Raw genomic sequence first — 144,179 nt, 5'->3', positions numbered from 1 at the left:
GTCTTCAGTACTAATTTTAGGAAACAACAGTTCTCAATATCTAAGTGCATTTTTTAAGGATAAATATTAGTCCAGACCCATTATTTTGATATTCCACCAGATATCATTTTGGAGAAAATAATGGACATTAACACTACAGAATAAATTAGATGAAAATAGAGCATTATTTTGAGTTCCTTTCTAACAAATTGGTCTCCTTTGAAGTACCAGGCCTGATTATGATAGGAGAAAAAACCAAGAGATTAGACCATTGGAAATCTGTATATCATAGAATTCAAGGCATAAGCATATCTTGTTGGACAAGATTTTTCATTTTACAAACAGACCCTGAAATAAGGGAGGCACGATATGGCTCAGTGGTTAAAAGCAATTGTTCTTCTAGAGGATCCAGGTTCCATTCTTTTCTCCCATATGTCACTTACAATAATCTGTAACTATAGTTTCATGGAATTCTATGATCTATTCTGGCTTCTATAGACACAAAGTATGTATGAGGTACACAATCATTTATGCAAATATTCACACACATGAAAGTAAAGTAAATTTAAAGTGCATTATTTCTTTTAAGGAATGCAATTTAAAATTTGCATCTGTAGATTTCCTTTGATAATTTACTCATTTTCATAATACTGACTCAGCCAATCTGTGAGTGGTATGTGCAGGTGCCTTCCCATTTTTAATTTTTTATTAGATATTTTCTTTTTTTCAATACAAGTGTTTTCCCTTTCCAGATTTCCCCTTTGGAACCCCCTATTCAATTCCTCATCCCCTTGTCTCCTTGAGGGTGTTCCCTTACCCACATACTCACGACTTCCAGCCATGGCATTCACCTACACTGGGGCATCAAACAGCCTCAGGTCCAAGGGCATTTCCTCCCACTGATGACAGCAAGACCTTCATGTATCACATATGTGGGAAGAGCCATGCATGTGTACACTTTGGTTTGTAGTCCAGTCACTGGGAGCGCCAGGATCTGGCCAGTTGCAGTTCTCTCTATGAGTCTGCAAACCCAATCAGATGTTTCTGTCCCTTCTCCAGCTCCACCACTGTGGACCCAATGCTCAGTCCAGTGGTTGGCTGCAAGCATTTGCCTCTGTATTTACCAGAGGCAGAACCTCTCAGGAGACAACCATATCAAGCTTCTGTCAGCAAGCACTTCACAGCATTCACAGTATTGTAGTGTATGGTGAATGTATATGGGATGGTTACTATCCACTTACCAGTAAGTATATATGGTGTGTGTTTTCTGAGACTCAGTTACCTCACTCAGGATGGTATTTTCAAGTTCCATCTATTTGCCTGTGAATTTCATGAAGTCACTGTTTTTAATGGCTGGTTAGGATTCCATTATGTAAATGTTCCCCATTTTCTGTATCCATTCTTCTGTTGAGGGACATCTGGTTGTTTCCAGGTTCTGACTATTATATATATGGCTGCTATGAACATAGTGGAACATGTGTCCTTATTACATATTGGAGCATCTTCTGGGCATACATTCAGGAGTGGTATAGTTGGGTTCTGAAGGAGTAGTATGCCTAATTTTCTGAGTAAAACCACCAGACTGATTTCCAGAGTGGTTGTACCAGCTGGCAATTCCTCTAGCAATGGAGGAATGTTCCACTTTCTCCACATCCTAGCCAACATCTGCTACCTCCAGAGTTTTTGACCTTAGGCATTTTGATGTGCGGTAGAATCTCAGGGTTGTTTTGAATTGCATTTCCCTGATGACAATGGATGTTGAACATTTCTTTAGGAGCTTCTCAGCCATTTGTGTTTCCACAGGGGAGAATTCTCTGTTTAGCTCAGTTCCCCCTTTTAAAATAAGGGTTATTTGGTTCACTGGAGCCTAACTTATTGAGTTCTTTATATATATATATTAGTCCTCTAATGGATGTAGGGTTGGTAAAGATCTTTCAACAATCTGTTGGTTGGGGTTTTGTCCTATTGACAGTGTCCTTTACTGTCTGAATCTTTGCAATTTTATGAGGTCCCCTTTGTCTATTATTGATCTTAGAGCACTAGGCATTGGTGTCATGCTCAGGAAATTTTCTCCTGTACCCAGATATTTGATATTTTCACCCAGTTTCTTTTTTGTCCGATTCAGTTTATCTGGTTTTATATGGAGGTCCTTGATCCACTTGGAATTGAGCTTTGTACATGGAGATAAAAATGAATAAATTTTCATTCTTCTACTTGTTGATTGCTAGTTGAACTAGCAGCATTTGTTGAAAAAGCTTTTTACCTCCACTAGTATGTTTTAGTTCCTTTGTCAAAGATCAAGTGACCACAAGAGAGTGGGTTCATTTCTGGGTCTTCTATTCTAGTCCATTGATCTAAGTGCCTGTCAGCAATGGTGCCAAAACCATTCAGTTTTTTATCACTATTGCTTTGCAGTACAGGTTAATGTCAGGGATGGTGATTTCCCAGAAGTCATTTTATTGTTGAGAATAGTTTTAAGTATTCTGCAATTTTGTTATTCCAAATCAATTTGAGAATTGGTCTTTCTAAGTCTGTGAAGAATTGAGTTGGAATTTTGATGTGGATTGCATTGATTGTGCATATTGCTTTCAGAAAGATGGCCATTTTTCTATATTAATACTGACAATACACTAGCATGGGAGATCCTTCAATTTTCTGAGGTCTTCTTCAGTTTCTTTCTTCAAAGACTTGAAATACTTGTCCTACAGATCTTTCACTTGTTTGGTTAGACTCATACTAAGATATTTTATATTGTTTCTAAAGAGAGTAATTTCCTTAATTTCTTTCTCAGCCCTTTATCCTTTGAGTATCGGAAGGCTACTAATTTGCTTGAGTTAAATTTATATATGGCCACTTTGCTGAAGTTGTTTATAAGCTGTAGTATTTCTCTGGTCGAATTTTTGTGGTCACTTAAATATATTATCATCTGCAAATAGTGACTTCTTCCTTTCCAATTTCATATCCTATTGACCCCCATTTGTTATCTAATACACTTGATAGAAGTTCAAATACTATATTTAATAGCTATTGAGAGTGTGGACAGCCTTGAGTAATCCCTCATTTTAGTTGGACTGCTTCAAGTTGCTCTCCATATAGTTTGGTGTTCGCTACTGGTTTACAGTATATTCCCTTTATTACATTTAGATATGGGCCATGAACTCCTCATTTTTCCAAGTCTTTTAACATGGTGGGATGCTGAATATTTTCAAATGTCTTACAGTACCTAACGAAATTATCATGTGGATTTTTCCTTCAGTTTGTTTATGTAGTGTTTTATATTGGTGGATTTCTGTATGATGAACCATCCCTCAATTCTTGAGATGAAGCCTACTTGATCATGGTGAATTATCATGATCGTTTTGATGTGTTCTTGGATTCAGTTTTCGACAAATTTGTTGAGTATTTTTGCATCGATATTCCTAAGGGAAATTGGTATAAAGTTCTCTTTCTTTGTTGGTGTTTGTGTGATTTTGGTATCAGTGTAACTCTGCCTTCAAAGAGCAAATTGGGTAGTTTTTCTTCTTTTTCTATTTTGTGGAATAGTTTGAAGAGTAATGGTCTTAGGTCTTCTTTGAAGGTGTGATTCATTTTTGCATTATTCCCATCTGCTCCTGGGCTTTCTTTGGTTGGGAGACTTTTAATGACAGCTCCTTTTACTTTAGGGGTTATGGGACTGTTTAGATGGTTTATCTGATCCTGATTTAACTTTGGCATTTGGTATCTATCAGAAACTTGTCCTTTTCATCCAGATTTTCCAGTTATTTGGAATATAGGCCTTTGTAGTAGAATCTGATAATTTTTTGAATTTCCTCAGTTTCTGTTTGTACTGGCTAGTTTTGTGTCAACTTGACACAGCTGGAGTTATCACAGAGAAAGGAGCTTCAGTTGAGGAAATGCCTCCATGAGATCCAACTGTAAGGCATTTTCTTAATTAGTGATCAAGGGGGAAATGCTCTTTGTGGGTGGTGCCATCTCTGGGCTGAGAGTATTGGGTTCTATAAGAGAGCAGGCTGAGCAAGCCAGAGGAGGCAAGCCAGTAAAGAATATCCCTCCATGGCTTCTGCATCAGCTCCTGCTTTCTGACCTGTTTGAGTTTCAGTCCTGACTTCCTTTGGTGATGAACAGCAGCATGGAAGTGTAAGCCGAGTAAACCCTTTCCTCCCCAACTTGCTTCTTGATCATGATGTTTTTGCAGGAATAGAAACCCTGACTAAGACACTGTTGTCATATCTCCTTTTTCATTTCTGATTTTGTTCATTTGGATTGTTTTTCTGTGTTCTCTAGTGAGTCTGGCCAATGGATTATCTATCTTGCTGACATTCTCAAAAAACCAGATCTTGGTGTTGTTGATTCTTCATATTTTCTTTTGTTTCTATTTCGTTGATTTTAACCCTGAGGATAATTATTTCCTGTTGTCTACTCCTCTTGGGTGTATTTGTTTCTTTTTGTTCTAGAGGTTTCAGGTGTGCTGTTAAGCTCCTAGTATAATCTCTCTGAAGTGACATTTGGAGTCACTCAGAGTTATGTCTTTTCCTCTTAGCACTGTTTTCTTTTTTTTCAAAAGTTTGGGTATGCTGTGTCTTTATTTTCATAAAATTCTAAAAAATATTTAATTTCTTTCTTTATTTTTCCTTGTCCAATTATTGATGAGCAGGGTATTGTTCAGCATCCATGTGTATGTGGGCTTTCTGTTGTCTTTGTTTGTATTGAAGACCAGCCTTAGTTCATGGTGATTTATTAGGGTACATAGGATTGTTTTATTCTTCTTATATCTGATGAGGCCTGTTTTGTGACTAGTTCTATGGTTAATTTTTTAGAAGGTACCATAGGGTGCCAAGAAGAAGGCACGTCAATTTGTTTTAGAATGAAATGTTCTATAGATTTGGATATGTCAAATCCATTTTGTCCATTACTTCTGTTAGTTTCAATGTGTCTCTGTTTAGTATCCATTTCCATGATCTGTCCTTTGATGATGGTTCGGGATTGAAGTCTCTGACTATTGTTTTGTGATGTGCAATATGTGCTTTGAGCTTTAATATATTTTTAAAAATTAATGTGGATACCCTTGTATTTGGAGCATAGATTTTCAGAATTGAGAGTTCATCTTGGTAGATTTTTCCTTTAACCAGTATGAAGTGTCCTTTCTTATCGTTTTTGGTAACTTTTGATTGAAATTTGATTTTCTTCAATATTAGAATAGAATAGAATATTAGAGTGGCTGCTTCAATTTGTTTCTTTGGACAATTTGCGTCGAAATTGATTTTCCAGCCTTTTCTCTGAGGTAGTGTCTGTCTTTGATACTAAGGTACATTTCTTGTATGCAGTAAAGTGCTGGGTCTTGTCTTTTGTAGGCCTGTTTTGTGGAAAGATATTGTGTAAATTTGGATTCATCATGGGATATCTTAGTTTCTCCATTTATTGTAATTGGGAATTTTACTGGGCATAGTAGCTGTGCTGGCATTTGTGTTCTCTTAGGGTCACTATGACATGTGTCCTGGATATTCTAGCTTTTATAGTCTCTGTTGAGATGTCTGTTTCAATTCTGATAGGTCTGCCTGTATATGTTACTTTACCTTTTCCTCTTATGGCATTTAATATTGTTTGTTTGCTTTCTGCATTTGGTGTTTTGACTGTCATATGTCAGGAGGAATTTATTTTCTGGTCCAATCCCTTTGGGGTTTTGTAGGTCTCCTGTATGTTCTTGGGCATCTATTTCTTTAGGTTAGGGAAGTTTTGTTCTATAATCTTGTTGAAGATATTTACTGGCCCTTTAAGTTGGGAATCATTGCTCACTTCTATACCTATTACCCTTAGGTTTGTTCTTTTCAATGTGTTCGGGATTTCCTGAATGTTTGGGTTTAAGAGCATTTTGCATTCCCTATTTTCTTTGACTGTAGAGTCAATGTTTTCTATGACATTTTCTGCCCTTGGGATTCTCTCTTTTATCTATATTCTATTGGTGATGCTTGCATCTATCACTCCTGATCTCTTGCCAAGTTTTTCTTTCTCCAGAGATGTCTCCCTTTGTGATTTCTGTATTGTTTCTCTTTCCTCTTTTAGATAATGGATGGTTTTTGCAAGTTACTTCACCTGTTTGATTGTGTTTTCCTATGATTCTTTAAGGAGTTTTTGTGTTTCCTATTTAAGTGCTTCTACCTATTTACCTGTGTCCTCCTGTATTTCTTTAGGGGAGTTATTTATGTCCTTCTTAAATTCCTCTATCATCATCATGAGATGTTATTTTTCAATCAGGGTCTTGCATTTCCAGTATGTTGGGATACCCATGGCTTGCCGTGGTGGGAGTACTGGGTTCTGATGATGCCAAATAGCCTTGTTTTCTGTTGCTTATGTTCTTTCTTTTGCTCTCACTATATGGTTATCTCTGTTGCCAGCTGGTATTACTGTCTCTGACTTTGGCTTTTCCCTTCTGCATGCCTGTGTGTCAGTATTCCTGGAAGACCAGTTTTCTCTGGGAAGAATTAGTTTTTGGAGTGCTGTGGTACAGGGTCAGCTCTGGGTGCAGACAGTACCTGGATGGATACTGTACCTGGCTGTTACTTGGTTTCTGTGACCTGATGACTCTGGGTGGGTCCCTGTTGGGCCATGAATTTGAGCAGAAAGGGTGATCTTACGAATGTTCACAGGTATTTTGTCACTCCTGGGCATTCAGCCCTCTCCCAGACATATTTGGGTATGGAGTGATGTTGCATAGGATCAACTTCATGGGCTGTGACACAGGAGGAGTTTTTGGCACGGATGGAATCCAGCAGGAATCAGTCCATGTTTTCCCATTTCGTATTGACTTTTAGGTTATTTTTTTTTTAAATTGTGTCTTCTAAAGTAGAGAAACAAGGAGGAAGGCCACGTGAGGATATTTGAATCTCACTTAGATGGGGGAAGAAAATATTCATGGAGGCAGATGGAGTGAAGGAACTTTGTAACTTTGTAGAGAGTGGATTGGGGGGGGATTTCAGGATCAGGTGTGAGAAGGGACATGAGAGATGTTCAGTTACATGCAGGATAGGGTGTAGTCTCCAGAATAGCTCAGAGGCCTCTCAGGAGGTAGCAGTTTCTTGAAGAAGAACGGCAGCAGTGCTTGAACAATAGTGTGATGTAGGGAGGAAGGCTGCACCCTAGGTAATCTCCTTAGTGGCAGCAAGGTCTGGATCATCCTGCTTCAGGCTGGGGTGGGGGTTTACAATTTGCCACCTGTTATTAATATTTGAAAAAAGCTGGACTGAGGCATAAAATTTATTTATGCTCTATAGTCCTGCCTGGGAGTTATGGTCGCTCTCAGGCGCACCTATCTTAGGAAATCTTTGATCTTCCCGAACCATCCAAATTTCGTCTTGGAGGCTAAGTGCAGTGTGCTTGTGTTTATTTCACACAAAACATGGCTAGCATGTGTACCTGTTGTTTCGGTGCCCAATACGATCCTTTTCTTTTTCTTCCCGTGGAGCTCCATACCAAGCAGCGTTCCTCCAGCGTTTTTCTGTCATTCCTCAGGTCCCTGTTCAGACATCAGACTGTTGGAAGTTGACCCGCCGCTCACATGGAACTGGTTTCACCTGGTTGGCAAGCCAGGGCTGAAAAGAGAGGTGAACTAGGAGGTCAAGAGAAAAATGTAGCTAAGTCAATGTTCCTAATCACAGCTCAAATGTTTAATAGCATATGTGCCTATAAATGGGGGCGAGGGGGTGAAGTGGGTGGGTGGGGGGACGCCCATTCTGCCAATCCATTCTTCCAGCCTGGAACCAGCTTCAGGTGAAGATGTGAAGGATAGGGTGTAGTCTCTGGAATAGCTCAGCAGCCTCTCAGCAGGTAGTAGTGTCTTGATGGAGAACAGAGGCAGTGGCTGAACAATAGAGTGATCTAGGGAAGAAGACTCCATCCTAGGTAATCTCCTTAGGTGCAGCAAGACAAGGTCTGGTTCGGCCTGCTTCAGGCTTGGAGCGCAGAGGTGGGGTGTGGGGGTACAAAATAATATTGGGAGATTGTGCCGCCCCTTTCTCACTAATGTATAGGTCATTGAAACAGAAACTAAATAGAGACACAGTGAAACTAAGAGAGGTTATGAAACAAATGGATTGAATAGATATGTTCAGATTATTTCACCCTAAATCAAAAGAATATATCTTCTTCTCAGGACCTCATTGTGCCTTCTCCAAAATGACCATATAATCTGTAACAGAACAACCCTCAAACAATACAAGATTGAAATAATCCCATGTATTTTATCAGATCACCTTGGACTAAGACTAGACTTCCATAGCAACCAAAAAACAGAAAACTTATATGCTCATGGAAATGTAACAACTCTCTACCTAGTGAGAAATTGGTCATGGAAGAAATAAAGAAAGTAATAGGTGCCTAGTCCTTTCTTCTGGGGCAGATTCTTGGCTGGTCTACTCCAGTGAAGACACCATTTTCTGATCCATCCTAGACAACCTGATGCACACAGAGCAGTTGAGGATCTACTGCACTCAGAGTAGTTGAGAATTGGCTACACTCAGAGAAGTTGTACAACATCTTGAAAGCTCCATTGAAGACCCAAGTGTCTTAAGGCCTCCCAGGAGTTCTACTGAATCCAGTGCAACAGATCAGCAGCTTCTCTACCCCTGTGAAGAGCTCCCAAGTTGGAGGCCAACACAAGGTGGTCTGCTATAGCCAAGAGTGCAGGAGACCTGAAGTATCCCAGGGACAAAAGAGGCAGACTCCAGACAGTCACCAAACCAACAAACACCAGGGATATCCAGTTGGCAAAAGGCAAATGCAAGACAATCAACAACAGAAGCCTGTATGTGGGCATCATCAGAACACAGTTCCCTCACAATAGCAAGCCCTGAAAAAACAGACCTGAAAAATCAGAAAGGTGACACAAAATCATGTCTCATGAAGATAATAGAGTCTTTAAGAAGGATACAATAACTCACTGAAAGAAACGCACACACACAAAAACTCACAGATAAACAGGAGTAGAAATTGAATAAAGTCATCCAGGACCTAAAAGTGGAAGTAGAAATAATAAAGAAAACACAAATGGAGGCAAACCTGGTAATGGAAAACCTAAGAAAGAGTTCAGGAGCTACAGATGTAAGTATCACCAAAAGGATACAAGAGATAGATGAGAGAATCTCTAGCTGACAGGACCCTGATATAGCTATCTCTTGAGAGGCTATGCCAGTGCCTGGCAAATACAGAAAGGGATGCTCACATTCATCTATTATATGGAACTCAGGGCCCCCAAGAAGGAGCTAGAGAAAGTAACCAAGTAACTAAAGGGGTCTGAAACCATATAGGAGGATCAACAATATAAACTAACCAATATCCATCAGAACTGTGTTTCTAGTTGCATAAGTATCAGAGGAAGGCCTAGTCAGCCTTCAATAGGAGGAGAGGTCCTTGGTCTTATGAAGATCATATACCCCAGTACAGGGGAATGAAAGGGCCAGGAAGCAGTAGTGTGTGTGTTGGGGAGCAGGATGGGGGGGGGTTAAAGGGGGCTTTTGTGATAGCATTTGAAATGTAAATGAAGAAAATATCTAATAAAAATGAATTAAAAAAATAAAAAAGAATAAGAGAGAATCTCAGGTGTAGAAGATACCATAGAAGAGATTGACGTCACAGTCAAAGAAAATTCTAAGCATAAAAATCTCCTAACCCAAAGCATTCAGGACACAATGAAAAACAAACAAACAAATCCAGGAATAATCAGAATAGAAGAGAATCGAAGATTCCCAGCTTATTGGAGCTGAAAACATTTTCAACAAAATCATAGAAGAAAACTTCCCAAACCTAAAGAAAGAGTTGGCCATAAAGGTACAGGAACCCTATAGGACACCAAATAATGGGACCGGAAAAGAAAATCCTCCTTTAACATAATAATCACAACACAAAAAGCACAGAAAAAAACCAATATTAAAAGATTAAAGGGAAAAGGGCCAAGGAAAATTCAAAGGTAGACCTATCAGAATTGCACAAGACTTCTCAGTAGAGACTATGAAAGCCAGAAGAGCCTTGTCAGAGGTCATGCAGAATCTAAGAGAACACAAATGACAGGTCAGTCTATTAAAGGAGAAAAAACACTCAATCAAGATATATGAAGAAATCAAAATATTCTAGGACAAAATCATAGTATATACCAGCCCAGCCCCACAGAGGATCCTAGAAGGAAAACGTCAACACAAGGAAGGCACCTGCACCAAAGAAAGGAGAAGATATTAGCATCTGACAACCATGCCAAAAGGAGAGAACCACAAGCACAGAAAGCCATCCATAAAAACAAACATATCAGGAACCAACAATCATCTCTCTTTAATATCTCTGAATATTAATGGACTCAACTAACCTATAAAGATACATAAGCTAACAGATTGGATATGCAAACAAGAGCCAGTATTTTGTTGCATAGAAGAAACACATCTCAATAACAGAGACAGACACTATCTCAAAGTAAAAGGATGAAAAAAGCTTTCCCAAGAAATGGTCTCAGGAAACAAGCAGGAGTTGCCATCCTATCATCCAATAAAATAGAATTTCAACCAAAATATATCAAGTGTGAAGATCGACACTTCAAATACATCAAGTGGAAAATCCACTAAGAAAAAGTGTCAATTCTGAACATGTTTGCTCCAAATGCAAGAGTAACAATATTCATAAAAGAAACTTCACTAAAGCTCAAAACCTACATTGAACACCAGAGAATAATAGTGGGAGAGTTCAATACACCACTCTTGACAATTGACAGGTCATTGTAACAGAAACTAAAGAGAGACACGGTGAAACAAAGAGAGGTTATGAACCAAATGAATTGAACAGATAGCTACAGAACATTTTACCCTAAAACAAAAGAATACACCTTCTTCTCAGCACCTCATAGTTCCTTCTCCAAAATCGACCATATCTTTGGTCAGAAAACAACCCTCAACAGATAAAACAAGATTGAAATAATACCATGCATCCTATCAGATCACCCTGGCCTAGGGCTGGTCTTCAAAAACAGCAAAAAATATAGAAAGCTCACATAAACATGGAAATTGAACAACTGTACTCAATGATAACTTAGGGAAAAATAAAGGAAGAAATTAAAGACTTTCTATAATTTCATGAAAATGTTGACACATCATACCCAAACTTATGGGACACAATGAAAACAGTGATAAGTGGAAAGTTCATTGTACTATTTGCCCTGCTACTGAAATTTGAGAGATCTTAAGCTAACAATTTAAGAGAATACCTGAGAGCTCTAGAACCAAAAGAAGCATACTCACTTGAGTGGAGTAGAAGGCAGAAAACAATCAAAATCAGGGACAAAATCAAGAAACACAAACAAAGAAAAAGATACAAAGAATCAACAAAACCAGAAGCTGGTACTTTGATAGAATCTGTAAGATAGATTAAACCCCTAGCCAGACTAATTAAAGGAGCAAGAGTCAGTGTCCAAATTAACAAAATCAGTAATGAAATGGAGGCATAACAACAGAAACAAAGCAATTGCAAAAAAAAAAAAAAATCATCAGATCCTACTCTAAAAGCCTATACTCAACACACCTGAAAAATATAAAAGAAATGGAAGTTTTTATAGACAGATACCACATACCAAAGTTAAATCAAAAGTAGGTAAACTATCTAAACTGGCCCATATCACACAAGGATATAGAAGAAGTCATTAAATTTCTCCCAACCAAAGAAGCCCAGGGTCTGATTGATTTAGTGCAGAATTCTACCAGACCTTCAAATAAGACCTCATACCAAATTTCCTCAAACTATTCTGTAAAATAGAAAGAGAACGAACACTACCTAACTTTTTCTATGAAGCCATAATTACTCTGACACCTAAACCACACAAGGACCCAACCAAAAAATAAAACCTCAGACCAATCTCGCTTATGAATATCTATGCAAAAATACTCAGTAAGATTCTTGCAAACTGATTGCAAGAACACATCAAAACCATCATTCACCATGAGTGAATTTACCATTCATTGAAGGGTATTGAGGGGTGACAGGAAAAAGCCCTTAAGAACAATGAAGAAATGGAAATATGCAATTATGGGTGTAGGATGTGGGAGGACCCTCTAGAATGTACCTACAACCTGGGAGGTGAGAGATTCTCAGGACTCAAAGGGAGGGACCTTAGATAAAATACACAACACTGGGGAGAGGGAGCTTGTACAGTCCACCTCCAGATGAAAGACAGGACATCTATTTGAGAGATGGGTTTGCCATCCCACAGTCAATAACTCTGACCCAGAATTATTCCTTTCTAAAAGAACTTCAGGCAAAAATATGAAAAAAAAAAAAACCCAAACTGAAGGAAGTGACTAGTCAAATTTGGGATCCATCTCAAGGGGAGGCTCCAAGGCCTGTTACTATTATTTATGCTATGGTGTCCTTACAGACAGGAGCCTAGCATGGCTGCCCTCTGAGAGGCCCAACAAGTAGCTGACTGAGATAGATGTAGATACTTACACTCAACCAATGGACTGAAGTTGGAGACTCCTGTTTCCCTAGAATTACGCAAACACTGGAAGAAGATGAGAAGGAGGGCAAATCCACAGTAAGACCAGTAGTCTCAACTATCCCAGATCCCTGAGATGTCTCAGATACTAAGCCATCAATCTAGGCAGCATACACTAACTTGCATGTGACAGCAACACACACACACAGACACACACATATGTATATATATATATATGTGTATATATATATATATATATATATATATATATATATATATATATATATACACAACAAAGGACTACCTGGTCTGGCTTCATTGAGAGAAGATGAATGTAAATCTCGAGCAACTTGAGGCCCCAGGGATTAGGGATGTCAGAGGGCTGGTGCAGTTGGGGGTTGGAAGTTGGAGGATTTAAAGAATGGAAGAAGAATGGTTTGAGGAATTGTGGGAGGGAGGACTGGGAGGAGGGCAATGACTGGACTGTTAAAAAAATGAAGTTAATAATTAAAAATAAAAAAGTAAAAATTTTAAAATAAAATAAAATAAAATAAAATGCCCTGCAGCCAGATCTTATAGAGGCATTTTCTGAATTGAGGTTCCCTCCTTTAAGAAAAGTTGTGTCAAGTTGATTAAAAACTATTATGTTATATAATATTATATAGTACAATTAAATTATGGGTATGGGTCATCACTTGTGTATGGAGGACAAAAAGAACTCTGTGGGGAGTTATTACTCCTTTCTGCTTTATGGATGATATGCAAAGAACTCATTACATCCCACTTGCAAAGCAGGTGCCTGTATTTGCTGTGCCAGCTATTGATTTTAACATTTTTTCCAACTTGAAGAAGGGCACTTTCAAAGTCATGTTAGGAGGCTACTCTGGTGGTCTCTATACTGTACTGGCTAGCCAATGGTAATAAGAAATGACCCTCTGCTGTTACACAATTATAGCTGAGGAGAAATAAAAGTATTTTTCTCAGTGTGAGGGTTTGGGCAACGTATTTATGTGTGATTGCCAGGGAAAAACACACAGAAAATAAAAGGATAGCCAATCTTATTCCTCCCTGGCATAATCAATAAGTTTGGCCTAGGGTAGGATTATCAATGAGGGCTGATTCCATCCACACTCTGAGAGGGTGTCAGAGGTTTTGAATTTTCTAAATTCCACTGGTTTATGGTCTGAATTCCTTCATTGGATTAATGTGAGAAGAGGAATACACCATCAGAGATGCTATTGGCACCTGCAGAAAGTTTCATTTGTTTCCCTCACAATTTATTTTTTTATTCATATTACATCCCAATTGCAGCCCCTCCCTTCTTTCCTCCTATCCTAGTCTTCCCTGAAAATGTGGACCTTACAGCTACTATCCATTTGTTGTGGATTGCCCTGTTGCTGTTTGTATTTTGGTGCTAAATCTGCTTACCCAACAGGAGGCTGCCTGGAACAAAGGAGTGAAATACTCAGGTGAGTTAAGGTGAAACTTCCTCTAATGAACAAAGATTTCAAGGAATTAATCACTGGGTGAATAGGCAGAACTTCCTGGTTGGAGAAAGGAAGAGGAGAAGCAGGAGAGAGGTCTTTTGAACGGGAGAGTGGATGGAGGAAATATGTAGGTACCATATGTTCCATATGTTCCATGTTTTCTTCTTCCACGAGAAGTATCAGAGGATCTTATCCAGCACAGTGAGCAACAGGTATTTATGTTAACACTGGCTTCAAACTTCACTTTTTAAAGGTGTTGCTGGAGGTGTGATAGGATATAGGTTAACCGGTGCTGGGTGCACTTAGGTTTGACAGCGAAATATGTAGGGCACTAGAAACTTTGAATAAGGCAGTTGTCCACAGTTTTCAAAAGCTCCTTCAGGCAAGAGGGATAGGGTTTAAAATAATAGAACAGGAGGCTTCCACAGTCGAGAACTGCATCAGGCTAGAGGAATAGGGTTTAAAATAATAAAATAAAAATAAAAATAAAATAAAATAAAATAAAATAAAATAAAATAAAATAAAATAAAATAAAATAAAATAAAGGAAAATGGATTTTGAAACTCTCCCAGAGACAGAAAGAAAATTGGGGGACGCCCTGCACTATACTCTCTGGCCCCTACAGGAGACACTCTTAGATTTGGTTACATCAAGTTCTCTACATTCTCTGTGTTGTTTGTGTTTGGTGCACCAATATTTGTTCATGTGTCAATTCATGTCTCTCTTAGTTTCGTTGTATGGATGACTGTTTTTTTGTGTTATCTGTTGGAAAATAAAAATGGCTAAGACTTTATCTTCTGGTTCAGCAGAGCCTGAGAGTGGCTCACACTTTAGCCAAGAATCAAACACAGCAGGAGAGCCACTGCTGAAAAAAATGCTTTTAAAGAAAAGGGGTCTGTAGCTTCTTATTTTTAAGGCAAAAAAGCTGATAGTTGTTTTTTTCCTAGAAAATCTCTGGAATCATGTTTATTGTGTTTAGCAAAAGACAAAGTGCTCTTTTGTCTTATAATTATAGCTTTAGAAACTAAAATTCTTTGATTGGTCTAAATTTATAAGACTCTTGTGGCCTCTGCATTTGTTTTTTTACTGGTCTTAAATGTGTAACATTAGTAACAAGGCAGCTTTAAACTGGTAACTCAAGTTTGGAGTCTTTCAAACAGGTTGCATAAAGTAGGCAAAAATGTTCCATTGAATGACACTTGCAGTTTGATCGCAAATTTAAGATTTTCTACTCACCCATATATTGGTAATTGAGATTATTACAAGAGTAATCATCTTATGAGAGCACTAACACAGCTCTCTGTGGCCATAAAGTCATACAAAGCTCAGAGCAGCCTCAGAGAGGATTGTGTGACTTTCTTTTATTTTGCAAATGGGATGCCTAATGAAGTTCTAGAAACTTGCCTCTCCCTGCCCCAGGGAAATTTCTCTTTAGCTAAAAGATCACTGTTGCAGATCTATCCAGATGTTGTTCTAATAAAGTTCAAATTCAAAGTTAATAAAAGGTCAACCATACAGTAGGACTTATAAAGGCAATACAATCTCACTTGCCTACTTCATGTAAATTTATTATAGGTTTAAAGGTTTGCTTTTTCCTTTGCATCTTGATAATTGTAAAGGGTTTGCTTCTAGTGAACTGGTAATCACTGGAAAATTTTGCCTCTAGGTATGGCTAATATACATATATACATAATAATATACATATTTACATTATGTAAGAAAACTTTTTATTGTCTCTTCTTCAATACAAGAAGCTAGGAGATTGAATCTTTCACTGTATATTGTTTCCTAAGTGGAAAGCTTTTCATTAGCTAATGCCTCTCAGGGGAAGTTTACTTCAAATATTTGCTCTCACAAAATGAGCTTTACAGTTCTGGGGAGTAGCTGTTGCTCCAGAAATGATTCAGCGGCAATATCTTTTTAATATTTACTGTTTTAGTTGTACTAGAAAATTGTGGTACAGAAAATCTAGAACATGCTTCAAAATTTTATTTTCAAAAGCTTCCAGAAGATGGTAATTGACTAAGGCCTCACCTTAAGTTCTTAATGTGCCTTAAACTTTTGTCAGATGTTATCTTGAGAGACACAAATTAACTGGTAAAGAACAAAAGGTTTTGCAGACGATAAAGGAAGCTTTTATAATTATCAATTATAGTCAATGGTAATTAAATATTAGCTGCTTATTTTAGTTATGGTTATTAAATGTGCCCACAGCAATTCTTTGGCAAGAGAAAACATTAATGTTAAATCATCTTTCTTTGCCTCAAAGTAAAATTTTAACATCTGATTAAGGCTGCTGTGGTGCTAATAAAGAATTGTAAGATAAATTCATATATTTAAAAAACCTAAAACGAAAAATTGTGTCTTAAAAAAGTGACAAAGTATGTGTTCCTTGTTCCAAACAGCAATTAATTTGGTTATTGCAGAATATTGATATTTGGCCTATTACATACCATCATTTTAAATAAAATTGATAATCATCATCCTAAAGATAAGTTAAAGATTGTTTTTATGCATGCTTTTTTACTGTCTATAAATTCATGCATGCATACCAATTACTGTGTTTAAAAACAGCCCTTCTATGGGAGAAAAGTATATGTGAATTGGATCACATGCTTATTCATTTGAGTTTCCTCCTGCTTCAGCACGTTTAATTAAATGTGTGCTGTAGATGGTGTTTTAAAATATTGAATAACCAAGCTTTAATTTGTATATTAATAGTCAACATTATATTTCAGAGCTTACAATTGATTAAAATTGTTCATCCCTCAGATACTATAAATTCTCAAATTTGCAATGGTTTGTGCATATATAACTCATAAGAAAAATGCTGCTCTTTTAAGAAGACTTTTTTTTGGACATTTAAGAATTTGGCCTGGATTGCCTGGACATGACCCCTTAAGGCAATGCCATGCTGGATTTATATCTCAGGCAGATTACAGGCCTTACATAAGAATAATCTCGTTCTTTACATAATCAAAACAGTTTGACTTAAGATAATATTTATGAAGCTTTAGAGAATGTGCATATCAAATTTTAAAGAAAAGAATTTGTTCTTTATGTCCTCAGATTCTACCTGTTTCCACATAATGGTATTAATTCTTGAGGACTTATACTTAATCAATTGATGCAAATGAATGTTCTTATTTCTAATTAATAAATAACTAAATTATGCACATGTGACTATTAATAACTTTTCATGCTTTTTAGTTACAACCTCTCTTCAAGGGAAACAACTGAAAGTGTCGTCACTGCCCATGTTATATTAAAACTAACTATAACAGTCAAGTATTTGAGATGTTTCGTCAACAATTTAATAATTCTCAAAGACAAGGTATTAAACTATAGCTTCTTAAAAAACAAAGAAGAGGAGGAATTATATCCCTGTGTACATTATTTAAATGATATTTTTATTTAAGAATTTTGAAATTTGGATGTCAAAGAACTCAATAAATGCCTTATAGTATCTTAAAACTAGACATAATCATGTCTAGGTGAGATGAAAACGATCTACTTATTGGCATATGGATTGATCCTGAACAGCTACCCTACTGTGGAAAGGGGAAAGCTTAGACTCTCTCCACAGAATGCTGAAGAAGCATGACAACTGTCAGAATGATTTGTGTGACAAACTGACCTGTAAGTTCTCTTAGTGCCCTAACTGTGGTGACAAGAAAGCTGAATTGGGTATATGTTTTTGACCCACCTTTGCTTGCTTTTGTCCCAGATTGGACAAGCTAAGATGCCTTGCTTCAAGCTTTTTAACCTTATGGAACATAGTACTTTAGAGACCATGGAATCTGACTTAGAAAGATTAGTCATAAGAAAGAGTTATAATGATTCTTCTCTTTCCTTCAATGTGACTGGTTATTGTAACTCAATCTTAGACTGGTCTAGTAATAATTCCAATGTAACAGATTCCTATTGAAGACAGCTAAAAATCTTAAATAACTAGCAAAGTTAATTTGGAGCATAGCCTCCACTTTCAGAGAATCTCTGGCATTTCTGCTAATTCTCAAAGCCAGCTCCCCCACCAGGAGGTCAGGGTCTGAGCTTGATCATTGCTAATTTGCAACTGAATAAAGTACCTAGGCTTCCACAAAGAAACTTTTATCCTGTTGCTTCCCAACTATCAAAACTTTGTTTTTCAAGCAAGTCTGTCTCTCCTTATAGCCTGATTTCAGCAAGTGTGCAGCCTTGCCTCCAGCAAGCACAGGTGGCAGAAAATAATCAATATGAAGAAGCATATTCAGTATATATTTGTGGCTTTGGTCTGATTTGAGAATAAGGTGTGCTATGAGGCTTGGACAGTCAATGACAGGCAACCAGTTTTCGGTGCAAGATCCATCTAAGACAGAGGTATATGGCAAGAGGCTGTGGTTTGTTAATAATATACCACAGAGCCATGTTTGTGCAAAATAAATACAAACAAGCTGCATATATTCTCTTTGATGGATAAGAATGGCTTGGAAAATCTTAGATCCTAAAACGGATGCAACCACCAGCCATCAAAACTCCCAGGCAGGACTAGGGAGCATAAATAAATCTTATGTCTTGGTCCAGATATTTTTATTATACATTTAGGGAGGTAGGGAGGAATTTAGGGAGGTTGGTAGTCTAGGTAGCCTCCTTCAGCCTGAAGTGGGGTGTTACAAACCTTGTCCCCATTGAGGTGGTGCCACCTGCGGTACAGCTTTCCGACTTGGCTGGCTCCATTTTGAAGTGACAACTGCCCTGAGATTCTGCTACCTGCTGAGCGGCTGAACCTGTCTTCCTGAGACATTCGTGAATAAGCAACCAGCCTAGTGACCAACTGCTGACAAAATGGCTCCAGGCACCAAGAGTGGAATGGGGGGGGGGAATGGGCCTTCCCCCTTATAAGCACGGTCTCTTAGTATATTTGCAGGCCTTGAATAGACACGTGTCATGGTCTCCATTAATTTCTCTCTCAGTCTAAGTCTCTTTCAGCTCCAGCCTGACTCCCAGGTATACGTAGTTCATGTAGGCCATGGGCTGGCATACAAAACAAATTGATAAAAATCAGAGATGACTGTTGCGTCCAACTCGACCAGCAAGAAAAACGCAACCACAGGTTCTTCTTAAAGCAGTTTACTCAGGCAGCTTCTCTCTTCAAATCCCCCATGCTTCGGGGTACAAGCACTTTTATCCACTCAAGCCACAACCATGCTTCAACCAATCACCACAGGTCACATCACCTCACCAGGCAGGCTTGCTCAGCCAATCAGGGATTAAAGGTGAGCCATCCACCAAATATGGGCTTGTTTACTGCCTGGCATAGATTTCTGTCTGGCTGGCCAGGGAGTCCGGAATGGCTTCCCACAATTCCCCCTATTATATTCTTTTGAAGCAAGCTATGTGGGTGATGATAGAAGTCTGATCCCCAGTGTGAAGAAATAGGGGCCATGTACAGGATTGACTCTTAGGCTCACAGGTTTTTACTCAGAGCAACCCTGACCTGCTCCCGTGCCATTTTACCTGGGGGAAGGACACTAGGACACTCAACCCTCATACAATCAGACATATCGCCCAGAGATTGTCAAACAGCTTCCAGACTAACCTCTGTGCAGTGCTTAGCCTTACAACCAGCAATGGTTTCATTGTTCATTCTTCCTGGCAGCAAGCCAAATCTGAGATGACTGCCCTGCTTCCACTGTGGCAAAAGCTTGCACCACCATGGGGGCAGTGCGGACCTGGGCATTCCGCAAACGACACATACACCATACACACAACATGCATGCCAAAACAAGGGCCACAGTAAGGGCACCTATCACAGCCCATTCTTTCTCGATGCCAAGCCAGGTTCCATTCAGGTAGAATTTACAGTGACAATCGCCGAGCGATGCTCATTCATCTTGCCATCAAAATTTGCAGTCAAATTTAAACACAGACAATATCCCCCATCTGGGTTCCACACCCATCAGGGGCAGACACATGCTCATCACCAGCAAGATCAGCTTCTTCATTTTGACAGCATCACACTAGCTGCTCCGGAACCCACACTGGCTCTGCACGATTCTGTGGAAACCCACAAACAGACCCTCTCGCCCAGGCCTACATTGGAACTGGACCATTCCATGATCCTGTAAGCACATCCTTCCATTTAGCATACCCCAGTTTACTGGGGCTGGTATTATCAAATTGCAAAAAAATTTAAGGTAAAAAGAGCTAAGGAGAGTCTTATCTTTGGGGTATGGTGATAGCCTATTCCCCCTTTTTGTTTTATTAATAATTCTTTTAAGGTTCTATGTGCTCGTTCAATGATTTCTAGGCCTTGAGGATTATATGGCAGGCTGTGTTTAACTTGTAATGGTTGGCGTCTTTCCCACAGCAACTTCTGTAATTGTAAGACCAAGGCTTGGATGGTACTATGAGCTTTTATTTGGCCAGCCACTTCTAGGGATAAAACTAAATTAACTACATATTGTGAATCTGAAATTTGATCAAAAGGAAAATCACAATCATTAATGACCTCAATAACTATTTGTAATTCCACCATCTGTGTAGTACAGGGATAATACTGTCTGACCACAGGATCTTTCCCCTCTACATACGGTTTTTGATCCATCAGGAAACATGTTAACTACATCCTTAATGGGTGTTTTCCTCACCACTTGAGGAAAAAATAACTCGATGTTCCTTTAAAAAGGTCATTAAAGAATGTTTGTGATAATGATTATCAAATCGGCCCTCATTAATATAGGCTAAAATAGCCCACTCATCAATATTTGCTGTTAGGACCTTTTGCTGATACCCATCATAAGGGATTACAATAGAGCTGGGTTTTATACCAAAAAATTGTAAACAATACTGAATTCCCAACAAGGCTAAAGAAGCCACTGTTGTAGGGTAATGATCTAATTTCCTCTCAGCGCATATTTTGGAATGGATCCATAACAATGAGCCTTCTTGCCACAATAATCCTGTGGGTTGTATTTCAGTAGGCAATATTATCAAAATGATGGGTAACCCTTCTCTACAATGCTGAAGCTGGGCTTTAATCAATTCTTCTTCCACTAGGGTAAGGGCTTTACTAGCCTCAGGTGTTTATTCCCTTTTGGAACTTAACTCTGAGTCTCCGTCTAAAATTTGAAACAGAGGTTTTAATTTAACATTTGGGATCTTCAAATAGGGCCGAATCCAATTGATATCACCTAACAATTTCTGAAAATCATTTAAAGTATGCAAGGAATCAACCCTCAACTGTATCTTTTGAGGCCAAATGGCCGTAGGGGCGATCTTTGCTCTTAAACAGGACACTATTTTTAACAAATCCCTACCCCATAAGGTAATGGGCAGCTCAAGCACTATGGTTGAAACATCCCATCATGCCCTTCCTTATCTTTCCAAGGGAGCATCCTGGCACTTATGTCTGGGCTCTTTGCATAGCCCAGGCCTGGTAATATTTGTTCTGACTCCTGAATCGGCCATCCTTTTGGACAGTCCTTAAACGAAAAAGGCAGTAAGGAAAATTACCCAAATGGCTAGAAAAAGAAAGTAATCCATAGACTGTCCCCAGTACCCTCTTACTTTCACTACTCTGTTACTTTCACCTTCTTGTCTCCAGAGCTGGAGAGCCCTATTGTCTCTTACCCAGAGCCTTATTGTCTCTTTACTGAGCGTCTAATTGTCTCTTTACCGAGAGCATTATTGTTTCTTACTGAGAGCCTTATTGTCTCTTTACCAAGAGCCTAATCTCAATCCCAGGATGGTGAGTTACTTAACCATACTCATCCTGTTGACAGAACCTGACTGCAGATAGTTCTGAACCTCTTCGGTGGGGGAGTCGGTTCCCTGGTTTCGGCACCATTTGTTGCGTCCAACTCGACCAGCAAGGAAAACACAACCACATGTTCTTCTTAAAGCAGTTTACTCAGGCAGCTTCTCTCTTCAAATACCCCGTGCTTTGGGGTACAAGCGTTTTTATCCACTCAAGCAACAACCATGCCTCAACCAATCACCACAGGTCACATCACCTCACCAGGCAGGCTTGCTCAGCCAATCAGGGATGAAGGGTGAGCCATCCACCAAATATGGGCTTGTTTACTGCCTGGCATAGATTTCTGTCTGGCTGGCCAGGGAGTCCGGAATGGCTTCCCACAGATGACAAAGGAAGAACCCCTAAAGACCTTGGCTACAGACAAGAAGAAAGAGACAAAGTAGTATGAAAAGTTAGGTGATGTATATATCTGTGTACACGAAGACAGCTCTAGAACAAGCTGACATTTAAATGTCTATATGTAGCCAATAACACCTATTGGGTATAAAATTCTCATGACTTGTTGTTACATACAATCCTTTATGATGGCATGAATAGAAATTTATATATCTTTTTGGTTATATGATCAAAGTAACCACTAAAGAAATACAATTGTCTGTCTTTATTGATCTTCATTAATTAATTTTTGCACCTTACACCTTTCATAAGAAGGTCTTTACAGAAGTATGTATAGGTTGTAAGGTTTATACATTGCAGAATGAAAGAGGAGGAAAACAGGCCTGACAACATTATGGGACCTTCCATTTCATCTCCTTTATTGATTTTATCTCAACTACATTGACGCTGTTTCCTGTAAAGACTTGCTTCCAGGACATTTGCATAACACCTAGCTTGTCCATCTAGCCATTCAGAATGTTATAATCAGGATGTCAGCTAAGCTGTGAACTTTCTCAACACATAGAGACTGGAAGGCAAATGATGCCAATTAGCCCTCCTTGGACAAAACTAATTTTCCCATTTCCTTTTGGGCCCACATAAGGGAATTCTTTTCCCTAATTCAGCTAAAAGCTAGCAAAAGAATTTTGTTGTTCCAGGCACTTAGTTTGGGATAGATGGTTCTTACTATTTTATAAATTATAGATATATTTCAATTTTAAGGGAAAATTCACAAAACTGGCTTGGGTCTGAGAGGAAATTGAGGAGCATAGAATAACGGATTTTTACCTTTCCTTTCTTCTTCTCTATCCTTCCTTCTTAGGTAAAGGAAGGGGAAATGGGAGTGGAAAAGAAGAGATATAGTAATATATGAATTAGAGGAATAGAAAAATAGGAATAGGTTATCAATTTTACTCTTAAACAAAACATTGTATAGCCATATCTTACACTGAATAAAACTTTATGATTAGTGCAAATTATTTATAACTCTACATTGGTACAGAATTTAAAGATTATTTAGACCTGTGCCCCATTTTTTAAATGGGGTTATTTGATTTTCTGGAGTCCAGCTTCTTGAGTTCTTTGCATATATTGTATATAGTCCCTTATCACATTTAGGACAGGTAAAAATCCTTTCCAAACCTGTTAGTGGCCTTTTTGTCTTATTTACTGTGTCTTTTACCTTTGCAATTTTATTGTCCCATTTGTCGATTCTTGATCTTACAGGACAAGCCATTGGTGTTCTGGTTAGGAATTTTTCCCCTGTGCCCATATCTTTGAGGCTTTCCATCACTTTCTCCTCTATAAGTTTTAGTGTATGTTGTTTTATGTGTAGTTTCTGTAAGCTTGTGCAACCAGTCTGGCAGTTCCTCAGAAAAGTGAACATAGTACCACTGGAAGATCATCAATACCTCTCCTGGGCATATATCCAGAAGATGTTCCAACTGGTAAAAATAACACAAGCTCCACTATGTTCACAGTAGCCTTATTTACGATAGCAAGAAGCTGGAAAGAACCTCAACAGAGGAATGCATTCAGAAATTGTGGTATATTTCCACAATGGAATACTATTCAGCTATTAAAAAATATGAATTCATGAAATTCTTAGGCAAATGGATGGATCTGGAAGATATCATCCTGAGTTAGGTAATCCAATCACAAAAGAACTTACATGATATGCACTCACTTATAAGTGGATATTAGCCCAGAAACTTAGAATACCCAAGATAAAACTTGAAAAACACATGAAAATTAAGAAGATGGAAGACCAAATTGTGGATAATTGTCTCTCCTTACAATGGGGAAAAATACCCATGGAAGGAGTTATAGAGACAAAATTTGGAGCTGAGATGGAAGGAAGGACTCTGCAGAGACTGTCCCATCTAGGAATCCATCCCTTAATTAACCACCAAACGAAGACACGATTACAGATCCCAACAAGATTTTGATGATGTGACTCTGATATAGCTGTCTTTTTTTAGGCTATGCCAGTGCATGGCAAATACAGATGTGGAAGCTCAGAGACATCTATTTAATTGAACATAGGGTCCCCAATGGGGGAGCTAGAGAAAGTACCTAAGGAGCTGAAGGGGTCTATAACCCTATAGGAGAAATAGCAATATGAACTAACCATTACCCCCTGAGCTCCTGTCTCTAGCTGCATATGTAGAAGATGATGGCCTAATCGGACATCATTAGGAGGAGAGGCCTTTGGCCTTGCATAGGTTATATGCACCAATACAGGGGAATTCCAAGGCCAGGAAGTGGGAGTGAGTGGGTTGGGGAGCAGGGCACAGGGGTAGGGGATATAAGGGACTTTCAGGATAGCATTTGAATTGTAAAGAAAGAAAATACCTAATAAAACTATTGTTTGAATGAATAAAAAAGAATGTCAAGATTGATGCATATTAAAGTTTTCATTGTTGTGAATTTCTTATATTGATACAAAATTTGAAATTAATATTGTTACACTTTGATAGGCAATGAGTCTATGCAACTTGTCTGAGAACACAAGGCTTAGACCAAGTTCTTCTAATAACCCCCATTACAAACTTTTAGCATAATTAAGTAACACAAGTTAAAGACCAGATAGTAAACTCACGACTACATTATATTCTGAGTTAATTATTATAAAGTGTTTTCAATTTACTCAAATAGGCATGACTAAGAATAGTTAGGTTTCACAGTTCAGATATATTTTACATAATCTTCAAAAGTGTCAGAAACCCACAGGATATGACATTTAAGGCCATTTCCTTATTTAAGATCATTTGACTAGTGCTATCTGTGCTCCTGGCAACACCCCCTTTTTGGTTCAAAGAAAAAACTGAGCAACAATGGAGTTTCTCCAGTTGTGGCAAGATACCTACTGGGCAAGAATTGCCCTAATTCATCTATTGACAAAAATACTGTGTGGGAAAGTGACACAATATGTGAAACAATCAACTGATAGCTCTGACAAGAGAGGGAAACAAGTCCTTCATAATTCTGCTTTACATAGGTCTGTCAGATGATCCTGGGTCAGCACACCAAAGACTGATATTCCAACATTTTGAGGAATAATCTGTCCCTACACATTAGTAATTGCAGGTAATGTTTAAGTTGTTCTCATATTCTGACAAGGTTGTAGACTAGTTATTGTGCCATATTCAACTCAAATTGTTTAACATTGAGAGAGATGATATAGATTTGAGAGGATAGTTTTCACATGGTAATCCAAGCTAAATCCACGACATAATTCAGGTATAATATTGTAAACTCTTTAAGTTTACATAGATGGTAGAGTGCTTCATCTAAATTCACAAATATGATGGTCTGAGTTTATCTTATACTTTATAATTCACATAATTGTAATGGTTGGGGTCAATTTATATCTTAGAGAAAAGAGGCTATTTTTGGAAAAATTCGGGGAAATGTTGTGGATGGCTGTCGGGCTGTGGGTGTGTTCGAGAGAGTAGTAGGAGAGTTCCCGAGTCCCACCAGAGATCTGGTGGTCTGGGTTTGTGGACACGGGAGGACTGCCGGATGCTTTTCACGGGGACCTGGATGGGTATCTGGCTGTGTTAAGTCACTGACCCCACATTGCAGATGGTGGACAAGAGGCAGTCTCAGATACCAGGTTCTCAGCCTCCAGCATTGCATGTGGATATGGCAGAGGAGCTAAGAACAGAATAGGGGCCCCGGGGTGGCACTTGGCCCCAGAGATAAGGGAAGAGGGGAGAGGGAGAGGCAGGTGCTGGATGATTCCCACACAGGCGAGAGTCCTTAATCCGGTCCTTGGCTGCTTCATAGGAAGGTCTTCTGTCAGGAGTTTAGACATGGCTTGTTAAGAGAAAGCCTATCCCATTGTTCAAGCATGCTGGGCCTTGATAGTCAGAGACAGTCTATGATTTTAGAGCTTTATTGGAGAAATGCAGGGGGAAAGAGAAAAGGTAGAAAGAGAGAGAGACTGGTCATTGCTATAGGCAAGAAGGGGTCAATCAGCCCGTCTTATAGTAGGCTAGCTATCTTGCTGTTGCTAGATTAGTTTGAGGAGGAGTCTAGCCAGCATGCCAAAAGCTTGGGACATTGTCTACATGACTGCTAGCCACACGCTTGTGAAGGCTGTGGGTTTTGAAACTTTGTCAGGAGCCAGGGCTCCAGGAGACATGATCGAACTCCTTCGGACCCATGTAGGTGGAAATTACCACCCATCGGGTCACGCTGGGTTTCAAGCCCTCAGCTTGACTGGAGATCAGGCTGTCTGTGCATAGCTCATTGCCTTACAGGTGGCCCTGGTGCTGTTTGTAGTGTGATGTTAATTCTGCATCCCCAAGAGGGGCTACCTCAATTAATAGTAGATCACATGTGAACCTTCTCCTCATTCTAACTGGTTAAATAAATGGTGGAGCCTGTGATTGGGCAGTAGAAGGGATAGTTGGGGATGAAAGTTTTAGAGAGTGGAAGAAGTTTAGGGCATGATCGAGAAGAAGGACAGAGAAAGAAGAGGTAGAAGGAACATGGAACAGAACCACATGGCTTGGAGAAGCTGCAAGTAGCAAGGGATCTATCTCATACCTAGGGAATAGATTGGTATAGTGGTCGATCTCCCCAATCTAAGCATACAGAATATAAACATAACACCTGAGTAGTGTGTTATCTACATGGGCTTATTGGGGTTGAAAATTTACTGCAATATGAATTGACAGTCATTGGTAATTAATATCTCTCAACATCAATGTACTCAACTCCCCAATACAAAGTCACAGGCTAACAGAATGTGTGTGTAAACAGGATCCATCTTTCTGCTACACACAAGAAATACACTTCAGCAACAAAGATAGACATTACCTCAGAGTAAAAGGCTGGGACAAGAGTTTTCAAGTGAATGTACCCAAGAACCAAGCTGGAGCAGCCATTCTAATATCTAATAAAACAGACTTCCAACAAAAATGAATCCAGAGATTGGGAAGGACTTTTCATACTCATCCAAGAATAAAATACTTCAAGATGATATCTCAATACTGAAATCCATTCCCTAAATGCAAGCGCTCCACATTTATAAAAGAATCATTACTAGCATTTAAATCACACATCAAACTCCACATATTAATAGTGCAAGACTATCACCTCACTCCTACTACTGGGTATGCTATCTAGACAGAAACTCAACAGAGAAATAATGAAACAAACAGATGTTATAATGACCCGTCCAGCAGGTCCAGTTATTCGAGGGTTTCGAGGAGACCTTCTTCTAAGAACCAAATGGGGCGAGAGAGAGACAAGAACCTTGTGCAATGAACGACACACAGAAGCAGTCTGAGTAGCATCACGGTCTCACTGTATTTAGCAAGGCTCAAGGCTTAAATGCACAAGCAAAAGGGGAAGTACTTCTCAGCAGGAGGAATGAGGCAGCTGAAATGCACAAGCAAAGGGGGAAGTATTCTCAGCAGGAGGGATGGGTTAGTGGAAATTATTCTTTTGGCAACTACATGGGGAAGCAGGAACTTGGTGGTATCAGGGTACATCTTGTGGTCAAGACATCCAGTGCTGACTTAGGGCTGGAAAAATCTGTGGTTGTTCTCAGAGCAGTGTGTCGTTGGACCTCTTTTGACCCCCTTTTCTTCTTGGGGAGAGAGGCCCAATTCAAAGATCAGGACAATAGTGTTGTCTTAATAGCTCCCAACATTAGAACTCAAAAGAACCTAACAGATACGTACAGAATATTTTACACAAACATTAAAGAATATATTGTCTTCTCATCTTATAACAGAACTTTCTTTTTTTTTAATTTATTTTTTTATTAGGTATTTTCCTCTTTTACATTTTCAATGCTATCCCAAACGTCCCCCATACCCACCCCACTAATTCCCTACCCACCCACTCACCCTTTTTGGCGCTGGCGTTCGCCTGTACTGGGGCATATAAAGTTTGCAAGTCCAATGGGCCTCTCTTTGCAGTGATGGCCGACTAGGCCATCTTTTGATACATATGCAGATAGAGACAAGAGCTCCAGGGTACTGGTTAGTTCATATTGTTGTTCCACCTATAGGGTTGCAGTTCCCTTTAGTTACTTGGGTAATTTCTCTAGCTCCTCCATTGGGAGCCGTGTGATCCATCCAATAGCTGACTGTGATCATCCACTTCTGTGTTTGCTAGGCCCCGGCATAACAGAACTTTCTTAAAAATTGACCATGTAATCAGTTCCAAAGCAAATTTCAACAGATACAAACAGAACTTTCTTAAAAATTGACCATGTAATCAGTTCCAAAGCAAATTTCAACAGATACAAACAGAACTTTCAGAAAAATAGACCATGTAATCAGTTCCAAAGCAAATTTCAACAGATACAAAAAAAATCAAAATAACCTCCTATGTCTTATCAGATCCCCATGGATTAAGTCTGGGCTTCAACAAGAACAAGAGAAATATCAGAAAGTCTACAAACTGAAGGAGACTGACAACTCTGCTGAATGACTTCTGGGTCATGGATGAAATAAAGAAGAAATTAAAAAACCTTATAGAATTCAATGACAATGAAAACATAACATAACAAACTTATGATACACAAAGAAAGCAGATAGATAAGGGTATCCTCTCTCACCATATTTATTAAATGTAGTACTTGAAGTTCTAGATAGAGCAATAAGACGAAAAAAGAAGATCAAGGAGATACAAATTGGAAAGGAAGAAGTCAAAATATCACTATGTGTAGATAATGTGATAGTATACATAAGTGACCACTAAAATTCTATCAAAGAACACTTACAGCTGATAAACATCTTCAGCCAAGTAGCTGTATACAAAAATTAACTAAAAAAATATTCACCTTCCTTTACACAAAAGATGAATGGGCTAAAGGGCAGACATGGTGGCACACAACTAAATCCTAACACTTGGGAGACAGAGGCAGGAAGATTTCTGAGTTCCAGGCCAGCCTGATCTACAAAGTGAGTTCCAGGACAGCCAGACATATACAGAGAAAACCCTGTCACAAAAAACAAAAAACCAAAAAAAAAAAAAAAAAAAAAGACAAAGAGAGAAAGAAAGAAAAATTAGGAAACAAACCCTTCAGAATACCCACATATAATATAAAATACATTGGTGTGACTCTAAACAAGAAAGTGAAAGATTTGTATAACAAGAATTTCAAGTGTCTGAAAAGAAATCGAAGAAGAAATCAGAAGATGGCATCATATTCCATGCTCATGTACAACTAGGATTAACATACTTAAAATGGCCATTTTACCAAAAGCAATCTATAGATTCAGTGAGACTTCTATAAAAATTCCTACAGACTTCTTTACCCACCTTGGAAGAATAACTCTTCGTTTTATGTGGTTAAAAACAAAACAAAACAAAACAAAACAAAACAAAACAAAACATAACAAAACAAAACAAAACAAAACAAAAAACAAGAAAGCTTAAACTCCTGTACAAGAACTTCTGGGATGTATGACCATCTGTGTTCTCAACCTCTACTACAGAGCCCAGGGAGTCTTATGAAAGAATTGTGGGTAAGATTCAAGGAGCTGGAAGTGTCAAGATCATCAGAAGAAAACCTGCAGAGCCAATTAACCTGGGTCTATGGGGGCTCCCAGAGACTGAACCACCAACAAACGAGTATGCACTGGTTGGATCTAGGCTGCCTGTACATATGTAACAAGTATGCATCTTAGTCTTCATGTGTGTCTCATGAAGACTAATTGAATCTCTGACTATGACTCTGTTGCCTCCTTTTGTATCCCTTTCCCACAGTTGGACTGCCCTGTCTGGCCTCAGTGGGAGAGGATGTACTTAGTTCTATGTGATTTGATGCACCAGGGTGGGTTTGTCCCTGAGTGGGTGAATGCCAGGGAACCCCCTTCCTTGAGGAGAGGGGACAGAATGAGGAAGTTGTAAGTGTGCAGCTGGGAGGAGAGTAGGGAGGTGGCTGCAAACAGGATGTAAATAGAATAAATAAACAAATGAAAACATTAAGAATATATATATATATATTTCCTTGCAAATAATGAAGCTGGTATTCATGTAAAGTATGATAAATGCACAAATACTGAGTAATTCTTGTGCAATTTCCATAGTGTCACTCTTAGAAAATTTTTCATGTCCAATCTCATTCAATAAAACTACAAATAAATGACCTATTTAAATGAAAATAAAATGTTTTAAAGCTTGAATTCTATAGTGAATTGGAATTTGCTGATAATACACAAGACAATAATAATAGTAGCAAATATATGATGACTCAAGATTCCATGGTTCTAGGCTGAAGAGATGACTCTCAAAGATGGAGAGATATTAGTAGTACTGTATGGCTTAGGTAGAGGACCTGAGATGAGTTCCTAGGACCCAAAGAAAGAAGTTTACAGCTACATTCAACTGCAGGTCCCTCGGAACCAAGGCACTCTTCTGGCCTCTGTAGGTACTACAAACAGAAAGGTATACACACCAGCACTACCACCACTACTGTTGCTACTACTAGTATTAGTAACACAAGGTTTTAAAAATTCACTCTCACAATTCCACAACAGGATTTATTCTATGACCACATCCAGGCATTCAAGATATAGAACAACCAGAACATAAACATCAGTGTTCATATATTATTTAAACTTTTGAAAACTTATTCCCATGGGAACATCCCTGGGGGGAATCCAGCCATTTTCTCCTGGAAAACTTTATCAAAGGCTTCAGCTTGGGCTACTATGAAGTGATTCTTCCAGTCCCCAGTTGTGCCGGTAAAATGTGAATAAGATATACAGGTGGATTAATAATTGTTGTAACACTTAACTAGCTCTTCCCATTATATGCTTTTACCTTCTGTTTGATAATGATCACACAGTTAATATGCTACAACCACTCCAGTAGTGAGTCATATTACAGGTTTAGAAATCTGGAAGCATACCTGAGGCACAGTTTCAAGGAAAGAGCCTCCTGGAACCTTGGCATTCCCATAGCTAGAATGCCCCAGATTTCTCTCTGCAATGTTGTGGAGGGTCTTGCATGTTTTCTTACGGTGTTTTACTGGATAAGATTTAGAAGTCTCAGGGTAAGCTTAGCAAAGTATATTTAGAATCTTCATTACAGCCAGGTATATCAGACTGAAAGACTCTAAGACTCCCAAAGGGAGACACTCACTCAAGCCTCGGGGCAGCCGCGCACCCAAGAAGACACTGAGACCGAACTTAAGATGTATAGAGAGTAAGATTTAATACAGCAATGACAAGAAAGCACATATAAAGCACATATACCAGATATCTGGGGTCGAAACTCATGCAGCCAGCAAGGTGCAGAGGAGAATCGACAATTGGCCCAGACTTGTCACAGGCTTTTATAGGAGAAGGGTAAGGGGAAAAGTACAAGTTTTACGTCACCAAGGGGTCGTGTCCTATATTTTGGCAATGTACTCGATCTATTGGAACATTCTGGGGTAGTACCAGGAGGCCCCTATCTCAAAAATGTTCTTGGCATAGTCTTTAGTTGGGAGGGGTTGGACTGAGTTCGCTCCAGGAGACCCTTATCTCAGAAATGCTCCTGGAACCGTTCTCATTTGGGAGGGGGTCGGACTCTGGGGTGAAGAGTTCAAGAATGTACTCTGAGGTAAAAAGTTCAGGTGTGTTCCGGGAACAATCTCTAGATGGGAGGGGTAAGAGAACTCTGAGTTGGAGAGTTCAGTAATTTTCCTCTTTCATTCCCCCCTTCTTCTAGTAAATAATTCTAATCTTAGAATTTCAGAAGTCTATATTTTTATGCGGAGAATACTGCATTTACCCTATTTTAACATGGGAACAAAAACAGAACAAGAAGCATTAGTAAACAGAACTAGGCAGGGGCCCTTTTAGCGAGGCTTGAGGGTCTGGGCATGATGCAGGTGCACGTAGATCAGATCTCTGGCTGGAACTGGTGAGATGTCCTTGGGGTACTCAGCTCACTCACTGTCTCGGCTGTTGGGATCCCTGGCGCGATGTCGTCCGCGTACTCAGTCCAATCCTTTTCAGTTGTGACCAGACCACCTACAAGCCTTTTAACTTAACATACAGATCATTATTATAACAACATAAGTTTAAACACATCATTTGAGACTATGATGGGCATAGGAGTTTCATAAAGGATTTTAAACAGAGTAAAACTGAATCAAGAAATAGGGCATAGGGAAGGAACACCAAGTCTGTGCCAGTCTCCACGATTAATTTTGTCAAGGTCTGTCTTAGAGTTTTAAACTAATTTTTATCTATCCTGAGCTCTGAGGTCTATACACACAATGTAATTTTTATTTGACCTCTAAATGCTTGGCCACACCCTGACTTGCCTGGGCAACAAAGCAGGGCCATTATCTGACACTATTGCTTTTGGCACTCTGAACCTTGGAAAAAAATTTTCTTTAATTCTTCTTGATGACTATGTGAGCAGTCTCATTTATCCATATTGAGAACGTCTTTTTCTGCAGATGTCAACAGCTTTCTTTGTTTGTATTGTTCCATACAGTGGCAAAAGCATACCTGCTGTCAGTGTCATTTATAAAGCTTGTATCAAAACCACAAGTTCAGCTTTCTGGGCTGAAGTCTCTTTAGGGAGGCTGCTGGCCTAGATCACCTGCTTTTTGTCCACTGCTGCACTGCTGTCCCCGCCTTCCGCTTACCTTTAACCATGAGGCTACTGCCATCCGTGTACCAGTTTAAACTTTCAGGCCAAGGCTGATTTGATCTTTACCTGCCGAGGTAAGTAGCCCCCTCTGTTGGTAGATGGTCCCATGGATATGAGCTGCTTTCCATCTACTACTGCTGCTCCTGTGACAAAGCTGCTGCCATCTGTGTACCAGGCAGGCACACCTGGCCAAGGCTGATCAGTCAGATCTCTCCTTGTTCCAGTTTTTTCAGCCAGGACATCAGCACATTGATGTACAGGAGTGGAGTCGTCCGCCAAGGGGAGGTGGCAGGATTGAGGATGGCAGGTGGAGCAAAAGTCACTCAATCATTCAGCAACAAATTCTGGTAGTGGGTATAGTCACATGCTGACCCAGAGTAAGCTTGTCAGGGCCCCAGAGTCTGAGTCAAAACCCCGCGGGCTATTCCAGCCCGTTCATCAATATATAGGGTGAAAGGCTTAGTCAGATCTGGCAAAGCCAGAGCGGGGGCTGCAAGCAGGGCTGCCTTTATGTTGTCAAAGGCTTTTTGGTGTTTCTCAGTCCAAGTGAATGGGACTTTTTCTTTAGTAAGTGGATATAGAGGGGCTGCCAGTGTTGCGAACCCTGGTATCCAGAGTCTGCAGAAGCCCGCTGTCCCCAGAAACTCACGTACTTGGCGCGGGGTGGTAGGGGTTGGGATCAGCATCACAGTTTGTTTTCTGGCCTCGGTGAGCCACCGCTTTCCTTCCCGGAGGGTGTACCCTAGGTAGGTCACCTCAGTGCGACATAGCTGGGCTTTCTTAGCCGATACCCGGTACCCCAACTCACCCAGTTCATTCAGGAGCTTCTAGGAGGGCCAGAATTTTTTCTTTGTCCCTGATGTCTCTGCCTTCAGCCAACAGCAGGGCTTGGGTTAGTGCCAGGAGTTCAGCTCTTGAGCCGAAGTTCCTTCTGCCAGAATGTCAGAGCAGTGATGAGTAGGTGAAGACTCAGCAGGTTAGCAGGGGAAGCGAAGGTCACTTGTTCTGTCAACAAAAAGCTCTAATAATGTGTCCATCAGTCAGGGAAACAATTGGATCATGTGTCCTTGACCAAAAGCCATTATGTGCAGACAAGCAGGCCATCCCTCAGTCACCAGGTCTAATTTTTCAAGTGCCACTGGTCTTTTAGGGTCCCAATTTCTGAGTAAGAACCTCTTTGGCAATACCTTTGTTCTCAGTCACATTTAGGAGTCCCAAAGTTGGGGACAACATTAGGGCAGTCTCAATAGCATCTAAGGCCTTCCAAGGTTGTTCTTTATTTCTTATACGAAGGGCTGTTTATCTTTTTAATTCAGCAAAACCTGGAATCCACAGTTTGCAAAGACCTGTAGTGTCCAGGGACCTTTTAAACTTGCTTTGCATTGGTCAGTGGAGGAATATGAAAACACAGTCTCTTTTTAGCTGCTTCAACAGGTAGACCACCGGTCTCTTTTAAGGACTCAGCTTCTGTGTTAGCACCCCTTCTGCTATTTCCTTACTTTTAGCCACGAGCAGGTGAAGGGTTTGGTCATGAGGGGGGCTCTTCTTCTTTTTGTTAGGACAGTCTCTCACCCAGTGCTCTTCTTCTTTTTAACAATAAACACTTTGATCTTTAGCCAAAAGCTTGCTTTTGTTGCCAGGTACTAAGTTTTCTAGTCTCCCTGACTTTTGTGACCAGCATTTCATTTCTCTTATCTTTTTTAGAAAATTTTCTGGCTCCTTATTTCTTACAGATCATCTCTAAGTGCTAGTATTATTAGCAAGTGTCACTTTGCTAGGTTCTAGTCTTTGTCAGTTATCTCTCTTTACTCCTGTTTTTTAACTACAATGGAGATCTCATATAATGTCTCTCTTTCTATCTATCTATATATCTCTTTTTACTGTTAACCTATCTCTTCTGAGTCTGCTGAAGCTTTGCTCTTAGCTCTTTTTTTTTTTTTCAGACCTCTATCCTTTTCTTAACTTCTATAACTTTTTATTACCTATTACCTAGGTCAGATTGTTGGGGCACTTTTTAGTCCCACAGAGAGGAGACCTTTATCAGAGCCTGGCAGTTAGACTCGCAGGTGTTCCTTACCTTGGATATCTCCCTCACAGACTCACTGTCAGCAGCTCAGGGCAGTGCCTGAGAAGAGAAAACACATGGGGCAGAGAAGGGAGTGCAGCTCTATTTGGCTGCACCAGACCACTGATATTTCAAAATGAACACAATTTTTTCTGTTAACAGTTAGCAAGAGACAGGATACAGGGGACAGGAGAATGAGCCTTTCTCCCACCCAGGAGGCAGGCAAAGGCTGAAAACAGATCCTTTGATGTGAAGAGCCCAGCGCTGAGTCTCCACCGCGCCGCGGCGCGGGAAATGTGACCCAAACTTCTGGGAGTGGCAAACAAACACTGGCAGGGAGGGGGGATTCAACCACTTGTTAGACATCGGTACTCTTTGCACTGTCCTCCCGCATGGCCTGGAGGCGGCGGCGGGCCTGGCGGAGCGCAGACAGCAGCCTCCTCCTGCGAAACGGCCCCGCCGCCGGTCGGGCGGCGGCGACTGCGGTGGGGGCAGCAGCGGAGGCGGCGCGGGTGGTGGACACAAGGGAGGGAGTGTGGGCGGGCACCTGTGCGCAGACTCTGGGAGGAGCCAAATGAGGGGCAATTTAACCACTTGTTTTCCGGCATGGCTTGAGCCCTTGGAGGCGGCGGCGACAGGGGCCCGCCACCCCGCACACAGGCATCCACGGAGCTCTTTTGGCCGGAGGCAACGGCGGCCTCCCGAGCTTTGGAAACGCAAGGCGCCTGCGCGGCAGGGTGGGGGACAACGACTACACTTCTCTGTGTGCCCCGCGGGCAGGCGCGCAGACACAAGGGACTGCAGGCAGACTCCAGAGGGGAAGCCAAAGGAGGGACAGCGGCCGCAGTCGGCCCCTCCCCAGCTGTGGCAGGCTTCATGGCTACTCCAGGGCGCCAAACGGAACCGGCAGGCCGCCGCACTTGCCACCAGCATAACTGCGCCGCCAAAGCCGGCTCTGCATCTAGGTTCTCTTTTGAACAGCCTGGGGCTCCCCAGCCGAGTGCGGACCGTGCGCTGCCTTTGTCGGCCGGTGGCAGCCGGTCCCGCCCGGCCGGCTGCCCGCCCGCTGCGAGCCGCCGGCACTGCCTCGCCGAGAGCGCGGTGGGCAGAACCGGCCTGATGGTTCTTTTTTTTTTTCTAAAACCTGACAAATTCTGTCCTGACGTCAGTCCAAGTCTACAGTCGGCAAAGGGTTAACACACACAGTCTGTCACGTGACAAAAACTACAAACAAGCACACCCGTCCACATCTGGACTTATACAACCAGCCAAACACTATTTTCTGACGGGGTCGGATTCCACATTGACTCCTTTTCCTGATAGGGGTGGGATTCCACATCCACTCCCGCTCTGGCAGAGAGAACACTCTCTCTCTCTCCTTCACTCTGCCAGGCAACAGCCTGGTCTTTTTGACTGTTCTGTACCCTGGGCACTTCTTCCAGGGTCTCCCTTGGAACATCATTTTGGGGTGCAGACTGTGAGGCCATAGACAGTCGTCCTCTCACAGCCACTAGGGTCCTTACGGTCCACAGTGGCAGCTGCCAGAATAAACCCACAATCTCAGAATACACAAATGCAGCAGTTCCACACCTACACACCCAGCAGATTGTCCCATTTCTAGAATAATAGCAAACACAACAAGAGCAGACACAAGACTTGAGACAAAAAGAAAAAAACCAAAGCACGAGGTGGGACTCGAACCCACGATCTCGCAACCCGAGGCACGAGGTGGGACTCGAACCCACGATCTCGCAACCTGAAGCACGAGGTGGGACTCGAACCCACGATCTCGCACAGATTGAGACCCACCCGGTCTCCAGAGGGGTCCACTAAGCGTCCTTAGTCCTCCCCTTGTCCTCCTGGGACGTCTCCCAGGGCGCACAGACGGTGGACACCTGGACACGTCTGTCCTTGTCCACACCCTACGCTCCTACCCGGAGCGCGGTCTCACTGTGCACATTGCACACTGAGCGTCTGCAAAACCGAAACTGCGATCGCACCACATACAGAATAGCCTACCTGGCCTCTCAGAAACTAACAGAACACAGACACCAGACCAAAGCAGAACAGTAAATCTTACTTCTGAGTGGGTCCAGGACTTCTGGGTGGTCGCGCTGATTCCCGGCCAACGCACCAAAATGAAAGACTCTAAGACTCCCAAAGGGAGACACTCACTCAAGCCTCGGGGCAGCCGCGCACCCAAGAAGACACTGAGACCGAACTTAAGATGTATAGAGAGTAAGATTTAATACAGCAATGACAAGAAAGCACATAAAAAGCACATATACCAGATATCTGGGGTCGAAACTCATGCAGCCAGCAAGGTGCAGAGGAGAATCGACAATTGGCCCAGACTTGTCACAGGCTTTTATAGGAGAAGGGTAAGGGGAAAAGTACAAGTTTTACGTCACCAAGGGGTCGTGTCCTATATTTTGGCAATGTACTCGATCTATTGGAACATTCTGGGGTAGTACCAGGAGGCCCCTATCTCAAAAATGTTCTTGGCATAGTCTTTAGTTGGGAGGGGTTGGACTGAGTTCGCTCCAGGAGACCCTTATCTCAGAAATGCTCCTGGAACCATTCTCATTTGGGAGGGGGTCGGACTCTGGGGTGAAGAGTTCAAGAATGTACTCTGAGGTAAAAAGTTCAGGTGTGTTCCGGGAACAATCTCTAGATGGGAGGGGTAAGAGAACTCTGAGTTGGAGAGTTCAGTAATTTTCCTCTTTCAAGACTACATTGCATATTAGAAGCATGTTGGTGAATTCTTCTGACAAATGGAGATTCCCTACAGATACTTAACAGCCAAGTTACACTCATATGCAAGAATTTACCAAGGCCTAGGAAATAGGAGGGTTGTGGTATTGCATTATTCATGAGAAGGTCTGCTAGAGCAGAACGCCCTGGTGGTAGTTTTCACAAGGCTCAAAGGAGAAGGACAAATTGTGACTATGTTGTGAAATCCTTACCTATCATTAGCTGATTCTAGACAGGGCTGTTTTATCTTTATTCTAAATATTACCTGGTTCCTGTAAGTCTTTGAAGTCATTTCTCTGCTTTGTGCCATGTACTTCAACGTACTTTGCCTGCTGTGACACCCTACTCCTTTCTTTTCTGTATTATATAAGACTGGTGTTCGATTTGTGACAATACATTCAGATTAAGCACACTCTCTCCTCTCTGTGTCTGTCAGTGAATTCTCCCAGACTCCATGCTCACCTGTTGGAACCTTGATTCCCATGGATTGAGGGGGGCCGATTGAGCCCTCTCCTTGGCATTAATAAATCAATCTATCATTTCCTGTAGTAAATCTCTCTCTCTCTCTCTCTCTCTCTCTCTCTCTCTCTCTCTCTCTCTCTCTCTCTCTCTCTCTCTCTGTCTCTCTCTCTCTCTGAAACAGGGTTTCTCTGGCTGTCATGTAGCTCACTTTGTAGAACAGGCTTGCCTGGAGCTCAGAAATCTGCCTGCCTCTGCCTCCCCAGGGCTGGGATTAAAGACGTGTGCCACCATGCCCTACCGAAAATTTCTTAAGTCCTGAAATCATATATGCAAACTTCACCCTCTGTCTAAATTATGTCCTACCTTTTCCTCTCCCAACCTATATGCTAGACAATCTAACAGCAGCAACACTGGCTTGATCTTTTTATATATACACAGATTATTCCTGCTTCCCATCAAACCTGTTCCTATCATGCTCTCCAACTCAGCAGGATTTATCATCTCAATGATTCAAACAGACTTCAAGTGTTCTGTCTACATCTTAGTATTTACTTATAGAAGTAAATAATTTTAAAGCAACTTTTAACTAATATCTTAAAGTAGTTTCTACTTATGTGTGTGTGTGGTCACAAGAGTGCTGCAGATACACATAGTTATAAGCAGCATTTCAGGTGCCTTGATTTTCTCACCATTTACAGTGAACCCAGTCCCTCCCAGCTGAGGGCATTGAAGGACTCTGTTTCACTCATCCATGGTGTTTGGTGATACATGAAAATCTGTATAATTTCAGCCCCTGTCCTATGTAGCACTGTGTCTTATGAACATATATTGTTTTTCACGACTCCATTCCAGAATGTCTTTTGTTTGAACCTTAGAGATCAATCAACTGCTAACGCTGTGTTGTATCTTCCTTCACTTTACAAGGCTAATATTTTTCATATAATTACATCTTGTTCTTTGTCTCTTTATTAATGATATTGTAACCTTCTCTTCCCATCTTTCCTCCATTTACAGTCTAGCAAGCCCCATCATTGCTTTATTTCCTAGCTGTGACACTGTTATATGTACCATGCATTTATGCTTTTAATATACACACAGAATATGCTTCTAATATATTTGAAAAGAATGTCTTTCTGAAATTACTAAATGGTTCATTTTACAAAGAGTGCCAAATATATAGGACATACTCAGTGTGGGATTTTCAAATAAATTCATGAATACCTGAGAAAGGTATAGGCAGTGTTCCTATTTTGCTGATGAGGAAAAATTAGTCTTTGAGATGTTATCAGTATGACAGTGATGGGTGTGTATTTGAATCTAAAAAGAATGACAATAGAAGTCATTCTTTCCTTTATCATATTACTTTCTTTCTGTATCATCACATAAGATAATTTTAATTCCCCAGAGGTCTATATTAAAGAAAATATAAAGAATTCATAAAAATGTAAATTCTTGATACAGCATATTAAAATAATATACTATAATTGATATGAATGTAAAATGTCATCTAATGAGATGGTACCTATTAATATCCATTGTGCTCTCAGTTTCTTTCTTTTCTTTCTTAGAATACGTTTTCTTGTTTTTGACAGAATGCCTGGATCCTGATAAGCCAAACCCGATAGATACTAGACTACAAGCATCTCAACAAATTCAATATGGATTCCCAATGGAATAAATCAGTCCATCTGAGAAACCACATCTTTGGAGGTACACACATGGAGTTGTAAGTTCACCTATGTGCAAATTCTGTGCACCTTATTGTAATTTTATTTTCTTTTCTTATTTCTAAAAATCTCCGCAAACTTTTATGTGTCAGATGGCAGGATAACCCTAACATGTGGTGGCTTAAATCTCACTGGAAAAGAACTTCCTTATAGTTCTGGAGGCTGCTGATCTCACATCAGAGTATTTTCCAAACCTTTATAGGGTTTTCTTTTTGGCCTGAAGATGGCAGGCTTCTTCCTCTGTCCTTGGGTCATCTTCCCTTTTTGACTCTGATTAATCTCTTCTGAAGATACCAGTGAAAATGATCAATGGCCCAACTACTGTGTCCATTAAACATATATTCTGTAGCAATGGGTACAGGGAATTTTGAGTGTTGCCAGAATATGTATCCTATACATATCTTTATTGTGGCATTGTATTTACAAAGTCTTGTCAACCAAACAGTGGATGATTATCTCTCTAGTATGCACTTCCTGCAGAGCCTAAATATTGAATTATAATGACTACAATTGCACGTGGAAAATCATTGCTTGGAGATTAAAACCAGATGCATCTCAACAACTTGAATGATTGAGTCTCTGGGATAAAGCTTACAAAGTAGCTCTGCAGAGGCAATAAAAGATAATATCTTGTGTCTTGAGATAAGAATAGCTAAAGGATATGGGAAAATAGGTCTAGTGAATTCCTCCTGGTTCAGGTAAGTCTAACACTTAATACAGCTTTTTAATGCTTTATGATTTAGGGAATTACGTTATCTAATCGTAAATAATGGAATGTGTTTTAGCATTAACTTTGATTTGCTCATAGTTTGATTATTCAAAACTGGCACCAATGTGATAGAGGAATTGAGAAGACAAATATTATCCTTATATACATTTTACTTTTAAAGATATTTCCAGACATATCCATTTCATCATTCTCTATAATGAATTAGTGAAGCAAATGGGTAATGTATTTGTTGTCCCCCATCATTGACCTGGTTTCCAGAATTACCTGGCTTAAAGATTATAGGTGTCACACTAGTATAAGAAAAAATAATCCCCCAAAATAAAAGCTGTCTTCAAATGCAAAAAAAATCATATGCTACATATACTCACTTGGATAATTAAATTTCAAAAGATTAATGAAGTCTTATCAAGTATTTTTGCAGAACTATATTATAATTAGTGTATGTATGTATGTATGTATGTATGTATGTATGTATGTATGTGTTCCTGTTATCATCTGTGCTGCATGACAAATAGTATTTCTATTCAGAAGAGATTAAATCCAAGTGTGGTCTCATCCTAAAAGAATCTTCCTGGAAAAGCAGAAACAACAGTTATCTTCATGGAATTTTGTCTTAAAATCCATTCCATCTGTTCTGATTTGTCTCTGCTAAAGCTTTTACTTGTCAGTTTCCTTATCCCTTTGCTGTTGACAGAGCTACTTCATTCCTTTAGGTATGTAATAACAGACTTTTATTTTCTTACAATGTTTTAACGCTGCCAAATTCTCATTCATTATAGGAAATCAAGAAACAGACTACTTTGCTTTGGTGAGACATTCATTTCTAGTACAGAGATATATGTCTCCACAGAGTCTGGAGTGCAGGAGTCTGAGGGAAGCTGGCAAGAACACTTTATTCTTTCATATGCCTTGTTCTTTAGTGTATAGATTTCCATTTTCTTTTAGTGAGTGGTGACATATCTTTATGTTTAAATCTCAGTCAAAATTTCCTATTATTTGGATAGTATGAGTACTGGATTAAATACAATCTGGCAACTACTTAGACTTCATTTTTTTTCTACAAAAACTCTTGATATCCCTATATTGTTAGTTTCCAAATCTCACACTCCAAAGCAGTCGATGGAAGGTAAAGGCTGAAACATTTTAAGTATGGATAAAGAAAATTAAACTCATAAATTTTACTTCATTCATTTATATCCATGTTTTTATTTAGTGTTAAATATCTAATGACTGACACCTTCTTTCTTTTACTCTAAGTTCCATCTCACCTATCATTATCTAATTATGTCTGGGTGAGGCACAAGGTCTGATTCATTCTGGCAAAGTCACTCCAGAACTGTACAGCTATGAAGCCACACACACAAACAATCTGCTCCCAGCATAGAAAGGAGTTGGCACATAAATAAAGAGGATTGAAATTCCCCTTCCAGGAGAGATTATTCCAAAGAAGAGAAGGGTCATGAACCTAAAGTAATCTAAATAGGTTGGCAAATAACATCAGAATTTAACACTAGAAAAAAATTTTATAACTATTGGACTTGGCTTCCACTGGACAGCAATCTTGACCTGGTCAACATCTTTTCCAATTGTTAATGTAATTTTTGTTATCTCATGGTTATCATCTTAGATATATCTTTGGTCTAATGCATTACACTTTTTTATTTTATATTTTAGAGATGAGGAATATGATACAGGGAACTTTACAAAATGCCTCTTAGAACATTGACTACTTTCCCATTTCTTTCATTGAAGTTATTGGACATGACCATCTCCAATCCCAAGTTCATTACCCAGAATAAATCAGCTTTGCAGAGTATTTGAAGCCCATATCTTCTCCATAAAATCATTCCCTGTAGTGTCTGTGAGAAGCTATCAGTGATGAGCAGTGACTTTCAGTACATTCCCAACAACTACTTAGAGCTTTATTGCCACAACAAGCCCTTCACATGTTCTGACATATTCTGAAGCTAGATGATCTCTTTACCTTTTCTCATGAGCTTCAAGCCATTAGTAATCTGATCTTCCTTAATGAGACTAAAATTGGACATGTTGTTTTCTTTCATGGCTTGGAAAGAGCTGTACTTGAGGATGAGATCCAGCTCATCTGACCCTAATTTTTTTCCTAGAAAGTCACAGATCTTCTTTATGGTTCCCTTTGTATACTAAAAGAAGAACAAACTGAAATGAGGGCAATAAACAGAGAGCACTAAGAGAAAAGATTTAAAAATGGGATCTGTGGATGGAGATAATCAAAGTGTTGTGAAAGGGCATCATCAAATGAGAGAGCACGATAAGGAATTAGGCAATAAAAGAAATGGAACAAAGGGAGGAAGGAATCACACTCAACATTTATATATTGAGTGTGCTTGCAATGTGGCTCATCTATGGTGTCTAAAAGACAGAGGCTGGGGATTCTTTTTAGGGAGAAGAAAATGTAAGAGAGAGATTCTCATAGAACCAAGGTTAAATTTAAACTTGCTTTTTAGAGGATCATGACCTTGAATTTCAGACCTTCCTTGGTCCATCTCCATAGTGCTAAGGTCAAAGGTGTGTGCTGATACACCCACTCAGTATACTGAGTTTTTTTTTTTTCTTAATACAGGGCCTCACTATGGAGTTTTTTCTTGTGTGTTGGAAGTTGCTCTGGAGATTAGTATATGTCAAGCTCACACAGATCAGAAATCCATCTATCTGGCTTTTTCCTTCCAAGTTCTGGAACTGAAAGTATGTACAACCATAACTATCCTGCCCTGGGACATTTAAAGAAACTTATAGAAATGCTGCTAGACAATGATCAAGGCAAATGAAGTCATGTGCACAAAATCCTCAGCAGATATTAATGTTAGAGCTGATAATACTGTTTGATTAGGCTAACTGAGAACAATCCAGATTTTATGACAGTTTCATAGAAATGTCTCAATATTTATTACTTGAGGGTACTTCTGAGAGATTTTGTTTTTAGTAAGCATCTCAGGTTGGGGCTCATGTCGTTATCACATTCCCAATTTTTCTGTCTCAGATCTCTAACTGTTGCAATGATGTCAGTGTACTATCACAATTAATTTAATCTTCTGATATAATCATTACAAGGTAAAATCTTAGAACACCAAAAATTGTGCTTTCAATCCTAGCCCTCCCCCTGGGGACATGAGGTTTTATTGATTTAAAACTTTTTTTTTTTTACATATTTATCAGAGTTCTGCTTAATATTTCATACAAATGTAAACAATCATGATAATAATTGAAAAGAATGTGTTAATGGTCAGATAGAAGACTTATTGGAATGTGCAGTAGTGTGTAGCAGACAACTAAGTAGTGATCCTTTCTTTGGGAAACTGAATTTAATGATGATTAAGTAAAAGATTCTATGTATGGAAAAAAGAGTGTAATGAAACTTTTTAAATTTTTTAAGTTTATTTATTTTGTACACTCTATATTTTATTCCCCTATATCCTGATCCACCCTATGACTGTTCCACATTGCATACCTCCTCCCCACCACGGTATCTCTATGGGGGTGTCCTCCCCAACCCAGCTGACGTCTAATCTTCCTGTGTCCTTCTGTCTCCCAAGGGTTAGGTGCATCATTTTTGAATGAACACTGACCCAGAAATTCTCTATTGTATATGTGTTGAGGGCCTCATAACAGCTGGTGTATGCTGTCTTTTTGGGGGTCCACTGTTTGAAAGATCTCAGGGGTCCAGATTAATCGAGACTCTTTGTCCTCCTAAAGGATCACCCTTCTCCTTTCAACGTACTCTAATTAAAAAACAAGTGTCAGCTGCTTCTGTCCATTGGGTGGGTGCAAACATTTACCTCTGATTCTTTCATCTGCTTACTGGGTTTTCCAGAGGGCATTCATTATAGGTCCCTTTTTGTAAGCTATCCATAGATTCAGAAATAGTGTCAGACCTTATGACCTCCCCTTGAACTGGACCCCATTTTGGGTCTTTTGCTGGACCTTCTTTTCCTCATGTTCCTCTCCATTTCCAACCAACCCTGTCATTCTTTTAGACAGGAACAATTATGGGTTAAACTTATGACTGTGGGATGGGCTCACTCTCCTTCAATTGATGCCCTGTCTTCCTGCAGGAGATTGAGGTAGGGTCTATAACATCCTGCTCCCTAATGCATGGAAATTCATCTAAGTTCTCTCCCTTTGAGTCCTGAGAGTCTTTAACTTCCCAGGTCTCTGGTGCATTCTGGAGGGTCCCCCCAACCTCCTAATTTCAGAGGATGCCTGATTCCATTCGTTCTGCTGGCCATCAGAGTTTCAGTCCTTTTCCTTCACCCAATACTGTATCAGGTTCACCTCTCCGTCCCAGTTCCCCCATACACTTTCCCTCCCAGGTTCCTCCCTTCTGCTTCCTCAGAGATAAACACTCTGAGGTCAAATTTAATTTTGAATAATTGCATCTTTCAGTTTTTGTCTGGTTGCACTTTTTCTTTTTATTAATAAATATTTTTCTCCATCCCTAGAGGGGAGCAGGTAGGTTGAGAGCAGATCTTTTGCTTTCTAGATCCCATGCCCAATTTTCATCTTATTTATTGTAGTTGTTGTTATAATTGGTTCTTGTACTTAACTGAGTGATAATGGTAAGCTCACCTTTTTCATGTCTTCATAGTATAGTACCAAGAAGTTTTCCCATTCTCTCATGGACAGCCAGCCACGGACATGCTCAAACCATGATCCATATATGACTGTGTGCAGGGAGAAGTGGAGTGTCAGTTACAAAGCACTAACACAGGGTATGCGTGACTTTCTTCATTTTCTGAAAGCAGCAGCAGAAAGCTTCACTAAGAAAAATCTAACTAGTCTGTATTTATAGCATTAAACATGATTTTTGAGGTTAACACAGATATAGAGAACTGATAAAATCAAGTTCAGTATCAAACTCATTACCACACAGCTTTACCATTGATGCCAAGAGGAGATATTATACTGCCAAGGTGCAAGGACAGAGGTGTGTGCTGGGGGAAATGTATCACACCAATACAGAAATTTAGAGGTGATTTCTGTAAGTTCCTGCCTCCTGGTGAGGTGTATGAAGACAACACAACAATTTGATAACAGAGATGGGAGAACAGTATTTTATATGGTGTTGGAAAGAAAGATTCCCATCAGTACAGCAACCTACTGGCAGAAATCTAATAGATGTATAAATCAAAGCTATATGACATAATTAATAATCATCTCAAGAAATTTAGTTAAGGGGATCAGGCACGTTTGAGTGTGTGTGTGTGTGTGTGTGTGTGTGTGTGTGTGTGTGTTTGTGTAAGAGATAGAGAGAGAGAGGGAGAGAGAGGCGGGGAGAGACAGAGACAGAGACAGACAGAGACAGAGAGAGAGAGAGAGAGAGAGAGAGAGAGAGAGAGAGAGAGAGAGAGAATGTTTGTGAGGTTTTAGAGTATATAAGAGACCTATATAAGGCACTGCCAAGTGGGGAAGACAAGAGGCAGGGATTTCAACAGAATCTCTCAACGCAGCATAACTGTGTCTACAATTCCCTTTGGGAGTATATAGGGGTATCCTTTCCATTTCTCAATTTTCAATTTTTAGTCCCTGATTTTTCACATAGTGCTCTTTTCCTGAGTTGAACTCACATGCTGCAATATAGATGTGCAAGGTCAGAGGTGTCCAGTAGTGCAATAATGACACAATTGTTATGGGGTTACTTAAATGATGTCTGATTGGATTTGAGGCTTGACCCTTGAGATGGAACTCATGCCTGGTACTATAATCCTGGTCATGAACCCATGGTTGATGATGTCATAGTTCCAAATGAGCGTTCCTACTGTCAATTTACTAAATGGTCATATTGTCAAACTACAGTGTAAATATTTCTATTTATACCCATGGATTTGTGCTGTTCTATATCTTTGTTAGAGATTAATTTGGAACTATCTCTGGTTAATGTAGAGACTCAGAAGTGATCAAAATGTGCAGCATAATTGTGAGTGTTCAGTCATTGATATATCATTCCTTACCCAAGGCTCAGGAAATACCATGGAACAGGAAGTAGAAAGTAAAAGCTAGAGAATGTGGTGGAATGCTTTGAAATTTTCCTATGTAAATATAGTCCTTTGAACATAAATTAGCTGTTATGCAAATGTGCTCATATCACCAATGGTTGCCTAAAGAAAAACTGCATAACATAAAGCTGGTTATTATTCCAGGATGCATGGGAGAGGGTGTCCTGAATCTGTACTCCTCACTGAGGATTTATTTGCAGTTGATGACTGCTAGATGAGAAAGACTTCCACACCCTTTTCATATAGGACCACTGTTATGGTTCTAGTGCCCACATGGACAGCCCCACATCCATGCACATATGAACATCACAAATTAGCATTAGTGGGTTGTATTGTTTTGAAAATAATTAAGTTCCACTATGGACATATTATGCGATGTATAGTGTGTTGGAATACATACTGGCAAATCTGGCAGAATATGATATAACATATTTATTTTTTATCTTTTGAAGAATAGAAATTTTATGTAAAAAATCACAAAAAAATTTGAAAACTAAATCAAGCACAAACAAAGGACATAGGAAAATCTAATGCCTGTCTAAATAAAATTCTAAAAGCAGATAATTCAGGATGAAGAAGCCAATATATGATGCCAATTTACTTTACTTTTGAAGGACACCAGTTCCAATATCTAAGACATACTTATTCCAAGGATGAGTTTTTAAATCTTCTTCAGAAACCACCTCATGATGAATTTTCATCATAGTTTAGTTCATCTCTCATTCACTATCTGAAAAGTGTATCTATGTAGTAAACAGCGGTTAAGTCACAGACCCACAGCTCCTATTGGTGCAGACAATATGAGACTTTGGAGTGGTGAGCAGTAAATTTGGATTCTATATTAAACCTTTTGCTCCAATGTTTAGGTATCATATTGGATGTGGATGTGACATATTATAGAGGCAGAGGTGGTGGATGACTTTCCTAAAACAGTGTTTTCTGAACACTTCATGGCAGTTGGACACATGTACTCAGCAGTTGTGACAGTATGTGCAAGAGCTGTGTAAGCTCAAGACAGACTGAGTTCCTGCATGGACCAAGAGGTTGGTCATGATGTGCCAACTATGAGGAACCAGTAGTGATTGATGGCTTCCTGAAGAGAGTCAGTTTATTTCTGAGTGTTTATCCAACTACAGTGAATATTCATACACCCAAAAATGTATAGGCAGAATTAATTGCAATGGATGGTTTTAAAAAGCAATAGGACTGGAGAGATGGCTCAGGATTTTAGAACACTTGCTGCTCCCACAGAAGATGTTGGTTCAGTTCCTAGTACCAACATGGTAACTCACTATCTTCTGTAACTTCAGTTCTAGAAGATAATTTATGCTTCTGGCCATCGTGGGTAATGCTCTGATTATGGTTCACATACATACATGCAGATAAAAGACACCTAGACATAAAATAAAACTAAATCTTAAAAAGATAATATACAAAGTTGAATGCTTATAGAATTAGAACAGTATAAGGGAGGAATTAGGAAAGGGAATGAATGGGATAAAAATACAATTTATTGGATTATCAAAGAGTTAAAAAATATATTTAAAAACTTTTATACAAAGATCACAGAGATACTGAGTTAACTCAAAGAACATTAGTCTTGTAGCCCTTGAGAAGGAAGATCAATGAAAAGAAAACCTCATTTTTCAACTGTATACACGGAGATTCAGAGAAAATAGTAAGCCCTAGAATGTTGAAGTTAAAGAAATCATTTATAAAGATTTATTTTATTTTTTATTTATGTATACGCCTATGTTATGTTTGTGAGATTGCATGTATGTATGTTTTTATTTGCAAAAGAGAGAAGAGGATGTCAGTTACTCTGAATCTGGAGTTATAGAAAATCATCACCTACTCAGGGTGTGAGTGTGGGGAACCCGACTCTACTCCTCTAAAAAAGCAGCAAGTGCTATAAATCACTGAGCCTTCTGTCCAGCTCTTAATGGTATCATTTTTAAAAGAAAGATATGAGCAACTTTACTGAACAGAAAAGTAGAAATTAGCAAAAATTCAAAATTGTAAATGAAATGAATAGATTTTTAAAAGAGAATGAAGCAATTGTTTTATAGCTCAATGTATAAAAGTGTTTATCATATAAGCCTTATGATCACTTCTCATTTTCTGTAACCTGAATAAATCAGAAGGAAATAATTGACTCCACAAAGTTGCCCACATATCATCACTGATGTTCTGTGACATGTGTGTATCCACAGAGACACTATGCACACATACAACCCAGATAATAATAAAGAAAATACCATTAAAGGAAAAAAGAAATAGGAAACTGGACAAAATCTATAAATACCCCAGAAGACAGTCCTAATGAGGAATCATGTAGATATAATTGGCATGTGTGTATGTATGTAAACATTGTCTTGATTATTAATTGATGATATAGAAGGATAATGTATATTGTGAGCAGCATCATTCCTTACTTAGTGGGATCCTGAGAAGTATAGATGGAGGAAAATCCAAATGAAGGCCAAAAGACCATGGCCTATATATTTATTCTCTTCTTGTTCATGACTGTGTAAACAAAGAAAGTACATTGAAATCACTGAGAGATCTGTTAAGCCATATATAAAGGAGGGCATCTCAGAAAAAGAGAGGATAGGTGTCTGCCTGGCCCGGGAGGACTTTGCCTGAGCATAAGTGGGAGATATCTTGGCTCCAGGACTCGCTAAAATTAGTCTGCACAGGTGAGACTGTGGACTACAGAAGCTAACAGGCAGGACCCACAGAGCTTCTGAGGCAGCCCCCTTTTCAGGCTCCAGACATCCGGGCACCTTCCCTGCCAGAGGATAGGTGTCCGCCCTGCCAGGGAGGGCTTTGCAGGAGCACCTGGGGGAGCCATCTTGGTTCCTGGATCCCTCTGAGACTAGTCTGTGCAGTTGAGAGTGTGGACTACAGAAGCTAACAGCTTCTGAGACAGGCCGAAGCAACACAGCTTCTGGGACAGGTCCTGTTTTGGGCCTTCATCTTTGGCCAGGAGGGAGGTCCGAACACCAGATATCTGTGCACCTTCCTGTTCGGAGCTATTAAGGCAATGCTATTGTCCTGATCTCTGAATTGGGCCTCTCACCCTGAGAAGAAAAGAGGGTCAAAAGCGGGCCCCCAGATGCACTGCTCTGAGAACAACCACAGATCATTCCAGCCCTAAGTCAGCCCCGGATGTCCTGACCTCAAGATTTACCCTGATACTGCCAAGTTCCTGCTTCCCTGTGTAGTCGCCAAAAGAAAAATTTCTGCTGCCCCATCCCTCCTGGTGATAAGTACTTCCTCTTTTTCTGCTGCCCCATCCCTTATGCTAAGGTGCATTTCCTCTGCCCCATTCCTCCTGCTGAAAGGCACTTCCCCTTTTGCTTGTGTATTTAAACCTTGGACTGACTAATACATTGGGGCTTTGATGCATTCCAGAACGTTTCCGTGTCGTTATTCACACAAGGCCTTCATCCCTCACTACCCCCCATTTGGTTCTTAGGAGGAGGTCCCCTCGAGACCCTCGAATAACTGGACCTGTTGGACGGGTCACCTTCCCTGTAAGAGGAGAGCTTGCCTGCAGAGAGTGCTGTGACCATTGAAACTCAGATGAGAGCTAGTCTCCCATGTCTGCTGATAGAGGCTAAAAATCATGAGGGGAACAATCTCTAACCTGAGACAACTATAACAACTAACTCCAGAGATTACCAGATGGCGAAAGGTAAACGTAAGAATCTTACTAACAGAAACCAAGATCACTCACCATCATTAGAACCCAGCACTCCCACCTTGCCCAGTCCAGAGCACCCCAACACATCTGAAAAGCTAGACCCAGATTTAAAAACAAATCTTATAAAATTTTTAAGCATTTTAAGTTTATTATAAAAAAACTTCAAACAGAGAAATGGATACAGAAAACGTGGAACATTTACAGAATGGAGTGCTATGCAGCTATTAAAGCAATGAGTTTATGAAGTTCTTAGATAAATGGATTGATCTGGAGGTTGTCATACCAAGTGAGGTAACCCAATCACAAAAGATCACACATGATATGCACTCACTGATAAGTGGATAATACCCATAAGTTTAGAATCCTTCTTAGAAGGGGAACAACATAACCATGGAAGGAGTTATAGAGGCAAAGTTCAGAGCAGAGCCTGAAGGAACTACAATCTAGAGACTGCCTCACTTGCAGATCCATCCCATGAACAACCATCAAACCCAGACAATGTGGTAGATGCCAAAAAGAGCTTGCTGTCAGGAGCCTGATAGAGCTGTCTCCTGAGGGGCTTTTCTAGTTCCTGGCAAATACAGAAGTGGATGCTCACAATCATCCATTGGATGGAGCAGAATGTCCCTAATGAAGGAACTAGAGAAAGTACCCAGGGAGCTTAAGGGGTTTGAAGCCCCATAAGTGGATCATCAATATGAACTAACCAGTACCCCAAGAGCTCCTTGGAACTAAACCCCCAATCAAAGAAAACACATGGTAGGCCTCAGGAACAGTGGGAGCCATCTTGGTTCTGCACAGGTGAGAGTGTGCACACAGAAGCAGACAGCTTCTGGGTCAGGTGTGAGCCACAGAGCTTCTGAGGCAGCGCCCTTTTTGGGCTCCAGACATCCGACCACCTGCCTGGCCAGAGAACAGGTGTCCACCCGGCCCGGAAGGTTTTTGCCTCAGGAACGGCAGGAGCCATCTTGGTTCCGGGACTCCGCCGAAAAGGAGTCTGCACAGGTGAGAGTGTGCACACTGAAGTAGATAGCTTCTGGGTCAGGTGTGAGCCACAGAGCTTCTGAGGCAGCGCCCTTTTTGGGCTCCTGACATCCGACCATCTTCTGCTCCACTGCAGCACTGGGGTTCCTGGCCCGGGGTGTCTCTGGACACCCACAAGGACCCACACAGGATCCTCCACGGGATCCTAAGACCTCTGGTGAGTGGAACACAGTGTCTGCTCCAATCCAATTGCGCAGAACCTGAGACTGCATTAACTAGGGAGGCATATAACCCGGCCTGATTAGGGGCACAAGTTACCTGGGTTCCTTGTGTGCTGAGTTTCTGGACACCCTCAAGTTCCTCACAGGACCCTCCATGGGATCTTAAGACCTCTGGTGAGTGGAACACAACTTCTGCCAGGAAGCAGGTTCGAACACCAGATATCTGGGCACCTTCCCTGCAAGAGGAGAGCTTGCCTGCAGAGAGTACTCTGACCACTGAAACTAAGGATAGAGCTAATTGCCCAGCTCTGCTGATAGAGGCTAACATAATGACCTGAGGAACAAGCTCTAACCAGAGACAACTATAACAACTAGCTCCAAAGAATTACAGATGGCGAATGGCAAAGGTAAGAATCCTACTAACAGAAATCAAGAACACTCACCATCATCAGAACCCAGCACTCCCATCCCATCTAGTCCTGGGCACCCCAACACAACCGAAAATCTAGACCCGGATTTAAAAGCATATCTCATGGTAGAGGACATCAAGAAGGACTTTAATAACTCACTTAAAGAAATACAGTAGAACACTGCTAAAGAGTTACAAGTCCTTAAAGAAAAACAGGAAAACACAACCGAACAGGTGATGAAAATGAACAAAACCATACTAGACCTAAAAAGGGAAGTAGACACAATAAGGAAAACCCAAAATGAGGCAACGCTGTAGATAGAAACCCTAGGAAAGAAATCTGGAACCATAGATACGAGCATCAGCAACAGAATACAAGAGATGGAAAAGAGAATTTCAGGTGCAGAAGATTCCATAGAGAACATCTGCACAACAATCAAAGAAAATACAAAACGCAAAAGCATCCTAACTCAAAACATCCAGGAAATACAGGACACAATGAGAAGACCAAACCTACGGATAATAGGAGTTGATGAGAATGAAGATTTGCAACTTAAAGGGCCAGCGAATATCTTAAACAAAATTATAGAAGAAAACTTCCCAAACCTAAAGAAAGAGATGCCCATGAACATACAAGAAGGCTACAGAACTCCAAATAGACGGGACAAGAAAAGAAATTCCTTCTGACACATAATAATCAAAACAACAAATGCACTAAATAAAGATAGAATATTAAAAGCAGTAAGGGAGTGTGGCCTCCCTTCCCCCAGCCTGGAACTTGCTTGCTCAAGGGTGGAGCTACCAGCTCATTCGTCCCGCCACGCCTACTATTGGAACCTGCCTTTGCCGCCTGGAGGCACACAGGTGTTCGTCCTGCTACTGGACCCTGAGTTACTTGGCAGGATATTGGGTTCCCTCCCCCTTCCTTTATAACTGAGTGTCTGAAAATAGTAAAATTGAGCCTTGATCAGAACGTTGTTGTCTTGGCTCCATTGTTTCTTCTGCCCCGTCTAGATTCCTCTCTTTTCAGTTCGAATTGCCATTCTCAGTTGAACCATTCGTGTTGTGGACTGCGGGCAGGCCGCAACAAGGGAGAAAGGTCAAGTAACATATAAAGGCAGGCCTTTAAGAAAGCTAAAAACTCCTGTACAAGAACTTCTGGGATGTATGACCATCTGTGTTCTCAACCTCTACTACAGAGCTCAGGGAGTCTTATGAAAGAATTGTGGGTAAGATTGAAGGAGCTGGAAGTGTCAAGATCATCAGAAGAAAACCTGCAGAGCCAATTAACCTGGGTCTATGGGGGCTCCCAGAGACTGAACCACCAACAAAAGAGTATGCACTGATTGGATCTAGGCTGCCTGTACATATGTAACAAGTAATCATCTTAGTCTTCATATGTGTCTCATGTAGACTAATTGAACCAGGGGTTGTCTCTGACTATGACTCTGTTGCCTCCTTTTGTATCCCTTTCCCACAGTTGGGCTGCCCTGTCTGGCCTCAGTGGGAGAGGTTGTACTTAGTTCTATGCGATTTGATGCACCAGGTGGGTTTGTCCCTGAGTGGGTGAATGCCAGGGAACCCCCTTCCTTGAGGAGAGGGGACAGAATGAGGAAGTTGTAAGTGTGCAGCTGGGAGGAGAATAGCGAGGTGGCTGCAAGCAGGATGTAAATAGAATAAAACAAATGAAAACATTAAGAATATATATATTTCCTTGCAAATAATGAAGCTGGTATTCATGTAAAGTATGATAAATGCACAAATACTGAGTAATTCTTGTGCAATTTCCATAGTGTCACACTTAGAAAATTTTTCATGTCCAATCTCATTCAATAAAACTACAAATAAATGACCTATTTAAATGAAAATAAAATGTTTTAAAGCTGGAATTCTATAAAGTGAATTGGAATTTGCTGATAATACACAAGATAATAATAATAGTAGCAAATATATGATGACTCAAGATTCCATGGTTCTAGGCTGAAGAGATGACTCTCAAAGATGGAGATATATTAGTAGTACTGTATGGCTTAGGTAGAGGACCTGAGAAGAGTTCCTAGGACCCAAAGAAGGAAGTTTACAGCTACATGCAAATGCAGGTCCCTTGGAACCAAGGCACTCTTCTGGCCTCTGAAGGTACTACAAACAGAAAGGTATACACATCACCACCACTACCACTACTGTTGCTACTACTAGTATTAGTAAGACAAGCTTTTAAAAAATCGCCCTCACAATTCCACAACAGGATTTATTCTATGATCATATCCAGGTATTCAAGATATAAACCAACAGGAACATAAACATCAGTGTTCATATAATATTCAAAAGTTTTGAAAACTTATTCCCATGGGAACATCCCTGGGGGGAATCCGGCCATTTTCTCCTGGTAAACTTTATCGAAGGCTTCAGCTTGGGCTACTGTGAAGTGATTCTTCCAGTCCCCAGTTGTGCCTGTAAAATGTGAAGGAGACACATAGGTGGAATAATAATGGTTGTAACACTGCACTAGCTCTTCCCATCATATGCGTTTACCTTCTGTTTGATAATGATCACCCAGTTACTATGCTACATCCACTCCAGTAGTGACTCACATTACAGGTTTAGAAATCTGTAAACAATCCTGAGGCACAGTTTCAATGAAAGAGCCTCCTGGAACCTTGGCATTCCCATAACTAGAATGCCCCAGATTTGTTTCTGCAATATTGTGGAGGGTCTTGCATGTTTTCTTATGGTATTTTACTGGAAAAGATTTAGAAGTTTCAGGGCTAGCTTAGCAAAGTATACTTAGAATCTTCATTACAGCCAGGTATAGCAGGTTACACTGCATATTAGAAGCAAGTTGATGAATCCCCTACAGATACTTAAAAGACCATCCAAGTTACACTCATATGCAAGCATTTACCAAGGTCTAGGAAATAGGAGGGTTGTGATATTGCATTTTTCATGAGAAGGTTTGCTAGAGCAGAACCCCCTGGTGATAGCTTTCACAAGGCTCACTGGAGTAGCACAAATTGTGACTAGGGTATGAAATCCTTACCTGTCATTAGCTGACTCTAGGCAGGGCTGTTTTATCTTTACTGTAAATATTACCTGGTTCCTGTAAGTCTTTTGAAGTCATTTCTCTGTTTTGTGTCAGATACTTCAATGTACTTTGCCTGCTGTGACACCCTACTCCTTTGTTTTCTGTATTATATAAGACTGGTGTTCCATTAGTGACAATACATTCAGATTCAGCACACTCTTTTCTGTCTGTGTCTGTCTGTAAATTCTCTTAGACTCCATGCCCACCTGCTGAAACCTTCATTCCCATGGATTGAGCGAGGCTGACTGAGCATGGTCCCTGGCATTAATAAATAAAACTACCATTTTCTCTAGAAAATGTCTTCGGTCCTGAAATCATATATACAAACTTCTAACTCTGTCTAAATTATGTCCTACATTTCCTCTCCCAACCTATATGCTAGACAATCTAACAGCAGCAACACTGGGTTGATCATTGTATATGTACACAGATTATTCCTGCTTCCCAACAAACCTGTTTCTATCATGCTATCCTACTCAGAAGTGTTTATCATCTCAATGATTCAATCAGACTTCAACCGTTCTGTCTACATCTTAGTATTTACTTATAGAAGTAAATAATTTTAAAGCAACTTTTAACCAATATCTTAAAGTAGTTTCTACTTGTGTGTGTGTGGGTTTACGAATGCTGCAGATACACACAGTTATGAGCAGCCTTTCAGCTGTCTTGATTTTCTCACCAGATACAATAGACACAGACCCTCCCAGCTGAGGGCATTGCAGGACTTTGTTTCACTCATCCATGGTGTTTGGTGATGCATGAAGATCTGTATAATTTCAGCTCCTGCTCTGTGTAGCACTGTTTTCTCACCATATAATGTTTTTCACCACTCCATTCCAGAATGTCTTTAGTTTGAGTTTTAGAGATTAATCAACCGCTCATGCTGTGTTGTATCTTCCTTCACCCTAGAAGGCTGTATTTCATATATTTACATCTTGCTCTTTGTCTCCTTATTAATGACACTGTAACCTTCTCTTCCCATCTTTCCTCCATTTACAACACAGCAGGCTCCATCCTTGCTCTATTTTCTAGCTGTGACACTGTAATGTGTACTATGCATTTATGCTTTGAATATACACACAGAACATGTATCTAATATATTTGAATAGAAAATGTTTCTGAAATTACTAAATGGTTCATTTTAAAAAGAGTGCCAGACATATTGGACATACTCAGTGTGGGATTTTTAAATAAATTCGTGAATACCTGAGAATGGTATAGGCAGTGCTCCTATTTTGCTGATGAGGAAAATTTAGTCTTTGAGATATTACCAGTATGACAGTGATAGATGTGTATTTGAATCCAAAAACAATGACAATAGAAGCCATTCTCTTCTTTATCACATTACTTTCTTTCTGTATCATCACATAAGTTAATTTTAATTCCCCAGAGAGCTATATTAAAGAAAATATAAAGAATTCATAAAAATGTAAATCCCTGATACAGCATATTAAAATAACATACTATAATTTATATGAATATAAAAGTGTCATCTAATGAGATGGGTAGCTATTAATATTCATTGTGCTCTCAGGTTCTTTCTTTTCTTTATTCGAACATGTTTTCTTATGGTTGTTGACAGCATGCCTGAATCCTGATAAGCCAAACCAGATGTTGCTAGACTACAAGCATCTCAACAAATTCAATATGGATTCCCAATGGAATAAATCAGTCCATCTGAGAAACCACATCTTTGGAGGAACACACATGGAGTTGTAAGTTCACCTATGTGCAAATTCTTTGCACCTTATTGATGCACTTTTATTTTCATTCCTTGTTTCTAAAAATCTCTCCAATCTTTTGTAAGTCAGATGGTAGGATAACCCTAGCATGTGGTGTCTTAACTCTTTTTTTTTTAACTTTGGAAATTTTGTATTTATCATTTTTAATTTTATTGCTTGAAAATTCCATACACGTGTATAATTGATTTAATCAAATCCACCCCCCCACTCTCTCCCCGCCAGTTACTTTTATTTTCCCCACATCACTTTCCCCTATTTCCTGTATTCTTTTAAAAGCCACCAAGGGTTTGCTTGACGCTGATAGTATGCACATAGTTCCGTTGCGTTCACTGGAGCATGAGCAACTTATTAGGGATCACATCCCTGAAGCAAACTGATGTCTGCCCCACTTCCAGGACATCAGTGTCCAATAGCTTTTCAGATAGGGGTGGGACTTCAGAAGGCCCATACCTATCCGAGTTGGGTGTTTAGTTGGCTTATTCATGTCTTGCATCTATAGTTCATGGCTACAGCACCCTTGTCGAGTCTGATAAACATCATTTTGCTCGAGTGCTCCCTGATTTCTATCTATCTTCCCACTCTTGAGATGATTCTTGTTCCTTGAAGAGATTGAGAGTGACATGGATGAGCCCTGTAAGATAGAAAGCTCTTGGTATCTTTCAATATCATAAAAGTGAATTTCAAATGCATTTGGCACGTTGGGAGGGAAATCAGTATAATAGACTATGTTGCTCATGTTATAGTTGTGAATTGTTTGATTTTCCTTTAAAAAATATTTTATGTAGCCCCATGGTGATGCAGAGTTTAACTTCAATTAAAGTGAACTATTTTTATTTTTTAATTTATTTTTAATTAGATATTTCCTTCATTTACAGTTCCAGTGCTATCCCAAAAGTCCCCCATATCCTCCCACCCCACTCCACTACCCACCCAAATTCTTGGCCCTGGCATTTCCCTATACTGAGGCATATAAAGCATGCAAGATAAATGGGCCTCTCTTTCCAATGATGGCTGACTAAACCATCTTCTGATACATACGCAGCTAGAGCCACGATCTCTGGGGGGTACTGATTAGTTTATATTTTTGTTCTGCCTATAGGGTTGCAGATCCTTTAAGCTCCTTGGGTAATTTCTCTAGCTCCTCCATTGGGGGACCTGTGATCCATCCAATAGCTAACTGTGAGTATCCACTTCTGTGTTTGCTAGGCCCCATCATAATTTCACAAGAGACAGCTATATCAGGGTCCTTTCAGCAAAATCTTGCTAGGGTATTCAATGGTGTCAGCGTTTGGAGGCTGATTATGGGATGGATACCTGGGTATGGCAGTCTCTAGATGGTCCATCCTTTTGCTTCAGCTCAAAACTTTGTCTCTGTAACTCCTTCAATGGGTGTTTTGTTCCCAATTGTAAGAAGGGGCACAGTATCCACACTTTGGTCTTCGTTCTTCAGTTTCATGAGGTTGGAAATTATATATTGTATCTTGGGTATTCTAAATTTCTGGGCTAATATCCACTTATCAGTGAGTATATATCATGTGAGTTCTTTTGTGATTGGGTTACCTCACTCAGGATGATGCCCTCCAGGTCCATCCATTTGCCTAGGAAATTCATAAATTCATTCTTTTTAATAGCTGAGGAGTACTCCATTGTGTAAATGTACCACATTTTCTGTATCCATTCCTCTGTTGAGGGGCATCTGGGTCCTTTCCAACTTCTGGCTATTATAAATAAGGCTGCTATAAACAGTGGAGCATGTGTCCTTCTTACCGGTTGGAACATCTTCTGGATATATGCCCAGGAGAGGTATTGCTGGATCCTCCGATAGTACTATGTCCATATTTCTGAGGAACCACAAGACTGATTTCCAGAGTGGTTGTACAACCTTGCAATCCCACCAACAATGGGGGAGTGTTCTTCTTTCTCCACATCCTCTCCAGAATCTGCTGTCACCTGAATTTTTAATCTTAGCCATTTTGACTGGTGTGAGGTGGAATCTCAGGGTTGTTTTGATTTGAATTTCCATGATAATTAAGGATACTGAACATTTTTTCAGGTGATTCTCAGCCATTCGGTATTCCCTAGGTGAGAATTCTTTTTTAGCACTGCACCCCATTTAATGGGGTTATTTGATTGTCTGGAGTCCACCTTCTTGAGTTCTTTATATATATGGGATTTTATATATATATATATATATATATATATATATATATATATATATATATGTAAAAATCCTTTCCCAATCTGTTGGTGACCTTTTTGTATTATTGAGAGTGTCTTTTGCCTTTCAGAAGCCTTGCAAATTTATGAGGTCCCATTTGTCGATTCTCAATCTTAAAGCACAAGCCATTGCTATTCTATTCAGGAATTTTTCCCCTATGCCCATATCTTCGACGCTTTTCCCCACTTCCTCCTCTATAAGTTTCAGTGTCTCTGGTTTTATGTGGAGTTCCTTGATCCACTTAGATTTGACCTTAGTACAAGAAGATAGGAATGGATCAATTCACATTCTTCTACGTGATAACCACCAGTTGTACCAGCACCATTTGTTGAAAATGCTTTCTTTTTTCCACTGGATGGTTCTAGCTCCCTTGTCAACGATCAAGTGACCATAGGAGTGTGGGTTCATATATGGGTCTTCAATTCTGTTCCATTGATCTACTTGTCTGTCATTATACCAGTACCATGCAGTTTTTATCACAATTGCTCTGTAGTACAGCTTTAGGTCAGGCATGGTAATTCCAACAGAGGTTCTTTTATCCTAGAGAAGAGCTTTTGCTATCCTAGGTTTTTTGTTTTTCTAGATGAATTTTCACTTTGCCCTTTCTAATTCGTTGAAGAATTGAGTTGGAAGTTTGATGGGGATGGCATTGGATCTGTAGATTGCTTTTGGCAAGATAGCTATTTTTACTATATTGATCCTGCCAGTTCATGAGCATGGGAGATTTTTCCATCTTCTGAGATCTTCTTTAATTTCTTTCTTCAGAGACTTGAAATTCTTATCATAGAGATCTTTCACTTCCTTAGTTAGAGTCACGCAAGGTATTTTACAATATTTGTGACTATTGAGAATGGTGTTGTTTCCCTAATTAATTTCTCAGTCTTTTTATCCTTTGTGTAGAGAAAGACCATTGAATTGTTTGAGTCAATTTTATATCCAGCTACATCCCAGAAGCTGTTTATCAGATTTAGTAGTTATCTGGTGGAATTTTTAGGGTCAGTTATATATACTATCATATCATCTGCAAAAAGTGATATTTTGACTTCTTCCTTTCCAATTTATATTCCCTTGATCTCCTTTTATTGTCAAATTGCTGTGGCTAGGACTTCAAGTACAATGCTTTTGTTGGTTGGGAGATTATAAATAACTGCTTCTATTTCATTAGGTGATATAGGACTGTTTTGACTGAACCTGATTTAACTTTGGTACCTGGTATCTGTCTAGAAATTTGCCCATCTCATCCAGGTTCTCAAGTTTTCTTGATTATAGCCTTTTGTAGAAGGATCTGCTGATGTTCTGGATTTCTTCAGGATATGTTGTTTTGTCTCTCTTTTCATATCTGATTTTCTTAATGAGGATGCTGTCCCTGTGCCCTCTAGTGAGTCTGGCTAAGGGTTTATCTATCTTGTTGATTTTCTCAAAGAAATATCTCCTTGTTTGGTTGATTGTTTGAATAGTTCTTCTTGTTTCCACTTGGTTGATTTTCCCCCTGAGTTTGATTATTTCCTGCTGTCTATTCCTCTTGGGTGAATTTGCTTCCTTTTGTTCTAGAGCTTTTAGGTGTGTTGTCAAGCTGCTACCGTGTGCTCTCTCTAGTTTCTTTTTGGAGGCACTCAGTGCTATGAATTTTCCTCTTAGAAATGCTTTCATTGTGTCCCATAAGTTTGGGTGTGTTGTGGCTTTATTTTCCTTAAACTCTAAAAAGTCTTTAATTTCTTTCTTTGTTCCTTCCTTGACCAAGGTATCATTGAGAAGGGTGTTGTTCAGTTTCCACGTGAATGTTGGCTTTTTATTATTTATATTGTTATTGAAGATCAGCCTTCGTCCATGGTGATCTGATAGGATGCATGGGACAATTTCAATATTTTTGTATCTGTTGAGGCCTGTTTTGTGACCAATAATATGGTCAATTTTGGAGAAGGTACCATGAGGTGCTGAGAAGTTTTAGTTTTAGGATAAAATATTCTGTAGATTTCTGTTAGATCCATTTGTTTCATAACTTCTGTTACTTTCACTGTGTCCCTGTTTAGTTTCTGTTTCCATGATCTGTCCATTGTTGAAAGTGGTGTGTTGAAGTATCCCTCTATTATTGTTGAGGTGCAATGTGTGCTTTGAGTTTTATTAACGTTTCTTTAATGAATGTGGCTGCCTTTTCATTTGGAGTACAGATATTCAGAATTGAGAGATCCTCTTGGAGGATTTTACCTTTGATGAGAATGAAGTGTCCCTCTTTGTCTTTTTGGATAAATTTGGGTTGGAAGTTTGCGAGATAAGGAAGGAACTAAGTCAAAAGTCTCTGTTCAAGGTTCAATTTTTACTATTTTGGCACTCAGTTATAAAGGAAGGGGGAGGGTCCCAATTTCCGCCAAATAATCTTGGGGTCTAGTAGCAGGGTGATCACGTGATGGCTTCGGAATGGCAAAGCAGCAGGTTCCAGCCGTGAACATGGCAAAATGATTGAGCAGGAAGCTCCATCCAGGTGTAAACAGTAGAACCATTAAGGCTGGGGGAGGGGAGGCTACAGAAGTTGATCTTATTCAATATTAGAATGGCTACTCCAGCTTCTTTCTTTGGACCATTTGCTTGCAAAATTGTTTTCCAGCCTTTCATTCTGATGTAGTGTCTGTCTTTTTCCCTGAAATGGGTTTCCTGTAAGCAGCAAAATATTGGGTCCTCTTTGTGTACCTAGTTTGTTAGTCTATGTCTTTTTATTGGGGAATTGAGTCCAATGCTATTAAGAGATATTAGGGAAAAGTAATTGTTGCTTCCTATAATTTTTGTTGTTAGAGATGGCATTCTGCTCTTGTAGCTGTCTTCTTTTAGGTTTGTTGAAGGATTACTTTCTTGCTTTTTCTAGGGCGTGGTTTCTGTCCTGGTATTGTTTTTTTTTTTTTTTTTTTTCTGTTATTATCCTTTGAAGAGATGGATTTGTGGAAAGATAATATGTGAATTTGGTTTTGTCTTGGAATACTTTGGTTTTTCATCTATGGTAATTGAAAGTTTGGATGGGTACAGTATCCTGGGGTGGCATTTGTGTTCTCTTAGTGTCTGTATAACATCTGTCCAGGATCTTCTGGCTTTCATAATCTCTGGTGAAAAGTCTGGTGTATTTCTGATAGGCCTGCCTTTATGTGTTACTTGACCCCTTTCCCTTAGTGCTTTTAATATTCTATATTTATTTAGTGCATTTGCTGTTCTGATTATTATGTGTCGGGAGGAATTTCTTTTCTGGTCCAGTCTATTTGGAGTTTTGTAGGCTTCTTGTATGTTCATGGGCATGTCATTCTTTAGGTTTGGGAAGTTTTCTTCTATAATTTTGTTGAAGACATTTGCTGGCCCTTTAAGTTGAAAATCTTCATTCTTATCAATTCCTATTAATTTGTAGGTTTGGTCTTCTCATTGTGTCCTGGATTTCCTGGATGTTTTGAGTTAAGATCTTTTTGCATTTTGCATTTACTTTGATTGTTGTGTAGATGTTCTCTATGGATTCTTCTGCACCTGAGATTCTCTCTTCTATCTCTTGTATTTTGTTGCTGATGATTGCATCTATGGTTCCAGAGTTCTTTCCTAGGGTTTCTATCTCCAGCGTTGCCTCACTTTGGGTTTTCTTTATTGTGTCTACTTCCCTTTTTAGGTCTAGTATTGTTTTGTTCATTTCCGTCACCTGTTTGGATGTGTTTTCCTGTTTTACTTTAAGGACTTGTAACTCTTTGTAGTGTTCTCGTGCATTTCTTTAAGTGAGTTATTAAAGTCCTTCTTGATGTCCTCTACCATCATCATGAGATATGCTTTTAAATCTGGGTCTAGCTTTTCGGGTGTGTTGGGCTGCCCAGGACTGGGGGAGGAGGGAGTGCTACATTATGATGATGGTGATTGGTCTTGGTTTCTGTTAGTAAGATTCTTACACTTGCCTTTCACCATCTGACAATCTCTGGAATTAGTTGTTATAGTTGTCTCTGGTTAGAGCTTGTTCATCCCGTGATTCTGTTAGCCTCTATCAGCAGACCTGGGAGACTAGCTCTCTCCTCTGAGTTTCAGTGGTCAGAGTACTCTCTGCATGCAAGCTCTCCTCTTACAGGGAAGGTGCACAGATACCTGGTGTTTGGGACTCCCTCCTGGCAGAAGATGAAGGCCCAAAACAGGACCTGTCCCAGAAGCTGTGTTGCTTCTGCCTGTCACAGAAGCTGTTAGCTTCTGTAGTCCACACTCACCTGCACAGACTAGTCTCAGAGGGATGCAGGAACCAAGATGGATCCCCCAGGAGCTCCGGCAAAGCCCTCCCAGGCAGAGCAGACACCTCTCCTCTGGCAGTGGAGGTTCCCAGATGTCTGGAGCCTGAAACGGGGTCTGTCTCAGAAGCTGTCCTCTAGGGACCTTGGGGGTGTCCGCTGACTCTGAGCCCTGGTGACCAAGTGCTAGAGCTGACTGGAAGGGACTTGTGACCCTGGTCAGGCCGGCTTTCCTACTTCCCTAATGCTGTCTCAGGTCCTGAGAAATTGCTTAGGAGTAGAAGTTGTGTGCCACTCATTGGTGGTCTTAAGATCGGGTGGAGAGTCCTGTAGGGGACCTTGGGGGTGTCCGCGGAATCTGAGCCAAAGGTGACCTGGTGCTGGCTCCTACTGGAAGGGACTTGTCCTGGCTTAACTCTTGTTGAAAAAGAACTTCTTCATAATTCTAAAGGCTGCAGATTTCACATCAGAGTATTGTATAAATCTTTGTAGGATTTTCTTTTTGGCTTGAAGATGACTGGTTTCTTCTGTTGTCTTTGGGTCATTTTCCCTTTTTGACTCTGAATAATGCCTTCTTAAGGTCCATTAAACATGTACTGTGAAATAATCAGGGCTGGGAATTTTGAGGTTTGCCAGAATATATTTCCTATACATGTTTTTATTGTGGCATTGCCTTTACAAAGTCTTGTCAACCAAACAGTTGCTGAATATCTCTCTAGTGTGCATTTCCTACAGAGTCTAAATATTGAACTACAATGACTAAAATTGCACGTGGAAAATCATCACTTGGAGATTAAAAACAGATACATCTCAATAACTTGAATGATTGAGTCTCTGGGATAAATCTTACAAAGTAGCTCTACAGAGGCAATAAAAGATAATTTCTTGTGTCTTGAGATAAGAACAATTAAAGGATATGGGAAAATACATCTAGTGAATTCCTCCTAGCTCAGGCAAGTCTAACACTTAATACAGCTTTTTAATGCTTTATGATTTAGGGAATTAGGTTATCTAATGGTAAATAATGAACTTTGTTTATCATTATCTATGATTTGCTCATATTTTGATGATTCAAAAATGGCACCAATCTGATAGAGGAATTTAGAGGATAAATATTATCTTTATATACATTTTCCTTTCAATGGTATTTCCAGACATATCAATTTCATCATTCTCTATAATGAATTAGTGAAGCAACTGGGTAATGTATTTTGTGTCCCCCATCAGTGACCTGGTTACCAGAGTTAGGTGGGTTACTGGCTATTGGTGTCACACTAGTATAAGAAAAATAATCCCCCCAAAAAAGCTGTCTTCAAATGAAAAAAACGCTCCATAAAATCACTAGGATAATTAAATTTCAAAAGACTAATGAAGTCTTATCAAGTATTTTGGCAGAACTATATTATAACTAGTGTATGTATTTATATATGTATTCTTGCTATCATCTGTGCTGCATGACAAATAGTATTTGTATTTGGAAGATATTAAATCCAAGTGTGGTCTCATCCTAAAAGAATCTTCCTGGAAAAGCTGAAACAACAGTTGTCTTCATGGAATTTTGTCTTAAATTCTATTACATCTGCTCTGATTTGTCTATGCTAATGATTTCGCTTGTCAGGTTCCTTATTCTTTTGCTAATAACAGAGCTAATTCATTCTTTTAGGTATGTAATAACAGACTTTTATTTTCTTGCACTGTGTTAACTCTGCTAAATTCTCATTCATTATAGGAAATCTAGGAACAGACCACTTTGCTTAGGTGAGACATTCATTTCTAGTGCAGAGAAATATGTCTCCACAGAGTCTGGAGTGCACGAGTCTGAGGGCAGCTGGAAAGAACAGTTTATTCTTCTACATGCCTTGATCTTTAGTGTATAGATTTCCATTTTCTTTTAGCTAGTGCTGACATATCTTTATGTTTACATCTCAGTCACAATTTCCTATTATTTGGATAATAAGACTACTGGATTAAATACAATGTGGTAACTACTTTGATTTCCTTTTTTCTACCAAAACTCCTGATATCATTATATTGTTAGTTTCCAAATCTCACACTCCAAATCAGTCAATTGTAGGTAAAGACTGAAACATTTTAATTATGGATAATGAAAATTAAACTCATAACTTTTTACTTCATTAATTTATACCCATGTTTTTATTCATTGCTAAATATCTGATGACTGGCACCTTCTTTCTTCTACTCTTCACCTATCATTATATAATTAGGTCTGGGTGAGCCTCAAGGTCTGATTCATTCTGGCAAATTCACTCTAGAACTGTACACAAATGAAACCACACACACAAAAACTGCTCCCAGAATAGAGAGGAGTTGGCACATAATAGAGAGGATTGAAATTCCCCTCCCAGGACAGATAATTCCAAAGAAGAGAAGGTTCATGAACATAAAGTAAACTAAACATAGGATGGCAAATAACATCAGATTTTAACACTAGAAACTTTTTTAAATTCTATTGGAGTATAATCTTGCCTTACATTGGGCGGCAATCTTGACCTGTTCAAAATCTTTTCCAGCTGTTAATGTGATTTTTTTGTGGTTCTATGGTTATCATATTAGATATATCTTGGTCTCCTGCATTACACTTTTTATATTATATTTTAGAGATGAGGAATAGGATACAGGGAACTTTACAATGCCTCATAGAACACTGACTACTTTCCCATTTTTTTTTCATTGAAGTTATTGGACATGACCATCTGCAATCTCAAGTTCATTTCCCAGAATAAATCAACTTTGCAGAATGTCTTAAACCCACATCTTCTCCATAAAAACTTTCCCTGTCATGTCTGTGAGAACCTATCAGTGATAAGCAGTGACTTTCAGTACATTCTCAACAACTACTTAGAGCTTCATTGGCACAACAAACCCTTCACATGTTCTGACATATTCTGAAGGTAGACAATCTCTTTACCTTTTCTCATGAGTTTCAAGCCAATAGTAACCAGATCTTCCTTAATGAGATGTAAACAAGACATCCTGTTTTCTTTCATGGCTTGGAAAGAGCTGTACTTGAGGACGAGATCCAGCTCATCTGGCCCTAATTTTTTCCCTAGGAAGTCACAGATCTTCTTTATGGTTCCCTTTGTATCCTAAAAGAGGAAGAAACTGAAATGAGGGCAATAAACAGAGAACACTGAGAGAAAGGATTCAAAAATAGGATCTATGGATGGGGATGATAAAAGCATTGTGAAAAGGGCATCATTAAATGAGAGAGCATGAAAGGAATTAGGCAATAAAAGAAATGGAACAAAGGGAGGAAGGACTCACACTTAATATTTATATATTGAGTGAGCTTGCATTGTGGCTCATCTATGGTCTCTGAAAGACAAAGGCTGGGGATTCTTTTTAGGGAGGAGAGGTTCTCATAAACCCAAGGTTAAATTTAAACTGCTTTTTGGAGCATCATGACATTGAACTTCAGACCCTCCTGTTTCTATCTCCATAGTGCTGAGATCAAGGTATGTGCTGACACAGTCACTCAGTATACTGAGGTTTTTTTATGTTTTTTCTTAAGAAAGGGCCTCACATCTCTCAATTCTGAATATCTAGCTCCAAATTCAAGGGCAGCCATATTACTTAAAGAGACTTTAGTAAAACTCAAACCATACATTGGACCTCGCACAATAATACTGGGATACTTCAACACACGACTCTCATCAATGGACAGATCGTGGAAAGAGAAACTAAACAGGGACACAGTGAAACTAACAGAAATTATGAAACAAATGGATTTATCAGATATCTACAGAACATTTTATTCTAAAACAAAAGGATATACCTTCTTCTCAGCACCTCATGATACCTTCTCCAAAAACCATATAATTGGTAACAAAACAGGCCTCAACAGATACAAAAATATTGAAATTGTCCCACGCATCTTATCAGATCACCATGGACTAAGGATGGTCTTCAATAACAACAAAAATATTAGAAAGGCAATATTCACGTGGAAACTTATTAACATTCTTCTCAATGATACATTGGTAAAGGAAGGAATAAAGAAAGAAATTAAAGACTTTTTAGAGTTTAATGAAAATAAACCCACAACATAACCAAACTTATGGGACACAATGAAAGCATTTTTAAGAGGGAAACTCATAGCTCTGAGTGCCTCCAAAAAGAAACTAGAGAGAGCAAACACTAGCAGCTTGACAACACACCTAAACGCTCTAGAACAAAAGGAAGCAAATTTACCCAAGAGGAGTAGACAGCAGGAAATAATCAAACTCAGGGGGGAAATCAACCAAGTGGAAACAAAACCAACTATTCAAAGAATCAACCAAACATGGAGCTGATTTTTTGAGAAAATCAACAAGATAGATAATCCCTTAGCCAGACTCACTAGAGGGCACAGGGACAGATTCCTAATTAACAAAATCAGGAATGAAAAGGGACACAAAAAAACAGATCCTGAAGAAATCCAGAACACCATCAGATCCTTCTATAAAAGGCTATAATCAGCAAAACTGGAGAACCTGGATGAAATGGACAAATTTCTAGACAGATACCAGGTACCAAAGTTACATCAGGATCAGGTTAATGTTATAAACACTCCTATATCCCCTAAAGAAATAGAAGCTGTCATTTATAATCTCCCAACCAACAAAAGCCCAGGACCAGATGGGTTTAGTGCAGAGTTCTATCAGACCTTCAAAGAAGATCTAATTCCAGTTCTTCACAAACTATTCCACAAAATAGAAGCAGAAGGTACTCTACCCAATTCATTCTATGAAGCCACAATTACTATGATACCTAAACCACAGAGAGACCCAACAAAAATAGAGAAGTTCAGATCAATTTCCCTTATGAATATCGATGCCAAAATACTCAATAAAGTTCTCAATAACTGAAGCCAAGAACACATCAAAACAATCATCCATCCTGACCAAGTAGGTTTCATTCCAGGGATGCAGGGATGGTTTAATACATGAAAACCCATCAAAGTATTCCATTATATAAACAAACTCAAAGACAAAAACCACATGATCATCTCCTTAGATTCAGGTAAATCATTTGACAAAATCCAACACCCATTCATGATAAAAGTCTTGGAAAGTTCAGGAATTCAAGGCCCATACCTACACATGATAAAAGCAATCTACAGCAAACCAGTAGCCAACATCAAAGTAAATGATGAGAAACTGGAAGCAATCCCAGGAAAATCAGGGACTAGAAAAGGATGCCCACTCTCTCCCTACCTATTCAACTTAGTACTTGAAGTCCTAGTTCGAGAACAAAAGGATATCAAGGGGATACAAATTGGAAAGGAAGAAGTCCAAATATCACTTTTTGCAGATGATATGATAATATATATAAGTGACCCTAAAAATTCCACCAGATAACTCCTAAACCTGATAAACAGATTCAGTAAAGTAGTTGGATATAAAATTAACTCAAACAAGTCAATGGTCTTTTTCTGTACACCAAGGATAAAATGGCTGAGAAAGAAATTAGGGAAACAACACCATTCTCAATAGTCACAAATATTATAAAATACCTTGGTGTGACTCTAACAAAGGAAGTGAAAGATCTGTATGATTAAAAACTACAAGTCTTTTTAAAAGAAATTAAAGATCTCTGAAGATGGAAAGATCTCCCATGCTCATGGATTGGCAGGATCAATATAGTAAAAATGGCTATCTTGCCAAAAGCAATCTACAGATCCAATGCCATCCCCATCAAAATTTCAAATCAGTTCTTCAACGAATTTGAAAGGGAAATGTGCAAATTCATCCGGAATAACAAAAATCCTAGGTTAGCAAAAACTCTTCTGAAGGATAAAAGAACCTCTGTTGGAAATACCATGCCTCACCTAAAGCTGTACTACAGAGCAATTGTGATAAAAACTGCATGGTACTGGTATAATGACAGACAAGTAGATCAATGGAATAGAATTGAAGACCCAGATATGAACCCACACTCCTATGGTCACTTGATCTTTGACAAGGGAGCTAAAACCATCCAGTGGAAAAAAGACAGCATTTTCAACAAATGGTGCTGGTACTACTGGTTGTTATCATGTAGAAGAATGTGAATTGATCCATTCCTATCTTCTTGTACTAAGGTCAAATCTAAGTGGATCAAGGAACTCCACATAAAACCAGAGACAGTGAAACCTATAGAGGAGAAAGTGGGGAAAAGCCTTGAAGACATGGTCACAGGGGAAAAATTCCTGAATAGAACAGCAATAGCTTGTGCTGTAAGATGGAGTATCAACAAATGGGACCTTATAAAATTGCAAAGATTCTGTAAGGCAAAAGACACTGTCAATAAGACAAAAAGGCCACCAAGAGATTGGGAAAGGATCTTTACCTATACTAATTCAGATAGGGGACTAATATCCAACATATATAAAAAGAACTCAAGAAGGGGGACTCCAAAAAAATCAAATAACCCCATTAAAAATGAGGTGCAGTGCTTATCAAAGAATTCTCACCCGAGGAATACCAAGTGGCTCAGAAGCACCTCAAAAAATATTCAGCATCGTTAATCATCAGAGAAATGCAAATCAAAACAACCTTGAGATTCCACCTAACACCAATCAAAATGGCTAAGATTAAAAATTCAGGTGACAGTAGATGCTGGCGAGGATGTGGAGAAAAAGGAACACTCCTTCATTGTTGGTGGGATTGCAAGCTGGTACAACCACTCTGGAAATCAGTCTGGTGGTTCCTCAGAAAATTGGACATAGTACTACCGGAGAATCCCGCAATACCACTCCTGGGCATATATCCAGAAGATGTTCCAACCAGTAAGTTGGACACCTGCTCCACTATGTTCATAGCAGCCTTATTTATAATGGTCAGAAGCTAGAAAGAACCCAGATGTCCCTCAACAGAGGAATGGATACAGAAAATGTGGTACATTTACACAATGGAGTACTACTCAGCTATTAAAAAGAATGAATTTATGAAATTCCTAGGCAAATGGATGGACCTGGAGGGCATCATCCTGAGTGAGGTAACCCAACCACAAAAGAAGTCACATGATACAGTGGTCCGCCCTGCACGGAGTGCCATCTTGGCTCCAGGACTCAGCCGAACTTCGGAACTTAGTCTGCACAGGTGAGAGTGAGCACCACAAAGACAGAAAGCTTCTGGGGCACCCGGGAGCCACAGAGCCTTCTGAGGCAGCACCCTTTTGGGGCAGCAGACATCCAGCGCCCTCCCAGTTGGAGGACAGTGGTCCGCCCTGCACGGGAGCGCCATCTTGGCTCCAGGACTCTGCTGAACTTAGGAACTTAGTCTGCACAGGTGAGAGTGAGCACCACAGAGGCAGACAGCTTCTGGGACAGGCGGGAGCCACAGAGCTGCTGAGGCAGCACCCTTTTGGGGCCGCAGACATCCGGCACCCTCCCAGCCGGAAGACAGTGGTCTGCCCTGCATGGGAGCCCACTGCCTCAGGAGCAGGGAGCGCCATCTTGGATCCGGGATTCTGCCGAACTTAGGAACTTAGTCTGCACAGGTGAGAGTGTGCACCACAGAAGTTAACAGCTTCTGTAACCTGCCAAAGCAACACAGCATCTGGGAAAGGTCCTGTTTTGGGCCTTCTTCTTCGGCCAGGAGGAGGTCCAAACACCAGATATCTGTACACCTTCCCTTTAAGAGGAGAGCTTGTCAGCAGAGAGTGCTCTAACCACTGAAACTCAGAGGAGAGAGCCTGTCTCCCAGGTCTCTTGATAGACGGTAATCAGAATCACCAGAAGAACAATCTCTAAACAGAGACAACTATAACAACTCCAGAGATTACCAGATGGCGAGAGGTAAACGTAAGAATCTTACTAACAGAAACCAAGACCACTCACCATCATCAGAACCCAGCACTCCCACTTCGCCCAGTCCAGGGCACCCCAACACACCTGAAAAGCTAGACCTGGATTTAAAAGCATATCTCATGATGATGGTAGAGGACATCAAGAAGGACTTTAATAACTCACTTAAAGAAATACAGGAGAACATTGCTAAAGAGTTACAAGTCCTTAAAGAAAAGCAGGATAACACAATCAAACAGGTAGAAGTCCTTAAAGAAAAACAGGAAAACACATCCAAAGAGATGATGGAAATGAACAAAACCATACTAGACCTAAAAAGGGAAATAGACACAATAAAGAAAACCCAAAATTAGGCAACACTGGAGATAGAAACCCTAGGAAAGAAATCTGGAACCATAGATGCAAGCATCAGCAACAGAATACAAGAGATGGAAGAGAGAATCTCGGGTGCAGAAGATTCCATAGAGAACATCGGCACAACAATCAAGGAAAATGGAAAATGAAAAAAAGATCCTAACTCAAAACATCCAGGAAATACAGGACACAATGAGAAGACCAAACCTACGGATAATAGGAGTGGATGAGAATGAAGATTTTCAACTCAAAGGACCAGCAAACATCTTCAACAAAATTATAGAAGAAAACTTCCCAAATCTAAAGAAAGAGACGCCCATGAACATACAAGAAGCCTACAGAACTCCAAATAGACTGGACCAGAAAAGAAATACCTCCTGACACATAATAATCAGAACAACAAATGCACTAAATAAAGATAGAATACTAAAAGCAGTAAGAGAAAAAGGCCAAGTAACATATAAAGGCAAGCCTATCAGAATTACACCAGATTTTTCACCAGAGACTATGAAAGCCAGATGATCCTGGACAGATGTTATACAGACACTAAAAGAATTCAAATTCCAGCCCAGGCTACTATACCCAGCCAAACTCTCAATTAACATAGATGGAGAAACCAAAGTATTCCACGACAAAACCAAATTCATATATTATCTCTCCACGAATCCAGCCCTTCAAAGGATAATAACAGAAAAAAACCAATACAAGGACGGGAACCACGCCCTAGAAACAACAAGAAGATAATCCCTCAACAAACCTAAAAGAAGACAGCCACAAGAACAGAATGCCAACTTTAACAACAAAAATAACAGGAAACAACAATTACTTTTACTTAATATCTCTTAATATCAATGGACTCAACTCCCCGATAAAAAGACATAGACTAACAAACTGGCTACACAAACAAGACCCAACATTTTGCTGCTTACAGGAAACTCATCTCAGAGAAAAAGATAGACACTACCTCAGAATGAAAGGCTGGAAAACAATTTTCCAAGCAAATGGTATGAAGAAAAAGCTGGAGTAGCCATTCTAATATCTGATAAGATTGACTTCCAACCCAAAGTCATCAAAAAAGATAGGGAGGGGCACTTCATACTCATCAAAGGTAAAATCCTCCAAGATGATCTCTCAATCCTGAATATCTATGCTCCAAATACAAAGGCAGCCACATTCATTAAAGAAAGTTTAGTAAATCTAAAAGTACACATTGCACCTCATACAATAATAGTGGGAGACTTCAACACACCACTTTCACCAATGGACAGATCAGGGAAACAGAAACTAAACAGGGACACAGTGAAACTAACAGAAGTTATGAATCAACTGGATCTGGCAGATATCTACAGATCATTCTATCCTAAAACAAAAGGATATACCTTCTTCTCAGCACCTCATGGTACCTTCTCCAAAATTGACCACATAATTGGTCACAAAACAGGCCTCAACAGATACAAAAATATTGAAATTGTCCCATGCATCATATCAGATCACCATGGACGAAGGCTGATCTTCAATAACAAAATACATAATAGAAAGCCAACAATCACGTGGAATCTGAACAACACTCTTCTCAATGATAACTTTGGCAAGGAAGGAATAAAGAAAAAAATTAAGGACTTTTTAGAGTTCAATGAAAATGAAGCCACAATATACCCAAACTTATGGGACACAATGAAAGCATTTCTAAGAGGAAAACTCATAGCTCTGAGTGCCTCCAAAAAGAAACTAGAGAGAGCACACATTAGCAGCTTGACAACACACCTAAAAGCACTAGAACAAAAGGAAGCAAATTCACCCAAGAGGAGTAGACAGCAGGAAATAATCAAACTCAGGGGCGAAATCAACCAAGTGGAAACAAGAAGAACTATCCAAAGAATCAACCAATCAAGGAGCTGGTTCTTTGAGAAAATCAACAAGATAGATAAACCCTTAGCCAGACTCACTAGAGGGCACAGGGAAAGCATTCTAATTAACAAAATCAGAAATGAAAAAGGAGACATAACAACAGATCCTGAAGACATCCAAAACACCATCAGATCCTTCTACCAAAGGCTATACTCAACCAAACTGGAGAACCTGGATGAAATGGAGAAGTTCCTAGACAGATACCAGGTACCAAAGTTGAATCAAGATGAGGTTAATGATTTAAACAGCCCTATATCCACCAAAGAAATAGAAGCAGTCATTAATAGTCTCCCAACCAAAAAAAGCCCAGGACCAGATGGGTTTAGTGCAGAGTTCTATCAGACCTTCAAAGAAGATCTAATCCCAGTTCTTCACAAACTATTCCACAAAATAGAAACAGAAGGTACTCTACCCAACTCATTCTATGAAGCCACAATTACTCTGATACCTAAACCACAAAAAGTCCCAACAAAGATAGAAAACTTCAGACCAATATCCCTTATGAATATTGATGCAAAAATCCTCAATAAAGTTCTTGCTAACCGAATCCAAGAACATATCAAAACAATCATCCATCCTGAACAAGTAGGTTTCATCCCAGGGATGCAGGGATGGTTCAATATACGGAAACCTATCAATGTAATCCAGTATATAAACAAACTTAAAGACAAAAACCACATGGTCATCTCGTTAGATGCGGAAAAAGCATTTGACAAGATCCAACACCCATTCATGATAAAAGTCTTGGAAAGATCTGGAATTCAAGGCCCATACCTAAACATGATAAAAAGCAATCTACAGCAAACCAGTAGCCAGCATCAAAGTAAATGGTGAGAAGCTTGAAGCAATCCCTCTAAAATCAGGGACTAGACAAGGCTGTCCACTTTCTCCATACCTATTCGACATTGTACTTGAAGTCCTAGCCAGAGCAATTCGACAACAAAAGGAGATCAAAGGGATACAAATTGGAAAAGATGAAGTCAAAATATCACTTTTTGCAGATGATATGATAGTATATATAAGTGACCCTAAAAAGTCCACCAGAGAACTCCTAAGCCTGATAAACAGCTTCGGTGAAGTAGCTGGATATAAAATTAACTCAAACAAATCAATGGCCTTTCTCTACACAAAGAATAAACAGGCTGAGAAAGAAATTAGGGAAACAACACCCTTCTCAAGAGTCACAAATAATATAAAATATCTTGGCGTGACTCTAACTAAGGAAGTGAAAGATCTGTATAATAAAAACTTCAAGTCTCTGAAGAAAGAAATTATAGAAGATCTCAGAAGATGGAAAGATCTCCCATGCTCATGGATTGGCAGGATCAACATTGTAAAAATGGCTATCTTGCCAAAAGCAATCTACAGATTCAATGAAATCCCCATCAAAATTCCAACTCAATTCTTCAACGAATTAGAAAGTGCAATCTTCAAATTCATCTGGAATAACAACAAACCTAGGATAGCAAAAACTCTTCTGAAGGATAAAAGAACCTCTGGTGGAATCACCATGCCGGACCTAAAGCTTTACTACAGAGCAATTGTGGTAAAAACTGCGTGGTACTGGTATAGTGACAAACAAATGGACCAATGGAATAGAATTGAAGACCCAGAAATGAAGCCACACACCTATGGTCACTTGATCTTCGACAAGGGAGCTAAAACCATCCAGTGGAAGAAAGACAGCATTTTCAACAAATGGTGCTGGCACACCTGGTTGTTAACATGTAGAAGAATGCGAATCGATCCATTCCTATCTCCTTGTACTAAGGTCAAGTCTAAGTGGATCAAGGAACTTCACATAAAACCAGAGACACTGAAACTTATAGAGGAGAAAGTGGGGAAAAGCCTTGAAGATATGGGCACAGGGGAAAAATTCTTGAATAGAACAGCAATGGCTTGTGCTGTAAGATCGAGAATTGACAAGTGGGACCTCATGAAACTGCAAAGCTTCTGCAAGGTAAAAGACACCATCAATAAGACAAAAAAAACCACCAACAGATTGGGAAAGGATCTTTACCTACCCTAAATCAGATAAGGGACTAATATTCAATATATATAAAGAACTCAAGAAGGTGGACTCCAGAAAGGCAAATAACCCCATTAAAAAATGGGGCTCAGAACTGAACAAAGAATTCTCACCTGAGGAATACCAAATAGCAGAGAAGCACCTGAAAAAAATGTTCAACATCCTTAATCATCAGGGAAATGCAAATCAAAACAACCCTGACTTTCCACCTCACCCCAGTCAGAATGGCTAAGATCAAAAATTCAGGTGACAGCAGATGCTGGCGAGGATGTGGACAAAGAGGAACACTTCTCCATTGTTGGTGGGATTGCAAGCTTGTACCACCTTTCTGGAAATCAGTCTGGTGGTTCCTCAGAAAATTGGACATAGTACTACCGGAGGATCCAGCAATACCACTCCTGGGCATATATCCAGAAGATGTCCCAACCGGTAAGAAGGACACATGCTCCACTATGTTCATCGCAGCCCAATTTATAATAGCCAGAAGCTGGAAAGAACCCTGTTGCCCCTCAACATAGGAATGGATACAGAAATCATGGTACATTTACACAATGGAGTACTACTCAGCTATTAAAAAGAATGAATTTATGAAATTCCTAGCCAAATGGATGGACCTGGAGGGCATCATCTTGAGTGAGGTAACACAATCACAAAATAACTCACACAATATGTATTCACTGATAAGTGGATATTAGCCCAAAACTTAGGATACCAAAGATATAAGATACAATTTGCTAAATGCATGAAACTCAAGAAGAATGAAGACCAAAGTGTGGACAATATGCCCCTTCTTAGAATTGGGAACAAAACACCCATGGAAGGAGTTTCAGAGACAAAGTTTCAAGCTGTGATATAAGGATGGACCATCTAGAGACTGCCATATCCAGGGATCCATCCCATAATCAGCTTCCAAACGCTGACACCGTTTCATAAACTAGCAAGATTTTCCTGAAAGAACCCAAATATAGCTGTCTCTGAGACTATGCCAGGGCCTAGCAAACACAGGAGTGGATGCTCACAGTCAGCTATTGGATGTATCACAGGGCTCCCAATGGAGAAGCTAGAGAAAGTACCCAAGGAGCTAAAGGGATCTGCAACCCTATAGTTGGAACAACATGATGAACTAACCAGTACCCTGGAGCTCTTGTCTCTAGCTGCATATGTATCGAAAGATGGCCTAGTCGGCCCTCACTGGAAAGAGAGGCCCATTGGACTTGCAAACTTTATATGCCCCAATATAGGGGAATGCCAGGGCTAAAAGAATGGGAATGGGTGGGTAGGGAAGTTGGGGGCGGTATGGGGGACTTTTGGGATAGCATTGGAAATGTAATTGAGGAAAATATGTAATAAAAATATTAAAAATTAAAAAAAAGAAGTCGCATGATATGTAATCACTGATAAGTGGATATTAACCCAGAAACTTAGGATACCCAAGATACAAGATATAATTTGCAAAACACATTAAACTCAAGAAGAATAAAGATGAAAGTGTAGACCCTTTGCTCCTTCTTAGAATTGGGAACAAAACACCCATGGAAGGAGTTACAGAGACAAAGATTGGAGCTAAGATGAAAGGATGGACCATCTAGAGACTGCCAGACCCGGGGATCCATCCTATTATCAACCACAAACACTGACACCATTACACACACTAGCAAGATTTTGCTGAAAGGACCCTGATATAGATATCTCTTGTGAGAATATACCATGGCCTAGCAAACACAGAAGTGGATGCTCACAGTCAGTTCTTTGATGGATCACAGGGCCCCCAGTGGAGGAGCTAGAGAAATTACCCAAGGAGCTAAAAGGATCTGCAACCCTCTATGTGGAACAACAGTATGAACTAACCATTCTGCATTCTGGAGCGTGTCCCCCCCCCCCAACTCCTATTTTCAGAGGATGCCTGTTTCCATTCTTTCTGCTGGGCATCAGAGTTTCAGTCCTTTTCCTTCACCCAGTACTGTATCAGGTTCACCTCTCTGTCCCAGTCCCCCCATACACTTTCCCTCCCAGGTTCCTCCCTCCTGCTTCCTGAGAGATAACACTATGAGGTCAAATTTATTTTTGAATAGTTTCAACTTTCAATTTTTGTCTGGTTGCACTTTTACTTTTTTAAATATATATTTTTCTCCATCTCTTGAGGGAAGTAGGTTGGCTGACAACAGATCTTCGATCTTCGGCTTTCTCCCTGTTTTTCTAGATCCCATGCCCAATTTACATCTTTTTTGTTGTTGTTGTTCATGTTTTTTTTTTTTCTCTCAAGACAGGGTTAATCTGTGTAGCCCTTGCTGCCTTTGAACTCACTCTGTAGACCAGGCTGGCCTCAAATTCAGGAATTTGCCTGCCCCTGCCTCCGAAGTGCTGACATTAAAGGTATGCTCCACCATGCCTGGCCTCCAATTCTCATCCTTAGCTATGCAGCAGAAAGTTTTTGGCATCATTTCCCTTTTCTAATGGATCCAAAGGTCTCTCCCTTCTTAAATTGTTCCCTCAAATCATTCGGGAACTCACAAACTACTCTGGCCAGGGAAAGAGGTAGGCGTTTAGTAGATAGATTTTTAGTTTCCCCTACTTGTCTCATAGTCCAACCACCCAGACTCATACTTCTCTGCAGCAGAACACCAAACTTTGGGGGGTGAATTGCTATGCCCCAACTCCAGAGTGCACACCAAGGAAGCCACAGAACATTATGACAAAGGAAGCAATTAGGTTACACCTTCAGATCTTCATCTCTCCCTCCATTCTTCAAATTCAATCCCTAAGTCTCATCCCTTCCTGTTTACCAATCCTGTTTACCAAACTTCCTGCTGTGGTCTCTTCTCAACATATGGCTCTCTTCCCTGGAGATTGTCTAAGCAGTTCCTAGTGGAACACCCTGCTTTCCTCCCTCTTTAGAAGTCCCTCTGCCATGTCCAACCCATCCCATTCCTAACTCTCAGATCTCCCAACCCATAAACTCATCTTACCTGGTAGCCCAATGTAGTTCCTGCAGGGTATGTAGGGCCACCTCAAACTAATAATAACCAAAGTGAAACAGAAGCCAGATAACAAAACTCCCATACAATAATGACAAGACCAGATATCAGCCCCTAGAATTATTATCTTCCTAATCTAGTATGCCTAAGTGCCAGTATAAAAATACAATCAATAACAACCAGGGCAATATATCTTCACTAGGCTCCAGCAATCATAACACAGCAGGTCCTGAATATTTTACCATAGCTGATGCACAAGAAAAAATCCTTTAAACAACTTGTATGAATATGATAGTGGTCTTTTAAAAGGAAATGAATATATCTTTTAAAGAATTCTATGGAACCACAAAGAAATCGTGGAAAGTATTGTATTAAACTGATTTACACCAGAGTAGAAATAGAATCAATTCAAAAAATCCAAATTGAAGGAAGTCTCAAAATGAAAATTTTAGGAACTCAAACAGGTATCTTAGTGGCAAATTTCACTAATAAGTACAATATACTGAGACCTTCAGTTATTGAAGATATGATAGAAGAAATAAATATATTAAAGAACTTATTAAATATAAAATACTACTGGCACATAATATCCAGAAAATCTAGGTCACTACTATGAAAAGACCAGATCTATGAACAATAGGAATACAAGAAGAAAAGGAAACCCATGTTAAAGAAACAGAAAATATTTTTAAGAAAATCATAGAAAAAAATACTGTGAAGAAAGTAGATCATACCAGGTAAGAAAGTCTGCTGAGCACATAATAATCAAACCATTAAGTGTACAGAACAAATTATAAAAGGATGTGCAAGGGCTAGGATGGGGGTAGTCAAGTAGGAAAGGGCAAAGGAAAGGGGGTTGTGGAAGGGAGTACAGGGAGAGACAGGTAAAATTAAGAGTTGTTTGAGAAAGGTAGTGAAACCCAGTACAGTGGAAACTTCCTAAAATCTATGCACATGTGAAGGTAAATCAAAGGGAAATCCCCAAATAATGCCCATGTCATGTCAGGAAGGAAAAAGAATGAAAAATTCCATTACTAGAATTGGGTCACAATTAATTGAGTTGTTGGTCAAATGGACCCCATGGGACTTCCTCTCAAAAAACAAAAGCAAAAACAAAAACAAAAACAAAAACAAAAACAAAACCACCACACTTTTACTAGGAGTATAAATTGCCCTCTATAGATTGACAGCAAGCCCCATATTGCTATAGACTACACCAATACAAAATACTGAATGTGAAAATGTCAAGATTGTCCCTACAGAGAACCTTCACTCTCACATCCTAGTGTCTTAATATAGAAAGGCACTGTGCATGCTCCACAAGGAGAAATATATACACAATACTAGACACAAATGTTTCTATCTATAGTGGGTACTTACTACTTTTGAGACAAGTTAGATAACTAGTGGCTCAAAACTTATAGGAATAAGGAAAAAAGAACTGATTTGACTTAGGTCCTATTGCATGAGATGGAGCTCATATGCTAAACTGTTTGGTGACCAAGGACCTGAGACCAAATAATGTTCTTAAAATGGAAAAAGAAAAAAATACTCTCAAAATGAGTCCTAATGATATTCTGATATATGCATATAACAGTGCCTTCTTTACACATTATTAGTGAAACTTCCTCTTGTAGTAGATGGAGACAAATATAGGATCTTACAGCCATACATTATAGAGAGTGATACATCATAAATGGATATCTCCATCAAATCCCTCTTTCCAGATCTCAGAGAACCCAGAATAAGTATAAGAATGAAAGGGGAGGGGAGGGGGAGAGGGAGAGGGGGAGGAGGAAGAAGAAGAAGAAGAAGAAGAAGAAGAAGAAGAAGAAGAAGAAGAAGAAGAAGAAGAAGAAGAAGAAGAAGCAACAGTAGCAGCAGCAGAAGAAGAAGCTGTAAGACTGTAAAAGAAAGAGAAAATCGAGTGCACCAAGAAATATGAACTCTTAGAGACTGAAGCAGCATGGACAAACCTTGGATGGTTCTTTCCCACATACACCGTGTCTATAACATTGCCAAAAATTAAGTGTTTTCATGAGAATCCTGAGGGAGTAAAGGAGTGGGTTTCTGATCCTCATGCTTTCAATAAGATTCTTTTACTTTTTTTGGTTTGACTTGTCTCACTTCAATGTTATAGTTTACACTTTATCACACATCATTTGGCTTACACTTACACAGCATTTTTCACCATTGGAGGAATTCAGTCACTGGATGGGACAGTCACTGGATTCTGCTCCAAACTTTGTCTATGTATCACTTCCCATGAGTGTTTTGATCCCCCTTCTAGGAAGGACTGAAGTATCCATACTTTGGTCTTTCTTCTTATTGTGCTTCATATTGTCTGTGATTTGTGTCTTGGGTATTCAGTACTTCAGGGCTAATATGCAGGTATCAGTGAGGACATGCCATGTGTGTTCTTTCGGAGTGGGTTACCTTACTTAGGCAACCAGTTTTCTAAAAGAACTAAAAGAGGGCAACTCTCACAAGAGGCTGGGCTCTCCATCTTCAATCAATGACTGAGAAAGTGCCTTGCAGATTTGCCTACAGCCTGATATTATGGAAGCATTTTCATAATTAAAGTTCTGTCCTCTGAATAGATGCCCATGAACATACAGGAAGCCTACAGAAATCCAAATAGACTGGACCAGAAATGAAATTTTTCCAGTCCCATAATAATCAAAACACCAAATGAACTAAACAATGAAAGAATATTAAAAGCATTAAGGAAAAAGTCAAGTAACTTATAACGGGATGCCTATCAGAATTTCACAAGATTTCTCACCAGAAAATATGAAAGCTTGAAGATCCTGCGTAGATCTCCTACATACCCTAGGAAAACACAAATCCCAGCACTGACTACTATACTCAGCAAAATTCTCAATTACTATAGATGGATAAAACAAGATATTCTATGACAAGGACAAATTTACACAAATCTTTCCACAAATCCAGCTATACAAGGAATCATAGATGGAAAACACACACAGAAGGAGGGAAACTACACCCTAGAAAAAGCCAGAAAGTAATCGTTCAACACTTATCCTTAATATCTTTTAACATCAATGGAATTAATTCCCAATAAATGATATAGACTAATAGACTAAATATGCAAACAGGACCCAGCACTTTGTTGCATACAGAAAACACACCTCAGTGACACAGATAGACACTACCTCAGAATAAAATGTTGGAAACAAATTTCCAAGCAGATTATCCTAAGAAACAAGCTAGAGTAGCCATTCTAATATTGGATAAAACCAAATATCAACCAAAAGTTATCAAAAAAATAAGGAAGGAAACTTCATACTGGTCAAAGAAAAAAGTCTATCAAGATGAACTCTCAATTCTGAACATCTATGCTCCAAATGGAAGGGCAGCCACAATCATAAAAGAAACTTTGCAAAGCCCAAAACATATATTGTATCCCACACAATGATAGTGGGAGACTTCAACACCCCACTCTCAGCAATAGACAGATCACAAAAACAGGAACTAAACAGAGACACAGTGAAACTAATAGAAGTTATGAACTAAATGGATCTAACAGGTATTTATAGAACATTTCTTCCTAAAGCAAAATAATATGCCTTCATCTCAGGATCTCATGATATCTTCTCCAAAACTGACCATATATAATTGGTCACAAAACAGGACTCAACAGATACAAGATAGAAAAAATTCCCATGTATCCTATCAGATCACCATGGATTAAGGCTGGAATTCAATACCAAGAAAAAAAAAAAAGAAAGGAAAGCACACATACACATGAAAGTTGAACAACACTCTACTCAATGATAACTTGGTCAAGGAAGAAATAAAGAAAGAAATGAAAGAAATTTTAGAATTTAATAAAAATGAAATCACATCATACCTAAATTCATAAGACTCAATGAAAGCAGTCCTAAGAGGAAAACTCCTAGCTCTGAGTGCCTCCAAAAAGAAACTGGAGAAAGTTTACACTAGATGCTTGACAGCATATCTAAAATCTCTATAACAAAAAGGAACAAATATACACAAGAGGAGTAGACAACAGGAAATAATCAAACTCAGGGATGAAATCAACCAAGTGGAAACAAAAAGAACTATATAAAGAATCAACAAAACCAGCAGCTGATTCTTTGAGAAAATCAACAAGATTAAGATAGGCCTCTAGCCAGACTAATCAGAGGGCAAAGAGACAGTATCCAAATTAAGAAGATCAGAAATGAAAAGGGAGATATAACAACAGAAAATGAGGAAATTAAAAAAAAATCAAATGTTACTACAAAAGATTATATGCAACAAAACTGGAAAATCTAGATGAAATGGACAATTTTCTAGACAGATACCAGATCCCAAAGTTATAACAGGATCAGTTAAACCATGTAAACAGTCCCATAACCCCTAAAGAATTAGAAGCAGTCAATAAAATTCTGCCAGCCAAAAAAAATCCCAGTACCAGATGGGTTTAGTGGAGAATTCTATCAGATTTTCAAGGAAGACCTAATACAAGTACTCTTCAAATTATTCCACAACATAGAAAGAGAAGGAACACTAATTCATTCTATGAAGCCACAGGTACACTGTGTATTTTCTCTTGGCGATGGATCTGTTTCTGTCTAATCAGGAACTTGTCACAATTTCCTTTCATAGAGGATTTCATTACAGATTTTTTTCTACTTCTATCATGTTTAAAGTTCCAAATATATTTCAAAAAGTGACTGAGTGTGTATTACTTTTAACTTCCAAAGATATCATACAAATTCAAGAGGCTTTTAACTATAATAAATTACTGTAAATTTTTTGATTCATTTAAAAATGTTAATGTTCACTAATAAGTGGATGGTAACCAAAAAAAAAAATGCGTACAGGTACCAAATATACAGTTCACAGAACTACAAAAAGGCCAACAAATTGAAGTGCCCAAGTGAGGATGCCTCAGTCCCACTTGGGAGGGAGAAGAAAGCATTCACAACTGGGAAGGGAGGAGAAATCTCAGAGGGAAATGGAATGGGGGAGTGAGGTGGAACAGGGTTCCTGATCTGTTATTGGGTAAAGAGAAAGGACTGAAACTCTGATGGCCAGCAGAAAGACTGGAAACAGGCATCCGCTGGAACTAGGAGGTTGGGGGGACCCTGCAGAATACACTGGAGACTTTAAAGGTGAGAGCCTCTTAGGACTCAAAGGGAAGGAACTTAGATGATAATGCCAGTCATTAGTGAGAGGGAACTCATAGAGCCTACCTCCATCAGTAAGACAGAGCATCAAATGAGGGAGAGTGGGCCCATCCCACAGTCATAACTATAACCCATAATTGCTCCCTTATGACAGAATTACCGATGGAAATGGAGAGGAACCTGAGGAAAAGAAGGTCCAGCAACAGACCCAAAGTGGGCTCCAATTCAAGTGGAGTTCCCAAGGCCTGACACTATTATTGAGGCTATTGAGTGCTCACAAAAAGGGACTTAGCATGACCTCACTCTAGAAGAACCAACAAGCAACTGAAAGAGTAAGATGAAGATATTTGCACCCACCAATGGACAGAAGCAGCTGTCCCCTGTTGTTGAATTAGGGACAGCTGAAAGAAGCTGAGGAGTAGGGCTACCCTTAGGAGGACCAGCAGTCTCAATTAATCTGGGCCCCTGAGATATCTCAAACACTGGACCACAAAGAAAGAAGCATAAACCAGCTGATATAAGGCCCCCAACACTCATACAGTAGAGGACTTCCAGGCTTGTGTTCATTCAGAGATGATGCACTTAACTCTCAAGAGACTGGAGGCCCTAGGGTATTTTCCGGTCAGGTTGCGTGGGCGTGGAGAAACATGCAGTGGATAGGAGGTATGGGATGTTGGAAGTGTAGGATGATGGATGGGAAGGGGGAATAAAATATGGAGTGTAAAAAATAAATTAATTCTTTAATTATAAAAAATTAGGAAAATAAAGTAAAAATGCTAATACTGAGTTACATATTTTAAAATATATTTTATTAGCTTAATAAAAATATACAATTCCAAAATTTCAACTGTGACATTTAAAAGAAAATAAAACAGGAGCAAAAATACATAATAAATAAATAAATAAATAAATAAATAAATAAAATAAAGTTCACTTCTTTCAGGTGATAATTTTTATAAAAGTCAAAACAAACAAACCAATCACAGTTCTCAGTAATGTTCCTCAATAATAGGTTCTTGTTCGTAAATGAGTGATAACTGTAAGCTCACCTTTTTCATGTCTTCATAGTATAGTACCAAGAAGTTGTCCCATTCTCTCATGGATAGCCAGCCACGGACATGCTCAAACCATGATCCATATATGACTGTGTGCAGGGAGAAATAGAGTGTCAATTACAAAGCACTAACACAGGGTCTGCTTGACTGTCTTCATTTTCTGAAAGCAGCAGCAGAAAGCTTCACTAAGAAAAATGTAAGTAGTCTGTATTTATAGCATTAAACATGATGTTTGAGGTTAATACACAAATAGAGAACTGATGAAATCAAGTTCATTATCAAACTCATTACCACACAGATTTACCATTGATGCCATGAGATATTCTACTGCCAAGGTGCAAGGACAGAGGTGTGTGCTGGGGGAAATCTATCACACCAATACAGCAATCCAGAGGTGATTTCTGTAAGTACCAGCCTCCTGCTGAGGTATATGAAGTCAACAGAAATATTTGATAACAGAGATGGGAGAACAGTATTTTATATGGTGTTGGAAAGAAAGATTCCCATCAGTACAGCAACCTACTGGCAGAAATCTAATAGATGTATAAATCAAAGCTATATGACATCATTAATAATCACATCAACAAAATTAGTAAAGGGGATAAGGCACCTTTGTGTGTGTGTTTTTGTTTCTCTCTCTCTCTCTCTCTCTCTCTCTGTGTGTGTGTGTGTGTGTGTGTGTTTGTAAGGGAGAGACCTTGTGTGTGTTTGTAAGGGAGTAGTAAGCACTAAAATTGGCTTCTATATTAAACCTTTTGCTCCAATGTTCAGGGATCATTTTGGATGTGGATGTGCAATATTATAGAGGCAGAGGTGGTGGATGACTTCACTAAAACAGTGTTTTCTGAGCACTTCACTGCAGTTGGACACATGAACCCAGCAGTTGTGACAGTATATGCAAGACCTGTGTAAGCTTAAGCCAGACAGAGTCCCGGCATGGAGCAAGAGGTTGGTCATGATGTGCCAAGTATGAGGAACTACTAGTGATTGATAACTTCCTGAAGAAAGTCAGTTTATTTATGAGTGTTTATTCAACTACAGTGAATATTCATACACCCAAAAATGTATAGGCAGAATTAATTGGAATGGATGGTTTTAAAAAGCAATAGGACTGGAGAGATGGCTCAGGATTTTGGAACACTTGCTGCTCCCACAGAAGATGTTGGTTCAGTTTCCAGTACCAACATGGTAACTCACTATTTTCTGTAACTTCAGTTCTAGAAGACAATTTATACTTTTGGCCACTATGGGAAATGCTCTCATTTTGATCCACATACATACATGCAGATAAAAGGCACCTAGACATAAAAAACCTAAATCTTAAAAAGATAATATACAAAGTTGGGTGCTTATGGAATTAGAGCAGTATACCGGAGGAATCAGGAAAGGGAATGAATGTGATAAAAACGCATTGTATGGAGTTATCAAACAGTTAAAAGATATATTTAAAGACATTTTATACAATGATCACAGATATAGTGAGTTTACTCAAAGAACATTAGTTTTGTAGCCTGTTAGAAAGAAGATCAATGAAAAGAATACCTCAATTTAGAACTGTAAACATGGGGATTCAGAGAGAATAGTAAGCCCTAGAAAGTTGAAGTTAATGAAGTCAGTAATAAAGATTTATTTTATTTTTTAGTTTTATATATGCCTATGTGATGTTTGTGAGATTGCATGTCTGTGTGGTTATATTTGCAAAGGAGAGAGGAGGATGTCAGTTACTCTGAATCTGGAGTTATAGGAAATCATGACCTACGCAGGGGTGTGAGTGTGGGGAACCAAACTCTACTCCTCTAAAAATGCAGCCAGTACTATAGATCACTGAGCCTTCTCTCCAGCTCCTAATGGTATCACTTTTAAAAGAAAGATATGAGCAACTTTATTGAACAAGGAAAAGTAGAAATTAACACAAATTCAAAATTTTAAATGAAATGAATAGATTTACAAAGGGGAATGAAGGGATTGTTTTATGGCTTAAGGTATAAAAGTGTTTATCATATAAGCCTTATGAGGAGATCTCATTTTCTGTAACCTGAATAAATTAGAAGGAAATAATTGACTCCACAAAGTTGCCCTCAAGTCATCACTGATGTTCTGTGACATGTGTGTATCCACACAGACACTATGCACACATACAACCCAGATAATAATAAAGAAAGTATCATTAAAGGAAAAAAGAAATAGGAAACTGGATTCAATCTATAAATACCCCCAGAAGACAGACTTAATGAGAAATAATGTAGATACCATTGGCATGTGTGTATGCATTTAAACATTGTCCTAATTGTTAATTGATGATATAGAAGGATAATGTATATTTTGGGCAGCACCATTCCTTACTTAGTGGGATCATGAGAAGGATAAATGGAGGAAAAATCTAAATGAAGGCCAAAAAGCCATGGCCTATACATTTATTCTTGTTCATGACTGTGTAAACAAAGAAAGTAAATAAAAATCAGTGAGAGATCTGCTAAGCCAAATATAAAGGTAGGCATCTCAGAAAAAGAGACTCATTAACAATTCTAAAGGGAAGGAAGTCTGGAAATCAGTATTTCAAGTTCTAAAAGTTAACTATTTACATGTCAGAGTAGTATATCTAGCATGGCTACTTGTCATAACTGATGGAGAAATTTAAAAAAATATATTTTTTCCAATTTTCTCCTCCTCCTCCTTCTTCCTCTTCCTATTCTTCTCATACAGATTCAGCTTGAACCCCATCTTCCTCTCCTTGCTTTGCTTCCACTTGGAGAGCCCTTGCTTCTCTCCATTTAGTCACACTTGTCTGCACTTTAGAGGCTCAGGATTGTCTTTGCTGCCTTCTTTCAAGTGTTTTGCATCATTATCTACATCTTTTCTACAAAGGGCAGTGTTTTTGAAGAAATGATTGTCTTTTCCTTCCTCTTCCTCTGTCTGCCTTTTCGTCCCTGGCTGATGTTGGAATGCTTTCGTCAGAACTGGCTTCCTGTCCCCCTCCTCCACTGGGATCCCACAGGTAGGCTCCAGCTGCAGCATTTGTCTCTCCTCATCTGAGTTGTCAAAGGGCTCATTTAGCACTTCTGTCCTCTTGGAAATGGTCTCAGTGGTTACACTGCTGTTGATCCTCCTGCATTTATGACCTCTTTTCTTCTTTACTACAAAAGTCCTCTTTCTTTTAATGGAAACTGACTGTGGCTTAGTCAACCGTGTGGGAGCTGTCTGAATGCTCTTCTCCTCTTACTCATCTTCTTCCTCTTCCTAGTCATCTTCTACCTCCTCTTCCTCTTCCTCACTGCTCTCTTTGGACAGCTCTAACAACTGTCCTCTCTCCCCGGCCACTGGTCGCCTCTCTGGAGAATGCAGGTATTTATTCTTTTTATTGTACTTTTGCAGACGATTGCCTACTGGTATCTCTAGACAACAGGATCCTTTTCTCCTTCTTCTCCCAGAAGCTGGCTTATCCATTAGTCGTTCAGCCTCCTTTCAGTTTCTCCCTCTTCCACAGAAACCACAGCATTAGAAATTAAAATTGGACTCCATCTTAGATTCTCTGGATCAAGTACATTTGGTCAGGAACAGTTCTTCAGCTTTTCCATGTGGCTCAATATCAACTTTTCCCTTCTAATGATGAGAAATTTGCCATCTCTCCATCAATCATATGGAGGTGCTGCATAGTGGTGGCAATGACATGTGGGCACATACCTGTGGCTCTGCTAATGACCTTGATGCTGATGTGCATCTCCTGGTGGTGGTAGAGGTATTCCAAGATGACACTTTTCCAGTAGGCCAGGTAGGAGAGCCAGCCCAGGTTAGAGAGTGGCTTTTCGGGAGACCCTGCTTGGCCTTCTCTTCGAGAAAGCAAATAGCTGAAATCAAGGAGAAAGCATCCAAATCCCTGCCTTTGGTGCTGGGGTATGATTATTATGCAGGCCACATTATACATTTGCTGGCAGAGATTTTCCTTGGAGAAGTATCCAACCACATGACAGCCTTTTTCATCATTTTTTGTAAGGACATTAAAAAGGAATGGCTCAACATCATAATACAATGTGGTCCAGGAATAGCTTGGCTAACAAGCAAAGGTTTTGGCAATACATATTACTCATATTCCCATCAACCTCAAATACTGAATGGCCTTTTGTTCAGTAAATCTCATTTGCTGGAGGACGAAACCATCCACACTTCTTTGAGTGTCTTAGCAAAATATTTTCACTCTTCATATATTTAAGACAGAATTCACACAGGTAAAATTTTGGTAATCTTGCATATTCCAGTGGGTAAGGCAAGGAATACCAGGTTTGGATTTCATATTTTCTGAACTCTATTACTGAGGGGTAGTGACCACAGTCTTCCACTCCACTTTCACACTCTATTTTCCCCCAAGACAGTCTTGGGCCTGCTTAAAAATTTCCAGATCCTCTTCAGTCGGGATATCCTTGTTTCCCATCAGACTTACTTCTGTACTTTCTTTTTTGATGCTTATTTTAATTTTAGTATCAGGTGACCCCATTCCTGTGAATGCACTCATGGATACTTCATCACTGGTTACAGACCTTTATCACTCTGTAAAGTGGTGGGTCACAACACTCCGTATGGTATCCTCTATCACAGGAATAACAAAAAGAGCATATTATCTGCATTTGTGCCCTGGACTTGACATGTGCTGCATGTCCCGCACTCAATGCACTGCCACCTCAAGGCCTTCACATTTGTGGTTAATTCAGGACAAAACTTCAGACAGGATGGGTATCCACTGTTGCCACAATCAGCACAAGAAACAAGTTCTTCTGGTTTCTTTTCACAATTTGACTCTTTAGTCCTCAAACAGAAGCTACATATTGGAATGGGATCAGCACAGGGTATCTTAGTTAGGATTTTACTGCTGTGAACAGAAACCATGACTAAGGCAACTCCTATAAGAAGAGCATTTAATTGGGGCTGGCTCACAGGTTCAGAGGTTCAGTCCATTATCATCAAGGCAGGAATATGGAAGTATTTATGTAAGCATGGTGCAGGAAGAATTGAGAATTCCTCACCTTCAACTCAAAATGGACTTTCAAACTAAAGTTCTCAAAAAAGATAAGGGGGGACACTTCTTATTCATCAAAGGTAAAATTTACAAGATGAACTCTAAATTATAAACATCTATGCTCCAAATGCAAGGGCCTCCACATTCATTAAAGAAACTTAGCTAAAACTCAAAGCACACATTATAACTTTCACAATAATAGTGGGACACTTCAACACCCCACTCTCATCAATGGACAGATCCTGAAAACAGAAACTAAATAGAGACACAGTGAAATTAACAGAAGCTATGAAACAAATGTATTTAACTGCTATCTATACACACTTCATCCAAAAATAAAAGGATATACCTTCTTTTCAACATGTCATGCTACCTTCTCCAAAATTGACCATATAATCAGTCACAAAACAGGCCTAAGCAGATACAAAAAATATAGAATGAATTCCATATACTCTATCATATCTCCATGGACTAAGGCTGATCTTCAGTATCAACATAAATAATAGAAAACCCACATACACATGGAAGCTGAAGAACACTCTATGTGATGATAACTTGGTCAAGGGAGAAATAACGGAAGAAATTAAAGACTATTTAGATTTTAATGAAAATGAAGCCACAACATACCCAAACTTATAGGACACATTGAAAGCAGTCCTACAAGGAAAAGTCATAGCTCTGAGTTTCTCCAAAAAGAAGCTGAAATGAGCATACACTAGCAGCTCAACTGCATACCTAAAAGCTATAGAAATAAAGGAAGCAAAATCACCCAAGATTAGTGAGTGGAAGGAAATAATCAAACTTATGGCTGAAATCAACCAAGTGGAAACAAAAAGAACTATACAAAGAATTATCCAAATCAAGAGCTGGTTCTTTGAGAAAATCAACAGGATACATAAACCCTTAGCTAGACTAATTATAGGCACAGGGAAAGTATCCTAATTAACAAAATCAGAAATAAAAAGGGAGATATAACAACAGAATCTGAGGCAATCCAAAAAATCCTCAGATCCTACAACAAAAGTCTATACTCAACAAAACTGGAAATCCTGGATGAAATGGACAATTTCCTAGACAGATGCCAGGTACCAAAGTTAAATCAGGTTCAGATTAATGACCTAAACAATCCCATTTCTCCTAAAGAAATAGAAGCAGTCATTAATAGTCTCCCAAACAAACAAACAAAAAAAGCCCAGGACCAGATGGGTTTAGTGCAGAGTTCTATCAGAACTTTAAAGAAGACCTAATTCCAACTCACCTCAAATTATGCCACAAAATAAAAACAGAAGGTACTCTACCCAGTACATTCTATAAAGCCAGAATTACTTTGATACCCAAAACATATAAAGTCCCAACAAAGAAAGAGAACTTTAGACCAATTTCCCTTATGAATATCCATGCAAAATTAATAAAATTCTAGCAAACCGAATCCAAGAAAACATCATAACCATCATCCTTCATGATAAAGTAGGCTTCATCCCAGGGATGCAAGGATGGTTCAATATACAGAAATCTGTCAACATAATCCCCTATATAAACAAATTAAAAAAAAGATCATCTAATTGAATGCTCAGAAAACATTCTACAAAGTCTAACACCCCTTAATGATAAAAGTCTTGGAAAGATTAGGAATTCAAGGCCCATACCTTAACATACTAAAAGCAATATAGCAAACCAATAGCCACAATCAAACTAAATGTTGAGAAACTGGAAGCAATCCCACTAAAATCAGGTATTAGGCAATGCTGCCCACTCTTTCCCTACCTGTTCAATATAGTACTTGAAGTCTGTCTAGAGCAATTAGACAACAAATGAAGATCAAAGGAATATAAATGGAAAAGAAGGTGTCAAAATATCACTATTTGTAGATGATATGATAGTATATCTAAATGACCCTAAAAATTCCACCAGAGAACTCTTAAACCTGATAAACAACTTCAGTGCAGTAACTGGACATGAAATTAACTCAAACAAATCAGTGGTCTGTCTCTAGACAAAGGATAAACAGGCTGAGAAAAAAAATCGGGAACTAACACCCTTCAAAATAGTCAGAAATAGTATAAAATACCTTGGTGTGTTTTTATCTAAAGAAGTGAAAGATCTGTAGGATAAGAACTTCAAGTCTCTGAAGAAAGAATTCAATGAAAATCACAGAAGATGGAATCATTTCCCATGCTCATGGATTGGCACGCTTAATATAGTGAAAATGGCTATCTTGCCAAAAGCAATCTACAGGTTAAATGCAATCCCCATCAAAATTCCAACTCAATTCTTCACCCAGTTAGAAAGGGCAATTTTCAAATTCATCTGGAATAACAAAAATTTTAGGATAGCCAATACTATTCTCAATAATAAAAGAACCTCTTGTGGAATCACAATCCCTGACTTCATCTTTACTACAAAGCAATTGTGATTAAAAACTGCGTGGTACTGGTACAGTGACAGAGAGGTAGATCAATGGAACAGAATTGAAGTCTCAGAGATGAACCCACACAACTATGGTCACTTGATCTTTGACAAGAGAGCAAAAACATCAAGTGGAAAGGAAACAGCATCTACAAAAAATGGTGTTGGCTCAACTGGTGGTTAGCATGTAGAATAATGCTGATTGACCCATTCTTGTCTCATTGCACAAAGCTTAAGTTTAAGTGGATCAACGAGCTCCACATAAAAGCAGAGACACTGAAATTTATAGAGGAGAAATTGGGGGTGAGCCTTGAAGATATGGGCACTGGAGAAAGATTCTTAACAGAACACCAATGGATTGTGCTGTATTATCAAGAATTAACATATTTGGCCTCATAAAATTGCAAAGCTTCTGTAAGGCAGAGGACACTGTCAATAAAGCCAAAAGGCAACCAATAGATTGGGAAAAGATCTGTACCAATCCTAAAGCAGATAGGGGGCTAATATCCAATATATATAAGGAACTCAAGAAGTTTTACTACCTCTCCTTTCTACTTTCATATTCCTTTTCTTTGTGTGCGTGTGTGTGTGTGTGTGTGTGTGTGTGTGTGTGTATGTGTGTCTGTGTGTGCATGTGTGTGTGTTTGTTACTGGAATATAGGAAAGGAGTCATTTTTATTAACATGGGTACCTTATCAATAGCTAATCTACTTAAAAAATAACCTCTCTCCATCAGAAGCCACTAACATGATATAGAGGCTGGAAAGAGGAAGATCTCATGAGCACTGCTCCTATCTACTAATAATTGCCTATAAATCCTCAAGAAATGGGTAAGGGGTTTGTGACCATCTCCTCTCTCCTTGATAGGATATTGAAGGGATCACCTTTTGGAAGTTTTGAGCAGTAATCAGAGATAATATGAGTCCAAGAGTGCTGTGGCCAAATCATATCTACAAATCAATGTTCCACATCATTCTATCCCATCTTTAGGTTCTTATATCATACCTTCTTCCTTGATGTTTCCTAAATTTATACTATGGGCTATTGATGTCTCATTTATGGTGAGCACTAAAAGGGTACTTATTCTCAGCACTTTGGCTAGTTTTGAGTTTTGGCTAGTCTGAAATTACCATTGCCTATTACAAGAAGCATTTTTACATCAAGGTGATGGTAGAGATATGTTAGCAGAAAATTATGATTATTTAGAAGACAAGTTGATGTTCACATCATATATATTTACCAGAATAACAATGGCAGCTTCAACACTATGATCTATTCCCTCCAAAATGTGGATATTTAACCATGTTGAATAAACATGATGTGAAATCTTCTCAATGAAAATAAAAAAAAAATGACTGTTTAACCCCAGAACACAATAGCTATTATTAAGCATATGTTGTGAAGATGGTTGAAGTATAGATGACAGTGTCCACAGCTGAGTAAGTGTTAATGACAATCTCCTAATAACATCCTGACTGACACTGTGAGGGCTATTCAGCAGGAAGGCACAGTGCAGCTGACTCCCAGCATTCTTCCTTCATGTCCCATGACAAGCACATAAGGATGTCTGTAGCAATAGTGTCTTACCAACTACTTTTTGATGGGCAGCTGACAACAGTGACAATTGCTCATATTATTTGAATCCTCGGGCATTTTCCAGGCAAAAACTCCTAGGGAGGGATGTCTTCCAACACCAGCAATGGAGCTTTCATTTAACAAGCTATGACTTCTACAGGCAGTTTTTTCTACCTGTATAAGGTATCTTGACTAGTATATTAATGAGCTTCCAAACATGTGAGTTTCCATAAGGCATTTTCATATATTCTTGTTTTGATTAATTATATCCTTCATCTTACAACCCTATCTTTGCATATACCACCCCACTCTTATATTCATTCCTTCACTCTCATATTAAAGTATTTGGGAATGTCTCTTTCTTGTTCTTCTAATGTCTCCTTGCTGATTTCTGTCCTTTATATGCACTTTGATTTAAACACAATAAGAAGTTATGTAGGATACTCTTATGACTAACAACAAATACTATTTGTCTATCTGTGCCTAGGTTACCTCATTAAGTATATTTTCCAATTGTATCTACTTTCCAAAGAAACTCAAGTGTTATTTTTATACCTGAATGAAATTTCATTCTGTAGTGTACACACATCACAATTTCATTATCTCTTTTTCAGTTGATGGGCACATAGGCTGAACCTGGCTATTTTGGGTAGAGTTGAAATGAGCACAGATGTTCAACTACTTTTAGTAGTATATATCTACGTATGTAGGAATATATACCTAACTACACAATAGCATATACCTAAGGATGTAGTATTATATATCTAAGTATATAGTAGTGTGCACTTAAGTGTGCTTCTAAGTCTGCAGTATTATATACCTAAGTACTATGCTATGTCAGTGCCTAGCAAATACAGAAGTGGATGCTCACAGTCATTATTGGATGGAACATAGGGCTCCCAATGGAGGAGCTAGTGAAAGTACCCACAGAGCTGAAGGGGTCTGCAGCCCTATAGGTGGAACAACAATATGAAGTAACCAGTATCCCCAGAGCTCATGTCTCTAGCTGCATATGTAGCAGAAGATGGCCTAGTTGGCCATCATTGGGAAGGGAGGCCCCTTCTTCGTGTAAAGTTTATATGTTCTAGTACAGGGGAACACCAGGGCCAAGAAGTGGGAGTGGGTGGGTAGGTGAGCAGGGCTGGGGGAGGGTATAGTGGAGTTTCGGGATAGCATTTGAAATATAATTGAAGAAAATATATGATAAAAATTTAAAAAATACAAAATTTCTAGACAAATGGATGGATCTGGAGGATATCATCTTAGTGAGGTAACCCAATCGCAAAAGAACACACATGATATGAATTCACTGATAAGTGGATATTAGCTCTGAGTCTCAGAATCCTTTTTAGAATGAGGAACAAAATACCCATAGAAGGAGTTAGACAAATTTCGGAGCAGAGGCTGAAGGAACGACCATCCAGAGACTGCCCCAATATGGGATTCATTCCATGAACCATCACCAAACCCACACACTATGACAGATGTCAATAAGAGCTTTGTGAAAAGAGCCTGATATAGTTGTCTCCTGAGAGATCTTCCAGTTCCAGGCAAATACATAAGTGGATGCTCACAGTCATCCATTGGTTGGAGCAGAAGGTCCACAGTGAGGGAGATAATGAAAGTACCCAGGGAGCTGAAAGGGTCTGAAGCCCCATAGGATGAACATTAATATGCACTAAACAATACCCTCAGAATTACTTGGAACTATACCACCAATCAAAGAAAACAGATAGTGGAGATTGTTACTTATAGCTGTATATGTAGCAGAGGATGGCCTAGTCGGTTATCAATGGGAGGAGAGGCCCTTGGGCCTGTAAACGCTCTATGCCCCAGTATAGAGAAATACCAGGACTTGGAATGGGATTCTGTGAGTTGGTGTGCAGGGTGAGCAGGGTGGGTCTATGTGATTTTCAGAGGGGAAACTAGGAAAGGGAATGTCATTTGAAATGTACATAAAGAAAATATATCATAAAAGATTAAAAAAAATAAAGAGGTAGTTGGAAAAAGGAATAAAATCAGCTAGAATGGAAAAAAAGCAAGAATGGTAAGTGGGCTATTATTGAGATCAAAATCCCTGTATACCTGTATGGAAATATCAATAATAAAACACTTATTATACGTGATTAATATATTTTAATAAATATATAAATCAAAACAGTGTATCAAGAATCCCCTACCTCACCTCTGAAAATATTTTAGAGGCAAATCGGAGATTGGTATTTATAATATTTAGAAAAATGCCATTTAAGAAAATGCTGGATGATCAGGCTAATATATAAGATGCATAAGAAGCCATTACAAAACGACTAAGAAAATTGACAAATGAAAAGCATGGTAGGAAGTAAGCAACATTTGTTATGTTTCTGTTCTGTGATAAAACACCAAGATCAAAGGCAACTTAAGGAAGAGAGAGCTTGTTTGTGTCAGGCAGAACGATAGGAAGGGAAACATGGGATTTCATTTCCTTAACTACATTCAGGAAACAAATGGAGTGTACTGAAATTGGTTTGAGTGTTTGTTCTCTCAAAGCCCACCTTGAATGGAATACTTTTTCCAACCAGTCAGTGCCTCATAAAACATTCTGAAAAAGTGCCACCATTTGGAAACCAAGTGTTGAAATCTGGGGGCCTATGTGGGCCATTTCTTACTCAAATGATGACCGATGTCAATATAAAGATTAGGTCTGTAAAGACTAGATACTGCAAATGGTGCTTAAATATTATGACATGGGGCCGTCTGTGACTGTGTCCTGTACTGTGGTGGTGTGTGAGAACAGAAAGACTTCACAATCAGTGTTGAAATGATTATGAGTCCTGGGCCCATAGACTTGTTGAATGTAGAGAGATAAAATGGAGCCTACAGAATATTAAAAGTCTAGAGATGAAGGCAAGTTAGGTATCATACATAAAACTGTGGGTTTGAGCTCCAGCATCCAATAAGTAGAGTATACAGTAGGTGCTTTTAGACTTAGAACTTAAGAGGTATCAGAAGAAGGAACAACACTTCAAGATCACCCCAAGCTATATAGAGAATTCAAGGCCAACCTAAGTTATCTCTCACTTTGTCTTTTTTAAAAAATTACTCTGTGACCTGGAACTGGGGAGACTCCAGAGTCTCTATGGTGATGACTCTATCTGAAACTCTTAACAGTAAGTGACATGAAGCCTGAAATGCCACCTCCTGTAGGCAGATAGGATTCCCAGTGGAGGGATAAGAATAGCAACGCTTTCAGAAAACCTTTGACCCCAAATGTGTCCTAAACAGAAGATGTCCGGAAACAAAGATGGAGCAGAGATGGAAAAAATGGGCAATTATTGACTAGCCAAAATTTAGACACACACCATGGGCAAGAAAAAATCCATGACACTATTACTCTGATATGCATGCCTACAAGAGCCCAGAATAAGTGCACTCTGTGAGACTCCACCCAGCAGCTGAATTAAAAGAGATGTATAAGTCCACAGCCAAACATTAGTTAGAGCTCTGGAAGTCTTTTGGAAAAATTTGAGAAAGATTTGAGGGACCCAACGGGGTTAAGAACTCCAGATGAAGACCAGAAGAGTCAACCAACCTGAACCTTTTATCACTCTTAGAAACTGAACCACCAACCAAAAAGCTATCATGAGCTAGATCTAGGGGTCCTGCACATATGTAGCAGATGTACAGCTTGGTCTTTGAGCAGATCTCCCAAAAACTGGAGCTGGGTCTCTCCATGAACATGTTTCCTCTCTGTGGATCCTATTCCTTTATCTGGGTTGCCCTGTCTTGTCTCAATGGGAGAAGACACACCAAGTCCTGGGGAGAATTGTTGTGTCATGGTAGGGAAGTACCCTAGGGGCAACTATCCCTTCTCAGAAGAGAAGACGATGGGGATATGAGCTGTGAGTAGGGGTCATTAAGAGGAGATGTGTTCTGAATATTGTGATATAATATAAATAAATAAATTTATAGTATATAATATGTATTAATAAACAAATTAATTAATGAAATAAATGTCTCTGAATTTCCCCCACCTCCTATATTTCATAGATTACTCACCATTTCCTTTGAGGAACCATTCAAAATAAGTTCCAAAAGACCCTGGATTCTTCACAACGTTTTTGTTCCTCCAGAAAAAGTAACCAGACACAAGAATATCTCTGGGATTTCTGATGAGATAGATCGCCTAGAATGGACAAAAATGTAAATGAATGTCAACAGTTATTCTCACCTTTTGACTGTCATAATTTACATGCAATATTCTAATATCTAAGGGTTTCTAAAAACATTTGTTATTTTTTGTGGGCAAAAAATATACACATGTGAAAAATCTATAATCATAATTCCCCTTTTCTAATTTTATTTGATTTGTAAAAATGGAACAACAAAATGACTAGTTCATTAGTAGTGTAAAATATCACAGACTGATTCGACAGTTCTAAAGATTACAATAACAATTGGTTATCCAACAACAAATGCCAAGCCTGTAAAATATACATACAAGTAATACTGTAGTGACTGAGAATGGTGTACTGAAGTAATTTGGGATATACAGATTTATTTAGGAATATATTGATTATTTATTTATTTAGGAATATATACTGTATACATTAAAAACATGTAAATATATATCTATATAGGAATACATAAACATAGGAGTATATTTAGGAATATATATATGTTCATATGCATATGTATATATATGCAGCATGAATCAATGAAAAAATAAACTAAATATGAAAGAGAGGAAAAAGTGATATATTAATGTATTTGGAGGGAGAAAAAGGTAGGGGAAAATGATGTATATAATTATATTTTATTATAAAAATTTCAAAACATGAAAGAAATAAATGAGAGGAAATCATCATTTAAAAAAAAGATTTATTTATTTTATATATTGGAGTACACTGTCGCGGTATTCAGACATACCAAAAGGCATTGGATCCCATTACAACTGGTCATGAGACATGTTGTTGCTGGGAATTGACATCAGTACCTCTGGAAAAGCAGTAATTGCTCTTAGCCCTGGAGCCAACACTCCAGCCCCCAAAGTAATCATTTTTAATAAAAGGAACTTCAGATTTTGTACCAATTCTTCTAGATCTCATATTTTTTAACTTCAAAAATATTGCTTTATGCATGTCTGAGTGCACACATTATTTTTTGCTCACCATATGTGGACAGAAACCCACAGACATTAAGTAAAAGGGGGTTGGATGCCCTGGGAGAAGAGTTGCAGAGTTGTGAGACACCATGTGGGTGTTTGGAACTGAACCTAGGTCCTTTGCAAAAGAAGCCAGTACTCTTAACAGCTGAGCCATCTCTCTCAGTCCTCTTAGAAATTTAAAATATTTTATTGGATATTTTTATATACATTTCAAATGTTATCATCTTTTTCAGCTTCCCACCTCCTTCCTGGAATCCCCCAATCCAATCTCCTTGCCCCTGCTTCAATGAAAGTGTTTCCTGACCCAATCATCCACTCCTACTTCCCAAGGATAGCAAAAATTATCCTCAACAATAAAAAAAAGTACTGGATGAATCACCATCTCTGATCTCAAACTGTATTATAGAGCAATAATGATAAAAAATTGTATGCTATTAGTACAATGAAATGTAGGTAGATTAATGGAATAGAATTGAAAACCCAAAATTGATCCCACACTCCTATGTTCAGTTGATATTTTGCAAAGCTTCTAAAATCATCCATTGGGAAAATGATAGCATTTTCAACAAATTATGCTGGTTGAATTGGCTGTCACCATGTAGAACACTGGAAATCGATCCATTCTTACCTCCTTTTACACAGCTCAACTCCAAGTGTATCAAGAACTTACACATAAAACCAGATACACTGAAACTTATAGAAGATAAAGTGGGGAAGAACCTCAAATGCATGGGACCAAAAGGAAACTTCCAGAACAGAATAGAAATGGTTTATGCTTTAAGATCAAGAATTGACAAATGGGACCTAATAAAATTGCTAAGTTTCTGTAAGACAAAGAACACTGTCATTAAGACAAATGGAAAAGAGGAACACTCCTCTATTGCAGGCGGGATTGCAAGCTGGTACAACCACTCTGGAAATCAGTCTGGTGGTTTCTAAGGAAATTGGACAGAGTATTACCTGAGGACCCACTCCTGAGTTTATACCCAAAAGATGCTCCAACATATAACAAGGATACATGCTCAACTATGTTCATAGCAGCCGTATTTATAAGAGACAGAATTTAGAAATAAATCAGATGTCCTTCAACAGAGGAAAGGATACAGAAAAAGTGGTACATTTACATGATGACATACTACTCATCAATAAAAAACAATGACTTCTTGAAATTCATAAGAAAATGAATAGAAATAGAAAATATCATCTTGAGTGAGGTAAGCCAATCTCAAAAGTATTCAAATGGTATGCATTCACTGATAAGTAGACATTAGCCCAGTAGGTCAGAATAACCAAAATATAATTCACAGACCACATGAAGTTCTAGAAGGATAACCAGTGTTGATACTTCCATCCTTCTTAGAGGGGTGGGGGACAAAAAACTCATGGGAGTAAAGATGGAGACAAACTGTGGAACAGAGACTGAAGGAGAGACAATACTGATACTGCTCTATCTGGGGATGGATCCCGTATTCAGTAACCAAACTAAGACACTATTGTTGATGCCAAGAAGTGCATGCTGTAAGGAGCTGTCTCTGAGATGAAGAAACATCAGCATCACCTAGTGCATGAGAATCCCATCTTCACATTTCAGCAAGACCTCCAGGACTTGTCAGGTAAAATAAGTTGAAAGAGTGTTTAGTCAAAGAAAATCTCAATCACTGGACACTGACCTTGGCCTTGGAACTGAATAAAGACTTGGAGAAGAGATGGATGGGAAGATGGGAGGTTATGAGTCGTGGTCCTTCCTTATTGATTATTGCAGAATATCCTATATCAGCCTCTAGCCAGGGTGAGCGTTCCCAAATGGGCACAGTTTGGTTCCACTTCGGATCTCCCTTGGTCTGAATCAAGCAGACAATCTCACTCAGCCAGTTCGTTCCTGAATGAAAAGGAAAAGTGACTGTTACTCATTTCAACATTACTTGTGAAAAAGCCTCAAGTAGAATATATGCCCATACAATTTACAGTGCTGCCCAATTTCAAGCACACAGACTTGTGTACACAATGTCCATGTGACATAAGTGCAAAGTATATTCACTCATCATATTCTAGACTTCATTTTGCAAAACAGAGACCCTATACACAGCAAACAGAAACCTGGCAATGGAATTTCTCCTCCAGCCCTGGGCCAACACCATTCTACATTCTGGTGGAATGAATTTCACTATCCCAGATATTTCAGAATGTTGTAATCATAGCACATGCCCTCTGAGACTACCTCCTTTAATTTAATTCATTGCCACTGAGACTCACCCATGCTCCAGTGTATGACTGAGTACTTCTACTTTTTAAGGTGAATCAATTCCCTTGTGCATATTTATCACACACAGTTGATTTGTGTTTATGTGCTCATTTGTCAGTGGATGTTTCTCTAGCTTCCTTCTCAGAGTTATTGTCTGGTACTTTTTCCCTGTATTCCCACTGCCTATGGAAATTCTGTGTCATTTTCCTTTCAATGTCAGCAACCTAATACTTACTCAAAGTTCAGTGCTTCTTCCACACAGATATCATCCATACCCCAAACTACCATGATGTTGCTTTTTGCTTTCTTGAGTTTTCAGACTATTTCTATGTCCTGGACAAAGTCCATAGTAATTTTACCTGAAACTGTCCTCTCCTCCACATATCCTCACTTACATGTCTTTATCTCTTAATGTTTTTTCTTGTATTTATTCTCACCACTCTCACTCTTCTATCTCTTCCACAGAGAGAGGGACCAATGGCATATTCTGCTTTAGGGAGCACTATCATTGTTCTGGTGCCATAGCTGATCTCCTCTGCCCACATAGGTCAGTCTGAGTGGAACACACACAAATCTCCATGCCCACAAGTCATTTTACACATTAATATATAGAACACTCTACTCATCACCCGAAATGAATTAGGATCAAAGTACTAATCTCCCTTATACATTTCAGAATTATTTTTACTGATGATCCTTACCTGACTTGGGGTAAGTCAATATCAACAAGTCTTCCTCTTTCACCACAAACTTATTACGAATATCTTCCAAAATTTCTCTTTGATATGTTATGGCAGGAAAAGGTATGCCTTCAAACCAATTATAGTCTGACATCATGAATAACTCCTTGTATGTGCTGTTAGGATTCCAGCCCAGGACTCCTATTCAACTTATAACAAATGCTGAGAGGTAAGATTTATAGTGCAAGTAAAAAATCATTAACATTCTTTTATGTGTTTTGAAATATTTACTGACGGGGAGAAATTAAAGGTTACTATATTGAGCAATTTTAAAGTTGTACAAATAACATTCTGCAGAATTTGTGAGACCAAGTTCATGACCCCAAATCAGTGACGCAAGAAGACTTAATAGGACATAGAAATGCAAGTTAATTTAAAATGTCTAGTAATATAATTTAGCTTTCAGAATGATTTTGAATATGCAGAAAAATTACAGAGATCATACAGAACCTTTCCATGGAATTTCTTTTTTTTTTTTTTTAATAGTGGTTGCTTTTGAGAAACTCATAGTTCATTAACTGCCTGTCTTCTTCCCCTCAAATCCTTCCCTCCTTTTCCCATATTTTTGATCTCTTTAATATTTGTTGCTATTTATATATGCATACATGTATAGTCAACCTACTGAGTTCATACATTTGAGCTTGTATGCGATGTATCCTGAGGTGTGCAGTTGAGATTAGAAAAATCAATGGGAGATTTCATCTTCAGACACAGGCTATTCTCCATATTTTAGTAAAAATTGATATGAAGTATTTCTTCTTATAAGGTAAAAATATATAGAATTTCCCCTGTCCTCTTTAGTATACCTACTAGTACCATTATGCTGGTTTCTTTAGGTAACTACGCTGTTAAAAGATCATGTATCTATTTTCCTGTTGTGTCTAAGAGAGACATATTGTATCAACAGGAACCTTGGTATTTGGCGGAACTCTGTACCCTCTTCTGTGACATTTTCTGTGAGCCTCTTAGGTTGTAGGGATTTATTTCAGATATATCAGTTGGGGTTGTGTACCTTTCTGTTATTATCTACATTTTTGTCCATTGTGGATCCTTGCCAGAGACACCACATGAGTGTAGTAACCCAATCACAAAAGATCACACATAATATGCATTCACTGATAAGTGGATATTAGCCCAGAAACTTAGAATAGCCAAGATATAATTCACAAAACAGATGAAACTCTTGAAGAAGAAGACCGAAGTTTGTATGCTTCCTTCCTTCTTAGATTGGCCAACAAAATATTCATGTAATGAGTTACACAAACAAAGTTCAGAGCTGAGACAGAAGTAAGGACCATCCAGAGACTGTCTCACAAGGGAATTCAATCCAATAAACAACCACCAAACCCAGACACTATTGGATAGGTCAGAAAGATTTTGCTGACAGGACCCTAATATAGGTGTCACTTGTGAGGCTATGCCAATGTCTGGCAAATACAGAAGTGGATGCTCACCTTCATCTATTGGAAGGTACACAGGGTCCCTAATGAAGGAGCTAGAGAAAGTAGCCAAGCAGCTAAAGGGGTATGCTACCCTATAGGAGGAACAACAATGTGAACTAACAAGTACCTCCTAGAGCTGTGTCTCTAGTTGCACATATAGCAGAGGATGGCCTAATCTGCCATCAATGGTAGGAGAAGTCCTTGGTCTTGCGAAGATCATATGTCCAGGTACATGGGAACGTCAGGGCCAGGAATTTGGATTAGGTGTGTTGAGGATCACATCAGGGAGACTGTATAGTTGACTTTCATGATACCAATTGAAATGTAAATGAAGAAAATATCTAAGAAACCTCCAAGAAGTCTTTTATTTCTTTCTCTATTTCTTCCTTGACCAAGTTATTATTGAGTAGAGTTGTTCTGCTTCTATGTGAATATTGGCTTGAATTGAATGTTGTTATTGAAGGTCATCCTTAGTCTGTAGTGGTTTGATAGGATACATGGGATAATTTCAATATTTTTGTATCTTTTGAGGCCTGTTTTGTGGCCAGTTATATGGTCAGTTTTGGAGAATTTACCATGAGATGCTGTAGAGGAGATATATTCTTTTGTTTTACGATCAAATTTTCTGTAGATATCTGTTAAACCCATTTGTTTCATAACTTCTTTTAGTTTCCATGTGTTTCTGTTTAGTTTCTCTTTCCATGATCTGTCGGGTGTTGAACTCTCCCACTATTATTGTGTGTGTTGCAATATGTGCTTTGATCTTTATTATAGTTTCCTTAATGATTGTGGCTGCCCTTGCATTTGGAGCATAGATATTCAGAAGTGAGAGTTCATCTTGGAAGATTTTACCTTTGATGAGTATGAAGTGCCCTCCTTGTCGTTTATGATAACTTTGGGTTGGAAGTCAATTTTATTCGATATTATAATGGCTACTCCAGCTTGTTTCTTAGGACTATTTGCTTGGTAATTGTATTCTAGCCTTTTACTCTGAGGCAGTGTCTGCCTTTATGCCTGAGTTGGGTCTCCTGTATGTAGCAAAAAGTTGGGTCTTGTTTACATGGCAAGTCTTTTAGTCTATGTCTTTTTATTGGGGAATTGAGTCCATTGATATTAAGAGATATTAAGGAAAAGTCTTTATTGCTTCTTGTTATGTTTGTTGTTAATTTGGAATTCTATTCTTGCAGCTATCATCTTTTAGGTTTGTTGAAGAATTACTTTCAAGCCGGGCGTGGTGGCGCACGCCTTTAATCCCAGCACTCAGGAGGCAGAGGCAGGCGGATTTCTGAGTTCGAGGCCAGCCTGGTCTACAAAGTTAGTTCCAGGACAGCCAGGGCTACACAGAGAAACCCTGTCTCGAAAAACCAAAAAAAAAAAAAAAAAAAAAAGAATTACTTTCTTTCTTTTTCTAGGGCTTACTATCCCTTCTGTACTGGCACATTTTTCCTTTGTTATCCTTTGAAGGGCCGGATTTGTGGAAAGATATTGTGTGAATTTGTTTTTGTTTTTTTTTGTTTTTTTTTTTTTTCATGGAATACTTTGGTATCTCCTTCCATGGTAACTGAGAGTTTTTCTGGGTATAGTAGCCTGGGCTGGAAATTGTGTTCTCTTAGGGTCTGTATAACATCTGTCCAGAATCTTCTGACTTTCATAGTTTCTGGTTAGAAATCTGGTGTAATTCTAATAGGTCTGCCTTTATAAGTTACTTGACCTTTTTCCCTTACTACTTTTAATATTCTATCTTTGTTTAGTGCATTTGGTGTTCTGATTATTATGTGTTGGAAGAAATTTCTGTTTTTTTTTTCTTTTTTATTCTTTATATATAAACACAAGAGGTCGTTTAATGATGGAGCTCCAGGCTGACATTTGTCTCACGCAAGAGACAGAGGAATCAACCCTAAGGCTCAAAAGTTAGGGGTTTATATAGAAAAAAAGTCAGGGGATAGGAGAAATTGGTGCGGTTACACACAATTGAACAGTTTAAACGTCAGCAAGCCGTACGTGCAGGTCGGGACAACAGCAACTCTAAAGGGAGGGTGCTTATCTTTATGGGCAGAGCATATGGTTAAATTTCAAACCATATCAGGAGGAGACCAGACCAGGTGGCCCATTACTCAACTGGGCTTGTCCAGAGATGGTCCTTGCATGCCTCTCTTATCTTTATAGCCAGTCAGTTCCTGGAATGACTTAACAGCCTTTGTGCCAGCCTGTCTGGTCATGCCTGGGCCTGTTCTACTATGCTCTCTGCCTTAGGTCTGTAAACCTTCTGACTACTCATCATGAGACGTATGAATCATGGGCCTTGAATTTAATTTTCTTTCTTTCATTTCCTTCTTCTTTTACTAAATAATTCTAATCTTAGAATTTTAAAGGTCTGTATCCTCATGTGGGGGGTAGGAATCATATTCTTCTACTATCTTTGCTATGGGTTGATATTGGTGTTGGAGCACCATAAGCTGCACTGCATTCACTCTACTCTTAACAAAAGAAGTTCCCTTATTTATTAAGCAGGGGCCAAAGATCAAAACCAAACATATAGTAAGAATTGGTCCAGCTAAAGTGGAAAGTAAAGTGGTCATCTGTGGAGATTTAAGATTACCACAACTTGAACCATCTCTGTTGAGCTTCTTGATCTCGCTTTCTCCTTTCTAGTCTTTCCCTCAGTTTCTACATAGAATATCTGACTATTCCCATGTTGTCTGGGAAGAAGCAGCATTCTTCTTTTAAGGCTGCACATAGTCCACCTTCTTTTAAAAACAATAAATCTAAACCTCTTCTGTTTTGTAATAATACTTCCGACAGGGAGGTCAAGGATTTTTCTAATGCATCGATAGATTTTTCTAGCATACTTAAATCTTCATTTAAGCTTCTCTTAAGGACTGGATTCCTTGCCTACCCTCAATCAAGGCTGTTACACCCATTCCTACTCCTACCATAAGACCCAACCCCATCAACATAGCTAGGGTAAGGGAGACTGGTTCTCTTTTCAATCTCTTAGTGGTATACTCATCTTCTAGGTGGGAAGCAGGATAATAATATACGTGAGGTAGGAGCTGAACCATAACACAGAAATCACGAGAGGGGTCAAAAACACTAGTTGATACACATGGGGTGAGCCCTGTGTTAAGGACCACCAACTGACTGGATATGGCACAAGGTAATAGTTGGTATTTTTCTTGGAGACAGGATGAGTCTGGCCAGATAAAGTGTTGGTGGGAAGGGGGAGGTATCCCTATGCAGATACCAGGGCTCCTTCCTGACACTTCAGTCAGGGTTAATTTCTTTCCTGTTCCCTATGAGCAGGAGGCATGACTACTGGTTTTTATTAAAATCTCCATTAAAGGCAATCCCTTCATAGTAGGGGGGCCTGAGGATAGGCATAGCCAGCAGTCAGTAGTACCATCCAGATCCGAGCTGTTAAGGGCATAAAAGGCTCCGCTAATCAGGTTGAACAGTCTCTGTCCAATCCAGAGATCTGAGGGGATTGTGGTCAGGGGATCTTGGGGGATGAAAACCTTGAGGGGGTTCTCAAATATCAGAGCCAGGGGTTTGGGTTTGGCAGGGAGGCCCTGTTCTGGAAGGACCTTGTTAGGTCCTATGGGCACTGGGGATGGACTCTCCACAGTCATTTTGATTTTGAAAACTAATCCAGAGTCTTTCCCTACTGTGTCCAATCACAAACCCCAATTGTTTCCCTTAAGCCAGCGCTGTAGTTCTCATTTCCCCTGGTCAGTAAACTTTATACGTATGGGGTTGCAATAGTTATCTTTACAAGGTCCATTAGGGCTGTGGAACCAGGCACACCCACTCTCAAGGTATTTAGAATTATCTCTCTCACCTTGGTTTGGCCGGTCATAGCTACTGCCCCTTTTTACTGTGATCAGGTCCCAGGTAGAGGTAGGATTCCAATAAGCTTCACCTGTGGTCTCAGGACCCCATGCAGCACAGTAAAAGTCCAGTGCCCCTCTACACTGAGGCCAAAACTTTCATTGTTGGCCTTGGCCAGGGCAAACATAAAATTCTGCAGACCAAAGATTGGCTCCGTAGAACTGTCCTTAGCATCCAAACGTGCTCCCTATCCCGCTCGGTAAGCACTGTTTATCAGGTGGTGGTTTATGAAGGTTGGTATGGTCAGGGAGGTCCCAGTTAAGTGACCCTGCTACTAACTTACAGATATCAGGTGTGAGATCAGGCCACCAGGTCCTCGGGGGTTATAATGAGGTGGTCAACCATACAATGTCCCCCTCCTCATTAAGCGCATCCCAAGTTTGTTGAATTGGAATATGAGGGTTGAAGTCTCTGTTCCGAGTCGCGCTTGCAATGCAAGTGCAACTTAAGAGGATTATTAGTCTTTTTCAGAGTCCAGTCAGTCATCACGATCAGCCTCAGGGGGAGCCCTCTTTAGGTGTGAGGCATGAAACCAAGAGGGGACTCCTTCTACTTTAAGTGCAGTGATGTAGTCAATAGTACCAGGTAGGGTCCTTTCCACTGTGGCTCGAGGTTCCCCACTCAGTGCCTCCTCACCAGGATTGAGTCTCCCACTTCAAACTGATGTGGAACCTGTAAGTCAATGGCATAGGTTTGTATCAACTGCTCCCAGGTTTCTTTCCTCACGATTTCAAGAACCTTCAGCTGGGCCTCTACCACGAAACTGCTTCCTTTGGTGAACCAGGCTACCGTTCCAGGCCAAGGTCGATTGGCTAGGTCTGGCTGAGTCCCAGTTTCCTCTGTCAGTATCTCCTCACACTGATGTATGGGGGTCACGTCTGCTGCAGGCAGTAGGGTGGCAGGATTAAGAGTGGCAGGTGGAGCGAAAGTCACCCGATCAGTCAATAACAAGCTCTGGTAGTGGGTCATCTCAACATTAGTCATCCATTGGTCTAGTTGCTGCCGAATGATGCTCTCAAGGGAGTGCGGGGCCACCACAGTCACATTCTGGCCCATAGTTAGTTTATCAGCATCTTTCACCAGTACACCGTAGTCGCTATTGCCCAGAGGCAGGAGGGCCATCCGCTGGCCACAGGGTCCAGCTTCTTTGACAGATAGGCTACTGGGTGCTTCCAGGGTCCTAGGGTTTGAGTGAGGACCCCTCTGGCTACTCCATTTCTCTCATCGATATATAGGGTTAAAGGCTTGTTTAAATCAGGCAGTGCTAGGGCAGAGGCCTGTAGCAGTGCCTTTTTGAGAGTTTCAAAAGCCAATTGATGTTCCTTAGCCCAAATGAACTTTCCTTTTTCTTTTGTTAAGGTGTATAATGGGGTTGCTAAAGTAGCGAACCCTGGGATCTAGAGTCTACAGAATCCCGCAGTCCCCAGGAATTCTCTTACCTGGCAAGGGGTGGTTGGGTTCGGGATCTGTGTCACTGTCCACTTCCTAGCTTCTGTGAGCCATCATTGCCCATTCTTCAGGGCATATCCCAGGTAGGTCACCTCAGTCCAGCATAACTGTGCCTTCTTAGCCAAAGCCCGGTACCCCAACTCACCTAACTTGGCCAGGATTTTCTGAGGCCCGTATTCACACTCCTCATGTGTTTCTGTGGCCACCAAAAGGTCATTTACATATTGTAGAGAGTGACCTGGGGATTGTTGGCCCGAAAGGAGGCAAGATCTCGATGCAGAGCTTCATCAAACAAGGTGGGTGAATTGTTAAATCCCTGAGGTAGTCTCATCCATGTGAGCTGCCCGGTTCTTCTGTTCTCTGTATCTCGCCATTCAAAGGCAAACAAGAGCTGGCTGTTAGGGTGTAGTCTCAGGCAAAAGAAAGCGTCTTTAAGATCTAAGATCTTATACCAGGTTCGTTCGTGGTGGCAGCATGCTGAGTAGGTTGTAAGGATTGGGCACTGTGGGGTGGATATCTTTAACTCTTTTATTGACCTCTCTAAGGTCCCGTACAGGGCGATAGTCATTCATTCCCAGTTTCTTTACCGGGAGTAGGGGGCTATTCCAGGGAGACTTACATGGGACTAGGATCCCCTGTTGGAGCAGTCTGGTGATATGGGGGTGTATGCCCTCCTGTGCTTTTCTGCCCATGGGGTACTGTCAGATCCCAATGGGAGTGGTCCCAGACTTAAGTTCAGTCACCACCGGAAGAATTAGTCTGGCCATTCCCATTTCCCCTGTTTCCGCCCATGTCTGAGGAAATCGAGTAAGCCAGTCCTGTAGTCCCTCAGGGGGTTTCATTTCATTTTGATAAATTTGATACTCCCTCCTAATTGTAAAGACAACACTAAGGTCTGAGGTGTCTCAATCCCCCAGGACAATTCTGGTTCAGAGGGGGCAAATATTATTTGTGCCTTTAATTTGATCAATAAGTCTCTTCCCAGTAAGGGCATAGGGCACTCAGGAATGACCAAAAATGAGTGAATTACTTAGCTCTTTCCTAGGTCTACCATCCGGGAAGTGGTCCATGGGAATGGTTTCTGCCCTGTGGCCCCAATCACTAGCGTCTTTTTGTTTTTTGTTTAATTACCCAAAGGTGTTTTGAGCACTGAATATTCTGTACAAGTATCAACCAAGAAACTTATAGGGGTCCCCTCCACTTTTAATCTTACTCTAGACTCAGGGAGGGGGGCCGAGCCCCATCTCCCCTAGTCTTCATCATCTTCAAGGGACAGTACATTTGCTCCCTGTGTCTTCTTAGAGCACTCATGAGCCCAGTGACCTTTGTCTTGCATTTTCCTTTTGAAGTTGGGGGCTGACTGTCTGATAAAAGCCATAATCACAGAGGCTCGCTGCCCTTCAGACATAGGGTCAAAAGGGGTGTACTTTCTGTAAGCCTCCATGAGTCACTCCAGAAAGATTCAGGGGAGCTCAGTCGTCCCCTGAATAACCTCATTATCTTAGCCAAATTTGTGGGCCTTTGTATGGCACCTCTGAGACCCCCGCTCGAGGATAAGGTGGGGGCAGGGCAAAAGGCCACTCAGGGGGTTCTTCTATTTCAGGGTAGATCTTAGAGGTGGGTGCTGGTGGAGTGCTGTGCTCGCCAACTTCTTTAGGCTGCTGCTTCGGCTTCTTGTTCGCAGCACTCTCTTGGACAGCCAGGATCCTGGAGCCAGGCCTAAGGGGTGGGAGGAATGGTCGGACCCACTGGGGTGGGGATCATGACAAATCTTTTCACACTGTGATGTAAGGCTGTTGGTCTGGGTGTGATCCCGGCCCTTCCTCATCCAGCCCCACTGAGGCAACTTCCAGTGCGCTGCTAACCAGGTGGCATGCTCGTTTACATACTGTGGTCGCTCCATATTGTGCTCAGAAGGAATTTGTTTTGTGGTCTAGTTTCTTTTGAGTTCTGTAGACTTCTTTTATGTTCATGGGCATCTCTTTCTTTAGGTTAAGTAAATTTTCTTCTATAATTTTGTTGAAGATAACTACCAGCCCTGTACATTGAAAACTTTTATTCTCATCTATACCTATTATCTGTATGTTTGGTCTTCTCATTGTGTCCTGGATTTCCTGGATGTTTTGAGTTAAGATCTTTTTGCATTTTGCATTTTCTTTGGTTGTTGTGTCTATATTTTCTGTGGAATCTTCTGTACCTGACATTCTCTCTTCGATCTCATTCTGTTGCAGATGCTTGCTTCTATGGTTCCTGATTTCTTTCCCAGGATTTCTATTACAGAGTTGTCTCCCTTTGGGTTTTTTTTATTGTATATAGTTCCACTTTTAGATCATGGATGGTTTTGTTCAATTACATCACCTGTTTGGTTGTGTTTTCCTTTAATTCTTTAAGGGATTTTGTGCTTCCTCTTTAAGGATGTCTACTGGTATAGCAATGTTTTTTCTGTAATTCTTTAAGGGATTTTTGTGCTTCCTCTATGAGGACTTCCACTTGTTTAGCAGTATTCTCCTGTATTTCTTTAAGTGAGATATTATTGCCCTTCTTAAAATCATCTACCAGCATCATGAGATAAATTTTTAAAACAGAATCTTGCTTTTTGGATGTGTTGGTGTATCCAGGACTCGCAATGTTGGGACTACTGGGTTCTGATGATGGTGAGTGGTCTTGTTTTCTGTTATTAAGATTCTTACCTTTGCTTTTCTCCATCTGGTAGTCTCTGTTGTTAGATGTTCTAGCTGTCTCTGGTTGGAGCTTATTCCTCCTGTGGTTCTGTTAGCCTCTGTCAGCTTTCCTGGGAGTCCAACTCTTTCCTAAATCCCAGTGGTCAGAGCACTCTCTTCAGACAAGCTGTACTCTTGCAGGGAATGCACACAGAGGTCTGGAGCTCAGCTGCACTTCCTGGATGAAGATGAAGGCCCAAAGGGACCCCGTTGCTTCTGTGGCCTGCAGGCTCTCCTGCAGGTGCTGATCTGTGAGAGACCTGGGATACAAGATGGTGCTCTCACTTGTGTCCCTGGGTCAGAGCTTTCCCTGGAGGCTGACTCTCATCTGGCAGGGAAGATGCACCACACTTCTGCCTTTTAAAATTCTTTCTATATCCTTCATAGATGCTTGAATCTCAGGATAGGTTTGATGGAGATATCCTCTTTAGGACTTGGATGCTTCAATTTTTCACTGTATGGATATTTTCAGTTGTGAATCTGTGTTTTAATTACCATCTACTAAAAAAAATAAAAACCTATGTGATGAGGTTTTAGCAATGCACTGATCTATGGGTTTAGAGATATCTCATTAGGAGTCATTTTATTGCTATTTTGATTTAGTGGAAACTATTTAGGATAAGGGTCTTGGCTTCATTTCCAGTGTCAGGTGTGGGTTACATCCCATGACATTGGATTTAAATTCAATCAAACAGTTGTTGGTCATTCCCATAACACTTATGGTTAATGCACCAATATTTCTTGAAGATAAGTCACTGTTGCAGGTCACAGGGTTCATTGTTATGTGAGATTCTCCTATAGTGTGTACAGTACCTTCAAGAATTATTAATGACAAGCAGTATAGATGAAGCATCTGGGAATTCTCTTTTGCCCTGGTCCAGAATGATGATCTGACTTGAGCAGCACCCACCTCACTATGCCTGCCATTTTCAATTTTCAGAGTCTATTGACTGTAATTTTGATGCTTATATGTATGTGTGCTTATATCTGATCTCTGGCACACAGAATCCTGGACATAAATAAAACTGGACTATTGGTAATACTTTGGCAGTGTGCCTGAATTGGTAAGTGCAAGAGTCCTTATGTGGCCATATGGTTCATAGTGATAGCCTTCAGCATCCTCTTCATACAGTATCTTTGGAAACTATTACAGTGTGAATGCCATCAGATTGTAAACAAGGACTTGCCTCCCGAAAATAATGGCAAAAATGGTTAAGCCTTAAAACTGAACTGGGAATGAGATAAATTTTGAGATGCTGTTCTCTATTTTTTTTTTTTTTTACTATTGGACCAATGAGGTGTATGAATAATTATAATGTAACTGTTTAATACACAAGCATGTGATTGTAGCCATCAACCTCAGGTCTCTTACTCCAATATTCTACATTGCAAATGTCATTCTCTTGTGTCAGGTTCTTCAGACATGAAGTAGAAACCCAGTGGCAAATTTCACAGGCACCTGTGACTAGGCCTTCAAAATGGTATCTTCATATAATGACACCTTGTAGCAATTGGTCTATTTTTCTTGAAAAAAAATTGTTCTATTTTTGTTGTTATTGCTCTTAAAGATTCCGTTCATATTTAAATCTTTTTGATTGCTATCCAGAGTACCTGTATTCTAGGCAAATTGTGTAGTTTAATGCAGGTATTTAAAGCATTTTAAACAAAACTCTGATTTTCTTTAATTAGCACAAGATTTGGGCTTCTATTCACAAAGGTACAACTGACACTCTATGATGAAGAATACTTTATAATGAAAACCAGCAAGTAGAGCGGTGAGTGAACAAGCATTGTGCATTGTTTGTTCTCTGTAGTGCTGTCTTCCAAATAGAACAGTCATTGTAGGTACCCAAGTGTGGTATTTGTGTTGTTTTTAATGCAGCATTTTAAATCTAGTTTATATTCTGCCCAAAAAAGCTGAAGCATCTGGTTGAACACCAGCTCAATTTCTCCATGTTCAATGAGAGAAATTACCTCATGTCATCAGAAATAGGATCTTATCATCATGTTATTGATGTAAACAAAAAATAGCATTGACAATAGCCTATAATGTTTAAGGGGTCACATTAGACCTATTTATCCAACAACTCACAAGATGTTATCAATTCTTGGTAATGGAGATTTTACTTGGTTGTGTATGATTTCTAGCTGGGGCATTGTGTGTCCCATATATTATAACAGCATTTAAGTAATTTTTATTTATTTTTAGGAAGCTTCTAATGTATAAAATTTCCATCTACCTTTTCCAAATATCTTCAGAACTAATTTTAGGAAACAACAGTCCTCAATATCTAAGTGCTTTATTTATTTTTAAATATTAGATCAGGCCCATTATTTTGATATTCCACCAGATATCATTTTGGAGAAAATAATGGACATTAACACTACAGAATAAATTAGATGAAAATAGAGCATTATTTTGAGTTCCTTTTTAACAAATTGGTCTCCTTTGAAGTACCAGGTCTGATTATGATAGGAGAAAAAAGCAAGAGACTAGACCATTGGAAATCTGTATTTCATACAATTCAAGGCATAAGCATATCTTGTTGGACAGGATTTTTCATTTTACAAACAGACCCTGAAATAAGGGAGGCACGATATGGCTCAGTGGTTAAAAGCAATTGTTCTTCTAGAAGATCCAGGCTCCATTCTTTTCTCCCATATGTCACTTACAACAATCTGTAACTAGAGTTCCATGGAATTCTATGATCTATTCTGGCTTCTATAGGCACCAAGTATGTATGAGGTACACAATCATTTATGCAAACACTCACACACATGAAAGTAAAGTAAATTTAAAGTGCATTATTTCTTTTAAGGAATGCAATTTTAAAATTGCATCTGTAGATTTCCTTTGCTAATTTACTAATTTTCATAATATTGAGTCAGCCAATTTGTGAGTGGTATGTGCAGGTGCGTTCCCATCTTTAATTTTTTATTAGATATTTTCTTTTTTTTTCATTACAAGTGTTTTCCCTTTCCTGATTTCCCCTTTGGAACTCCCTAACCAATTCCTCCTCCCCTTGCCTCCTTGAGGGTGTTCCCTCACCCACATACTCACAACTTCCAGCCGTGGCATTCACCTACACTGGGGCATCAAACAGCCTCAGGTCCAAGAGCATTTCCTCCCACTGATGACAATAAGACCTTCATTTATCACATATGTGGGAAGAGCCATGCATGTGTACACTTTGGTTTGTAGTCCAGTCACTGGGAGCTCCAGGGTCTGGCCAGTTGCAGTTCTCTATATGAGTCTGCAAACCCAATCAGATACTTCAGTCCTTTCTCCAGCTCCACCATTGAGGACCCAAAGCTCAGTCCAGTGGTTGGCTGCAAGCATTTTCCTCTGTATTTACCAGTCTCTGGCAGAACCTCTCAGGAGACAATGATATCAAGCTTCTGTCAGCAAGCACTTCACAGCATTCACAATAGTGTAGTGTATGGTGAATGTATATGGGATGTTTAATGTCCACTTACCAGTAAGTATATATGGTGTGTGTTCTTTTGAGACTCTGTTACCTCACTCAGGTTGGTATTTCACGTTCCTTCTATTTTCCTGTGAATTTCATGAAGTCACTGTTTTTAATGACTGGTTAGTATTCCATTATGTAAATGTTCCCCATTTTCTGTATTCATTCCTCTGTTGAGGGACATCTGGTTGTTTCCAGGTTCTGACTATTATATATACATATACATATATATATATGGCTGCTATGAACATAGTGAAGCACGTGTCTTTATTACATGTTGGAGCATCTTCTGGGCATACATGCAGGAGTGGTATAGTTGAGTTCTCAAGGAGTAGTATGCCTAATTTTCTGAGTAAAACCACCAGACTGATTTCCAGAGTGGTTGTACCAGCTGGCAATTCCTCTAGCAATGGAGGAATGTTCCACTTTCTCCACATCCTAGCCAGCATCTGCTACCTCCAGAGTTTTTGACCTTAAGCATTTTGATGTGTGGTAGAATCTCAGGGTTGTTTTGAATTGCATTTCCCTGATGACTATGGATGTTGAACATTTCTTTAAGAGCTTCTCAGCCATTTGTGTTTCCTCAGGGGACAATTCTCTCTTTAGCTCAGTTCCCCTTTTAAAATAGGGTTATTTGGTTCACTGGAGTCTAACTTTTTGAGTTCTTTATATATATATTAGTCCTCTAATGGATGTAGGGTTGGTAAAGATCTTTCAACAATCTGTTGGTTGGGGTTTGTCCTATTGACAGTGTCCTTTACTTACTGAATCTTTTTAATTTTATGAGGTCCCCTTTGTCTATTATTGATCTTAGAGCACTAGGCATTGGTGTCATGCTTAGGAAATTTTCTCCTGTACCCAGATATTTGATATTTTCACTCAGTTTCTTTTTTATCCGATTCAGTGTATCTGGTTTTATATGGAGGTCCTTGATCCACTTGGAATTGAGCTTTGTACATGGAGATAAAAATGAATAAATTTTCAATCTCACTTAGATGGGGGAACAAAATATTCATGGAGGCAGATGGAGTGAAGGAACTTTGTAACTTTGTAGAGAGTGGATGGGGGGGTGTGGGTTTCAGGATCAGGTGTGAGAAGGGACATGAGATGTTCAGCTACATGCAGGATAGGGTGTAGTCTCCAGAATAGCTCAGAGGCCTCTCAGGAGGTAGCAGTGTCTTGAAGAAGAACAGCAGCAGTGGTTGAACAATAGCGTGATGTAGGGAGGAATGCTGCACCCTAGGTAATCTCCTTAGTGGCAGGAAGGTCAAGGTCTGGATCAGCCTGCTTCAGGCTGGGTGGGGGGGAGGTTACAATTTGCCACCTGTTATTAATATTTAAAAAAAAGCTGGAATGAGGCATAAAATTTATTTATGCTCTATAATCCTGCCTGGGAGTTATGGTGGCTGTCTGGTCCGCCTGTCTTAGGAAATCTTTGATCTTCCCGAACCATCCAAATGTCGTCTTGGAGGCTAAGTGCAGTGTGCTTGTGTTTATTTCACACAAACATGGCTAGCATGTGTACCTGTTGTTTCGGTGCCCAATACTATCCTTTTTCTTTTTCTTCCCGTGGAGCTCCATACCAAACAGTGTTACTCCAGCGTTTTTCTGTCATTCCTCAGGTCCCTGTTCAGACATCAGACGGTTGGAAGTTGACCCGCCGCTCACATGGACCTGGTTTCACCTGGTTGGCAAGCCATCGGTGAAAAGAGAGGGGAACTAGGAGGTCAAGAGAAAAATGTAGCTAAGTCAAGGTTCCTAATCAAAGCTCAAATGTTTAATAGCAAATGTGCCTATAAACGGGGGCAGGGATGTGAGGTGGGTGGGTGGGGGAACGCCCATTCTGCCAATCCATTCTTCCAGCCTGGAACCAGCTTCAGGTGAAGATGTGAAGGATAGGGTGTAGTCTCTGGAATAGCTCAGCAGCCTCTCAGCAGGTAGTAGTGTCTTGATGGAGAACAGAGGCAGTGGCTGAACACTAGAGTGATCTAGGTAAGAAGACTCCACCCTAGGTAATATCCTTAGTGGCAGGAAGATCAAGTTCTGGTTCGGCCTGCTTCAGGCTTGGAGGGCAGTGTGTGGGGGGGGCTACACAATAATATTGGGAGATTGTGCAACCCCACTCTCACTAATGTATAGGTCATTGAAACAGAAACTAAATAGAGACACAGTGAAACTAAGAGAGGTTATGAAACAAATGGTTTGAATAGATATATTCAGATTATTTCACCCTAAATCAAAAGAATATACCTTCTTCTCAGGATCTCACTGTGCCTTCTCCAAAATGACCATATAATCTGTAACAGAACAAAGCTCAAACAATACAAGATTGAAATAATGCCATGTATTTTATCAGATCACCTTGGACTAAGGCTAGACTTCCATAACAACCAAAAAACAGAAAACTTATATGCCCAAGGAAACTTAACAACTCTCTACCTAGTGAGAAATTGGTTATGGAAGAAATAAAGAAAGTAATTAGGTGCCTAGCCCTTTCTGCTGGGGCAGATTCTTGGCTGGTCTTCTCCAGTGAAGACACCATTTTCTGATCCATCCTAGACAACCTGATGCACACAGAGCAGTTGAGGATCTACTGCACTCAGAGTAGTTGAGGATTGGCTACACTCAGAGAAGTTGTACAACATCTTGAATGCTCCATTGAAGACCCAACAGTCCTAATGCCTCCCAGGAGTTCTACTGAATCCAGTGCAACAGAACAGCATCTTCTCTACCCCTGTGAAGAGCTCCCAAGTTGGAGGCCAACACAAGGTGGTCTGCTATAGCCAAGAGTGCAGGAGACCTGAAGTATCCCAGGGACAAAAGAGGCACACTCCAGACAGTCACCAGACCAACAAACACCAGGGATATCCAGATGGCAAAAGGCAAATGCAAGACAATCAACAACAAAAGCCAGTATACGTGGGCATCATCAGAACACAGTTCCCTCACAACAGCAAGCCCTGAAAAAACAGACCTGAAAAATCAGAAAGGTGACACAAAATCATGTCTCATGAAAGTAATAGAGTCTTTAAGAAGGATACAATAACTCACTGAAAGAAACACAAACACACACAACTCACAGATAAACAGGAGTAGGAATTGAATAAAGTCATCCAGGACCTAAAAGTGGAAGTAGAAATAATAAAGAAAACACAAATGGAGGCAAACCTGGTAATGGAAAACCTAAGAAAGAGTTCAGGAGCTACAGATGTAAGTATCACCAAAAGGATACAAGAGATAGACAAGAGAATCTCTAGATGACAGGACCCTGATATAGCTATCTCTTGAGAGGCTATGCCAGTGCCTGGCAAATACAGAAATGGATGCTCACATTCATCTATTGTATGGAACTCAGGGCCCCCAAGAAGGAGCTAGAGAAAGTAACCAAGTAACTAAAGGGGTCTGAAACCATGTAGGAGGATCAACAATATAAACTAAAGAATACCCCTCAGAACTGTGTTTCTAGTTGCATAAGTATCAGAGGAAGGCCTAGTCAGCCATCAATAGGAGGAGAGGCCCTTGGTCTTATGAAGATCATATACCCCAATACAGGGGAATGACAGGGCCAGGAAGCAGTAGTGTGTGTTTTGGGGAGCAGGATGGGGGGAGGTTAAAGGGGACTTTTGTGATAGCATTTGAAATGTAAATGAAGAAAATATCTAATAAAAATGAATTAAAAAAATAAAAAAGAATAAGAGAGAATCTCAGGTGTAGAAGATACCATAGAAGTGATTGACAGCACGGTCAAAGAAAATTCAAAGCATAAAATAACTCCTATCCCAAAGCATCCAAGAAATTCAGGACACAATGAAAAACAAACAAACAAATGGAGGAATAATCAGAATAGAAGAGAATCGAAGATTCCCAGCTTATTGGACCTGAAAAAGTTTTCAACAAAATCATAGAAGAAAACTTCCCAAACCTAAAGAAAGAGTTGGCCATAAAGGTATAGGAACCCTATAGGACACCAAATAATGGGACCGGAAAAGAAAATCCTCCTTTAACATAATAATCACAACACAAAAAGCACAGAAAAAAAAAAACAATATTAAAAGATTAAAGGGAAAAGGGCCAAGGAACATTCAAAGGTAGACCTATCAGAATTTCACAAGACTTTTCAGTAGAGACTATGAAAGCCAGAAGAGCCTGGTCAGAGGTCATGCAGAATCTAAGAGAACACAAATAACAGGTCAGTCTACTAGAGGAGAAACAACACTCAATCAAGATATATGAAGAAATCAAAATATTCTAGGACAAAATCATACTATATACCAGCCCAGCCCCACAGAGGATCCTAGAAGGAAAACGTCAACACAAGGAAGGCACCTGCACCAAAGAAAGGAGAAGATATTAAGCATCTGACACCAAACCAAAAGGAGAGAACCACAAGCACAGAAAGCCATCCATAAAAACAAACAAATCAGGAACCAACAGTCATCTCTCTTTAATATCTCTGAATATTAATGGACTCAACTAACCTATAAAGAAACATAAGCTAACAGATTGGATATGCAAACAACAGCCAATATTTTGTTGCATAGAAGAAACACATCTCAATAACAGAGACAGGCACTATCTCAGAGTAAAAGTATGAAAAAAGCTTTCCCAAGAAATGGTCTCAGGAAACAAGCAGGAGTTGCCATCCTATCATCCAATAAAATAGAATTTCAACCAAAATATATCAAGTGTGACGATGGACACTTCAAATACATCAAGTGGAAAATCCACTAAGAAAAATTGTCAATTCTGAACATGTTTGCTCCAAATTCAAGAGTACCAATATTCATAAAATCAACTTCACTAAAGCTCAAAACCTGCATTGAACACCACAGAATAATAGTGGGAGACTTCAATACACCACTCTTGACAATCGACAGGTCATTGAAACAGAAACTAAAGAGAGACACGGTGAAACAAAGAGAGGTTATGAACCAAATGAATTGAACAGATAACTACAGAACATTTCACCCTAAAACAAAAGAATACACCTTCTTCTCAGCACCTCATAGTTCCTTCTCCAAAATCGACCATATCTTTGGTCAGAAAACAACCCTCAACAGATAAAACAAGATTGAAATAATACCATGCATCCTATCAGATCACCCTGGCCTAGGGCTGGTCTTCAAAAACAGCAAAAAATATAGAAATCTCACATAAACATGGAAATTGAACAACTGTACTCAATGATAACTTAATCAGGGAAGAATAAAGAAAGAAATTAAAGACTTTCTATAATTTCATGAAAATGTTGACACATCATACCCAAACTTATGGGACACAATGGAAACAGTGATAAGTGGAAAGTTCATTATACTATTTGCCCTGCTACTGAAATTGGAGAGATTTTAAGCTAACAATTTAAGAGAATACCTGAGAGCTCTAGAACAAAAAGAAGCATACTTACTTGAGTGGAGTAGAAGGCAGAAAACAGTCAAAATCAGGGACAAAATCAAGAAACACAAACAAAGAAAAAGATACAAAGAATCAACAAAACCAGAAGCTGGTTCTTTGAGAGAATCTGTAAAATAGATTAAACCCCTAGCCAGACTAATTAAAGGAGCAAGAGTCAGTGTCCAAATTAACAAAATCAGAAATGAAAGGGAGGCATAACAACAGGAACAAAGCAATTGTGAAAAAAAAAATCATCAGATCCTACTCTAAAAGCCTATAATCAACACACCTGAAAAATCTAAAAGAAATGGAAGTTTTTATAGACAGATACCACATACCAAAGTTAAATCAAAAGTAGGTAAACTATCTAAACTGGTCCATATCACACAAGGATATAGAAGAAGTCATTAAAATTCTCTCAAAAAAGAAGCCCAGAGACTGATAGATTTAGTGCAGAATTCTACCAGACCTTCAAATAAGACCTCATACCAAATTTCCTCAAACTATTCCGTAAAATAGAAAGAGAACGAACACTACCTAACTTTTTCTATGAAGCCATAATTACTCTGACACCTAAACCACACAAGGACCCAACCAAAAAATAAAAACTCAGACCAATCTCGCTTATGAATATCTATGCAAAAATACTCAGTAAGATTCTTGCAAACTGATTGCAAGAACACATCAAAACCATCATTCACCATGAGTGAATTTACCATTCATTGAAGGGTATTGAGGGGTGACATAGGAAAAAGCCCTTAAGAACAATAGAAGAAATGAAAATATGCAATTATGGGTGTAGGATGTAGGAGGACCCTCTAGAATGTACCTACAACCTGGGAGGTGAGAGATTCTCAGGACTCAAAGGGAGGAACCTTAGATAAAATACACAACACTGGGGAGAGGGAGCTTGTACATTCCACCTCCAGATGAAAGACAGGACATCTATTTGAGAGATGGGCTTGCCATCCCACAGTCAATAACTCTGACCCAGAATTATTCCTTTCTAAAAAAACTTGAGGGGAAAATATGAAAAAAAAACCCAAACTGAAGGAAGTGACTAGTCAAATTTGGGATCCATCTCAAGGGGAGGCTCCAAGGCCTGTTACTATTATTTATGCTATGGTGTCCTTACAGACAGGAGCCTAGCATGGCTGCTCTCTGAGAGGCTCAACAAGTAGCTGACTGAGATAGATGTAGATACTTACACTCAACCAATGGACTGAAGTTGGAGACTCCAGTTTCCCTAGAATTAGGGAAACACTGGAAGAAGATGAGAAGGAGGGCAAATCCACAGTAAGACCAGTAGTCTCAACTATCCCAGATCCCTGAGATGTCTCAGATACTGAGCCATAAATCCAGACGACATACACTAACTTGCATGTGACACCAACACACACACACAGACACACACAAACACAGACACACACACACAGACACACACAGACACACACAGACACACACAGACACACACACACACACACACATATATATATATATATACAACAAAGGACTACCTTGTCTGGCTTCATTGAGAGAAGATGAATGTAACTCTCCAGAAACTTGAGGCTCCAGGGATTAGGGATATCAGAGGGCTGGTGCAGTTGGAGGTTGGAAGTTGGAGGATTTGAAGAATGGAGGAAGAATGGTATGAGGAATTGTGGGAGGGAGGACTGGGAGGAGGGTAATGCCTGGATTGTTAAAAAAATGAAGTTAATAATTAAAAATAAAAAAGTAAAAATTTTAAAATAAAATAAAATAAAATAAAATGCCCTGCAGCCAGATCTTATGGAGGCATTTTCTGAATTGATGTTCCCTCCTTTAAGAAAAGTTGTGTCAAGTTGATATAAAACTATTATGTTATATAATATTATATAGTACAATTAAATTATGGGTTTGGGTCATCACTTGTGTATGGAGGACAAAAAGAACTCTGTGGGGAGTTATTACTCCTTTCTACTTTATGGATGATATGCAAAGAACTCATTACATCCCACTTGCAAAGCAGGTGCCTGTATTTGCTGTGCCTGCTATTGATTTTAACATTTTTTTCCAACTTGAAGAAGGGCACTTTCAAAGTCATGTTAGGAGGCTACTCTGGTGGTCTCTACACTGTACTGGCAAGCCAATGGTAATAATAAATGACCCTCTGCTGTTATACAATTGTAGCTGAGGAGAAATAAATTTTTTTTTCTTAGTGTGAGGGTTTGGGCAATGTATTTATGTGTGATTGCCAGGGAAGAACACACAGACAATAAAAGGATAGCAAATCTTATTCCTCCCTGGCATAATTAATAAGTTTGGCCTAGGCTAGGATTATCAATAAGAGAGCTGATTCCATCCACACTCTGAGAGGATGTCAGAGGTTTTGAATTTTCTAAATTCCACTGGATTATGGTCTGAATTCCTTCATTGGATTAATGTGAGAAGAGGAATACACCATCAGAGATGCTATTGGCACCTGCAGATAGTTTCATTTGTTTCCCTCACAATTTATTTTTTTATTCATATTACATCCCAATTGCAGCCCCTTCCTTCTCTCCTCCTATCCTAGTCTTCCCTGAAAATGTGGACCTTACAGCTACTATCCATTTGTTGTGGATTGCCTTGTTGCTGTTTGTATTTTGATGCTAATTCTGCTTACACAAGAGGAGGCTGCCTGGAACAAGGAGTGAAATACTCAGGTGAGTTCAGGTGAAACTTCCTCTAATGAACAAAGATTTCAAGGAATCAATCACTGGGTGAATAGGCAGAACTTCCTGGTTGGAGAAAGGAAGAGGAGAAGCAGGACAGAGGTCTTTTAAATGGGAGAGTGGATGGAGGACATATGTAGGTACCATATGTTCCATATGTTCTTCTTCCACGAGAAGTATCAGAGGATCTTATCCAGCACAGTGAGCAACAGGTATTTATGTTAACACTGGCTTCAAACTTCATTTTTTAAAGGTGTTGCTGGAGGTGCAATAGGATACAGGTTAACCAGTGCTGGGTCCACTTAGGTTTGACAGCGAAATATGTGGGGGACTAGAAACTTTGAATAAGGCAGTTGTCCACAGTTTTCAAAAGCTCCTTCAGGCAAGAGGGATAGGGTTTAAAATAATAGAACAGGAGGCTGTCCACAGTCGAGAACTGCATCAGTCTAGAGGAATAGGGTTTAAAATAATAAAATAAAAAGAAAAAATAAAATAAAATAAAATAAAATAAAATAAAATAAAATAAAGGAAAATAAAGGAAAATGGATTTTGAACCTCTCCCAGAGACAGAGAGAAAATCGGTGGACACCCTGCTCTATACTACCTGGCCCCTACAGGAGACACACTTAGATTTGGTTACATCAAGTTCTCTACATTCTCTGTGTTGTTTGTGTTTGGTGCACCAATATTTGTTCATGTGTCAATTCATGTCTCGATTTGTTTCGTTGTATGGATGACTGTTTTTTGTGTTATCTGTTGGAAAATAAAAATGGCTAAGACTTTATCTGCTGGTTCAGTAGAGCCTGAGACTGGATCACACTTTAGCCAAGAATCAAACACAGCAGAGGAGCCACTGCTGAAAAAAATGCTTTTAAAGAAATGGAGTCTGTAGCTTCTTAGTGTTAAGGCAAAAAAGCTGATAGTTGTTTTTTTCCTAGAAAAATCTCTGGAATCATGTTTATTTTGTTTAGCAAAAACCACAGTGCTTTTTTGTCTTATAATTATAGCTTTAAAAACTAAAATTCTTTGATTGGTCTAAATTTATAAGACCCTTGTGGCCTCTGCATTTGGTTTTTTACTGGTCTTTAATGTGTAACATTAGTAACAAGACAGCTTTAATTGGTAACTCAAGTTTGGAGTCTTTCAAACAGGTGGCATAAAGTAGGCAAAAATGTAGGTCTCTAAGGATACTTCTAGTTGAGATAATATTTAATGTGATTCTTATCCTAAAAGGTAGACTTAAAGATAAGATTTAAAACAATGACTCTTTAATGAAGCATTAAAATTTGCACTGTCATGCATTCACAGATATAAAATGGCAGCCAAAATTTCATAACATGATAGTAATGCTCCTAATATTGATTTTAAAGATGATAAATTGTTTTAAAATTTGTTTTGCTTTCCCAAGGTTGGAGATATTATCCTAATGTTGTAAAAGAAACTTAAAATTATGGTTAAAACTGCCAGTGTTCCATTGAATGTCGCTTGCAGTTTGATCGCAAATTTAAGATTTTCTACTCACACATATATTGTTAATTAAGATTATGACAAGAGTCATAATCTATGAGAGCAGGAATTCAGCTCTCTCTGGCCATAAAGCCATACAAAGCTCAGAGAAGGCTCAGAGAGGCTTATTGTGACTTTCTTTTGTTTTGCAAATGGTATGCCTAAGGAAGTTCTTGAAACTTGCCTCTCCCTGCCTCCAGGGGAATTTCTCTTTAGCTAAAAGAACACTGTTGCAGATCTATCCAGATGTTGTTCTAATGAAGTTCCAATTCAATGTTTATAAAAGGTCAACCAGACAGTAGGACTTATAAAGGCAATACAATCTCCCTTGCCTACTTCATGTAAAGTTATTATAGGTTTAAAGGTTTGCTTTTTCCTTTGCATCTTGATAATTGTAAAGGGTTTGCTTCTAGTGAACTGGTAATCACTGGAAAATTTTGCCTCTAGGTATGGTTAATAGAGCTTTATATTATGTAAGAAAAAATTTTATTGTCTCTGCTTTAATACAAGAAGCTAGGAGTTTGAACCTTTCACTGTATATTGTTTCTTAAGTGGAAAGCTTTTCATTAGCTAATGCCTCTCAGGGGAAGTTTACTTCAAATATTTGCTCTCACACAATGAGCTTTTCAGTTCTGGGGAGTAGCTGTTGCTCCAGAAATGATTCAGAGGCAATATCTTTTTAATATTCAGTGTTTTAGTTATACTATAAAATTGTGGTACAGAAAATCTAGAACAAAAATTTGATTTGCTTCAAAATTTTATTTTCAAAAGCTTCCAGAAGATGATAATTGGCTAAGGCCTCACCTTACATTCTTAAAGTGCCTTAAACTTTTGTCAGATGTTATCTTGAGAGACACAAATTAACTGGTAAAGAACAAAAGGCTTTGCAGAACATAATTGAAGCTTTTATAATTATCAATTATAGTCAATGGTAAATAAATATTAGCTGCTTATTTTAGTTATGGTTATTAAATGTGCCCACAGCAATTCTTTGGCAAGAGAAAACATTAATGTAAAATCATCTTTCTTTGCCTCAAAGTAAAGTTTTAACATCTGATTAAGGCTGTTGTGGTGCTAATAAAGAATTGTAAGATAAATTCATATATTTAAAAAACCTAAAACAAAAAAATTGTGTCTTAAAAAAGTGACAAAGTATCTGTTCCTTGTTCCAAACAGCAATTAATTTGGTTATTGCAGAATATTGATATTTGGCCTATTACATACCATCATTTTAAATAAAATTGATAATCATCATCCTAAAGATAAGTTAAAGATTGTTTTTATGCATGCTTTTTTTTTTACCATCTATAAATTCATGCATGCATCCCAATTACTGTGTTTAAAAACAGCCCTTCTATGGGAGAAAAGTATATGTGAATTGGATCACATGCTTATTCTTTTGAGTTTCCTCCTGCTTCAGCACAGATAATTAAATGTGTGATGTAGATGGTGTTTTAAAATGTTGAATAACCAAGCTTTAATTTGTATATTAATAGTCAACATTATATTTCAGAGCTTACAATTGCTTAAAATTGTTCATCCCTCAGATATTATAAATTCTCAAATTTGCAATGGTTTGTGCATATATACCTCATAAGAAAAAAATGCTGCTTTTTTAAGAAGACTTTTTTTGGACATTTAAGAATTTTTCCTGGATTGCCTGTACATGAACCCTTAAGTCAGTGCCATGCTGGATTTATATCTCAGGCACATTACAGGCCTTACATAAGAATAATCTTGTTCTTTACATAATCAAAACAGTATTGGCTTAAGATAATATTTATGTATCTTTAGAGAATGTGCATATCAAATTGTAAAGAAAAAAATTTGTTCTTGATGTCCTCAGGTTCTACCGGTTTCCACATAATGGTATTAATTCTCGAGGACTTATACTTAATCAATTGCTGCAAATGAATGTTCTTATTTCTAATTAATAAAAACTAAATTATGCACATTTGACTATTAATAACTTTTCATGCTTTTTAGTTACAACCTCTCTTCAAGGGAAACAACTGAAAGTGTCGTCACTGCCCATGTTATATTAAAACTAACTATAACAGTCAAGTATTTGAGATGTTTCGTCAACAATTTAATAATTCTCAAAGACAAGGTATTAAACTATAGCTTCTTAAAAAACAAAGAAGGGGAGGAATTATATCCCTTTGCACATTATTTAAATGATATATATTTTTTAAGAATTTTGAAATTTGGATGTCAAAGAACTTAATAAATGCCTTATAGTATCTTAAAACTAGACATAATCATGTGTAGGTGAGATGAAAATGATCTACTTATTGGCATATGGATTGATCCTGAACAGCTACCCTACTGAGGAAAGGGGGAAGCTTAGATTCTCTCCACAGAATGCTGAAGAAGCATGACAACTGTCAAAATGATTTGTGTGACAAACTGACCTGTAAGTATGCTTAGTGCCCTGACTGTGGTACAAGAAAGCTGAATTGGGTATATGTTTTTGACCCACCTTTGCTTGGTTTTGTCCCAGATTGGACAGGCTAAGATGCCTTGCTTCAAGCTTTTTAACCTTATGGAACATAGAACGTTAGAGACCATGGAATCTGACTTAGAAAGATTAGTCATAAGAAAGAGTTGTAATGATTCTTCTCTTTCCTTCAATGTGACTGGTTATTGTAACTCAATCTTAGACTGGTCTAGTAATATTTCCAATATAATAGATTCCTACTGAAGACAGCTAAAAATCTTAAATAACTAGCAAAGTTAATTTGGAGCATAGCCTCTACTTTCAGAGAATCTCCAGCATTTCTGCTACTTCTTAAAGCCAGCTCCCCCACACCAGGAGGTCAGAGTCTGAGCTTGATCATTGCTAATTTGCAACTGAATAAAGTACCTAGGCTTCCACAAAGAAACTTTTATCCTGTTGCTTTCCAACTATCTAAACTTTGTTTTTCAAGCAAGTCTGTCTCTCCTTATAGCCTGATTTCAGCAAGTGTGCAGCCTTGCCTCCAGCAAGCACAGGTGGCAGAAAATAATCAATATTAAGAAGCATATTCAGTATATATTTGTGGCGTTCGTCTGATTTGAGAGTAAGGTGTGCTATGAGGCCTGGACAGTCAATGACAGGCAACCATATTTCATTGCCAGATCAATCTAAGACAGAGGTATATGGCGAGAGGCTGTGGTTTGTTAATAATATACCACAGAGCCATGTTTGTGTAAAACAAACAAAAAAAGCTGCATATCTCCTTGATGGATAAGAATGGCCTGGAAAATCTTAGATCCTAAAACGAATGCGACCACCAGCCACCAAAACTCCCAGGCAGGACTAGGGAGCATAACTAAATCTTATGTCTCGGTCCAGATATTTTTATTATACATTTAGAGCGGAATTGTAGCCTCCCCCAGCCTGAAGTGGGCTGGCACAAACCTTGTCGCCACTGAGGTGGTGCCACCTGCAGTAAAGCTTTCCGACTTGGCTGGCTCCTTTTTTGAAGTGACAACTGCCCTGAGATTCTGCTACCTGCCGAGAGGCTGAACCTGTCTTCCTGAGACATTCATTAGTAAGCAACCAGCCTGGTGACCAAGTGCTGACAAAATGACTCCAGGCATCAAGAGTGGAATGGGGGGAAATGAACCTTCCCCCTTATAAGAACGGTCTCTTAGTATATTTGCAGGCCTTGAATAGACACGTTTCATGGTCTCCATTAATTTCTCTCTCAGTCTAAGTCTCTTTCAGCTCCAGCCTGACTCCCAGGTATAAGTAGTTCATGTAGGCATTGGGCTGGCATACAAAACAAATTGATAAAATTCAGAGATGACTGTTGGGTCCAACTCGACCAGCAAGGAAAACGCAACCACAGGTTCTTCTCAAAGCAGTTTACTCAGGCAGCTTCTCTCTTCAAATCCCCCGTGCTTCGGGTACAAGCGTTTTTATCCACTCAAGCCACAACCATGCCTCAACCAATCACCACAGGTCACATCACTTCACCAGGCAGGCTTGCTCAGCCAATCAGGGATTAAAGGTGAGCCTCCACCAAATATGGGCTTGTTTACTGCCTGGCATAGATTTCTGTCTTGCTGGCCAGGGAGTCCAGAATGGCTTCCCACAGATGACAAAGGAAGAACCCCTAAAGACCTTGGCTATAGACAAGATGAAAGAGACAAAGTAGGATGAAAAGATAGGTGATGTATATATCTGTGTACACGAAGACAGCTCTAGAAAAAGCTGACATTTAAATGTCTATATGTAGCCAATAACAACTATTGGGTATAAAATTCTCATGACTTGTTGTTACCTACAATCCTTTAAGATGTCATGAATAGAAATTTATATTTTTTTGGTTATATGATCAAAGTAACCACTAAATAAAAACAATTGTCTTTCTTTATTGATCTTCATTAATTAATTTTTGCACCTTACACCTTTCATATGAAGGTCTTTACAGAGCTATGTGTAGGTTGTAAGGTTGAAACATTGCAGAATGAAAGAGGAGGAAGACAGGCCTGACAATATTATAGGACCTTCCATTACATCTCCTTGATTGATTTTATCTCAACTACATTGAAGCTGTTTCCTCTAAAGACTTGCTTCCAGGACATTTGCAGAACACCTAGCTTGTCCATCTAGCCATTCAGAATGTTATAATCAGGATGTCAGCTAAGCTATGAATTTTCTCAACACATAGAGACTGGAACGCAAATGATGCCAATTAGCCCTCCTTTGACAAAACTAATTTTCCTATTTCCTTTTGGACCCACATAAGGGAATTCTTTTCCCTAATTCAGCTAAAAGCTAGCAAAAGAATTTTGTTGTTCCAGGCACTTAATTTGGGATAGATGGTTCTTACTATTTTATAAATTATAGATATATTTCTATTTTAAGGGAAAATTCACAAACGTGTATTGGGACTGAGAGGAAATTGAGGAGCATAGAATAACGGATTTTTACCTTTCCTTTCTTCTTCTCTATCTTCCTTCTTAGGTAAAGGAAGGGGAAATGGGAGTGGAAAAGAAGAGATATAGTAATATATAAATTAGAGGAATAGAAAAATAGGTATAGTTTATCAATTTTACTCTTAAACAAAACATTGTATAGCCATATCTTACACTGCAGAAAATTTTATGATTAGTGCAAATTATTTATAACTCTACATTGGTACAGAATTTAAAGATTATTTAGACCTGTGCCCCATTTTTTAAATGGGGTTATTCGATTTTCTGAAGTCCTGTTTCTTGGGTTCTTTGCATATTTTGGATATTAGTCCCCTATCACATTTAGGATTCGTAAAAATCCTTTCCAAACCTGATAGTGGCCTTTTTGTCTTATTGATTGTGTCTTTTACCTTTGCAATTTTATTAAGTCAAATTTGTCGATTCTTGATCTTACAGAACAAGCCATTGGTGTTCTGGTTAGGAATTTTTCCCCTGTGCCCATATCTTTGAGGCTTTCCATCACTTTCTCCTCTATAAGTTTTAGTGTCTGTTGTTTTATGTGTAGTTTCTGTAAGCATGTACAACCAGTCTGGCAGTTCCTCAGAAAAGTGAACATAGTACCACTGGAAGATCCATCAATACCTCTCCTGGGCATATATCCAGAAGATGTTCCAACTGGTAAAAATAACACAAGCTCCACTATGTTCACAGTAGCCTTATTTACAATAGCAAGAAGCTGGAAAGAACCCAGCTATCCCTCAACAGAGGAATGGATTCAGAAAGTGTGGTACATTTCCACAATGGAGTACTACTCAGCAATTAAAAATATTCATGAAATTCTTAGGCAAATGGATGGATCTGGAAGATATCATCCTGAGTTAGGTAATCCAGTCACAAAAGAACTTACGTGGTATGCACTCACTGATAAGTGGATATTAGCCCAGAAACTTAGAATACCCAAGATACAACTTGAAAAACACATGAAAATTAAGAAGATGGAAGACCAAATTGTGGATAATTGTCTCTCCTTACAATGGGGAAAAATACGCATGGAAGGAGTTACAGAGACAAAATTTGGAGCTGAGATGGAAGGAAGGACTATGCAGAGACTGTCCCATCCAGGAATCCATCCCTTAATTAACCACCAAACGAAGACACGATTACAGATGCCAGCAAGATTTTGCTGATGTGACTCTGATATAGCTGTCATTTTTTAGGCTATACCAGTGCATGGCAAATACAGAAGTGGATGCTCAGAGACATTTATTGAATGGAACACATGGTCCCTAATGGGGGAGCTAGAGAAAATACCCAAGAAGCTGAAGGGGTCTATAATCCTATAGGAGAAATAGCAATATGAACTAACCATTACCCCTGAGCTCGTGTCTCTAGCTGCATATGTAGAAGATGATGGCCTAATTGTACATCATTAGGAGGAGAGGCCTTTGGCCTTGCATAGGTTATATGCACCAATACAGGGGAATTCCAAGGCCAGGAAGTGGGAGTGGGTGGGTTGGGGAGCAGGGCACAGGGGTAGGGGATATAAGGGACTTTCAGGATAGCATTTGAATTGTAAAGAAAGAAAATATCTAATAAAACTATTGTTTGAATGAATAAAAAAGAATGTCAAGATTGATACATATTTAAGGTTTTCATTGTTGTGAATTTCTTATATTGATACAAAATTTGAAATTAATATTGTTACCCTTTGATAGGCAATGAGCCTATGCAACTTATCTGAGAACACAAGGCTTAGACCAAGTTCTTCTAATAACCTCCATTACAAACTTTTTAGCATAATTAAGTAACACAAGTTAAAGACCAGATAGTAAACTCATGACTACATTATATTCTGATTCAATTATTATAAAGAGTTTTCAATTTACTCAAATAGACATGACTAGGAATAGTTAGGTTTCACAGTTCAGATATATTTTACATAATCTTCAAAAGTGTCAGAAACCCACAGGATATGACATTTAAGGCCATTTCCTTATTAAAGGTTATTTGACTAGTGCCATCTGTGCTCCTGGCAACACCCCCTTTTTGGTTCAAAGAAAAAACTGAGCAACAATGGAGTTTCTCCTGTTGTGGCAAGATACCTACTGGGCAAGAATTGCCCTAATTCATCTATTGACAAAAATACTGTGTGGGAAAGTGACACACTATGTGAAATAATCAACTGATAGCTCTGACAAGAGAGGGAAACAAGTCCTTCATAATTCTGCTTTACATAGGTATGTCAGATGATCCTGGGTCAGCACACCAAAGACTGATATTCCAACATTTTTAGGAATGAAGGTAGTCAACTGTCTCTACACATTAGTAATTGCAGGTAATGTTTAAGTTGTTCTCATATTCTGACAAGGTTGTTGACTAGTTATTGTGCCATACTCAACTCAAGTTGTTTAACATCGAGAGAGATGATATAGATTTGAGAGGATAGTTTTCACATGGTAATCCAAGCTAAAACCACAACATAATTCAGGTATAATATTGTAAGTACTATAAGTTTACATAGATGATAGAGTGCTTCATCTAAATTCACAAATATGATGATCTGAGTGTATCTCATACTTTATAATTCACATAACTGTAATGGTTGTGGTCAATTTATATCTTAGAGAAAAGAGGCTATTTTTGGACAAAATCGGGGAAATGTTGTGGATGGCTGTCCAGCTGTGGGTGTGTTTGAGAGAGTATTAGGAGAGTTCCTGAGTCCCACCAGAGATCTGGTGGTCTGGGTGTGTGGACACTGGAGGACTGCCGGATGCTTTTCACGGGGACCTGGATGGGTATCTGGCTGTGTTAAGTCACTGACCCCACATTGTGGATGGTGGACAAGAGGAAGCCTCAGATACCATGTTCTCAGCCTCCAGCATTGCATGTGGATATGGCAGAGGAGCTGAGAACAGAATAGGGGTCCCAGGGTGGCACTTGGCCCCAGAGATAAGGGAAGAGGGGAGAGGGAGAGGCAGGTGCTGGATGATTCCCACACAGGCGAGAGTCCTTAGTCCAGTCCTTGGCTGCTCCATAGGAAGGTCTTCTGTCAGGAGTTTAGACATCGCTTGTTAGGAGAAAGCCTATCCCATTGTTCAAGCATGCTGGGCCTTGATAGTCAGAGACAGTCTATGATTTTAGAGCTTTATTGGAGAAATGCAGGGGGAAAGAGTAAAGGTAGAAAGAGAGAGAGACTGGTCATTGCTATAGGAAAGAAGGGGTCAAGCAGCCCGTCTTATAGTAGGCTAGCTATCTTGCTGTTGCTAGATTAGTTTGAGGAGGAGTCTAGCCAGCATGCCAAAAGCTTGGGACATTGTCTACATGACTGCTAGCCACACGCTTGTGAAGGCTGTGGGTTTTGAAACTTTGTCAGGAGCCAGGGCTCCAGGAGACATGATTGAAATCCTTCTGACCCATGTAGGTGGAAATTACCACCCATCGGGTCACCCTGGGGTTCAAGCCCCCAGCTTTACTGGGAGATCAGGCTGTCTGTGCATAGCTCATTGCCTTACAGGTGGCCCTGGTGCTGTTTGTAGTCTGATGTTAATTCTGCATCCCCAAGAGGGGCTACCTCAATTAATAGTAGATCACATGTGAACCTTCTCCCCATACTAACTTGTCAAATAAATGGTGGAGCCTGTGATTGGGCAGTAGAAGAGATAGTTGGGGATGGAAGGTTTAGAGAGTGGAAGAAGTTTAGGGCATGATAGAGAAGAAGGACAGAGAAAGAAGAGGTAGAAGGAACATGGAACAGAACCACATGGCTTGGAGAAGCTGCAAGTAGCAAGGGATCTATCTCATACCTAGGAAATAGATTGGTATAGTGGTAGATCTCCCCAATCTAAGCGTACAGAATATAAACATAACAACTGACTTGTGTGTTATCTACATGGGCTTATTGGGGTTGAAAATTTACTGCAATATGAATTGACAGTCATTGGTAATTAATATCTCTCAACATCAATCTACTCAACTCCCCAATACAAAGTCACAGGCTAACAGAATGTGTGTGAAAATAGAATCCATCTTTCTGCTACACACAAGAAATACACTTCAGCAACAAAGATAGACATTACCTCAGAGTAAATGGCTAGGACAAGAGTTTTCAAGTGAATGTACCCAAGAACCAAGCTGGAGCAGCCATTCTAATATCTAATAAAACAGACTTCCAACAAAAATGAATCCAGAGATTGGGAAGGACTTTTCATACTCATCCAAGAATAAAAAACTTCAAGATGATATCTCAATACTGAAATCCATTCCCTAAATGCAAGCGCCCCACATTTATAAAACAATCATTACTAGCATTTAAATCACACATCAAACTCCACATATTAATAGTGCAATACTATCACCTCACTCCTACTACTGGGTATGCTACCTAGACAGAAACTCAACAGAGAAATAATGAAACAAACAGATGTTAGAATGACCTGTCCAGCAGGTCCAGTTATTCGAGGGTCTCAAGGAGACCTTCTCCTAAGAAACAAATGGGGGGAGAGAGAGACAAGAACCTTGTGCAATGAACGACACACAAAAGCAGTCTGAGTAGCATCATGGTCTCACTGTATTTAGCAAGGCTCAAGGCTTGAATGCACAAGCAAAAGGGGAAGTACTTCTCAGCAGGAGGGATGGGGTAGTGGAAATTTTTCTTTTGGCAACTACATGGGGAAGCAGGAACTTAGTGGTATCAGGGTACATCTTGTGGTCAGGACATCCAGCGCTGACTTAGGGCTGGAAAAATCTGTGGCTGTTCTCAGAGCAGTCCGTCGGTGGCCCTCTTTTGACCCCCTTTTCTTGTTGGGGGGAGAGGCCCAATTCAGAGATCAGGACAATAGTGTTGTCTTAATAGCTCCCAACATTAGAACTCAAAAGAACCTAACAGATACGTACAGAATATTTTACACAAACATGAAAGAATATATTGTCTTCTCATCTTATAACAGAACTTTCTTTTTTTTTAATTTATTTTTTATTAGGTATTTTCTTCGTTTACATTTTTAATGCTATCCCAAAAGTCCCCTATACCCACGCCCCCCAATTCCCTACCTACCCACTCCCCCTTTTTGGCCCTGGGGTTCCCCTGTACTGGGGCATATAAAGTTTGCAAGTCCAATGGGCCTCTCTTTGCAGTGATGGTCGACTAGGCCATCTTTTGATACATATGCAGCTAGAGACAATAGCTCCAGGATACTGGTTAGTTCATATTGTTGTTCCACCTATAGGGTTGCAGTTCCCTTTTACTCCTTGGGTAATTTCTCTACCTCCTCCTTTGGGGGCCGTGTGATCCATCCAATAGCTGACTGTGATCATCCACTTCTGTGTTTGCTAGGCCCCGGCATAACAGAACATTCTTAAAAATTGACCATGTAATCAGTTTCAAAGCAAATTTCAACAGATACAAACAGAACTTTCTTAAAAATTGACCATGTAATCAGTTCCAAAGCAAATTTCAACAGATACAAAGAGAACTTTCTTAAAAATTGACCATTTAATCAGTTCCAAAGCAAATTTCAACAGATACAAACAGAACTTTCTTAAAAATTGACCATGTAATCAGTTCCAAAGCAAATTTCAACAGATACAAACCGAACTTTCTTAAAAATTGACCATGTAATCAGTTCCAAAGCAAATTTCAACAGATACAAAAAATCGAAATAACCTCCTATATCTTATCAGATCCCCATGGATTAAGTCTGGGCTTCAACAAGAACAGGAGAAATAGCAGAAAGCCTTCAAACTGAAGGAGACTGACAACTCTACTGAATGAATTCTGGGTCATAGATGAAATAAAGAAGAAATTAAAAAACCTTATAGAATTCAATGACAATGAAAACATAACATAACAAACATGATACACAAAGAAAGCAGTGTTAGGAGGAAAATTCATAGTACTAAATACTTTCATAAAAAATTTGATGAGTTATCATGCTAGCTACTTAATAATACACCTGAAAGCTCTAGAACATAAAGAAGACAACATACACAAGAGAAGTATATTAGAGGAAATGATCAACCTCAAGTCTGAGATCAATAAATTACAAGAAAAGAGTACAATACAAACATGCAATGAAGCAAATAATGGGCTTTTTGTTTGTTTGTTTTTGAGACAATTAGTAAAATAGACAAGACTTCAGCTAAATTAAATAAAGACAGAAAATAATTTTCAAATTTTCAAAATCAGAAATGAAAGGGGGACAAAACAACAGACAAATAGGAAATACAAAGAATCATTATGTATTACTTCAAAAGCCTATACTTCATAAAGTGGAATATAGAAGTAAAATCAATGATTTTCCTGATAGATTTCACTTAACAAACTTAAGTCAAGATCAGGTAAACAATTTACATTGAATTATAACCGCCAACGAAACAAAAGTAGTCATAAAGCTCATTCATTCCAAGGAAAACAAAGAAAGAAAGAGACAGACAAACAAGCCTCAGGAGAGATGGTTTTAGCACAGAATTCTACTAGACTTTCAAAGAAGAGCTAATACTGATAACTTTTCAAATTATTCTACAAAATATAAACAGAAGGAACATTGCCAAATTCATTTTATGAGTTAACTGTCACCCTGATTTCTAAACAACAAAAAGACAAAACCAAGAATGAGAAATACAGATAAATTTTCGTTATAAACATTGATGCAAAAGTACTCAACAAAATACTTGCAAACCCAAACCAAGACCACATCAAAATCATAATCCACGATGATCAAATAGGGTTCATCCCAGGAATGCAGGGATGTTCAACATGCAAAAATCTACCAATATTCTCTACCATATAAACAAACAAACAGAATGTGAAAAATAACATGTGATCACCTTGTCAGATTATGAAAAAAAAAAACTTTGAGAAAATCCAACATTCCTCCTTTTTTGAAATGTCTTGGGGTTCTCAGGGATATATTGTACGTACTTAAACATAATGAAGGTAATATACATCAGGCTAATAGCCAAAATCAAATTAAATGGAGAGAAACCTAATACAATTCCACTAAAATCAGATACAAGATAAGGCTATCCTCTCTCACCATAGCTATTAAATGTAGTACTTGAAGTTCTAGATAGAGCAATAAGACAACAAAAGAAGATCAAGGAGATACAAATTGGAAAGGAAGAAGTCAAAATATCACTATGTGCAGATAATGTGATAGTATACATAAGTGACCACTAAAATTCTATCAAAGAACACTTACAGCTGATAAACATCTTCAGCCAAGTAGCTGTATACAAAAATTAACTCAAAAATTATTAACCTTCCTTTACACAAAAGATGAATGGGCTAAAGGGCGGGCATGTTGGCACACAACTAAATCCCAACAATTGGGAGACAGAGGCAGGCAGATTTCTGAGTTCCAGGCAAGCCTGATCTACAAAGTGAGTTCCAGGACAGCCAGACCTATACAGAGAAAACCAAAAAAAAAAAAAAAAAAAAAAGAGAGACAAAGAAAGAAAGAAAGAAAAATTAGGAAACAAACCCTTCAGAATAGCCACATATAATATAAAATACATTGGTGTGACTCTAAACAAGCAAGTGAAAGATTTGTATAACAAGAATTTCAAGTGTCTGAAAAGAAATTGAAGAAGAAATCAGAAGATGGCATCATCTTCCATTCTCATATACAAGTAGGATTATCATAGATAAAATGGCCATTTTACCAAAAGCAATCTATAGATTCAGTGAGACTTCTATAAAAATTCCTACAGAATTCTTTACCCACCTTGGAAGAATAACTCTTCATTTTATGTGGTTAAAACAATACAAAACAAAACAAGAAAGCTAAAAATTCCTGTATAACAACTTCTGGAGTTCCAGGACAGCCAGAGCTATACAGAGAAACCCTGTCTCTAAACACCAAAAAAAAAATAAAAAATAAAAAATAAAATAAAATAAAATAAAAAAAGAACTTCTGGGATGTATGACCATCTGTGTTCTCAACCTCTACTACAGAGCTCAGGGAGTCTTATGAAAGAATTGTGGGTAAGATTGAAGGAGCTGGAAGTGTCAAGATCATCAGAAGAAAACCTGCAGAGCCAATTTACCTGGGTCTTTGGGGGCTCCCAGAGACTGAACCACCAACAAAAGAGTATGCACTGATTGGATCTAGGCTGCCTGTACATATGTAACAAGTATGCATCTTAGTCTTCATGTGTGTCTCATGAAGACTAATTAAACCAGGGGCTGTCTCTGACTATGACACTGTTGCCTCCTTTTGTATCCCTTTCCCAAGGTGGGCTGCCCTGTCTGGCCTCAGTGGGAGAGGTTGTACTTAGTTCTATGCGATTTGATGCACCAGGGTGGGTTTGTCCCTGAGTGGGTGAATGCAAGGGAACCCCCTTCCTTGAGGAGAGGGGGCAGAATGAGGAAGTTGTAAGTGTGCAGCTGGGAGGAGAGTAGCGAGGTGGCTGCAAGCAGGATGTAAATAGAATAAATAAACAAATGAAAACATTAAGAATATATATATTTCCTTGCAAATAATGAAGCTGGTATTCATGTAAAGTATGATAAATGCACAAATACTGAGTAATTCTTGTGCAATTTCAATAGTGTCACACTTAGAAAATTTTTCATGTCCAATCTCATTCAATAAAACTACAAATAAATGACCTATTTAAATGAAAATAAAATGTTTTAAAGCTGGAATTCTATAAAGTGAATTGGAATTTGCTGATAATATACAACAAGACAATAATAATAGTAGCAAATATATGATGACTCAAGATTCCATGGTTCTAGGCTGAAGAGATGATTCTCAAAGATGAAGAGATATTAGTAGTACTGTATGGGTTAGGTAGAGGACCTGAGATGAGTTCCTAGGACCCAAAGAAGGAAGTTTACAGCTACATGTAACTGCAGGTCCCTCGGAACCAAGGCATTCTTCTGGCCTCTGAAGGTATTACAAACAGAAAGGTATACACACCAGCACTACCACCACTACTGTTGCTACTACTAGTATTAGTAAGACAAGCTTTTATAAAATCTCCCTCACAATTCCACAGCAGGATTTATTCTATGACCATATCCAGGTATTCAAGATATAAAACAACAGGAACATAAACATCAGTGTTCATATAATATTCAAAAGTTTTGAAAACTTATTCCCATGGGAACATCCCTGGGGGGAATCCGGCCATTTTCTCCTGGAAAACTTTATCGAAGGCTTCAGCTTGGGCTACTGTGAAGTGATTCTTCCAGTCCCCAGTTGTGCCTGTAAAATGTGAAGGAGACACATAGGTGGAATAATAATGGTTGTAACACTGCACTAGCTCTTCCCATCATATGCTTTTACCTTCTGTTTGATAATGATCACCCAGTTACTATGCTACATCCACTGCAGTAGTGACTCACATTGCAGTTTTAGAAATCTGTAAACAATCCTGAGGCACAGTTTCAATGAAAGAGCCTCCTGGAACCTTGGCATTCCCATAACTAGTATGCCCCAGATTTGTTTCTGCAATATTGTGGAGGGTCTTGCATGTTTTCTTATGGTATTTTATTGGAAAAAATTTAGAAGTCTCAGGGTAGCTTAGCAAAGTATACTTAGAATCTTCATAACAGCCAGGTATAGCAGGTTACACTGCATATTAGAAGCAAGTTGATGAATCCCCTACAGATACTTAAAAGACCATCCAAGTTACACTCATATGCAAGCATTTACCAAGGTCTAAGATACAGGAGGGTTGTGATATTGCATTTTTCATGAGAAGGTCTGCTAGAGCAGAACCCCCCGGTGATAGCTTTCACAAGGCTCAAGGGAGTAGCACAAATTGTGACTAGGGTATGAAATCCTTACCTGTCATTAGCTGACTCTAGGCAGGGCTGTTTTATCTTTACTGTAAATATTACCTGGTTCCTGTAAGTCTTTTGAAGTCATTTCTCTGTTTTGTGTCAGATACTTCAATGTACTTTGCCTGCTGTGACACCCTACTCCTTTGTTTTCTGTATTATATAAGACTGGTGTTCCATTAGTGACAATACATTCAGATTCAGCACACTCTTTTCTGTCTGTGTCTGTTTGTAAATTCTCTTAGACTCCATGCCCACCTGCTGAAACCTTCATTCCCATGGATTAAGCGAGGCTGACTGAGCATGGTCCCTGGCATTAATAAATAAAACTACCATTTTCTCTAGAAAATGTCTTCAGTCCTGAAATCATATATACAAACTTCTAACTCTGTCTAAATTATGTCCTATATTTCCTCTCCCAACCTATATGCTAGACAATCTAACAGCAGCAACACTGGCTTGATCATTTTATATGTACACAGATTATTCCTGCTTCCCATCAAACCTGTTCCTATCATGCTATCCTACTCAGAAGTGTTTATCATCTCAATGATTCAAACAGACTTCAACCGTTCTGTCTACATCTTAGTATTTACTTATAGAAGTAAATAATTTAAAAGCAACTTTTAACCAATATCTTAAAGTAGTTTCTACTTGTGTGTGTGTGGGTTCACGAATGCTGCAGATACACAGTTATGAGCAGCCTTTCAGCTGTCTTGATTTTCTCACCAGATACAGTAGACCCAGAACCTCCCAGCTGAGGACATTGCAGGACTTTGTTTCACTCATCCATGGTGTTTGGTGATGCATGAAGATCTGTATAATTTCAGCTCCTGCCTTGTGTAGCACTGTGTTTTCTCACCATATATTGTTTTTCACCACTCCATTCCAGAATGTCTTTAGTTTGAGTCTTAGAGATTAATCAACCGCTCACGCTGTGTTGTATCTTCCTTCACCCTAGAAGGCTGTATTTCATATATTTACATCTTGCTCTTTGTCTCCTTATTAATGACACTGTAACCTTCTCTTCCCATCTTTCCTCCATTTACAACACAGCAGGCTCCATCCTTGCTCTATTTTCTAGCTGTGATACTGTAATGTGTACCCTGCATTTATGCTTTGAATATACACACAGAACATGTATCTAATATATTTCAATAGAAAATGTTTCTGAAATTACTAAATGGTTCATTTTAAAAAGAGTGCCGGACATATTGGACATACTCAGTGTGGGATTTTTAAATAAATTCGTGAATACCTGAGAATGGTATAGGCAGTGCTCCTATTTTTCTGATGAGGGAAAATTAGTCTTTTAGATGTTACCAGTATGACAGTGATGGATGTGTATTTGAATCCAAAAAGAATGACAATAGAAGCCATTCTCTTCTTTATCACATTACTTTCTTTCTGTATCATCACATAAGTTAATTTTAATTTCCCAGAGAGCTATATTAAAGAAAATATAAAGAATTCATAAAAATGTAAATCCCTGATACAGCATATCAAAAAAACATACTATAATTTATATGAATATAAAAGTGTCATCTAATGAGATGGGTACCTATTAATATTCATTGTGCTCTCAGGTTCTTTCTTTTCTTTATTCGAACATGTTTTCTTATGGTTGTTGACAGCATGCCTGAATCCTGAAAGCCAAACCAGATGTTGCTAGACTACAAGCATCTCAACAAATTCAATATGGATTCCCAATGGAATGAATCAGTCCATCTGAGAAACCACATCTTTGGAGGAACACACATGAAGTTGTTTGTTCACCTATGTGCAAATTCTTTGCACCTTATTGATGCACTTTTATTTTCATTCCTTGTTTCTAAAAATCTCTCCAATCTTTTGTATGTCAGATGGCAGGATAACCCTAACATGTGGTGTCTTAACTCTTTTTTTTTTTTTTTTAACTTTGGAAATTTTGTATTTATCATTTTTAATTTTATTGCTTGAAAATTCCATACATGTGTATAATTGATTTAATCAAATCCACCCCCCCACTCTCTCCCCTCCAGTTACTTTTATTTTCTCCACATCACTTCCCCCTATTTCCTGTATTCTTTTAAAATCCACCAAGGGTCTGCTTGACGCTGATAGTATGCACATAGTTCCGTTCACTGGAGCATGAGCAACTTATTAGGGATCACATCCCTGAAGTAAACTGATGCCTGCCACACCTCCAGGACATCAGCGTCCAATAGCTTTTCAGATAGGGGTGGGACTTCAGAAGGCCCATCCCTATCGGAGTTGGGTGTTTAGTTGGCTTATTCAGGTTTTGCGTCTATAGTTCATGGCTACAGCAGCCTTGTCGTGTCTGATAAACATCATTTTGCTCGAGTGCTCCCTGATTTCTATCTCTTATCTCCCACTCTTGAGATGATTCTTCTTCCTTGAAGACATTGAGAGTGACATGGCTGAGCCCTGTAAGATAGAAAGCTCTTGGTATCTTTCAATATCTTAAAAGAAAATTCAAATGCATTTGGCACGTTGGGAGGGAAATCAGTATAATAGACTATGTTGCTCATGTTATAGTTGTGGATTGTTTGATTTTCCTTTAAAAAATATTTTATGTAGCCACATGGTGATGCAAAGTTCAACTTCAATTAAAGTGAACTATTTTTTTAATTTATTTTTAATTAGGTATTTTCTTCATTTACAGTTCCAGTGCTATCCCAAAAGTCCCCCATACCCGCTCACCCCACTCCCCTACCCACCCAAATTCTTGGCCCTGGCATTTCCCTATACTGAGGCATATGAAGCTTGCAAGATCAATAGGCCTCTCTTTCCAATGATGGATAACTAAACCATCTTCTGATACATATGCAGCTAGAGCCACGATCTCTGGGGGGTACTGATTAGTTCATATTGTTGTTCTGCCTATAGGGTTGCAGATCCTTTAAGCTCCTTGGGTAATTTCTCTAGCTCTTCCATTGGGGGACCTGTGATCCATCCAATAGCCAACTGTGATTATCCACTTCTGTGTTTGCTAGGCCCCAGCATAATCTCACAAGAGACAGCTATATCAGGATCCTTTCAGCAAACGCTTGCTAGTGTATGCAATGGTGTCAGTGTTTGGAAGCTGATTATAGGATGGATCCCAGGGTATGGCAGTCCCTAGATGGTCCATCCTTTTGCTTCAGCCCAAAACTTTGTCTCTGTAACTCCTTCAATGGGTGTTTTGTTCCCAATTGTAAGAAGGGGCACAGAGTCCATACTTTGGTCTTCGTTCTTCTTCAGTTTCATGAGGTTGGAAATTATATATTGTATCTTGGGTATTCTAAGTTTCTGGGCTAATATCCACTTATCAGTGAGTATATATCATGTGAGTTCTTTTGTGATTGGGTTACCTCACTCAGGATGATGCCCTCCAGGTCCATCCATTTGCCTAGGAATATCATAAATTCATTCTTTTTAATAGCTGAGGAGTACTCCATTGTGTAAATGTACCACATTTTCTGTATCGATTCCTCTGTTGAGGGGCATCCGGGTTCTTTCCAGCTTCTGGCTATCATAAATAAGGTTGCTATAAACAGTGGAGCACGTGTCCTTCTTACCGGTTGGAACATCTTCTGGATATATGCCCAGGAGAGGTATTGCTGGATCCTACGGTAGTACTATGTCCAAATTTCTGAGGAACCACCAGACTGATTTCCAGAGTGGTTGTACAAGCTTGTAATCCCACCAAAAATGGAGGAGTGTTCCTCTTACTCCACATCCTCACCAGCAAAGCATCTGCTGTCACCTGAATTTTTGATCTTAGCCATTCTGACTGGTGTGAGGTGGAATCTCAGGGTTGTTTTGATTTGAATTTCCTCGATGATTAAGGACACTGAACATTTTTTCAGGTGCTTCTCAGCCACTTGGTATTCCTCAGGTGAGAATTCTTTGTTTAGCACTGCACCCCATTTAATGGGGTTATTTGATTTTTTGGAGTCCACCTTCTTGAGTTCTTTATATATATGTTATTATATATATAGGAAAAAATCCTTTCCCAATCTGTTGGTGACCTTTTTGTCTTATTGACAGTGTTTTTTGCCTTTCAGAAGCTTTGCAATTTTATGAAGTCCCATTTGTCAATTCTCAATCTTAAAGCACAAGCCATTGCTAATCTATTCAGGAATTTTTCCCCTATGCCCATATCTTCGAGGCTTTTCCCCACTTCCTCCTCTATAAGTTTCAGTGTCTCTGGTTTTATTTGGAGTTCCTTGATCCACTTAGATTTGACCTTAGTACAAGGAGATAGGAATGGATCAATTCGCATTCTTCTACATGATAACCACCAGTCATACCAGCACCATTTGTTGAAAATGCTGTCTTTTTTCCACTGGATGGTTTTAGCTCCCTTGTCAAAGATCAAGTGACCATAGGAGTGTGGGCTCATATCTGGGTATTCAATTCTATTCCATTGGTCTACTTGTCTGTCATTATACCAGTATCATGCAGTTTTTATCACAATTGCTCTGTAGTATAGCTTTAGGTCAGGCATGGTGATTCCACCAGAGGTTCTTTTATCCTTGAGAAGAGTTTTTGCTATCCTAGGTTTTTTGTTATTCCAGATGAATTTGCCTATTGGTCTTTCTAATTCATTGAAGAATTGAGTTGGAATTTTGATGGGAATTGCATTGGATCTCTAGATTGCTTTTGGCAAGATAGCCATTGTTACTATATTGATACTGCCAGTTCATGAGCATGGGAGATTTTTCCATCTTCTGAGATCTTCTTTAATTTCTTTCTTCAGAGTCTTGAAATTCTTATCCTACCGATCTTTCACTTCCTTAGTTAGAGTCCCGCAAGGTATTTTATAATATTTGTGACTATTGAGAATGGTGTTGTTTCCCTAATTTCTTTCTCAGCCTTTTTATCCTTTGTGTAGAGAAAGACCATTGAATTGTTTGAGTCAATTTTATATCCAGCTACTTCCCAGAAGCTGTTTATCAGGTTTAGTAGTTATCTGGTGGAATTTTTAGGGTCCATTATATATACTATCATATCATCTGCAAAAAGTGATATTTTGACTTCTTCCTTTCCAATTTATATTTCTTGATCTCCTTTTATTTTCAAATTGCTGTGGCTAAGACTTCATGTACTACGTTGAATAGGTAGGGAGAAAGTGGACAGCCTTTTCTAGTCCCTGATTTTAGTGCGAATGCTTCCAGCTTCTTACCATTTACTTTGATGTTGGCTACTGGTTTGCTGTAGATTGCTTTTTATCATGTTTAGGTATGGGCCTTGAATTCCTGATCTTTCCAAGACTTTTATCATGAATGGGTGTTGGAGTTTGTCAAATGCTTTCTCCACATCTAATGAGATGATCATGTGTTTTTTGTCTTTGAATTTGTTATATAGTGGATTACATTGATGGATATCCATATATTAAACCATCCCTGCATCCCTGGAATGAAACCTACTTGGTAAGGATGGATGATTATTTTGATGTGTTC

General features: G+C 39.2%; 1 protein-coding gene and 1 pseudogene across 9 annotated transcripts; both read right to left on the bottom strand.

The window, feature by feature from the left end:
• Positions 1–31,263: 31,263 nt before the first annotated feature.
• On the bottom strand, positions 31,264–101,656 carry LOC147003503 (sulfotransferase 2A2-like). 9 transcript variants are annotated; one of them, XM_085842168.1, is made up of 7 exons: positions 101,437–101,655; positions 100,164–100,372; positions 97,386–97,512; positions 84,350–84,444; positions 66,016–66,193; positions 45,066–45,160; positions 31,264–34,847 (listed from the first exon to the last, which is right to left on the bottom strand). In XM_085842168.1, the coding sequence occupies exons 1-7, from the start codon at positions 101,570–101,572 to the stop codon at positions 34,836–34,838; spliced, it is 852 nt and encodes a 283-aa protein (XP_085698294.1). In that variant the 5' UTR covers positions 101,573–101,655; the 3' UTR covers positions 31,264–34,835. The 9 variants fall into 9 exon arrangements, with proteins under 9 accessions (XP_085698294.1, XP_085698293.1, XP_085698291.1 ...); XM_085842167.1 differs by having other exon boundaries at positions 31,264–32,106; XM_085842164.1 differs by lacking the exons at positions 31,264–34,847; positions 45,066–45,160 and adding exons at positions 54,044–54,266; positions 63,069–63,192.
• Positions 84,453–92,921, bottom strand: LOC147003504 (histone acetyltransferase KAT6B pseudogene; annotated as a pseudogene).
• Positions 101,657–144,179: the final 42,523 nt, after the last annotated feature.

Source organism: Mus caroli, unplaced genomic scaffold, assembly GCF_978045245.1.
Source record: "Mus caroli unplaced genomic scaffold, Mus_caroli_1 scaffold_8, whole genome shotgun sequence".
Taxonomy (NCBI): domain Eukaryota; kingdom Metazoa; phylum Chordata; class Mammalia; order Rodentia; family Muridae; genus Mus; species Mus caroli.
This window is presented reverse-complemented; position numbering and strand designations above follow the sequence as displayed.

What these genes read in the sequence shown, in the direction of transcription:
- LOC147003503 (XM_085842161.1), bottom strand. Translation starts at nt 101,572, where the DNA reads ATGATGTCAGACTATAATTGGTTTGAAGGCATACCTTTTCCTGCCATA. An exon ending in TATTCAGTTCCAAGGCCAAG is followed by an intron (nt 97,513 to 100,163) that starts GTCAGTGTCCAG and finishes TGTCCATTCTAG; the next exon opens with GCGATCTATCTCATCAGAAA. An exon ending in CTTGAAACTCATGAGAAAAG is followed by an intron (nt 63,193 to 66,015) that starts GTAAAGAGATTG and finishes ACCCCGTTTCAG; the next exon opens with GCTCCAGACATCTGGGAACC.